Raw genomic sequence first — 137,993 nt, 5'->3', positions numbered from 1 at the left:
TTTCGGCCCATTGTGTCTGCGCCAGCCAACAAAAAGCTATCCAGCCCAATCCCACTTTCCAGCTCTTGGTCCGTAATCTTGTAAGTTACGGCATGTCAAATGTACATCCAAGTACTTTTTAAAATGTGGTGATGGTTTCTGCCCTGATTATAATTCTGCCCTCAAGTATCCCTGATTATAATCGCTCAACCATTGGTGGCCGTGCCTTCTGTTGCCTAGGCCCTAAGCTCTGGAATTCCCTGCCTAAACCTCTCCACCTCTCTACTTCTCTTTCCTCCTTCAAGATGCTCCTTAAAACCTACCTCTTTGACCAAGCTTTTGGCCACCTCCCCTAATTTCTTCTTATGTGGCTTGGTGTCAAATTGTTTGTTTCATTCTCCTGTGAAGCACCTTAGGACATTTTACTATGTTAAAGGTGCTATATAAATACAAGTTGTTGTTGCACCCTTTTTTGAGCAAGGGAGTAACAATTGCAATTCTCCTGTCTTCTGGCACCACCCCCAGTATCTAAGGAGGATTGGAAGATTATGACCAGTACCTCTATGATTTCCTCCTTAACTTCCCTCAGCTTCCTAGTAGGCATCCATCCGGCATCCAGTCCTGGTAACTTATCAACTTTAGGTACAGTACTTCCTCTATCAATTTTTATCTCATCCAGTATCTCCATTACCTCCTCTTTCACTATGACTTTGGCAGTATCTTCTTCCTTGGTGAAGACAGATGCAACGTACTCATTTAGTACCTCAGCCATGTCCTCTGTCTCGGTGCGTAGGTCTCCATTTTGGTCCCTAATCTGCCACACCCCTCCTCTTACTACCCATTTATTATTTATATGCCTATAGAAGACTTTTGAATTCCTTTGTTAGCTACCAATCTATTTTCATACTTTTTCTGTGCCCCTCTTATTTTCTTTTTCACTTTCCTTCTGAAATTTCTACATTTAGCCTGATTCTCACTTGCATTCTCAACCTGACATCTGTCATATGCGTTCTTTTTATGATTCATCTTACTTTCTATCTCTTTCATCATTCAGGGAGCTCTGGCTTTAGTTGCCCTACCTTTCCCCCTCGTGGGAATGTACCTCGACTGTACTTGAAACATCTCCTCTTTAAAGGCAGTCTATTGTTCGAATACAGTTTTGCCTGCCAATCTTTGATTCCAATTTACCTGGGTCAGATCCGTCTCAACCCACTGAAATTTGCCTTCCTCCAATTAAGTATTTTTACTCTAGATTGCTCTCTGTCCTTTTCCATAACTAATCTAAACCTTATGATACTATGATCACTGTTCCCTAAATATTCCCCTACTGACACTTGATCCACTTGACCCACCCCATTCCCCAGAACCAGATCCAGCAATGCTTCCTCCCTTGTTGGGCCGGAAACTTACTGATCAAAAAGGTTCTCCTGAACACACGTGAGAAATTCTCCCCCCTCTCTGCCCTTTACACTATTATCCCAGTTTATAGTAAGATTATTGACATCTCCTATTATCACTACTCTATAGTTCTTGCACCTCTAATTTCCCTGCAAATTTGCTCCTCTATATCTTTCCCACTAGTTGGTGGCCTATAGAATACACCTAGTAGTGTAATGGCACCTCTATTATTTCTCAACTTGTACATGACTCCTCCAGGATATCCTCTCTCTCTAGCTCTATAACATTCTCCTTAACCAATACTGCCATCCAACCTCCTTTCTTTCCTTCCCTACCTTTCCTGAACACCTTATATCCAGGAATATTTAAAACCCAATCCTGCCCTTTCTTGTGCTAGAATCCCGTTATCACCACCTCCTGAAATGTGCTATCCACGCAGCTCTCAGCCTCACGGATGCACCGCAGCAACACCAGCCACTGCTCAAGCACCAAAACCTGGAGCTTGACCTTCTCCAGCTGATGCCATTTCCTGCACACGTGGTTGTCCAGGACACGGAAAGCGTCCTTGAGTTCCCACATGGCAAACATATGCATTCCGCAGGACTGAGGTGCCCGGACATGCCTCTACTCAATAGATAATTAACTAACTTAACAGAAATAAACTCAAGACTTAAAAAACAATCGGCAGCTACTCACCAGTTTTTTTTTTCTCTTCAGCTCCTTCCCTTGTGTTGAGGTCACTTACCTCGCTCCCCGACTCTCACACTCCCTCCGGGCTCTTGGGCCTACTTTTATCACTGCCTACTCCTCTCGCTCTCTTCTCCTTCCCCCTCTGCTCGAATTCCCACTCTACAAATTCACAATTTAGCACTCTGTCTCGAAGCACTCTGTGCAGCCCACATATCAAGCAGACTTTTTCAAACAGACCATTTAAAGTTTGAACTATCTTAATCTTCTGTTTACCTACAATTGTAAGGGAAATGCACAATCACAAGTAAGAATTCTGTGAAGGTTCTTCCTGACCCCCACCCCCGAAAGAAATCAAGCAGTATCTGATTAAGAGTCCATTTAAAATTATAATTTTCATGATTCAACTCTTACTGGAATCATGGATATTTTATGTACCTGCTATAATGTCCTACACCCGTGAGTTGAAAATATCATAGATCAGCTTATTACTGTCACAAAACACTGGCAGAGTCATTTGGTTACTCTGCACTGCTGGAATACAATGTAATGGCAAAATCAGAGGGGTAAGTTTTCATCTTCACCGCATGGGCAGTAATCTGGTGGGGCGGATCGCCCACCCATTGTAGAACCAACTTTTAATTCTATGGAATGAATTCGGACGGCTACTATAACAGTAGGTGGGTGGTCGAACCACTCGCCAGATTACCGCCCAAACGTTACAGGATGTCACTTTTGTACAGCCAAAGTGTGTGTATGGCATTAAACCATCTTTTGTCTGATCCCCACTGGGGTATTGGAGGAATGACAGCACTTGGCCTCACTGCCTATGGATTGGGGGAAAGAGGGGAAATCATTACCTGAGGTTCTTGCATTCCATTATTACCCAACGATCTTTGCTGGAAATGCAGGACAGTATTGGGGCTTAGTTCAGATGGCCTCCAAAGCTGATTAGCCAATTGAAAATCTCATATCAAAATTGTCTATTGAAATGAGGTACTCGAGAGCCATATTTGGTGGTGGAATCATATTCCCAGCTGAAACAGCCACCTTCAGGGTAGGAAGGCTAAGGAGAGAAAGTTAAAAGAAAACCAGGACACACATACACTATACTTCTATGTCAATTCTGAAATTAAAATAAGAAAATTAAATAGATAAGGTTCTACAAGTACAACTTTGGTGAAACATTGCCAGGAATATTTGTTCTTGTGGAGGGAGGGAAACAAGGAGGAAGAAATGGTAATGTTAAAGGATTATTTTACTTGCAAATATGCATAAAGGCAAATATGCCTTCTTCCATTTACGCACTAAACAAAATGTTTCTCTCATATCATTCCCTGGAAAACCAGGTATTAGATTGGTCCAAATAATTAGCTCTTATTCAGAGCAGTAATATGGCACAAATAGCCATCAGGAAATGCTCTGAATTAACTCTGTACATACATGCCCAAAACAGCTTTCAAACACATTGACCAGTAACAAAAAGAGTTTATTGCACAGGCTATTGGACCAGCGTTAGAGACAGTGAACCATAGATTTTATTTTAATTCACCGTATTTTAAAAAAAAACTTATTTTTTGTACTTGGATGCAGAGCAGAAATTGCAGTCTTCAGTTATGGGTGGTCTGCACTGAACATTTTGAAATTGATAGTCTATTTGCACGGATTGAAAATATATTGGTCAGAGCAGTAATGCTGGTGCACCCCACCAATGTCTCATTTCTTACAAGATTGATGCAAAATGTGATCGACTCTCCCAGTTTATTTTTGGAGTATCCCCCCCACACACACACCATTTTGTTCATTTTCTTTACCTCTCTGCTTCTGAAGATTGCGGCTCATGCAGAGATTTGTTTCTGCAAGTGCTCGCAGTCTTCGAGGAGATTCTTCCTGCGTGAGTCTAAACAGCTCTGGTAAGCTTTGTGACTATGGAAGCACAACAACCAAGTTTGATTCTTTCTTTAATATAATTACACTTTCCAATAGTGGTCACTAGACAGTGATCATAAATGGGAACTCTGACTGATCTCCCCCTCTCTAACTCGGGGACACTGAAGCTAACCGAAATGCCCCCCAACACTGGTCCCAGCTGTTGCAGCTAATTGAGCATTGGCCAGGGACTGACCATGCACAGCACAGTATAACACCATGTGGTACAGTTACGGACGCATTTTTAAATACACAAAGTGGAACTTGTAAATGAAAATTTCCAGAATGAGAGCACGTTGATCTATTGCGAATGTCTACATGTTAGTACTGATTAAAACAGGAGGACGGTTAGACGGAGTTAAATCAATGGAATGAAAGTCGAGTAGGTTCTAAAACGAGCAAGTGATGTGCTCTGCCAGATTACCGTCCAAGTGGTGAAAATGAAAATTTCCCCATGTGTTTTCAAACTAAAATAATCAGAAACCTTGTACCGTCTGTCTTCTTAAAAATTGCAATACATTTCTTGGATCAAATCTTGGTCTGGTTTCTAAATTAATTATGCAATTTAATCTTATCGATGAGTTTTAAAAAACTCCAGAACAACAACAGCTCTGTAAAACCCAAATAATTCTGAAAATAAGAAATAGGAGCAGGAGTAGGCCAACTGGCCCCTCGAGCCTGCTCCGCCATTTAATAAGATCATGGCTGATCTGACCTTTGCTTCGACTCCACTTCCCCGGCCCCTCCCATAACCCTTATCGTTCAGAAATCTGTCTATCTCCACCTTAAATATATTCAATGACCCAGCCTCCACAGCTCTCTGGGGTAGAGAATTCCAAAGATTCATGACCCTCAGGAGAAATTCTTCCTCATTTCCGTTTTAAATCGGTGACCCCTTATTCTGAAACTATGGCTCCTAGTTCTAGATTCCCCCACGAGGGGAAACATTCTCTCTGCATCTATCCTGTCAAGCCCCCTCAGAATTTCATACGTTTCAATAAGATCACCTCTCAGTCTTCTAAACTCCAATGAATATAGGCCTAACCTGCTTAACCTTTCTTCATATGACAACCCCTTCATCTCACAAATCAACCGAGTGAACCTTCTCTGAACTGCCTTCAATGCAAGTATATCCCTCCTTAAAACTGTATGCAGTACTCCAGGTGTAGTCTCGCCAATGCCCTATACAGTTGTAGGACTTCCCTACTTTTATACTCCATCCACCCCCCCTTGCCATAAAGGCCAACATTCCATTTGTCTTCCTAATTACTTGCTGTACCTGCTAACGTGTTTCATGTACAAGGACCCCCAGATCCCTCTGTAATGCAGCATTTTGTAATCTCTCCCCATTTAAATAATAATTTGCTTTGTTATTTTTCGTACCAAAGTGGATAACCTTACATTTGCCCACATTATACTCCATCTGCCAATTTTTTCCCCACTCACTATATCCCTTTGCAGATTAATTGTGTCCTCCTCACAACTTGCTATCCCACCAATCTTTGTATCATCGGCAAATTTGGCTACATTACACTCGGTCTCTTCATCGAAGTCATTAATATAGATTGTAAATAGTTGAGGCCCCAGCACTGACCCCTGTGGCACCCTATTAGTTACAGTTTGCCAATCTGAAAATGACCCATTTATCCCAATTCTCTGTTTTCTGTTAGTTAGCCAATCCTCCATCCATGCTAATATATCCAGGTCCAGATCCAATGTGGCCGGCAGACTAAAATCATGAGGGCTCCTGCCCTCCAATGCTCGCTAGTCTTCCACGGCTTGCTGCTCAATGGTGGCTCTGGCTGCTCCCTCCCTCTTGCAGTTCTGCTCCCAGGACGAGAAATAAAACAGCAGAGCCGATAATGTGGTCCTGGAGCAGATACACTCAAACCGCTGCCTTTTGGGTACCACATGTACCTGTAGCAAACTAAGCTAACGACACATTATATAACAAGGTCATTTCATTTAAATACATTTCAGCACTCCAGACACACAGCACCCAGGGAGCAGGCAGGTGTTTAACACCAATATCTCTTTAAAAAAAAAATCCTTAAAGAAGAGCTGGCTGAAATTAAAAAAATGGTAGATGCAAAGCAGAGGCAAAGCAGCACGAATCCAAGGTGCTGCTTTTGGAGATGCTGCATACTGAGTTGGACCTTTTCCTCCAAAAGGCATGGACACGAGTTGTTGATTGAGTTAATGGCCCACACCTGGAAGCAGATGAGGAAGAGGGACAAGTATACTCGCACTATAATTTAACAATGGTACCATACAAGGCATTTTAGTAGCACTTCACTGTAAGCTTGGTGCAGCGTCAGATGAATGAGCACATCTCTCCAGCAATTGTTCATCTACTTTCCAAATGTGCAACATGGCCATTTTATACCAGCATTGCTGCCATCATAATGCCCATGAAGCATGGCAAGCAATAACCATGAAGCACACTGCCAGCACAAGGTTACACAGGCACACAGTTGCAAATGGTACCTGCTGGCCTCGGCACTTCTGTCATGCACATCTTTGCTCATGCCTCATTCCAACATTTGTCCGTCTTCTGTTTGCAATAGCAGACCGCACAAAACTAGTGGCAGCAAATGCAAAGGAAGCGGGTGGGGGAAAGAGAAAGAAACACCACTTCCTGAAACCACCGACTCCTTACAAAGAAAGGGCTCTGGAGATTCTGAGCAGGGGGACAATTGAATGAGGAAAAATAGGCCCTAAAGTAGTACTTAGAACACTGAGTTTGTCTTTAAATTCAATCAGCACATCCCTGGCATATCTTCATTTTTGTGTAGAAAATTCTGAGTCTTCAATGTTAAGTCAATTTGTGGGAAATTGTTAAATCTTAAACAGCGGGCATTGAATCTTCATGTGAAATCTTGGTATATTTACCCATGTTGAAGTTAAAAATGCTTTGAATGCAAGTGATTGTTACTTGAACAGATTCTAATCCAACTATCGACCAATAGAAACATAGAAAATAGGTGCAGGAGTAGGCCATTTGGCCCTTCGAGCCTGCACCGCCATTCAATGAGTTCATGGCTGAACATGCAACTTCAGTACCCCATTCCTACTTTCTCACCATACCCCTTGATCCCCCTAGTAGTAAGGACTACATCTAACTCCTTTTTGAATATATTTAGTGAATTGGACTCAACAACTTTCTGTGGTAGAGAATTCCACAGGTTCACCAGTCTCTGAGTGAAGAAGTTTCTCCTCAGCTCGGTCCTAAATGGCTTACCCCTTATCCTTAGACTGTGACCCCTGGTTCTGGACATCCCCAACATTGGGAACATTCTTCCTGCATCTAACCTGTCTAAACCCATCAGAATTTTAAACATTTCTATGAGATCCCCTCTCATTCTTCTGAACTCCAGGGGGGGGGGGGTGGAACTTTAAAAAAAAACTTGATTCTGGCATAAAGGTAGGACTTCTATTTTTTATTTGTTATTGATTGATTGCTTATTACTTTTTGTGGTTTGTTTGGTGCTTTGTAAGTCTTGGTGCAGGTCCTCAGCTTCCTTCTATTTTTTTCTGAACTCCTATGGATTAGGTTCTGCTTTCATGTATTTGTTTAGCCATCACATTCAAATGGAAAGATATCTGAATAGGTGAAAATTACGTGACAGCCCTACAAGAGTTAATAGCCTCACGATCAGCATGTGAATTACATGTTTCCCATCCTTTTTCTCCACAAGCCAAGACGTTAAAAGAGCTGGAACATTAGGCCCAATTTTCCCCAACCCCTTTTTTCGGCGCACTTACCTTAAATGCGCCAACTTTGCATGTTGGAAACGGCGGCGAAAAAAAGGGCCCCCATCCTGCCTGCTTTGCCGACTCTCCGGTGTCCCAGCGTGGCATAGCTAGTGAAGTGGGGGGGCGGAGCAACAGGCCACGCAGAAAGCACTGCTGGCAGCTGCACGCATTCTTCTACCTTCCCAGCGTGTCCTGCGGGCTGTGAGCAGGACCCGATGCTCGCAGCCCCTATCCCTGGCCGAAGGGATGCCCCGATCTTCGCCGCACCCTATCCCCGGCTGAGTGGCCTCCCGCACCGGCTGGCCGGCTGAGTTGCCGGACCGAGGTAAGACTTCAGTTTTATTTTTTATTTATTGATGGTTGTGCTTGAGAGTTTTGATTGGGGGGGGGCAGGGGGTGGAGGAGGAGAATTTTTGGCAGGGGGGGGTGGGGGAGAGAGAGGGAGTGTTTTTGGAGGCAGGGGGCATCGAAAGAGTGTTTTGATTGGGGGGGGGTGGAACTTTAAAAAAAAACTTAATTCTGGCATAAAGGTAGGACTTCTATTTTTTATTTGTTATTGATTGATTGCTTATTACTTTTTGTGGTTTGTTTGGTGCTTTGTAAGTCTTGGTGCAGGTCCTCAGCTTCCTTCTATTTTTTTATTTGTTATTGAACGCTTATTTTTGTGGTTTGTTTAGTGCTTTGTAAGTCTTGGTGCTTTAAAATGTACTAACCTGCACCGATTTCTTAACTGCCTGCAAGGTTTTTCAGAGCTGGCCACATACGTTGACCTAAGTCGATTTGGATTAAGTTTTAGCTGGCCAAAGTGGCATAAATGGCCAAAACTGGCATAAGTGTCTGGGAACGCCCCCTTTTGAAAAAAAAAACTAAAAAAAATCATACCTAACTGACTTACTTTAGAGCAAATTTTTTGGGGAAAATGGCATTTTTTAAACTTACGTCAGAAAAAACTTACTCCAAAAAAATTGATGCAAGTCATGGCCAAAATTGGGCCCCATAGTTACAGGATTTTAACAATCCTCTCCAAAGTGGTTCAATACAGGATAGCCGAAGGAAGTAAAGATGAATTTAAAATAAGAGTAAGACTTGCATTTATACAATGTCTTTCACAACCTCAGGTCGTCCCAAAGCACTTTACAGCCAATGAATGGAAACGCGACGGCCAATTTGCGCACACCAACTCCCACAAACAACAATGTGACAATGATCAGATAATCTGTTTCTTTTAGTGATGTTGATTGAGGGCCAAATATTAGCCAGGACATCAGGGATATCTCCCCCGCTCTTGGAAACAATGCCATTTGATGTTCACCTGATAAGGTAGACAGGACCTCGGTTTCATGTCTCAGCCAAAAGACAGCACCTCCAACAGTGCAGCACTCCCTCAGCACTGCACTGAAGTGTCACCTTAGATTTTTGTGCTCAAGTCTCGTGGTGTCAGACTTGAACCCACAGCCTTCTGACGCAGAGGCGAGAGTACTAGCAACTGAGCCACCGCCGACACCAAATTGATTTATTGATGCTAATGGTTATTCAACAGGTTGAAAGTATCAGAGTCTAATTTATTAGATTTAATAACGAGCCAGAAATTACATTTGGACTTAGAAAATCCAGAGTTACACCAGTTATACGTCACTGAAAACTGGATTGTACCGACTGATGGTCTGGAGTGGTAATGGCCCAGAATTTGTTCAGAGTAGCTCCTGCTTTATTGCCATAACTTTGGCACAAGTGCAGCAGAAAACACATTTGAAGCTGGGGCTAATTTGCAGAGGACAACACATTTGGAGGGGGTGAGGGAGGGGGGGTCAAACAATAGGGAACAGGCAAACCAAAACCAGAGATTTTAGTGCCTGGTATTGCTTACTCTAGAGAGGTGGTTAGGGGAGATGTTATTCAAGACACTTAAGAAAATAGATAAATTAAACCACAACAATACATTTGAGATTACCATAAACTCTAGAACCAGGGGACACTGAAGCAAACATAGAACGAGGAAGGTACACAGTTCAGATTTAATTACTTTATACAGAGGGCAGTGAACTGCCCAAGAAGGCAAGATGTTGTTAAAAAAAATTAGCAGAATGGATATTTTGGGAAGTGTGTAATTGAAAGACATCAGCCAGAAGGATCAGAGTCTATTCTGGGCCTGAACTTTCCTAACAAAAAAGGTTCTATCTACACAAAGTTCAATTGTTAAGGAAATGGCGACAAGTATGAAAAAACAGCTGAAGTTAAGTAATCCTCAGAATGCTAAGATGACATTAAAAAGAGGACAGTGTTCAATTGCAGTGGTGATGGCAAAGTTATTTGAGTTATGCTAACAAGCAGAGAAACTCAACGGGCTGGATTTTGCTGGAAAAATAATGGTGTGCTAATGACATATGCCATTATTAATATCCTGATTTGACTAATTCATCTACTCTAATTGACCCTCCTTCGCAGTCATTCCTGTTTATTTCTCAATCCTTAAATCTCTAGCTGAGATAAACTGTTGGTCTCAATGAGGCTCCAGAAGCCCATTGTCATGCCATTATCAGCTTGCACTTCCAACAAGTTATGGTGCAAAAGATTTTTGAGCTCAAGAATACAGAAAAAGTCCAACAGGGCACGCAGCATGATGCCTCCCTTCAGCAAGATGCGGCACCAGTGCTGTGCGTTTGCACACAAAAGGGCTATCAGATCATCTATTTGCATAATTTGCTGGCCTCTGAGTGGGTTTCTCAGGACACATCTTGGTTGTATTATGGGGCATCAGCAAAAGGCTTCTGGCTGCTCATAGTCTGCTGGAGACTTTGCTGGCATGGGGATAGGTGTCAAGTTATATATGCGAGAAGAATGAGGAGAGACAATACAAGCTATAAAAGGCCCGAGATCGAGAAGGCAGCGGGACTTCGAGCGGGGAGTTCGTGAGGCGGCCTATAAAAGGCCCGAGATCGAGGAGGCCAGTCGGTGCAGCTGCAGAAGGTAAACAAAGAAGTAGAAAGAAATCGAAACGTGACATCACAGCCAAGTGGGTAAGGGATTGGCTGGTGACTGGTGAGTAGTTTTTCTTTTACTTATCCTTTATCAGTAGGTAACCTTTGTCATTGTTGTTGCCAATTAAGTTAATTTAAGGGTTAAGTAATGACAGGAGAGCTCAGACATGTGTTATACTCCTCCTGTACTATGTGGGAAGTCAGGGACACTTCCAGTGTCCCTGACAACTTCATGTGTGGGAAGTGTATCCGGCTGTAGCTCCTGACAGACTGTGTTGTGGCACTGGAGCTGCGAGTGGATTCACTTTGGAGCATCCACGATGCTGAGAATGCCGTGAATAGCACGTTTAGTGAGTTGGCCACACCGCAGGGAAAGGTTACACAGGCAGATAGCAAATGGGTGACCAACAGGAAGAGCAGTGGAATGAAGGTAGTGCAGGGGTCCCCTGTGGTCATCCCCCTGCAAAACAGATATACTACTTTGGGTACTGTTGAGGGGGATGACTCATCAGGGGAGAGCAGCCAAGTTCATGGCACCGTGGGTGGCTCTGCTGCACAGGAGGGCAGGAAAAAGAGTGAGAGAGCTATAGTGATAGGGGATTTTATTGTCAGGGGAATAGATAGGTGTTTCTGCGGCCGCAATTGAGACTCCAGGATGGTATGTTGCCTCCCTGGTGCAAGGGTCAAGGATGACTCGGAGTGGCTGCAGGACATTTTGAAGGGAGAGGGTGAACAGCCAGTTGTCATGGTGCATATAGGTACCAACGATATAGGTAAAAAATGGGATGAGGTCCTACAAGCAGAATTTAGGGAGCTAGAAGTTAAATTAAAAAGTAGGACCTCAAAGGTAGTAATCCCAGGATTGCTATCAGTGCCATGTGCTAGTCAGAGTAGGAATCGCAGGATAGCTCAGATGAATACGTGGCTTGAGGAGTTGTGCAGAAAGGAGGGATTCAAATTCCTGGGACATTGGAACCGGTTCTGGGGGAGGTGGGACCAGTACAAACCGGATGGTCTGCACCTGGGCAGGACCGGAACCAATATCCTCGGGGAGTGTTTGCTAGTGCTGTTGGGGAGGGGTTAAACTAATATGGCAGGGGGATGGGAAACTATGCAGAGAGACAGAGGGAAGTAAGATGGGGCAGAAGCAAAAGATAGAAAGAAGAAAGGTAAAAGTGGAGGGCAGTGAAACCCAAGGCAAAACCCAAAAAGGTCCATATTACAGCAAAACTCTAAAAGGGCAAAGTGTGTTAAAAAGACAAGCCTGAAGGCTCTGTGCCTCAATGCGAGGAGTATTCGTAATAAGGTGGACGAATTAACTGCACAGGGAGCAATGAATGAATATGATATAATTGGCATCACGGAGACATGGCTCCAGGATGACCAAGGATGGGAACTCAACATTCAGGGGTATTCAGCATTCAGGAAGGACAGAAAGGAACGAAAAGGAGGTGGGGTAGCGTTGCTAGTTAAAGAGGAAATTAACGCAATAGTAAGGAAGGACATTAGCTTGGATGATGTGGAATCTGTATGGGTGGAGCTGCGGAATACCAAGGAGCATAAAATGCTGGTGGAAGTTGTGTACAGACCACCAAACAAACAGTCGTAGTGAGATTGGGGACAGCATCAAACAAGAAATTAGGGAGGTGTGCAATAAAGGTACAGCAGTTATCAGGGCGACTTTAATCTACATATAGATTGGGCTAACCAAACTGATAGCAATATGGGTGGAGGAGGATTTCCTGGAGTGTATTAGGGATGGTTTTCCAGACCAATATGTCGAGGAACCAACAAGAGGGCTGGCCATCCAAGACTGGGTGATGTGTAAAGAGAAAGGACTAATTAGCAATCTTGTTGTGCGAGACTTCTTGGGGAAGAGTGACCATAATATGGTACAATTCTTTATTAAGATGAAGAGTGACACAGTTAATTCAGAGACTAGGGTCCTGAACTTAAGGAAAGTTAACTTCGATGGTATGAGACGTGAATTGGCTAGAATAGACTGGCAAATGGTACTTAAAGGATTGACGGTGGATAGGCAATGGCAAACATTTAAAGATAACATGGATGAGCTTCAACAATTGTACATCCCTGTTGGGAGTAAAAATAAAACAGGGAAGGTGGCTCAACCGTGGCTAACAAGGGAAATTAAGGATAGTGTTAAATCCAAGGAAGAGGCATATAAATTGGCCAGAAAAAGCAGCAAACCTGAGGACTGGAAAAAATTTAGAATTCAGCAGAGGAGGACAAAGGGTTTAATTAGTAGGGTGAAAAAAAGAGTATGAGAGGAAGCTTGCATGGATTTATGATAGGGAAATCATGCTTGACAAATCTTCTGGAATTTTTTGAGGATGTAACTAGTAGAGTGGACAACGGAGAACCAGTGGATGTGGTGTATTTGGACTTTCAAAAGGCTTTTGACAAGGTCCCACACAAGAGATTGTTGTGCAAAATTAAAGCACATGGTATTGGGGATAATGTGCTGATGTGGATAGAGAACTGGTTGGTCGGGATAAATGGGTCCTTTTCAGAATGGCAGGCAGTGACTAGTGGAGTGCTGCAGGGCTCAGTGCTGGGACCCCAGCTATTTACAATATACATAAATGATTTAGAGGAAGGAATTGAGTGTAATATCCCCAAGTTTGCAGATGACACTAAACTGGGTGGCGGTATGGGCTGTGAGGAGGACACTAAGAGGCTGCAGGGTGACTTGGACAGGTTAGATGAGTGGGCAAATGTATGGCAGTTCCTATGGAGTGGAGGGTAGCCAATGTAACCCCACTTTTTAAAATAGGAGGGAGAGAGAAAACAGGGAATTATAGACCGATCAGCCTGACATCGGTAGTGGGTAAAATGTTGGAATCAATTATTAAGGATGTCATAGCAGCGCATTTGGAAAGAGGTGACATGATAGGTCCAAGTCAGCATGGATTTGTGAAAGGGAAATCATGCTTGACAAATCTTCTGGAATTTTTTGAGGATGTTTCCAGTGGAGTGGACAAGGGAGAACCAGTTGATGTGGTGTATTTGGACTTTCAGAAGGCTTTTGATAAGGTCCCAGACAAGAGATTAATGTGCAAAGTTAAAGCACATGGGATTGGAGGTAGTGTGCTGACGGGGATTGAGAACTGGTTGGCAGACAGGAAGCAAAGAGTAGGAGTAAATGGGTACTTTTCAGAATGGCAGGCAGTGACTAGTGGGGTGCCGCAAGGTTCTGTGCTGGGGCCCCAGCTGTTTACATTGTACATTAATGATTTAGATGAGGGGATTAAATATAGTATTTCCAAATTTGCGGATGACACTAAGTTGGGTGGCAGTGTGAGCTGCGCGGAGGATGCTATGAGGTTGCAGAGTGACTTGGATAGGTTAGGTGAGTGGGCAAATGCATGGCAGATGAAGTATAATATGGATAAATGTGAGGTTATCCACTTTGGTGGTAAAAACAGAGAGATAGACTATTATCTGAATGGTGACAGATTAGGAAAAGGGGAGGTGCATGGTACATCAGTCATTGAAGGTTGGCATGTACGTACAGCAGGTGGTTAAGAAAGTAAATGGCATTTTGGCCTTCATAGCGAGGGGATTTGAGTACAGGGGCAGGGAGGTGTTACTACAGTTGTACAGGGCCTTGGTGAGGCCACACCTGGAGTATTGTGTACAGTTTTGGTTGCCTAACCTGAGGAAGGACATTCTTGCTATTGAGGGAGTGCAGCGAAGGCTCACCAGACTGATTCCTGGGATGACGGGACTGACATATCAAGAAAGACTGGATCAATTGGGCTTATATTCACTGGAGTTTAGAAGAATGAGGTATTCTCATAGAAACGTTTAAAATTCTGACAGGTTTAGACAGGTTAGATGCAGGAAGAATGTTCCCAATGTTGGGGAAATTCAGAACCAGGGGTCACAGTCGAAGGATAGGGGGTAAGCCATTTAGGACCGAGATGAGGAGAAACTTCTTCACCCAGAGAGTGGTGAACCTGTGAAATTCTCTACCACAGAAAGTTGTTGAGGCTAATTCACTAAATATATTCAAAAAAGGAGTTAGATGTAGTCCTGACTACTAGGGGGATCAAGGGATATGGCGAGAAAGCAGGAATGGGGTACTGAAGTTGCATGTTCAGCCATGAACTCATTGAATGGCGGTGCAGAATCGAAGGGCCGAATGGCCTACTCCTGCACCCATTTTCTATGTTTCTATGCAGTACAATGTGGATAAATGTGAGGTTATCCACTTTGGGGGCAAAAACACGAAGGCAGAATATTATCTGAATGGCAGCAGATTAGGAAAAGGGGAGGTGCAACGAGACCTGGGTGTCATGGTACATCAGTCATTGAAAGTTGGCATGCAGGTTCAGCAGGCGGTGAAGGCAGTAAATGGTATGTTGGTCTTCATAGCTGGGGGATTTGAGTATAGGAGCAGGGAGTTCTTACTGCAGTTGCACAGGGCCTTCGTGAGGCCTCACCTGGAATATTGTGTTCAGTTTTGGTCTCCTAATCTGAGGAAGGACTTTCTTGCTATTGAGGGAGTGCAGCGAAGGTTCACCAGAGTAATTCTCAGGATGGCTGGACTGACATATGAGGAGAGACTGGATCGACTGGGCCTGTATTCACTGGAGTTTAGAAGGATGAGAGGGAATCTCATAGAAACATATAAAATTCTGACTGGACTGGACAGGTTGGATGCAGAAAGAATGCTTCTGATGTTGGGCAAGTCCAGATCCAGGGGACACCGGGGTAAGCCATTTAGGACTGAGATAAGGAGAACCTTCTTCACTCAGGAGAGTTGTTAGCCTGCGGAATTCCCTACTGCAGAGAGTTGTTGATGCCAGTTCATTGGATATATTCAAGAGGGAGTTAGATATGGCCCTTACGGCTAAAGGGATGCAGAGAAAGCAGGAAAGGGGTACTGAGGTGAAGGATCAGCCATGATCTTACTGAATGGTGGTGCAGGGCTCGAAGGGCCGAATGGCCTACTCCTGCACCTATTTTTTATGTTTCTAAGCTAAATGGTACAATTTTAAAGGGAGTGCAAAAACAAAGACCTGGCGGTGTTTGTGCACAAATCTTTGAAGGTGGCAGGCCAGGTTAACAAAGCAGTTAAGAAAGTATAGGGGATCCTGAGCTTTATAAATAGAGACATAAAACCAAACGGACCAGCCGTCATTGACCTATGCACCGGATTTGGATATGGCAAAGGCATATGCAGCCCAGTCGACTCTGCAAAGTCCTCCTCTTTAATATCTGGGGACTTGTGCCAAAACTGGAGGGAGCTGTCCCACACACTAGTCAAGCAACAGCCTGACAACCACAGAATCATACCTTTCAGCCAAGATCCCAGACTCCTCCATCACTGCCCCTGGGTATGTCCTGTCACGCAGGCAGGACGAACCCACCAGAGGTGGCAGCACAGTGGTATACCGTTGGGAAGGAGTGGCCCTGGGAGCCCTCAACAGTGCCTCCATACTTCATTAAGTCTCATAGCTTCAAGTCAAGCATGGGCAAGGAAACCTCCTGCTGATTACCACCTACCGCCCTCCCTCAGCTGATGAACATAAGAACATAAGAATTAGGAACAAGAGTAGGCCATCTAGCCCCTCGAGCCTGCTCCGCCATTCAACAAGAGCATGGCTGATCTGGCCGTGGACTCAGTTCCACTTACCCGCACGCTCCCCGTAACTCTTAATTCCCTTATTGGTTAAAAATCTATCTATCTGTGACTTGAATACATTCAATGAGCTAGCCTCAACTGCTTCCTTGGGCAGAGAATTCCACAGATTCACAACCCTCTGGGAGAAGAAATTCCTTCTCAACTCGGTTTTAAATTGGCTCCCCCGTATTTTGAGGCTGTGCCCCCTAGTTCTAGTCTCCTCGACCAGTGGAAACAACCTCTCTGCCTTTATCTTGTCTATCTCTTTCATTATTTTAAATGTTTCTATAAGATCACCCCTCATCCTTCTGAACTCCAACGAGTAAAGATCCAGTCTACTCAATCTATCATCATAAGGTAACCCCCTCATCTCCGGAATCAGCCCAGTGAATCGTCTCTGTACTCCCTCCAAAGCTAGTATATCCTTCCTTCAGTAAGGTGACCAAAACTGCACGCAGTACTCCAGGTGCGGCCTCACCAATACCCTGTACAGTTGCAGCAGAACCTCCCTGTTTTTGTACTCCATTCCTCTCGCAATGAAGGCCAACATTCCATTCGCCTTCCTGATTACCTGCTGCACCTGCAAACTAACTTTTTGGGATTCATGCACAAGGACCCCCAGGTCCCTCTGCACCGCAGCATGTTGTAATTTCTCCCCATTCAAATAATATTCCCTTTTACTGTTTTTTTCCCCAAGGTGGATGACCTCACATTTTCCGACATTGTATTCCATCTGCCAAACCTTAGCCCATTCGCTTAACCTATCTAAATCTCTTTGCAGCCTCTCTCCATGTTGTACGCCACTTGGAAGACACAGAGGTAACAAGGGCACATAATGAACTCTGGGTGAGGACTTCAATGTCTGACCAAGCCCTGAAGGACGTAGCTGCCAGACGGCGAGAACACGGACATGAGAAAAAACCTATTTGACTTAGTCTTCACCAATCTACCTGTCGCAGATGCATAGGTCTATGACAGTATTGGTAGGAGTGAGTACCGCACGGTACTTGTGGAGATGAAATGCTGTCTTCACAGTGAGGACACCCTCCATCGTGTTGTGTAGCACTACCACCATAATAAATGCGATAGGTTTCAGATCTAGCAGCTGAAAACTGGGCATCCATGAGGCTCTGTGGGGGGTCATCAGCAGCAGAATTGTATTCCCCCACAATCTGTAACCTCATGGCCCGGCATATCCCTCACTCTACCATTACCATCAAGCCAGGGGACTAACCTTGGGTCAATGAGAAGTGTAGAAGAGCATGCCAGGAGCGGCACCAGGCATACCTAAAAATGAGATGCCAACCTGGCGAAGCTACAACACAGGACTACATGCATGCGAAACAGCGGAAGCAGCATGCTATAGATAGAGCTAACCTATCTGACAACCAACGGATCAGATCAAAGCTCTGCAGTTCTGTCGCATCCAGTCGTGAATGGTAGTGGACAATTAAACAACTATTGGGAGGAGGAAGCTTATTGAACATTCCCATCCTCAATGATGTCAGAGCCCAACATGCGAGTGCAAAAGGCAAGGCTCGTGAGCGCAAAAGAAAAGGCTGAAGCATTTGCACCCATCTTCAGCCAGAAGTGTTGAGTGGATGATTTAACTCAGCCTCCTCCTGAGGTCTCCAACATCACAGAAGCTAGTATACAGCCAAATTAATTCACTCTATGTGATATCAAGAAATGGCTAAGCATACTGGATACAGCAAAGGCCCTGACCATATCCCGGCTGTCATGCTGAAGCCTTGTGCTGCAGAACTAGCCAAGCTGTTCCAGTATGGCTAAAACACTGGCATCGACCTGAAAGTCGAAAATTTGTGGATAGCTAGGTCCTATCCACAAAAAACAGGACAATTCCAACCCAACTAATTAATGCCTCATCAGCCTACTCTCAATTATCAGCAAAGTGATGGAAGGTGTCGACAGTGTTAATAGCGGCACTGATAATCTGCTCACCAATGCTCAGTTTGGGTTCTGCCAGGACCACTCAGCTCTAGGCTTCATCGCAGCCTTGGTCCAAACATGGACAAAAGAGCTGAATTCTAGTGATGAAGTAATAGTGACTGTCCTTGACATTAAGGCAGCATTTGATAGAGGCATCAAGATGCCCTTGACATCAAGAAGCCCAAGTAAAATTGAAGACAATGGGAATCAGGGGGGAAACTCTCCAATGGCCGGAGTCATATCTAGCACAAATAAAGATGGCTGTGATTGGTGGGAGGCCAATTATCTCAGCCCCAGAATATCACTGCAGGAGCTCTTCAGGGAAATGTCCTAGGCCCAACCATCTTCAGCTGCTTCATCAATGACCTTCTCTCCATCTTAAGTTCAGAAGTGGGAATGTTCGCTGATGTGTTCAGTTCCATCCGCAACTCCTCAGATAATGAAGTAGTCCAGGTCCGCATGCAGCAAGACCTGGACAATATTCAGGCTCAAGGTGATAAGTAGCAAGTAACATTTGCGCCGCACAAGTGCCAAGGCAATGACCATCTTGAAGAAGGGAGAATCTAGCTACCTCTGTTTGATATTCAATAGGATTAACTTTACCAAATCCCCCATCAACATCCTGGGGATCACCATTGACCAGAAACTTAACTGGACCAGCCACATAAATCGGTGGCTACAAGAGCAGGTAAGAGGCTGGGTATTCTGCAACAAGTGATTCACCTCTTGACTCCCCAAAGCCTTTCCACCATCTAAAAGGCACACATCAGGAGTGTGATGGAATACTCTCCACTTGCCTGGTTGAGTGCACCTCCAACAAAACTCAAGATGCTCGACACCATCCAGGAAGAAGCAGCCCGCTTGATTGGAACCTATCTACCACCTTAACCATTGACTCCCTCCATCACTGGCGCACCGTGGCTACAAATGTGTACCATCTACAAGATGCACGACAGCAACTCGCCAAGACTTCTTCGACAGCACCTCCCAAACCCACAACCTCTACCACCTAGGACATGGGCAGCAGATGCATGGGAACACCTCCTCCAAGTCACGCACCATCCTAATTTGGAAATATATTGCTGTTCCTTCATTGTCACTGGGTCAAAAGCCTGGAACTCCATCCCTAACAGCACTGTGGAAGTATCTTCATCTCACGGATTGCAGCGATTTAACAAGGTGACTAACCACCACCTTCTCAAGGGCAATTAGGGATGGGCAATAAATGCTGGCATTGCCAGCTACACCCACATCACATCACATCACGTGAATGAATTTTAAAAAGTACAAAACCAGCAAGTTATGCTAAACCTATATAAAATACTAGTCGGCCCCAGGTGGAGTATTGTGCCGAATTCTGGGCACCACACTTTAGGAAGGATGTGAAGGCATTGGTGAGGCTACAGAAGAAATTTTACTAGAATGATTCCAGGGATGAGGGATTAGTTACGTGGATAGACTGGAGAAGCTCGGGTTGCTCTCCTTTGCGAGAAGGCCAAGAAGATATTTGATAGAGGTACTTAAAATCATGAAGAAACATAGAAATTAGGTGCAGGAGCAGGCCATTCTGCCCTTTGAGCCTGTACCACCATTCAATAAGATCATGGCTAATCATTCACCTCAGTACCCCTTCCCTGCTTTCTCTCCATACCCCTTGATCCCTTTAGCCGTAAGGGTCATATCTAACTCCCTCTTGAATATATCTAACGAACTGGCATCAACAACTTTCTGCGGTAGAGAATTCCACAGGTTAACAACTCTGAGTGAAGAAGTTTCTCCTCATCTTGGTCCTAAATGTCTTACCCCTTATCCTTAGGCTGGGACCCCTGGTTCTGGACTTCCCCATTATCGGGAACATTCTTCCTGCCTCTAACCTGTCCAATTCCGTCAGAATTTTATGTTTCTATGAGATCGCCTCTCATTCTTCTAAACTCCAGTGAATACAGGCCCAGTCGATCCAGTCTCTCCTCATATGTCAGTCTTGCCATCCCAGGAATCAGTCTGATGAACCTTTGCTGCACTCCCTCAATAACAAGAATGTCCTTCCTCAGATTAGGAGACGAAAACTGAACACAATATTCCAGGTGAGGCCTCACCAAGGCCCTGTACAACTGCAGTAAGTCCTCCCTGTTCCTATACTCAAATCCCCTAGCTATGAAGGCCAACATGCCATTTGTCTTCTTCACCGCCTGCTGAACCTGCATGCCAACTTTCAATGACTGATGTACCATGAACCCAGGTCTCGTTGCACCTCCCCTTTTCCTAATCTGTCGCCATTCAGATAATATTCTATCTTCCTGTTTTTTCCACCAAAGTGGATAACCTCACATTTATCGACATTATACTGCATCTGCCATACATTTGCCCACTCACCTAACCTGTCCAAGTCACCCTGCAGCCTCTTAGCATCCTCCTCACAGTTCACACCTCCACCCAGCTTAGTGTCATCTGCAAACTTGGAGATATTACACTCAATTCCTTCATCTAAATCATTGATGTATATTGTAAATAGCTGGGGTCCCAGCACTGAACCCTGCAGCACCCCACTAAGTCACTGCCTGCCATTCTGAAAAGGACCCGTTTATCACGACTCTCTGCTTCCTGCCTGCCAACCAGTTCTCTATCCACGTCAATACATTACCCCCAATACCATGTGCTTTAATTTTGCACACTAATCTCTTGTGTGGGACCTTGTCAAAAGCCTTTTGAAAATCCAAATACACCACATCCACTGATTCTCCCTTGTCCACTCTACTAGTTACATTTAAGGTCATTTGCAAAAGAACCAGAGGCGACAGGAGGAAAAACTTTTTTATACAACAAGCGGTTAGGATTTGTAATACACTGTCTGATGGCATGATGGATACAGAATCATAGATTGATTACAGCACGGAAGGCGGCCATTTGGCCCGTCGAGCCCATGCTGGCTCTCTGCAAGAGCACTTCAGCTAGTCCCACTGCCCTGCCCTTTCCCTGTATCCCTGCAAATCCTTTTCCTTCAGGTACTTATCCAATTCCCTTTTGAAAGCTGTGATTGGGTCTGCCTCCACCACCCTTTCAGGCAGTGAACTCCAGATCCTAACCACTCGCTGTGTAAAAACGTTTTTCCTTATGTCGCCTTTGGCTCTTTTGCCAATCATATTAAATCCGTGTCCTATGGTTCTCAACTCTTCTGCCAATGGGAACAGTTTCTCTTTATCTACTCTGTCTTGACCCCTCATGATTTTGAATACCTCAATCAAATCTGCTCTCAATCTTCTCTGCTCCAAGAAGAACCACCCCAACATCTCCAGTCTATCCACGTAATTAAAGTCCCTCATCACTGGAATCATTCTCAAAAATTTATTCTGCACCCTCTCTAAGGCCTTCACATCCTTCCTAAAGTGCGATGCCCAGAATTGGACACAATACTCCAGTTGAGGCTGAACCAGTGTTTTATACAGGCTAATATAATTTCCATGCTTTTGTACTCTATACCTTTATTCATGAAGCCCAGGATCCTGTAAGCTTTTTTTAAAAAATCTGTTTCTCAACCTGCTCTGCCACCTTCAATGATTTGTGCACATATACTCCTAGGTCTCTCTGTTCATGCACCCCCTTTAGGATTGTACCCTTTAATTTATATGTCCTCTCCTCATTCTTTCTACCTGAATGCATCACTTCACACTTTTGAGCATTAAATTTAATCTGCCACATCTCCGCCCATTTCAAAAAGGAGGCGGGGTGGCATTGCTGGTTGAAGAGGAAATTAATGCAATAGTAAGAAAGGACATTATCTTGGATGATGTGGAATCTTATGGGTGGAGCTACGGAATACCAAGGGGCAGAAAACGCTAGTGGGAGTTGTGTACAGACTACCAAACAGTAGTAGTGAGGTTGGGGACAGCATCAAACAAGAAATTAGGGATGCATGCAATAAAGATACAGCAGTTATCATGGGTGACTAGGGGACCAAGGGTCTGATGAGAAGGAGGAACTGAAGGATATCCTTATTGGGCGGGAAATTGATGGGATTGAAGGCCAATAAATCCCCGGGGCCTGATAGTCTGCATCCCAGAGTACTTAAGGAAGTGGCCCTAGAAATAGTGGATGCATTGGTGATCATTTTCCAACAGTCTATCGACTCTGGATCAGTTCCTATGGATTGGAGGGTAGCTATTGTAACACCACTTTTTAAAAAAGGGATGGGGGAGAGAGAAAGCGAGTAATTATAGACCGGTTAGCCTGACATCAGTAGTGGCGAAAATATTGGAATCAATTATTAAGGATGAAATAGCAGTGCATTTGGAAAACAGTGACAGGATCGGTCCAAGTCAGCATGGATTTATGAAGTGGAAATCATGCTTGACAAATCTTCTGGAATTTTTTGAGGATGTAACTAGTTGAGTGGACAAGGGAGAACCAGTGGAGGTGGTCTAATTTCAAAAGGCTTTTGATAAGGTCCCACACAAGAGATTGGTGTGCAAAAATCAAAGCACACGGTATTAGGGGTAATATATGGATGTGGATAGAGAACTGGTTGGCAGACAAAAAACAGAGGGTCGGGATAAATGGGTCCTTTTCAGAATGGCAGGCAATGACGAGTGGAGTGCCGCAGGGCTCATTGCTGGGACCCCAGCTCTTTACAATGTACATCAATGATTTAGATGAAGGAATTGAGTGTAATATCTCCAAGTTTGCAGACGACACTAAACTGAGTGGTGGTGTGAGCTGTGAGGGGGATGCCAAGAGGCTGCAGGGTGACTTGGACAGGTTAGGTGAGTGGGTAAATGCAAGGCAGATGCAGTATAATGTGGATAAATGTGAGGTTATCCACTTTGGGGGCAAAAACGCAAAGACAGATTATTATCTGAATGGAGGCAGATTAGGAAAAAGGGGAGGTGCAACGAGACCTGGGTGTCATGGTTCATCAGTCATTGAAAGTAGGGACACAGACTTAATATAAGGGGTAGGCCATTTAGGACTGAGATGGAGAAACTTCTTCACTCAAGAGTTATTAACCTGTGGAATTCCCTGCCGCAGAGAGTTGTTGATGCCAGCTCATTGGATATATTCAAGAGGGAGTTAGATATGGACCTTACGGCTAAGAGGATCAAGGGGTATGGAGAGAAAGCAGGAAAGGGGTACTGAGGGAATGATCAGCCATGATCTTATTGAATGGTGGTGCAGGCTCGAAGGACCAAATGGCCTACTTCTGCATCTATTTTCTATGTTTCACCAGCCTGTCTCTGTCCTCTTGAAGTCTATCACTATCCTCCTCGCTGTTCACTCTACTTCTAAGTTTTGTGTGAGCTGCACATTTTGAAATTGTGCACTGTACACCCACATCCAAGTTATTAATATACATCAAGAAAAGCAGTGGTCCTTGTAGCGACCTCTGGGGAACACCATTGTATACCTTCCTCCAGTCCGAAAAACAACTGTTCACCACTACTCTCTGTTTCCTGTCACTTACCCAATTTTGTATCCATGTTGCCACTGTCCCTTTTAATTCCGTGGGCTTCAATTCCACTGGCAAGCCTATTACACGGCACTTTGTCGAATGTCTTTTGGAAATCCATGTGCACCACGTCAACTGTATTGCCTTCATCAACCCCCATGGTTACCTCATCAAAAAACTCGATCGAGTTGGTTAAACACGATTTGCCTTTAACAAATCCTTATTGGTTTTACTTAATTAATCCACACTTGTCCCTGTTTATTGTTTCTAAAGGTTTCCCCACTACAGAGGTTAAACTGACCGGCCTATAGTTGTTGGTTTATCTTTACACCATTTGTTGAACAAGGATGTAAAACGTTTGCCATTCGCCAGTCCTCGTGCACCAACCCTGTTTCTAAGGAGGATTGGAAGATTATGGCCAATACCTCCACAATTTCTTCCTTCATTTCCCTCAGCATCCTAAAATGCATCCCATCTGGTCCTGGTGACTTATTTACTTAAAGTACAGCCAGCCTTTTTAGTACCTTGTCTTTATCAATTCTTATCCCATCCAGTATTTCCTCTACCTCCTCCTTTACTAAGTCTATGGCAGCATCTTCTTCCTTGATAGCATCCAAGACAGATGCAAAGTACTCATTTAGTACCTCAGCCATATCCTCTGCCTCCATGCATATGTCTCCTTTTTGGTCTCACCCCTCCTCTTACTACCTGTTCACTATTTATATGCCTATAGAAGACTTTTGGATGACCTTTTGTTAGCTGACTTTTGGATTACCCTTTATGTTAGCTTAGATTCAATAGTAGCCTTAGAAAGGGAGTTGGATAAATACTTGGAGAAACAATTGCAGGGATATGTGGAAAGAGCGGGAGTGTGGGATTAACTGGAATGTTCTTCAAAAGAACCGGCGCAGACTCGAGGGGCCAAAGGGCCTCCTTCTGTGTTGTACTATTCTATGTTTCTATAACTATTTAGAAAAGTCTAGATGGACCCAGGTGATCTTTTCCGGTCTGTCATTTTCATTTTTCAAGATTAAATGCATGAGATTTACACAGTTAATCTCATTCACCCCCTCCAAAAATTCTGCATTTCATCAAAAGCTCATACTAAATACACATCTGCATTTAAATTAAAATGTCAATAATGTAATTACAAACATTTGAAGCAGAGCCGCAATAGAACAAAGCACATCCATTTATGTATCAAGTGGTCAAAAGTATCAACTTTTGCTCCTGAACCAACCATTGTGCCCAATGTAGGACTAGTATCTTTAACAAAGCATAAACAAAACAAAACCTGGAATTTCCTCTGAGCCGATCCTGCTCTTCGACGTAACTGTGCCGTAAGGTATGATGGAAATCCCATTTGCACACAAATGGGAGTTCTGTGAAGTTACAGTAAGAGCAGATCTGAGGAAAGCCCCAGCATTTAACTGGTATTTGTAACTCAACAAGTGAATCAGATGTTGGGTTCACCTTTTGGCTAAGATCAAGTGTAGTATCTGTTCTTATCAGTTTAATATCCCCTATGGGGACGATATTGAATTGATTTTTGGACAGGGAGCTGGATCAGGGGCATGCCCCGTCCACTCCATGCATCGACCTGGTATTGCAATATTTCCAGGAACGGTGCAACTTCGCCTCTCGGTCTTTTGGCCTAAGATCAAACACATTGGCGCAAAGTGATCTTTGGCGTTAGAGTTGATCTGGAATGAAATTGGATAAAATAAAAAATAAAAAAATCAGATGTTGGGTTCACTCCCCTCAAATCACAACAGCAAATTGATATACTGTTATGCGTTATGCGCCTTCAATGCAAATTTACTGATACCCTTCAGTATAAAACCAAATTCATCAAACTGATTTCAATTCTGTGAAAACTTTGCTTCAGAACTTTAAAAAGAAACATTAAAAAAACCCTGAAATGATGAGAACAGTGATTTAAAACAAAGAACAGAAAATCTGGACAGTGTTTTGTGAGAAAACGAAGGGTCAGGCAACAAGCAGGCAGATGTGTTTTTATTTATTAAATGCTCAAAATTGTTTAGAAAATTAGTATAAATGATTTCCTACAGAATATAGACAAACCACCATCCACTCAAAACACACATTCAATGCATTATCAGAATTCAGAGCAAACAGCAATTGGTCCATTAACTGACCAATGATAAAAGAAACATTCTATACGGCTGTCTTTTTAATATGGAATTCCAGCATTCAAGCAAGACCTTTTCCTAATGGCATGGCTTTTTCCTTGGGCTAGAATATTTCACCTAGTTACAGTTTTATATTTTTGCTACCATGTTTGTCATGTGTCATCAGGCACAGATTCTGAGTGCTGCTCCAGCCCCTGAGTCTCCGCTGTCTGGTGCAGGTGTTGAAGATGTTGAAAAGCCCTTATGCTCATATTCAATGCAGGATGTACTTTGCAAACACCAGACTCTCCAATTAAGGAAAGACCACATACCCCAAAATACGCATGTAAAGCATCTGAAACAGACAATGTTCAGAATTAGGAGCAAGCTTGCAGAAAAATAGAAAACAGGGTTTAAAACTGGATGAAGTCCTCTTTAATCGGATAATTACTGAGCTAATCACATTTGGTTGTCTTGGAAAGATTATTATCTCCTAATTTTACCTCCTCCTCTCAAAGTGCTGACTAAATAAAAAGATGGCAGCACTGAATCCAACTGGCCTTCCCACAGCTGAACAGGAGTCAATTGTGATGCTCATACTGCCACCTCTGCTGAGATCAGTTAACTCAGCATTAGACAGGAGATCGAACAGGGAATCTTACAGCTATTACTGCATACAGTTGCTGAGTCCTCGAGCGAGCTCTATTTTATTAGACTTGAAGATATTTAGATGGTGTAAACTTCAAAAATGAAACCAGAATACTTGAAGTCGGATCCAAAATTGTTCTTCCTGGTGTCCGATTGCAGCCTAACTATTTATATGCCATTTGTTCACTTCTGAGTGATATTAAAAGCTGTAGAGATTGCTGTTGGCCATTAGAACTGAGGGGGCCCATAACAATTTTTTCATTACATGACAGAAGGAGGGAAGGATTAAGCCTAATCAGAAAATTGCATTAGTAAAATAACACACGTGGCAAGGATTACAGAATTTAAACACTTTATTAAAGTGATAAAAGAAAATTTGTTGACAATCTGAAAAAGGAAATGTAAAATTTTAATCAGAATGAGCTGTAACGAAGGGTCCCAAACCAAACATTAACCTTAATTCTCTTTCGGATGCTGATAGACCTGTCTTGCATTTTACATTTCTATTTTATTGCTCAGTTCTGAAGAATATCTCTTGTATATGAAGAAGAGATCAAATATCTGACACAGTAAATTAAATCTGGCCAATTGCTCGCTTAATCAAAGTGAAGTAACAGATGGAGTTGACAAAAATCCTGCAAAGGACAACAATCCCCAGCTGCCTGAATTTCATGATCTAAATATAACTCAGTGTGCAACAATTGTCGCATACAAGGAAATGGTGGCCACATTGAAAAGGATGAAGACTGCAATTATGGGCTACAAAGCAAATTTGTTTAATTGTAGTCAAACTAGGTAGTAATTAGTTTAGGAATTTATATTTTAAACCAAACTGATACCTTAACTAAGAACATTTGTTTCCTAATGTTCTGTTTTCTAAATCACAAAAAACTATTCCATTTTACCTGGATGACTATCTGGCCACTTTGCAAATCCTCCAACGATGCGATCCTGGGTCGACAAAATGTAATTTCTGTTCTTCTCAAAATTAGTATACTGGAAAATCTGTAAAAGCTGCAACAAAAGTATTCAATAAGTTGCATTGATAATTTCTTTTACAATTTCCTATGAGCTATTAAATATTTTGCATAGGGGCCAAAAAAAACCCTGCGTTATTGCTCCAATATGTTTGTCAGTTACATTGAGAGTTAGAGAAACATAACTTAAGGTATCACTTACAGACTGTCTCTTTTAAGAAATTGAAAGAATAAATAAACGTCATTTATATAGCACTTTTTCATGACTCCGACAATTCAGCACTCCCTCAGTACTACACTGAAATACCAGCCTAAATTATGCGCTCAAGACTTAAACCCCCATCCTCTGACAGAGGCAAGCATCCTAACAAGCTGATAAGGTACTTTGGCCAAATAATTGTGGTCCCACATCAGTCTTTTTAATGAGTTACACTTGCTGCTGCCTCCAGTCAGTGAATTAAGTTAGAATTATAATTTAAGACTGGTTCTATGGTCCGAGGGGATTTCCATCCTTTCTCTTCTACTCCTGCCCCCTGCCATCCCCTCCACAGCAGATGACAGAAAATCTTAACTGGCTCAGTAAACAAAAAGGCAAGAATTCCCAAACGGTGGCATCAGTTTCTTTGGGTCCCAGCACCAGCATACCAAACGCATGAAACTCATTATTCTCATTATTCAAAGAAGGAAAGTCTAGGATGAGTACTTTATGCTCCAAGTACCCCCCACCCCCCATTTAATAAAAGAAATGGAGCGACTCCTGCCAACGAACCAGATACTACCAGAAGCTGTGCAGAAGCATTCTGCGCATAATTGTCAGGTCCCAAATTTAAAAAACAACGTACCTCACAACAGATGGAGGATCAGAGAAGTGCTGAGCACATCACCAATAAAGTTTCATTAATGTTACCATAGTTTGATTATTGTTACTAGTTTGGGTTAATGTTACAGGTTGAGCGTCCGAAAACCGGAGTTCTAAAATCGGATGTTCCGAAATCCGGACATTTTTTTTAAAACTGATTACCACTGCGAGTTGGGCCTAGCGAGGGGGGAAAACACCAACATTTTTTTCCAAAAACAAAAAATAAAAATTCATAAAACGCTTACTTACTAAATCGCTGAAAAATAATTTGAAAATAAAAACTTTTAACTTATCTTTTTTGCAGGTCATCAATGCAGATTTTTCCTGGCCACCGACTTTGTCAAACCCGGACCTGCTAACTCCCCCTCCGCCCTTGACGCGGACCCTCAGCTGATCCCCACCTCCACCGACTCTCCACCGCTGCCCCGGACCCTCCGCCACCCACTTTCGCCCTGGACCCTCCACCTCAGCACATTTACCGCGGCCCAGGTGTTTCCGGATTCGGGACATCAAAAAGACACTCCGAAATCCAGAAATATCCAAACCTCAGCCCGGGTGTTTCCAGATTTGGGACGTCGGAAAGAAGTTCCGAAATCCAGAATGGCCTCGGTCCCGAGGTTTCCGGACCTAAACTGTCTAAACTTGCTTAAATGGCCAAAAGAGGCGTAAGTGGCTGGTAACACCCTCTCTTGAAAAAAAAAAATTGAACTAAAAAGAAACTGAACTAACTCACTGAAACTGGAGCAAATTAAATGTGGAGAATTGCGATTTTTAAGATACTCCAAAAAAAACTAGTTGCTCCAAAAGAATAGGAGCAACTCCTGTCGAAACTTGGGCCCTTTAATTGATGCCATGGAAAGACTCAAGTTGAGCTTCCACCCTGCTAGATTGTTTCAGTCACATCACCAAGAAGCAATATCACCATGCAGCCTCAAGTGGTTCCAAACTCCAAAATTCTCCCGATGCTTTGAACAAATATATTCCCCAGTCCTCCTTATCGCTCAAAGTAAAGCAGAATTACTAATGTGTATTTGAGTAAAAATAGCACATTATTATAATGACTCTAATGTTGCAGTGTGTGCCTATCTTATTTAGTATTTGTCAGTATTCCAGTGCAGTGCTGAGGGAGTGCTGTGCTGTCGGAGGTACCGTTAAATACAAGGCTCCGTCTGCTCTCTCAGATGGACGTAAAAGATCCCATGGCAATTTTTTGAAGAAGAGCAGGGGAGTTATCCCCTGTGTCCTGGCCAATATTTATCCCTCAATCAACATCTCAAAAACCCCCACCAGATTATCTGGTCATTATCACATTGCTGTTTGTGGGAACTTGCTGTGCGCAGATTGGCTGCCACATTTGCTACATTACAACAGTGACTACACTTCAAAAGTACTTCATTGGCTGTAAAGTGCTTTGGAAAGGCGTTATATAAATGCAAGTCTTTTTTTTTGATTGAGGTATATAAAATATCCTCTTTCCTCTTCTCCATTAATTTAATCTTGGGATTCCACTGGTACTAACAAAGAGTCAAGTTTTGAGCACGGTTTACATCATCATCAGCCTCTGATTAAATTACAAAATTTTCAGCTGAAAATTATTTTTTTTCAAAATTAACCAATAAAAACGTCATAAATTTGCAGTGATTATATCACGATCACAAATAAATGTTTAACCAGGTTAAATTTAAATATATTAACACTTTGTGTTATATTCGTATATCTTTTTAAACACACTTCAATTTTCACCCATAGCAAGTTTTTGATCGGTCACATCAATACTGCAAAAGTTGGAGGGCACATAATCTCAACGATTACAGAGCAGCAGAGGCCTGGCAGTCGGTGGCCTGTCTGTCTGCCCTCATACCAGCAAAATGTGTAGGTCGAAGAGGTTTTAAGTAGGGAAAGAGTAATATAAAATTATTGCTGAAAATGAAAACCACAATTACACAAAAACGTAACTTTTTACAGAACAAAAAACATTGTTGCAACAGGGTGCTTTTACTTTAGAATCTATGGGGCCAAGTTTCAGCCTGAGTTGCTCCTGTTTTTTCGGAGCAACTGGTTTAGAATGGAGTAGCTTAGAAATTGCAATTCTCGGCATTTAGTTTGCTCCAGTCTAGTCAGTTAGAACAGTTTCAGTTTGGAACAGATTTTTTTTTTCCCAAAAGGGGGCGTGTCCGGCCACTTACGCCCGTTTTGAAAGTTACTCCAAACTAACTTAGAATGGAGTAAGTGTAGATTTTTGTACGCTCAGAAAAACCTTGTCTACACTTAGAAAATCAGGCGTAGGGAATGGGCGGGGTTTAAAGGGAAGTTTACAAACATTAAACACTTCAGTTTTACAAATAAAGAGCCATCATCAATAATAAATGATAAATATATCAATAAATCAATCAAAAAAAATTAATAAAAAATCAAAAAAATCAATAAATGAAACATTTTCTACTTACCGACTGCAGCACCGGGAGTCCTCCAACAGCGTGCTGGGATGCCCCCCCCCAGTGTGTCCCTGTCAGTGTCTCTATCTCTCTGTCTGTGTGTATGTCTCTCACTCTCTGTCTGTCAGTGGCTGTGTTTCTGACAGCGAGGGGAGGGGGGAGAAGGGGGGTGGGGAGGAAGGAGGAGGGAGGTAGAGGGGGGTGGGGGAGTGGAGGGGAGGGGGGAGTGGAGGGGAGGGGGGAGTGGAGGGGAGGGGGGAGGAGGAGAAGGAGGAGGAGGGGTGGAGGAGGAGGGGTGGAGGAGGAGGGGAAGGGGGGAGGAGAAGGGGGGAGGAGAAGGGGGGAGGAGAAGGGGGGAGGAGAAGGGGGGAGGAGAAGGGGGGAGGAGAAGGGGGGAGGAGAAGGGGGGAGGAGAAGGGGGGAGGAGAAGGGGGGAGGAGAAGGGGGGAGGAGAAGGGGGGAGGAGAAGGGGGGAGGAGAAGGGGGGAGGAGAAGGGGGGAGGAGAAGGGGGGAGGAGAAGGGGGGAGGAGAAGGGGGGAGGAGAAGGGGGGAGGAGAAGGGGGGAGGAGAAGGGGGGAGGAGAAGGGGGGAGGAGAAGGGGGGAGGAGAAGGGGGGAGGAGAAGGGGGGAGGAGAAGGGGGGAGGAGAAGGGGGGAGGAGAAGGGGGGAGGAGAAGGGGGGAGGAGAAGGGGGGAGGAGAAGGGGGGGGAGAGGAAGGAGGGAAGGAGAGGGGAGGGAGGGAGGGAAGGAGAGGGGAGGGAGGGAAGGAGAGGGGAGGGAGGGAGGGAAGGAGAGGGGAGGGAGGGAGGGAAGGAGAGGGGAGGGAGGGAGGGAAGAAGAGGGGAGGGAGGGAGGGAAGGAGAGGGGAGGGAGGGAGGGAAGGAGAGGGGAGGGAGGGAGGGAAGGAGAGGGGAGGGAGGGAGGGAAGGAGAGGGGAGGGAGGGAGGGAAGGAGAGGGGAGGGAGGGAAGGAGAGGGGAGGGAGGGAGGGAAGGAGAGGGGAGGGAGGGAAGGAAGGAGAGGGGAGGGAGGGAAGGAAGGAGAGGGGAGGGAGGGAAGGAGGGGGGAGGGAGGGAGGGAAGGAGAGGGGAGGGAGGGAGGAAGGAGAAGGGAGGGAGGGAAGGAGAGGAGAGGAGAGGGGAGGGAGGGAGAGAATGAGGCTGAATGACTTGGCCCAAGACTTCGGGCTGGATTTACAGGTAGGTGGCCTCGGGTCCGGGGGGGGGGGGGAAAAAGAGAGTCGCGGAGGTCGGTGGGGGGTGTGTGGAAAGAAAGTCGCGGAGGTCGGGTCGCTGGGGGGGTGGGGGAGCGGAGGTCGGGTTGGGGGGTGGGGGGGTGGAGCGGAGCGGAGGTCGGGTTGGGGGGTGGGGGGTGGAGCGGAGCGGAGGTCGGGGGGGGGGGGGGGGGGGAGCGTGGAGGCCGGGTCGGGTCGCCGGAGGGGGTGGAGTTGGGGGAGCAGAGGTCAGGTCGCCGGGGCGGGGTAGGGAAGGCGGGGGTCGGGTCAGGTCCGGTCCGGGGAGCGGGAGTCAAGTCGGGTCGGGGGGGAGGTGAGCCTTATCCACGCAGCCCCAGTAAGGCCATTTGGCCAGGGCTAGGGACTGTGTGCTTCAGGCCCCTCCCACAGTTTGGGTGCCTGGAGCTACTGCACATGCGCGCCCACTGTAGCGCGCATGTGCAGAGGTCCCGGCACTGTTTTCAGCGCAGGGACCTGGCTCCGCCCCCCACAGCTCATGCTGCGCCGCGCCCAGCTCCAGAGGACCTGCAGGGAGCCGGAGTATAGGTGAGTTTTTTTTTAGGCGCACTTTGTGGCACGAAAAACGGGCATCCAGGAACGGTGCGGCCCGAAACTTGGGCCCTATATCTGTATAAACTTCCTTCTCATTACATTTGGCTACTTTACAAATTAAATACAATCTAACACTTTTCACATGGAGATGCGTTTTTCTGTCAATGATGCTCCTATTTCTATCTCATCAGTAACAGCACAGTGGGCCTGAAGCTCCTGGGAGTCCACTCTGCCAGCACAACAGCAGTGGGGCAAATCCCACACACAGCCTATCCCCAGGCCAGAGACCACATTCCAAATCCTGACTGGGGCTGTCTACAGGCTGAGGGCGAGCAGTCCACATCTGCAAGAGCGCATTAGCGGCCACCAGACCTGAACTGCTCTGATGGCAGAGAGGACGCCCCACATGGCCATAAAGAGAACTGATCTCTTCCAGTGTTCTGCTCCAAAAGCGACAAGCTGGCCACTGGGAAAGATAACTGAACTCTTCCAGGATCGATTTCCCCTTTCCCCAGTTAAGGTACAAGGCCTTTTTACAGTGGAGTGAGCACTGCTGAGCCCAAGGGAGAGCAGTATTTTCTGGGGAGGCCCAGAAAATCCCCCTTGACTTGGGGTGGATTGGCAGGGTACAGATAGGTCCGGCCCCAAGCTGGAAAAAGGTTGCAATTAAGAATCAGGGCAGAATTTCTGCAGAACTAGGTTATAACTCAAATTCAGCCACTGGCGGCTGATCTACACACTTTCTACCCTTGATCCAAGCTGGATTCTCAGAGTCAGTGTATCCAACATAAATGGTAGGGGTCTATTAATACAATATAAATAAAACCAGAACATCTTATAGAAAATATTTCAGCACAATTCTAAAGGGGGTGCATGAAGAGAGAGACCTAGGGAATATATGTGCACAAATCGTTGAAGATGGGAGGGCAGGTTGAGAAATCGATTAAAAAGCATACGGGATCCTGGGCTTCATAATGAGAGGCATCGAGTACAAAAGCATGGAAGTTATGATGAACTTTTATATAACACTGGGTTGGCCTCAATTGCAGTATTGAGCCCAATTCTGGGCACCGCATTTTAAGAAGGATGTGAAGGTCTTAGAGAGGCAGAAAACACTTACAAGAATGATTCCAGGGATGTGGAACTTCAGTTACGTGGATAGACTCGAGAAGCTGGGGTTGCTCTCATTATAGAGAGAGAAGGTTGAGAGGAGATTTCATAGAGGTGTTCAAAATCATGAGGTGTCGAGACAGAGTAGATAGAAAAACTGTTCCCATTGGCGGAAGGAACAAGAACCAGAGGACACAGATTTGTGATTGGCAGAAAAACCAAAGGCGACATGAGGAAAAACCTTTATACACAGCACGTGGTTAGGATCTGGAATGCACTGTTTGAAAGGGTGGTGGAGGCAGATTCAATCGTGGCTTTGAAAAAGGAATTGGATAAGTACCTGAAGGAAAACAAATTGCAGGGCTATGGGGAAAGGGCGGGGGAGTGGGACAAGCTGAAGTGCTCTTGCAGAGAGCCAGCACAGACTCGACTGGCCAAATGGCATCCTTCTGTGCCGTAACCATTCTATGACTATGATTCTACAAGCAAAATTCCAGGTTTTGAATTACCTTTAGGGTTGCACCAACCCAGAATGAGTAGCATGTATCTACAGGTTTATTGGGTCGTCCATGGAAACCATTCTGCTGTCTCATTATACACCATCGTCTTATTCTATTTAGTTCCTTCTCAGAGAAGACTTCTTTCAGTTTCCCCATCAGGCAGAGTGAAGCAATGGCACAAAATGTGGATCCACCTGTTAATAATCAACATGAGGACACACAGCATCACGGCAAGGTGTTGCTTGTTTAAAAATGCACAAGAATAACTAATGGAGACAGTCCTGACAATTTATTTCACAAACATAATTAAGGTCAGATGAAGTACAGCTAATTATAAACTAGTCATAGTTTTGTCAATTTGTTTTTGCAAGAGAAGAGAGAAGAGGACAAAATGAGGAAGAAAACAAATTTTAATTTCAAGGATATAAAGTAACATCAATTTGACCATCTTCTTCTTTGCTTTAATTCAGTATGAACACAAGTCCTGTGTAGAATCAAGGTTTGTCATACACTGGACATGGAAGGTATCTATAAAAATAATTTATTTGGCTCATATAAAATTGATTTTGAAATCACCAAGGAAAAAACCCCATAAAATTAACATATATTTACATATGCATATTTCAAATACATAAGTCATAAACCTGTTATGCTCTGAAACCACAAGCATGACTCAAAGGTTCTGCCACCAATCTTTACTGTCTACAAGGATTCAACCAAAACTCCTCTCAACACCCCTCTTTTTTCCTATCATCCCATTACTCAGCCAGGATTAGATATTCCAGGTAAATCAAGAGGGCGAGCCAGCTTCCTTTCATTTGATGCCACAGATGATTAGTTAACCAAAGTATTGCACTACAGACAAATGATTCTTTAAGCCCAACTGCCAGCTGAGTTTTTCACAAAGTTTGGTACAGCAGGCCAAGTTGTGCCCAATACTGATGCGATAAAAGGACATTACCAGCAACAACAACTTGTATGTAAATAGCGCTTTTAAAATGTCCCAAGGCGCTTCACAGGAGTATTATAGACACAAAAAAATTGACACTGAACCACACAAGGAGAAATTAGGGCAGGTGACTAAAAGCTTGGTCAAAGAGGTAGGTTTTAAGGAGTGTCTTAAAGGAGGAAAGAGAGGTAGAGAGGCAGAGAGGTTTAGGGAGGGATTTCCAGAGCTTAGGGCCCAGGCAACAGAAGGCACGGCCACCAATGGTTGAGCGATTATAATTGGGGATGTTCAAGAGGGCAGATTTGGAGAACCGCAGAAATCTTGGGAGGGGGGGGGGGGGGCTGGAGGGGATTACAGAGATAGGGAGGGACAAGGCCATGGAGGGATATGAAAACAAGGATGAGAATTTTGAAAGCGAGGCATTGCTTAACCGGGAGCCAATGTAGGTCAGCGAGCACAGGGATGATGGGTGTATGGGACTTGATGCAAGTCAGGACACGGGCAGCCACGTTTTGGATGATCTCAATTTTACGTAAGGTAAAACATGGGAGGCCAGTCAGGAGTGCGTTGGGATAGTCACGTCTAGAGGCAACTGTAATATAGTTCCACCTAGTGGATGACTGCTCCACCTAGTGGACTACTGTGGTAATGCAGTCATTGCTGTTTACAAGAATAAAGCATCAGGTGACAGGTCACCCAACAAGTTCCTCTGTTAATGAAGCCATCTTGTGAAGTCCTGTGTATTTGTGATGTCGTAAAGAATATGCCACATTGGCGATGAAGGATAGGATTCCTGGATAGCCTAGCTGAAATTTTTGTTGGTGGATGATTCCAGCCAAACAACAGAGAGACTAGAGAAGTCCTTTGTTTGAAGAACAGCTAAAAAATCCAAGGTAAATAATAAGCACACTTGGCTGAACTGCCAGAATCTAGATGGCCGCACCTATGGGAATAATAGGGTGGTTGGGAGAGTTTCAACGTGACTGTGACATTCGGAGCATATGTGGAGTGGCTAGAAATGTTTTTCACCGTGAATAGCATCATTGAAGTCCCTGAGGAAAACTGTAACTGGGTGGTGTTAGAAAGAAAACTGGCTATTTTCTTGACTGAAGGTGTATGAAACCCTGAAAAATGTGCTTATTCCTGTCAAGCCAAAGGACACATCACTTACGGGGATTCTAAGCAAGTTAGAACAGCACTACAGTCCTGAGCCCCTGGAAATTGCTGAAAGTTATGAAGGCAGATTGTTTCTTTTGCATGAAAAATGGGCATCTTGCGAAGGCATGCCAACTGAAATGTAAACCAACTTTCAAGGCACTAAATAGAAATCCCTTGAGACTACATAGCATGGAAGAAAAGCAACAGAACGAAGTGATACACGTCATCAGGAGCACGAAGGTATCTAACAATGATTCAAACAGTATTATCCATGTAGATGTTGCAGGAACCAAGATACCCATGGAAATCGACACTGGTGCATCCGTGAGCATAGTACCGGAATCGCTATATCTCAACAAATTGCATGATTTCCCATTGGGGAAAACCAAGATAGAGCTGCGAGGCTACTAGGTGAGCAAATTCCTGTGGTAGGTCGTATCTCTGTACCGGTGAAATACAAGGATCAATTTCAGAGCTTGCCTCTCTTAGTAGCGGCAGGAGACAAGCTTGCCTTACTAGGAAGAAATTGGTTGGGATCACTGAAGCTGGATTGGAGTGAGATTTTTCATGTTGAAACAAGATTTGCATTGATTGATGTCATCAAGAAGTATCCGAAGGTGTTCTGCGAAACAGGCAGTATGTTCCAAGGCTTCAAGGCATGTGTTAGAGTACAGAAGGACGCGAGACGAATTTACTGCAAGCCACGTCCCGTACCATATGCACTCGAGGAGAAAGCTGAGTAAGAATTCAAAAGACTAGAGACTGAGAACATTATCTCTAAGATAGATCTATGTAATTCGGCTACACCCATTGTGGCTGTACTCAAGTCCGATGGTAAGGTAAGGTTATGTAGTGATTATAAAGTAACCGTAAACTAGGTTAAGAATATAAGAAATAGAAACAGGAGTAGGCCATACGGCCCCTCTAGCCTGCTCCGCCATTCAATAAGATCATGGTTGATCTGATCATGGACTCAGCTCCACTTCCCCGCCCGCTCCCCATATACCCTTTTCGTTTAACTGTCTATTTCTGTCTTAAATTTATTCAATGTCCCGGCTTCCACAGCTCTCTGAGGCAGCAAATTCCACAGATCCACAACCCTCAGAAGAAATTTCTCCTCATCTCTGTTTTAAATGGGCAGCCCCTTATTCCAAGGTCATGCCCTCTAGTTCTAGTCTCCCCCATCAGTGGAAACATCCTCTCTGCTTTCACCTTGTCAAGCCACCTCATAATCTTATACGTTTCAATAAGATCACCTCTCATTCTTCTGAATTCCAATGAGTGGAGGCCCAACCTACTCAACCTTTTCTCATAGTCAACCCCCTCATCCTTGGAATCAACCTAGTGAACCTTCTCTGACCTGCCTCAAAGCAAGTATATCTTTTCGTAAATATGGAAGCCAAAACTGCAGGCAGTATTCCAGGTGTGGCATCACCAATACCTTACACACCAAGATACCATTGGCCTTCCTGATCACTTGCTGTACCTGAATACTATCCTTTTGTGTTTTATGCACAAGTACCCCAAGGCCCGCTGTACTGCGGCACTTTGCAATCTTTCTCCATTTCAATAATAATTTACTCAGCTAAAGGTTACTCAGGTAGATAGGGAATGGGTGACCATCAGGCAGAGCAGTGGAAGGAAGGTAGTGCAGGGGTCCCCTGCGATCATCCCCCTCCAAAACAGATACACCGTTTTGGGAACTGTTGGGGGCGGGGAAATGACTCACCAGGGGAGGGCAGCAGCAGCCAAGCTCATGGCACTGTGGGTGGCTCTGCTGCACAGGAGAGCAGGAAAAAGAGTGGAAGAGCGAAAATGGTGGGGGATTCTATTGTAAGGGGAATAGATAGATGTTTCTGTTGCCGCAATCGAGACTCCAGGATGGTATGTTGCCTCCCTGGTGCAAGGGTCAAGATTGTCGCGGAGCGGCTGCAGGACATTTTGGAGGGGAAGGGTCAACAGCCAGTTGTCGTGATGCATATAGGTACCAACGATATAGGTAAAAAAACGGGATGAGGTCCTATAAGAGGAATTTCAGGAGCTAGGGGTTAAATTAAAAAGTAGGACCTCAAAGGTAGTAATCTCAGGATTGCTACAAGTGCCACATGCTAGTCAGAGTAGGAATTGCAGGATAGCTAAGATGAATACGTGGCTTGAGGAATGTTGCAAGAGGGAGGGATTTAAATTCCTGGGACATTGGAACTGGTTCTGGGGGAGGTGGAACCAGTACAAACCGGACGGTCTGCACCTGGGCAGGACCAGAACCAATGTCCGAGGGGGAGTGTTTGCTAGTGCTGTTGGGGAGGGGTTAAACTAATATGGCAGGGGGATGGGAACCTATGCAGGGAGACAGAGGGAAGTAGAATAGGGGCAGAAGCAAAAGATAGAAAGGAGAAAAGTAAAAGTGGAGGGCAGAGAAACCCAAGGCAAAAATCAAAAATGGCCACATTACAGCAAAATTCTAAAGGAGCAATGTGTGTTAAAAAGACAAGCTTGATAGCTCTGTGCCTCAATGCAAGGAGTATTCGTAATAAGGTGGATGAATTAACTGCGCAGGCAGCTATTAACGAATATGATATAATTGGAATTATGGAGACATGGCTCCAGGGTGACCAAGGCTGGGAACTCAACATCCAGGGGTATTCAACATTCAGGAAGGATAGACAGAAAGGAAAAGGAGGTGCGGTAGTAACCTTAACATGGTAGAATTCTTTATTAAGATGGAGAGTGACACAGTTAATTCAGTGACTAGGGTCCTGAACTTAGGGAAAGGTAACTTCGATGGTATGAGACATGAATTGGCTAGAATAAGCTGGCGAACGATACTTAAAGGGTTGACGATGCATAGGCAATGGCAAACATTTAAAGATCACATGGATGAACTTCAACAATTATACATCCCGGTCTGGAGTAAAAAATAAAATGGGGAAGGTGGCTCAACTGTGGCTAACAAGGGAAATTAAGGATCGTGTTAAATCCAAGGAAGAGGCATATAAATTGGTCAGAAAAAGCAACAAACCTGAGGACTGGGAGAAATTTAGAATTCAGCAGAGGACAAAGGGCTTAATTAGGAGGGGGAAAATAGAGTATGAGAGGAAGCTTGCTGGGAACATAAAAACTGAGTGCAAAAGCTTCTATAGATATGTGAAGAGAAAAAGATTAGTGAAGACAAACATAAGTCCCTTGTAGTCAGAATTAGGTGAATTTATAATGGGGAACAAAGAAATGGCAGACCAATTGAACAAATACTTTGGTTCTGTCTTCACAAGGGAAGACACAAATAACCTTCCGTAAATACTACGGGACCGAAGGTCTAGTGAGAAGGAGGAACTGATGGAAATCCTTATTAATCAGGAAATTGTGTTAGGGAAATTGATAGGATAGAAGGCCGATAAATCCCTATGGCCTGATAGTCTGCATCCCAGAGTATTTAAGGAAGTGGCCCTAGAAATAGTGGATGCACTGGTGATCATTTTCCAGCAGTCTATCGACTCTGGATCAGTTCCTATGGACTGGAGGGTAGCTAATGTAACCCCACTTTTTAAGAAAGGAGAGAGAGAGACAACGGGGAATTATAGACCGGTTAGCCCGACATCAGTAGTGGGGAAAATGTTGGAATCATTTCTTAAAGATTAAATAGCAGCGCATTTGGAAAGCAGTGACAGGATCGGTCCAAGTCAGCATGGATTTACGAAAGGGAATTCATGCTTGACAAATCTTCTAGAATTTTTTGAAGATGTAACTAGTAGAGTGGACAGGGGAGAACCAGTGGATGTGGTGTATTTGGACTTTCAAAAGGCTTTTAACAAGGTCCCACACAAGAGATTGGTATGCAAAATTAAAGCACATGGTATTGGCGGTAATGTATTGACATGGATAGAGAACTGGTTGGCAGACAGGAAGCAGAGAGTAGGGATAAACGGGTCCTTTTCAGAATGGCAAACAGTGACTAGTGGGGTGCTGCAGGGCTCAGTGCTGGGACCCCAGCTATTTACAATATACATCAATGATTTAGATGAAGGAATTGAGTGTAATATCTCCAAATTTGCAGATGACACTAAGCTGGGTGGCGGTGTGAGCTGTGAGGAGGATGCTAAAAGGCTGCAGGGTGACTTGGACAGGTTAGGTGAGTGGGCAAATGCATGGCAGATGCAGTAAAATGTGGATAAACGTGAGGCTATCCACTTTGGTGGCAAAAAGACGAAGGCAGAATATTATCTGAATGGCGGCAGATTAGGAAAAGGGGAGGTGCAACGAGACCTGGGTGTCATGGTTCATTAGTCATTGAAAGTTGGCATGCACGTACAGCAGGTCGTGAAGAAGGCTAGGGGATTTGAGTATAGGAGCAGAGAGGTCTTACTGCAGTTGTACAGGGCCTTGGTACAGGGCCTTGGTGAGGCCTCACCTGGAATAATGTGTTCAGTTTTGGTCTCCTAATCTGAGGAAGGACATTTTTGCTATTGAGGGAGTGCAACGAAGGTTCACCAGACTGATTCCTGGGGTGGCAGGGCTGCCATATGAGGAAAGACTGGATCGACTGGGCCTGTATTCACTGGCGTTTAGAAGGATGAGAAAGGAGCTCAGAAGCATATAAAATTCTGACGGGCTGGACAGGTTAGATGCAGGAAGAATGTTCCCGATGTTGGGGAAATCCAGAACCAGGGGACACAGTCTAAGGATAAGGGTTAAGCCATTTAGGACCGAGATGAGGAGAAATTTCTTCACTCAGAGAGTTGTTTGCGGTCGAGAATTCCACAGGTAGAGAGTTGTTGATGCCAGTTTGTTAGATATATTCAAGAGGGAGTTAGATATGGCCCTTACAGCTAAAGGGATCAAGGGGTATGGAGAGAAAGCAGGAAAGGGGTACTGAGGTGATGATCAGCCATGATCTTATTGAATGGTGGTGCAGGCTCGAAGGGCCTAATGGCCTACTCCTGCACCTATTTTCTATGTTTCTATGTTACTCTGATTTTTTTCTGCCAAAGTTCGAGAGGGTAATCACCCCAATACATTGCCAAATGTAGAAGATATGTTCACCACGATGACAGGTGGTCAGATCTTCTCAAAATTAGATCTTTCAAATGCCTACTTACAACTGGAACTAGATGAGGAGTCCAAGTCATGCTTGACTATAAATACTCATCTAGGCCTATATCAATTTAATAAGGTTACCATTCCGCCCCTGCCATATTCCAAGGGGTGATGAACCAGACTCTGCAAGGTATTGAAGAGGTAGTATGTTATTTAGACGACATACACATGTCAGCACCAAACAGGCAAATTCATAATAACATACTGAATGAAGTGCTCAAACAGCTAGAGAAGCACAGAGTGACTGCTCACAAGTGAGAGTTATTTGAAAACTCAGTGGAGTACTTAGGGCACAGAGTAGACAAATATGGCTTACATCCAACCAAGGAAAAGCTGGATGCAATTAGAAATGCACCCACTCCCAAGAATGTCACTGAACTTCCATCATTTTTGGGTCTTTTGTACTATTATGGGAAGTTCCTACCAAATTTGGCTACAGTGTTACATCCACTGAATGAGCTGTTGAAAAAACAGGACCAGTGGAATTGGTCAGAAGAATGCGATGCGGCATTCAAGGAGTGTAAAAGCCAATTGGTAGAGAGCACAATGTTAGTTCACTATGACGTATCTAAAGAGAATCATGATGAAGGCAGATTAAGAGAGAAGTGTGAAATTAAATCAGGTCAGAGTGAAGAACCATCACCATAAATGGTTAAAGTGGTTACCAGGAAGAGTCGTGAAGATATGTGGTCCTCGCCCATATTTGTTCAAAATGTTTGATCGTGGAAAGGTTAGGTTTGTTCACATTGATCATATTTTACCTACACATGTGGAAGGAATTGAAAGTTGGAATGATCGATTATTTCTGACTCATCACATAGTCTTGTTAAAAGTACAGTACCAGTAGCAAATGCTACATCAGATGTCCGAGAAACAAGTCCACGAGAACGTCAGAATTTAAGTCCGAGTCCAAGTCAGGCAAAAGTTGTAGAGTTCAAATGTAGATCAAGGGTATCCCTTAGAGGAAAACTTTCCTCAGGATCAGCTTTGAATGAGTCTAAGTTCGACACCATATTTGGAAAGTTCTGTTCGAGAGCGAAGGTTTCCTCTTTGAAACAGAAAACCTGTAGTTAAGTTTGATTTGTAAATATAGCAAAATAAGTCTATAACTTTTGTTATGTATAACCATGCAAGTGATGTATGATGATTTTTTGTTATAATTATTTCTTCATTAAGGAGGGAAAAGTGAAATATAGTTCCACCTAGTGGACTACTGTGGTAATACACCCATTGCTGTTTACAAGAACAAAGGCAGCACATTAGTGCACAGATCGTGCACATAAATTTTTAAAGGGCATTCCTCACTGTTAGAAGGGTAACTTATATGACGAATCTGCAACTGCATCAAATCTTACTCAAAGGTTTCCTTAGAGGCCAAGTATCATTACTTATATGTTGCTTTCTCCAACACTGACCGAGCCATTGTAAATTATAACATGGTATTACCCAGATTGACTGTTAAAAATGCTCTTTTTTGGCCTTCACCATGGAACTATAATGATAGGACTTATAAATTAAGATTTAGACTTTGAGAGGTCATCAGTGTTATTCCATAAGTCATCAAGAGGCACATCTAGCGAGAAAGGTCTTTGCAGCTTCATTGCTTCCAAAATTCAATGCTTATTGTTAGATACAAGACCAAGTAAGGCTCAGGCAATGATCCTTGGTGCCAACCATGTCAACTCTGTAAATGGACAATGTGTGCAACTGGGGTCAATTTAGCCTCAGATATGTTGCTTCCTTTCCTGTACTTACTTTTACTTAATGCATACTTTCAGACAGCCCTAGACATGTGGAGTATGAGAGGCTTACGAGCTACATTTTGTTATTTTGTAACACAGGGGATTGATATGCCAAATAGCACACTAATGCAACTGTTTTTAAATCACTCCAATTACATTAAAAAAATGAACGAAGAAATATGTATCAATTCTGTTTACTTCATGATTGATGTTGTTTAGCAACACAATAGGAAAACAAACATACTTATAAAGATATTTTTTCTACTATACAAACTATGCTTACCATGCGATTCCAGTCCAGCTCCCTGGGCAAGTCCATTGTCATATGACTGAGGAGAAGAAAATACATTAAAAAATATATTTCCCCAAGTAGATAAACACAGCAACATGCATCTAATAATAGTATTACAATCTTAGAATCTCAAAGTCAGTAATATTTTCAACTGTAAAACATAGATAATTAGCATAATCATCTCTATGTTTCTATCAGTAATGAAAATGTTGAGTAATTTCTCTTGTCGGCTTGAGTATTGATTTCTTCAAAATTCTTTATTCTGTGTGTATGTCTTTATGTGACCTATGCCTCTAATTGACTGCTTATAGACAAATTCAACTGCCCCTCTATCTGTATGCTTACATCTCAAGTTCAACTCCTGACTTAACTCTCACCCATCCACATTGCTGGTTGGTATGTGCAAGCACCATGTTTGGTTTCCATTGATCAGAAATATATACAATTTGAAGTGAGGCAGTGGATGCTTGGTGATTTTGGGGCATGTATTGGCAGCCATTCCTTGCCCATGATGACAGAGACAGAGTGAAAAAGAGACCGAGACAGAGACCAAAACACCAGGTAATTTTTTTTTTAGAACTTCGTACAAGTACTATTGAGATACTTCAAATGAGGACTGATCTCCAGAAAAACAGGTCACTAACACAGGCTTAATGATGTTTGCCAAAATCAGAATAACTATGGCCACATCGTTTTCGGGAGGAAGTGCCTACTGTGATACGAGTACCTTATAAGTTAATCTTCAAAAAATGATCATGTGTCAATGCTTATAATATTGGATTCATAGCAGTTTACTGCACACAAGTAGAGAAAATGCTTTGTGGAAAAGGTCTAATTTCTATAGGAGAAAAGCACTACTGAATATATTGAATTTTATACATGCCTTCGCTGTGATGCTTTTTTGGCTGTGCTTTCAAAGGAATGAGTTGCAATGTGCACTTAAAAGGCTTAAGGCACTGTAAATAAAGATGCATATTTACCATATATACATGTGTATAAAGTAGCCCCCTAAAATTCTGGAAATAAGAGGAGGGTCAATATTGCAAGCTATAAGAAGAGAATAGCCACGGGAATCATACTAACGGACTTTCATGCACATGTTAGCAGCACGTTATAAGCAGAGCCATTTTTAGTGGCTGAATTAAGTTACACTTAAATTTTTAAATTCTGGAGATTTTTATTGGTGTTCTGTGATTTGCCTGTTTATTAGGTTCATTTGTTTACTTTGACTCAAGTCCAATTCCAGTTGGATTATGATATTTCACTTTGTGCAGGAGTCTATTCTAGGTTTCTGTCCATTTTTTTGTGAACATAGACCATTTTGCTCACCCACGATAAGATCAGTGGGCAAACTGACCATAAAAAGCAGAAGCAAGGAGCTTGAAATAGAATTGTTGATGTTTGACCTCTTACAGGGGGAAGGGAGTCTGGTGGGAGTAGTTTCTGTTTAAAATATTCTTACCAAATTAGACCTGATGAAGTCTTGCCCGTTTAGTGCTGGTCACATCCTGAGTTGCTCTGGGGTTTTATCTATTTAAATGTGGGCCGGCAGTGCAGAACAGTCAGAGCTGATCTGGAGTCAAATACAGCCCACAATCAGTTGAGGCTGTGGAATTCATTCCGGGATTAGTGATTCAGGGAGAAACTAAGTCAAGATTCAAAATTAGACTGGATAGGTGGATGAAGGAAAAGGGGTTAAAGAGTAATGGGAACAGGATGGGTAAATATGATTAGAACTATTTGTACGTGGTGCGTAAACCCCGACACAGACTGATTAGGCCGAATGGCCTGTTTCCGTGTTGTAACTTCCATGTGTAAAAGGACAGAAATTGTGGGAGCGGTTGAAAAAGGAAGACATTCACAGAAGAGAGAGAAGGAGGGGCTTTCATAAAAAGGGAGAAAGAGTCTATGATTGAAGACATTGAAAATAAGAGCCATGCAGAGAAAGATGAAGACAAGGAGAGAAAGGAGGCACAAAGAATTGGTGTACAAAACAAGCAGAACTGCAGTTAGAGGCACCAAAGCGCAAGTTTTCATCTTCTTGTCCATGAGCAATGCCACAGAAGATTAATTACTTATAATTAAGTATTCAGGTAAATTATATCTCACAAATGGTAATGCTTCCTGGTTAAGTGTGTCCATCACAGTCTTGCATGTTAATGTGTTGAAACAATCCACAGCTCCTTTACATTATATTTTTCAAGGAAAGTCATTAGCTGCCCAGTTAAATACATCTCACTCACAGGGGAACTGTGGGTTTCAATGACATTCTGTTGAACCCTGTGGAAAGGACTTTTAAAACCTTGTGGAAATAACCAATATAAAATTTATTTTGGCACACAATTACATAAGTCAAATTCTGTTTGATGATCATCCAATATTAGCACTACAATTTGACCTTCTGCCTACTATGTTATAAGTGCCCTAGCATCTACCACTTAACTGAAGCCAGAGAACTACCCATTAGAACTATGTGGACTCATTCATTCAACAGGAAATATGCTGTACTTACTTTGTCTAAATGGATAAGCTTTCCACAATACACTGAGTTTCCATTTTTCAACCAAAGTAGAATACCTACATCAGATTAGTTTAAATTGTGCACTCTGCAATAGATCCTGTCTCACATCCCATTCTTCATTAGCTCATTTCTGTATGGTTGGTTGGTACCCAGCTGCATTATAAATACTCATGGTGGACTGCCATGGTATGACCACTTGGTAATTTTTTGAGGGATATACTCCCTTATAGTAGCATAGTGCTTTCCGTCATCCCTCTACCATCCAAGCCATTAAACATTAAAAAATCTTGCATTTATAAGATGATTTTCACATCCTCATGACATCCCAAAGTTCATTTACAGCTAATGAATTACTCTTGAAGTGCAGTTATTGTTTTATAGACGAAAGTGGCAGCCAATTTGCTCACAGTACGGCTCCAAGAACAGCAACGAGACAAATAACCAGTTAATCTGTTTTGGTGGTGTTGGTGAAGGGATGAACGTTAATAGGACACTGCGAGAGTCCTCTACACTTCTTTGAATAATGCCACGGGTCTTTTATGTCCATGTGAAGAGGCCGATGGGGCTTTGGATTAATATCACATCTGAAAGACGGTACCTCCAACAAAGCACCATTCCCTCAGAACCGCATTGAAGCATCAATTTAGACGATGTGTTCAAATCCCTGGAATTAGGCTTGAATCCACAACCTCTCAGCCTCATCAACTTTCAATAGAAGCTTCATTACAACTTCAATACAGGTAACAAATGAAATCTTGAGTAATTCCATGCCAGTATTTTTCAAATTTTTCTTTGTGGGGAATCACTTGTAAATATTGAAACACTCCTGGACACAAGAAAGTGTCAGCTATCCAAAAGGAAAACATTTCAGAAAATATTAGTTTAAACAAACAGAAATGACACGTTAGTAAGTCAAAAAAGGCTTTCAAAACTGCCGAGAGTCCAGGATTACGGTTTAGAAACTAAACTGTTCCTTCTCTGCTCCCAATCTCCTCCTAACCTGCTATTTCACAACCAAAAAACACAAGCAATCCAAAGCTTAACTGGAAACAGATCAGAAAACCTTCAACTCTGCCTTCAGCCTTCCTAAAACCAGTTCAACAATACAAGCGTGAATAATTCCCGTTACCAACTCAACTGATTCACCATTGCACACTAGGGAGTAGCTGTCCACAACACTAAGCATGCTCTCACATACCCTTACTGAATAAATTGTCAAAATTCAACATAGCATATAAATAAAATAATAACAGAATTTGCTGAGAAACGAGTTCATGGCGTCAACGGTTATTAATCCCTAAAAAAAACAGCAATTTGTGGTAAAGAGATACGTCATGAGTTGCGAATCGTCACAAATTACTGGACGATTTGTACCACTCTGTCGTTAGCCTCATCGTCAACCTCTCCACGAGTGTCAAGAAATTCCTGCATTTGTGCTATAAATATGAATTAAACTCACCACTGAAGGTTAGCGACATTATTTCACGGCGCAAAGACCCCGTTTATGGGGTGATTAATGGTCCTGACATGCTACTCAACCTCGGAGACCCAGAATTGAAACAAGTTAAATTGTGGAGTCTCATTCCTGCAGGTGGTAAATTGTGCCGAGAGTTTAAAAAAAAAATGATATCTTTTTTCTTTGGAACTTTTCCTGTGTTTTCTTTCCTCTCAATCCAATCTTTCTTTCCCTCTCTTTATTTCTCTTTCTGTATTCAATTAGCTCAAATTCACCCGATTTCCTCATACACTGTTTGCTCCGTTTCTTTCTCTATCTTTATATTTCATTGGTTAGAGAGATAAGACTGTTGGCCATATCATCAAGAACCCAGATGCCCCATTGATGCCGTTATCAACTCGCACTTCCAGCAATTTGTAGGCAAAAATAATTGGAGCTCAAGTGGGAGGAAAAAAATCCAACTCGCAGCACACGCTACGAGACATCCTGCTCCAGCAAATTCTAGGCCATTGTATTAGAGTCTACTAAATAATGAAAATATGTTTGCGAGAACGTGATCTATTCCATCTGTATATATTTGTGTGTGTTTTAATTCTAATATTTACATATGTGCAATAGAAACAGAAATTGTTGCAACAAATATCTCTCAATAGCTTACAAATTAGGACACAAACATACTATGGGCCCAAGTTTCGGCCTCAGTTGCTCCTGATTTTTTGGAGCAACTGGTGTAGAACGGAGTATCTTTAGAAATTCAAATTCTCGGCATTTAGTTTGCTCCAATTCTAGTCAGTTAGAACAATTTCACTTTGGAACAGAATTTTTTTTTCAAAAGGGGGCGTGTCCGGCCACTTACGCCTGTTTTCAAAGTTTCGGCAGTGAAAACTTACTCCAAACTAACTTAGAATGGAGCAAGTGAAGATTTTTGTACACTCGAAAAAACCTTGTCTACACTTTAGAAAATCAGGCGTAGGTTACAAATCAGGCGTAGGGAATGGGGGGGGGGGGTTTAAAGGGAAGTTTACAAACATTAAACACTTCAGTTTTACAAATAAAGAGCCATCATCAATAATAAATGATAAAAACATCAATAAATCAACCAATAAATCAATCAAAAAAAATTAATAAGAAATAATTTTTTAAAAAATCAATAAATAAAACATTTTCTACTTACCGACTGCAGCACCGGGAGCCCTCCAACAGCGTGCTGGGATGCCCCCTCCCCACCACCCCTGCAGTGTGTCTCTGTCAGTGTCTCTATCTGTCTGTCTGTCTGTGTCTCTCACTCTCTGTCTGTCAGTGTCTGTGTTTCTTACAGCGAGGGGAGGGGGAAGAGGGGGGTAGAGGGAGAGGGGGGGGCAGGGGCAGGGGAGGGAGGGAGGGATGGGGGAGAAGGGGGGGTGAAGAGAAGGGGGAGGAGGAGAATGGGGGAAGAGGAGAAGGGGAATGGGGGGAGGAGAAGGGGAAAGGTGGGGGGGGGAAGGAGAAGTGGGGGGGGAAGGAGAAGTGGGGGGGGAAAGGAGAAGTGGGGGGGGAAAGGAGAAGTGGGGGGGAAAAGGAGAAGTGGGGGGGGAAGGAGAAGTGGGGGGGGAAGGAGAAGTGGGGGGGGAAGGAGAAGTGGGGGGGGGAAGGAGAAGTGGGGGGGGGAAGGAGAAGTGGGGGGGGGAAGGAGAAGTGGGGGGGAAGGAGAAGTGGGGGGGGAAGGAGAAGTGGGGGGGGAAGGAGAAGTGGGGGGGGAAGGAGAAGTGGGGGGGGAAGGAGAAGTGGGGGGGGAAGGAGAAGTGGGGGGGGAAGGAGAAGTGGGGGGGGGAGGAGAAGTGGGGGGGGGAGGAGAAGTGGGGGGGGGGAAGGAGAAGTGGGGGGGGGAAGGAGAAGTGGGGGGGGAAGGAGAAGTGGGGGGGGAAGGAGAAGTGGGGGGGGAAGGAGAAGTGGGGGGGGAAGGAGAAGTGGGGGGGGAAGGAGAAGTGGGGGGGGAAGGAGAAGTGGGGGGGGAAGGAGAAGTGGGGGGGGAAGGAGAAGTGGGGGGGGAAGGAGAAGTGGGGGGAGAAGGAGAAGTGGGGGGGGAAGGAGAAGTGGGGGGGGAAGGAGAAGTGGGGGGGGAAGGAGAAGTGGGGGGGGGAAGGAGAAGTGGGGGGGGGAAGGAGAAGTGGGGGGGGGAAGGAGAAGTGGGGGGGGAAGGAGAAGTGGGGGGGAAGGAGAAGTGGGGGGGGGAAGAAGAAGAAGTGGGGGGGGAAGGAGAAGAAGTGGGGGGGGAAGGAGAAGTGGGGGGGGAAGGAGAAGTGGGGGGGGAAGGAGAAGTGGGGGGGGGTGGAGAAGTGGGGGGGGGGTGGAGAAGTGGGGGGGGTGGAGAAGTGGGGGGGGAAGGAGAAGTGGGGGGGTAAGGAGATGTGAGGGGGGGGGGGTAAGGAGAAGTGGAGAGGGGGGGTGGGAAGGAAGGAGAAGTGGGGGGGGAGGCTGAACGGGCCAGGCCTGGCTGGGCTCAAGTCTTCGGGCAGGGCCCGGTCCCCAGCACCAGATTTACAGGTAGGTGGCGTTGGGTTGGGTCGGGGGGAGCACGGGTCGGGAGCGCGGGTCAAGTCCGGCCGGGGGGGGGCGGTCGGGAGCACGGGTCGTGGGGGGGAAGGATGGAGGTCGGGTCGGGTCAGGGAGGGGGGGGGGAGGAGGGAGGAAGAGCGGGTCGGTTCGTGTCGGGGGCGGGGGGAGGGAGGTCAGGTCGGGTGGGGGGAGCGCGGGTCGGGGGGGAGGAAGCGGGAGTCGAGTCGAGTCGGGTCGGGAGGAAGCAGGAGCTGGGCGTGGGAGGAGCCTTATGCAGGCAGCCCCAGTGAGGCCATTCGGCCAGGGCTAGGGGCTGCGTGCTTCGGGCCCCTCCCACACAGTTTTGGGTGCCTGGAGCTGCTGCACGTGCGCCCACTGTAGCGCGCATGTGCAGAGGTCCCGGCACTGTTTTCAGCGCAGGGACCTAGCTCCACCCCCAACTGCTCGTGCTGCGCCGTGCCCGGCCCAAGAGGACCAGCAGGGAGCCGGAGAATCTGGAAGTTTTTTTTAGGCGCACTTTGTGGCACGAAAAACGGACGTCCAGGTCGGGGCTGCACCGTTCTAGGCGCGGCTCGAAACTTGGGCCCTATGTGATGTGCTATTGAGCCATACAGACTTGGAAAGTCCGATTTGATCCATGATCTGTGCTATTAGCTGATCTCAGGTAGGTTTGGAGTCACCAATTAGCTTCATTGCCCCAGTTTCATAAGGGGGTAAAATTCATCCAGGATTCCCACTACTGAACACTACCCAGTGACCCCTTTTTGTGCATGTGACATGATTAGGTTAACTCGTCTGACATCATCCATTGTCTGGAGTCGTACATGCAGAATGTCACTGAAATAAGGTACCAGAAGGCTGCTGCCATTTGTGGAACTTTAGTAAGCACTGATTTTACAAAGAAGGAAAAGGAGAAAGATGAATAAAATATATTTGCATATGTTTTACTATTAAAGCAGAAGAGGACTGGAATGCTTAGATTAAATATGCACTGCACTATATTATATCTGATTTGGCTGTCTTGAGAACAAGCCCATTTGTTAATTAGTGCATTCAGCTTCTTGTTCACTTAACTTCTTTATTGAGTGGTCATTTATATTCAATTAATTGAGCTGGCTGTTGTGAAATATGAAGCTTTTCTCCTCTCCATGTGCTCAAAATTGCCCAGGAGTTGCTGTTTTTTTTGGAGCAACTTGATTTTTCTGGAGTATCTTAAAAATCCCCATTTTGCACATTCAATTTGCGCCAGTGTAAGTGAGTTGGTTAGGATTTTTTTTTGTTTAGTTTAGTTTTTTTCAAAAGGGGTCATTACCAGCCACCTATGCCCGTTTTGGCCATTTAGGTCACTTTGGATAGCTAATAGTTATCCCAAACTAACTTAGGCTAGCGTATGTGGCCACTTATGGTCGCACAGAAAACCCTTGCAGAGAATTAAGAAATCAGCGCAGGTAGGTACTAATGACTTGACTAAAGAATGTGAATAGGATCACACAGCTATACAGGATATCATATGACAAACATAGCAAAGTTAATTTACTATACAACAGAAGCATTCATGGAAGCTTAAACTACAAAAATAAAAGTAGAGACAAAACATATTTACATAATTTTTTCAAAATATCCAAATAAAAAATACCTCCTGCTCGTAATTCTTATGTTGGAAAGTGTTTTCATCAACAGGGTTAAGGAAAGTCTTGAGTAAGCTCATTAAAATTACTGGCTGCACAGTTATCACCCCCCCCCCCCCCCGGATTAAAACTCCCCCCCGCCCCCCGATCAAAACTCTCCTCCTCCTCCCCCCCCCCCCCCCCCACGGGTCCCACGCTGCAGCTCGCGTCACCATCATCATCCGCAGGAGCTACTGCACATGCACGAATGCTCCAGTGCGCATGTGGAGAGCTGCTGGCATTGTTTTTCGCCCAGGGCCCTAGTTCCGCCCCCTAATCAACAGACCACACCGCGCCATGCCATGGGAGAGGCCACAGAACGGCCAGAATCCGGAGGCATCTTTTTAGTGCCGTTTCCAGCCCTCAAAGTCTGCGCATCTCTGGTGAGTGCGCCAAAAAAACAGGTGGGCCAATTTTGAGCCCCATGTAACTAAATTCTCAACAATCATCATCAAAACTGGAGATTCCTTTAAGCTCAGCATAGTGAGTTTTAAAGGACCTTTAACAGCACTCTGAGAACAACAGGTATGAGATATTTTTAAAAATATTGGAAGTCCCTATTTCTGTCCAATCTCAAGGTTTTGGATTAGACCACTCCTCACTCCAAAATAGTCACAGTTCACTTACATCAGTAGTACAGTTGGTCTAGATAGACTTTGATTAAATCCTCACATTGCTGGGATAAAAATGTACTTAAAAATAGAGACACATTGACCTGAAATTTGAGATAACTGAAAAGAAATAGGGTAAGGTTTCAGCTTTCATTAATCTTGCAGCACGGAATGTGCAATGTAAAATATATTTTACCAACACATTTAAGACCAAAAATTAACATAAATGAGGCTTCTATGGAGCATTTACATATTTTTAGTCCAATTACATAAGAGTTTAAAAAAAAAATCAATTCATCACTCCTACAAGAAGGAATTTTCCCCACCTGTCATTTCCTGCCTATTTCCAGCTTGGATGATTTGCAATGGCAATCTGCTTGCAAAGCAAGAGACTTAACAGTGGTTTTTAAACTTTTTTGTGTGGAGACCAACATACTCCTGGAGAATGGCCAACATACTCTTGGAGAACCCCTGTTTGAACTTACAAAAGAAAAGCAAAGGAAAACAGCGCTATCAAGGCAGAAAACATTTTACTTAGTATACAGCAAAGCAATAATGTTCCAATAAGTCAAATAATAAAGAAAAATGCAGCCCAATCTCACAGGCATAGTGTCCAGGAATTTGAATTTGAAAACCTATACTGTAGAGGTGAAATTTCTCAATCTCATACCAAGAATGTTGCCAAACATAGCAACCCTACAATACTCATCTCAATGTAGAAATAGTTGACCACTGCAATCCATCTAGAAAGAGGTAGGCCAAAAAGACAGTCTAGACAGATGCCAAATAAAGGGAATGGGATGAGGAATCTTGCAGAGGTATGGTAACATCTGGAGGAGGCCAAAATGACAAACTGAACTCCACCCAGTGTCTCTCGCCTCACGGGCGCTAAGGGGCCTGTTCGGGGTTCGGGGCTTGTGGAGCTGTGGGTGGCTCGGAGGCAACGTGGTGTTGGATCGGGACAGGTTCCGGTTCATGAAGCCCAGGATCCCATATGCTTTAACTGCTTTCTCAACCTGCCCTGCCACCTTCAACGATTTGTGCAAATATACCCCTAGGTGTCTCTGTTCATGCACCCCCTTTAGGATTGTACCCTTTAATTTATACTTCCTCTCCTCTCTCCACCAAATCTATCACTTCACACTTTTCGGCGTTAATTTTCATCTGCCACATGTCCGTCCATTCCACCAGCCTGTCAAGTCCTCTTGAAGTCTATCACTATCATCCTCACTGTTCACTAGACTTCCAAGTTTTGTGTCAACTGCAGATTTTGAAATTGTGCCCTGTACATCCACATCCAAGTTATTAAGATATATCAAGAAAAGCAGTAGTCCTGGAACCGACCCCTGGGGAAAACTACTATACATCTTCCTTCAGTTTAAAAAACAACCATTCATCACTACTCTCGGTTTCCTGTCACTTAGCCAATTTCGTATCCACTGTCCCTTTTATTCCATGGGCTATTATGCGGCACTATGTCGAATGCCTTTTGGGAATCCATGTACACCACATCAACTGCATTGCCTTCATCAACCGTCTCCGTTACCTCATCAGAAAACTCAATCAAGTTGGTTAAACACGATTTGCCTTCAACAAATCCGTGCTGGCTTTCCTTATATAATCCACACTTGTCCAAGTGACTTAATTTTTTCCGCTTATTGTTTCTAAAAGCTTCCCCACTACCGTGTGGCCTGTAGTTGCTGGGTTTATCATTACACCCTTTCTTGAACAAAGGTGTTAATATTTGCTATTCTCCTGTTCTCTGGCACCAACCCCATTTCGAAGGAGGATTGGAAGATTATGGCCAATACCTCCGTGATTTCTTCCTTCACTTCCCTCAGAGTCCTAGGATGCATCCCATCTGGTCCTGGTGACTTACCTACTGTAAGTACAGCCAGCCTTTCTAGTACCTCCTCTTTATCAATTTTTAGCCCATACAGTATCTCTTCTACCTCCTCCTTTACCATGTTTATGACAGCATCATCTTCCTTGGTGAAGACAGATGCAAAATTGGCACCTCATTTGGCACCTCAGCCATACCCTCTGCCTCCATGCATAGGTTTCCTTTTTGGTCCCTAATCGGCCCCTCTCCTCCTCTTACTACCCATTTACTATTTATATGCTTCTAAGACTTTTGGATAATCTTTTGTGTTAGCTGCCATTCTATTCTCATACCATCTCTTTGTCCCTCTTATTTTCTTTTTCACTTCTCTGAACTTTCTATATTTAGCCAGATTCTCAGATGTATTCTCGACCTGACATCTGTCACATGCACTCTTTTTCTGCTTCATCTTACTCGCCATCTCTTTCATCATTCAGGGAGCTCAGTCTTTAGTTGCCCTACCTTTCCCCCTAGTGGGAATGTACCTCGACTGTACTAGTTTCACTTTAAAGGAAGCCCATCGTTCCATTAGTTTTGCCTTCCAATCGTAGATTCCAATTTACCCGGGCCAGATCCACTTTCATCCCACTGAAACTGGCCTTCCTCCAGTTAAGTATTTTCCTCCAATTCAGTATTTCATTCTGGCTTTTTAAATTCCCCTTCCATTTTAATATATTGATTCCAGGTAAGCAAGTATTGGCTTAAGTTCACCTCGCTTTCTTTGTATCAATATCATGTTAATTTAATTTCTCATGTTTCTCTCATCGTCCGTTTCACTGTGCACTAAAGCAAACCCATCAAGAGCCACGGCCTTTATTGCTTTTTCATAATATCGTATAATTAACTTTAATTTGCTTACCCAATACTTAGTCCAAGGGACTACAATTCTTGTGCAAGCCCAAATAAATAATGATCAGTGGGATAACTTATCACAGAGCACATCATAACCAAACCCAATCACAGGCACACTGTCCAGGAACACTTCTAGCACAAATCACTGGGGTAAAAAGTACAGCTGGCCATATGAGCAAATCAATTCTTTGTTTGTACAACTTTCCTCTACCCACTGAATGTCTCATTAACCTTTTTAAAAAGAAAATGTGCTAGCACTTCCATTAAAATAGTGGACAGGAGGAATGTCGCACAAATATGTTCACAATTTGTCTGCTAATATCAGCAACCATAATTTCTACCTCATCAGAAAAAGGTATTGTCGTCCCATTTTTAATCCTATATTGGAGATGCAAAAGATGACTCGAGCATTCTATATGACAGAAACTTAGGGGGTCAGACCTTTCTGCTTTCATTGGCTCTGGATCAAACCACATTGTGCCTTTTTGAGCTATTTTAGAATACCTGACAAGACAAGTATACAAATTTAAGTAGACCGTCAACCTATCTTGTACTAAAGTACATTTAAAACTGGGATTTGGGTACTCCATTAAAAGTTATTAATTTTTTTCACCAAGTTTTAAAATATTTTGTCAGTTCAAACATGTATTTTTCTAGGGTCTTTCCCTTATCGAAATAATGCCAATCTCCTTTTATGCAAGGCTACACATTGCACTGCAACAGTGAAATGAACCATGGTAACTGCATACAACAGCAGTTTGTTAAATAGAGGTGACTGGCTCAATACAAATCATTGTTGCACAAATCAAGAGTACACATTAGATACAAAGGGCCCAAGTTTCCCCAGGAGTTGCTCCTTTTTTTTGAAGCAACTTGATTTTTCTGGACTATCTTTTTAATTGCAATTCTGGACATTTAATTTGTGCCAGTGTAAGTGAGTTAGTTAGGTTTTTTTTTTAGTTCAGTTAGTTCTCAGCCACTTACCCCTGTTTTAGGCGTTTGGCCAGCAAATAGTTACTCCAAAATAACTTAGGCCAGCCTATGTTGCCACTTCTGTCCGCACAGAAAAACCTTACTTAAGAGTTAAGGAATCGGCATTTAAAGCACCAAACAAAACACAAAAAGTAATAAGCAATTAATTAATAAATAAAATAGAAGGAACCCTGCACCTAAAGCACCAAAATCAATCAGTAAATAACAAATAAAAAATAGGAGTCCTACCTTAGGGAACGCAGCGGACCGCCGATGAGGGAGCCCATTCGGCCAGGGCTAGTGATGGCGTGCTTCGGGCCCCTCCCACACAGCCTGCAGCGTGTACTCACAGATTTGGCCTGCCAGGAGCTACTGCACATGCGCACAGACTCTAGCACGCATGTGCAGAGGTCCCGGCACAGTTTTCAGCGCCGGGACTTGGCTCCGCCCCCAATCCATTGGGCCACGCTCCGCCACGACCAAAGAGAGGCTGGGGAGCAGTCAGAATACCAACGTCATTTTTCGGCGCGCTGGGAGGCGGACAAAAGCGGCACACCTCGGGTGAGGGCGCCAGAAAAGCAGGTTAGGAAAACTCTAGCCCATAGTTACTCAACAGGTATAATATATGAACAAAGAAGGCAATTGCCATTGGTTTTGTGTTTTTACAAATTGATCCAACTTTCCCCGGGCCCATTTAGTGTTTAGGAAAGGAATTCCAGAGCACGGGAATTAGACAGCTCAAGGCACTTCCGCCAATGATTGGCCAATCAGAAGAGGAGTGAGGGTGTGGATAGAATTTTCAGAATTGAGGGGGAAGGACATGAAGGGATTTAGATGAGAGGATGAACATTTTAAATGAGTCATTTGGGAATCGGCAGCCAATGTCGGTCAGCAAGGACAGGGACGCTAGGTGTGCAGGTCTTAGTGCAGAATAGGATACGGCAACAGTTTGGATATGCTGTCGTTTATGGACAGTGAAGAATGGGAGACTCAGCTAGTAGATGGAAATGAAAGCTTCTTATGGTGTGCCTGGAAGGCCTCCTGCCCCCTTGCAGGTACAGGACCCGTCTCCTCCTGTACACCCCCTGCACCAAGGCTTCCAGTGAGTCTTCCTGATATTTAGCTGGAGCAAGTTACAACAAATCAAAGGCTGGACGCCCGACAACCAGTCTGACAGGAGGGAGGCAATGCAGGGATCGAGCAAGATGATGGATATAGAGTTAGCTGTCATTGACATACATACATAGTAAAAGATCCTCTCGGAATGAGTGATCACAATATGGTTGAATTTGTAATACAGATTGAGGATGAGGAATTTGTGTCAGAAACGAGCATACTATGCTTAAACAAAGGGGACTACAGTGGGATGAGGGCAGAGTTGGCTAAAGTAGACTGGAAACTCAGACGAAACGGTGGCACAATTGAGGAACAGTGGAGGACTTTCAAGGAGCTCTTTCATAGTGCGCAACAAAAATATATTCCAGTGAAAAAGAAGGGCGGCAAGAGAAGGGATAACCAAGGAAATAAAGGAAAGTATCAAATAAAAAACCAATGCGTATAAGGTGGCCAAGGTTAGTGGGGAAACTAGAGGATTGGGAAAATTTTAAGCAACAGCAAAGAATGACTAAAAAAGCAATAAAGAAAGAGAAGATAGATTACGAAGGTAAACTTGCGCAAAACATAAAAACAGATAGTAAAAGCTTTTACAGATATATAAAACGGAAAAGAGTGACTAAAGTAAATGTTGGTCCCTTAGAAGATGAAAAGGGGGATTTAATAATGGGAAATGTGGAAATGGCTGAGACCTTAAACAATTATTTTGCTTCCGTCTTCACAGTGGAAGACACAAAAACCATGCCAAAATTTGCAGGCCACAGGAATGTGGGAAGGGAGGACCTTGAGACAATCACTATCACTAGGGGGGTAGTGCTGGACAGGCTAATGGGACTGAAGGTAGACAAGTCCCCTGCTCCTGATGAAATGCATCCCAGGGTATTAAAAGAGATGGCGGAAGTTATAGCAGATGCATTCGTTATAATCTACCAAAATTCTCTGGACTCTGGGGAGGTACCAGTGGATTGGAAAGCAGCTAATGTAACGCCTCTGTTTAAAAAAGGGGGCAGGCAAAAGGCAGGTAACTATAGGCCGGTTAGTTTAACATCTGTCGTGGGGAAAATGCTTGAAACTATCATTAAGGAAGAAATAGCGGGACATCCAGATAGGAATAGTGCAATCAAGCAGACGCAGCATGGATTCATGAAGGGGAAATCATGTTTAACTAACTTACTGGAATTCTTTGAGGATATAACGAGCATGGTGGATAGAGGTGTACCGATGGATGTGGTGTATTTAGATTTCCAAAAGGCATTCGATAAGGTGCCACACAAAAGGTTACTGCAGAAGATAGAGGTACGTGGCATCGGAGGAAATGTATTAGCATGGATAGAGAATTGGCTGGCGAACAGAAAGCAGAGAGTCGGGATAAATGGGTCCTTTTCCGGTTGGAAATCAGTGGTTAGTGGTGTGCCACAGGGATCAGTGCTGGGACCACAACTGTTTACAATATACATAGATGACCTAGAAGAGAGGACAGAGTGCAGTGCAACAAAATTTGCAGATGACACTAAGATTAGTGGGAAAGCGGGTTGTGTAGAGGACACAGAGAGGCTGCAAGGAGATTTGGATAGGTTAAGCGAATGGGCTAAGGTTTGGCAGATGGAATACAATGTCGGAAAGTGTGAGGTCATCCACCTTGGGATAAAAAACAGTAAAAGGGAATATTATTTGAATGGGGAGAAATCACAACATGCTGCGGTGCAGAGGGACCTGGGGGCCCTTGTGCATGAATCCCAAAAAGTTAGTTTGCCGGTGCAGCAGGTAATCAGGAAGGCGAATGGAATGTTGGCCTTCATTGCGAGAGGGATGGAGTACAAAAGCAGGGAGGTCCTGCTGCAACTGCACAGGGTATTGATGAGGCCGCACCTGGAGTACTGCGTGCAGTTTTGGTCACCTTACTTAAGGAAGGATATACTAGCTTTGGAGGGGGTACAGAGACGATTCACTAGGCTGATTCCAGAGATGAGGGGGTTACCTCATGATGATAGATTGAGTAGACTGTGTCTTTACTCGTTGGAGTTCAGAAGGATGAGGGGTGATCTTATAGAAACATTTAAAATCATGAAAGGGATAGACAAGATAGAGGCAGAGAGGTTGTTTCCACTGGTAGGGGAGACTAGAACTAGGGGGCACAGCCTCAAAATACGGGTGGGCCAATTTAAAACCGAGTTGAGAAGGAATTTCTTCTCCCAGAGGGTTGTGAATCTGTGGAATTCTCTGCCCAAGGAAGCAGTTGAGGCTAGCTCATTGAATGTTTTCAAGTCAAAGGTGGATAGATTTTTAACCAATAAGGGAATTAAGGGTTACGGGGAGCGGGCGGGTAAGTGGAGCTGAGTCCACGACCAGATCAGCCATGATCTTATTGAATGGCGGAGCAGGCTTGAGGGGCTAGATGGCCTACTCCTATTCCTAATTCTTATCTTCTTATGTTCTTATGTTGAAGTTGATTCCATGGCTTCAAATTATGAGCCATGGGGCAGCATGTAGATGAGGAAAAGGAGAGGGTCGAGGATGGATGCTTGGAGGAGTCCAGAGGTAATGATGTGAGGGTGGGAAGAGAAGCAATTGCTTGAGACATATGGCAACAAATGGATAGGTAAGAGTGGAACCAAGCAAAGGCACTCAGAGCTGGACAACAGAGGAGTGGTATTGGAGGAGGGTATGTGAATGTGTTAAAGGTTGCAGAGAGATCAAGGACGATGAGGAGGGAAAATGCACTATGGTCACAGCGACAGGTAACATTGTAACTAGACCATCATGGAGCAGGGAAATCCAATTTTATGGAATCGAAGGCTTATTACACATGTAAAACCAGTGATTGGGCTATATGCGACTGCCCTATCACCTACTGCAAATTCTGGCAAACTGTCCTCAGTGCGTGCACATGTAATATATGCAAGCAACATTTTCCTTTTAAAAGTAGGTTTCCTGCAATTATTCAGCCGAGAAAGACAATTTCTGACCTTCTGGTCAACAAGGTCTACTTTTGTGGGTTGTGGGTTCAAGTCCCACTCCAGAGACTTGAGCACAAAAAACTACGCTGAGTAATACTGTAATACTGAGGGAGTGCTGCACTGTTGGAGGTGCCATCTTTCAGATGAGGCGTTAAACCGAGGGCCCGCCTGCTCTCTCAGGTGGACATAAAAGATCCCATGGCACTATTTTGAAGAAGAGCAGGGAAGTTATCCTTGGTGTCCTAGCTAATATTTAACCCTCGATCAACATTACTAAACATCATCATCACATTGCTGTTTGTGGGAGCTTGATATGCGCAAATTAACTGCCACATTTCCTACATTGCAACAGTGACTGCACTTCAAACAAGTACTTCATTGGCTGTAAAGTGCTTTGGGATGTCCTGTGGTCAAGAAAGGCGCTATAGAAATGCAAGTCGTCATCTTCTTCCTTCTTCAACTTCTACCCCAGCTCAGTCAGTAGACTTGTGCTCCCATCACTGTGTGCGCTCCCCTCTGACTCATTGTCTAATTCCCTTGGGCTGATGCTTTGTAGAGAGTGAATGTGGGTGCATGTGATACAGTGCAAGCAAGACTTGATAGATCTTTGTCCTTTGCTTCTACCTTGCTTTGCAACATCTAAAAGGAAGTGAAGGAGATGATATGTTAGAATGAGTTGCTGAGGCACTGAATTCATGTGACTTTCAGTAGAAATAATGAGTGTTCACAATGTAGTCTGCAAACAGATTATGTGCAGTCCAAAAGCACGAGAAGAAAAAGAAACAAAATGTTATAAAGAACCTGCAGCCAACATCTGCCCTCCAACTTTTGACTCTCCTGTATACTCTCGCATTAGCTCCATAGCTTCCTCCTTATAGGAGGGCAGAGGTTGAGTGAACCACTATGCATGGCCAATCTCTACTGTAAGGGGCAGTCTTCTCCTTTCAGAAGAATGCCAGAAATCAGAATGCCCTCTGGTTGTCATGAGATACAGTGAAAAATAGGCGTCAGCAGACAGACCATAATGGGGGCAATAGTTGCTTGAAACAAGAAATTCCATACTATGTGAGGTTTTCAGTGGATTCATGTATAGCTGTGAGTAAAAGAACACTTGTGGGTAAAAATTGTGGGCATAAAGGGTTGCATGGAACCTCCTGGTCATTAAAGGTAAGCTCTTAAAGCATCTCAACAGTTACGGGAAGGTGGTTTGTAAATGGAAAGCATGCTTAGCAGACCACATTTTAGGATGGCTAATTATTCTTACTTGATAAGATCATTAAACTTCTTAAGTATTAAGTACCCATGTGGGGGGTCATGGAGGCAGCATTTAATGCCTAGCCGACCTCCTTCAACTGTACCTGGCAGTTTCCTTAGACAGCTTCTTTCCCTGCATTCCAAATAGGGTATCTTGCTCTCCTCAATCTGAGTTGTGTTAGCAGCACTTTAAATGATGTCTCTGAAAATTAGAGGACTCTGTGCCCTAGAATCATAGAAATTTACAGCACAGAAGGCGGCCATTTTAGCCCATCATGTTCACGCCGGCCGACCAAGAGCTATCCAGCCTAATCCCACTTTCCAGCTCTTAGTCCATAGCCCTGTAGGTTATCGCACTTGGATGTGCACATCCAAGTATCTTTCTGCCTCTACCACCTTTCAGGCAGTGAGTTCCAGACCCCCACCACTCTCTGGGTAAAGACATTTCCCCTCATATCTTCACTAAAGCTCCCCCCAATTACTTTAAATCTATGTGCCCTGGTTGTTGATCCTTCTGCCAAGGGAAACAGGTCCTTACTATTCACTCTATCCAGGCCCCTCATAATTTTATACACCTCAATCAGGTCCCCCCTTAGCCTCCACTGTTCCAAAGAAAACAGACCCAGCATCTCCAATCTTTCCTCATATCCCAAATTCTCCAGTCCAGGCAACATTCTTGTAAATCTTCTCTGCACCCTTACCAGTGCAATCACATCTTTTCTGTAGTGTGGTGACCAGAACTGCACATAGTACTCCAGCTGCGGCCTAACCAGTGTTTTATACAGTTCAAGCATAACCTCCTTGCTCTTGTATTCCATGACTCGATTAATAAAGGCAAGTATTCCATATGCCTTCTTAACCACCTTATCTACCTGGCCTGCTACCTTCAGGGATCTGTGGACCTGCACTCCAGGGTCCCTTTGTTCCTCTACACGTTTCAACGTCGTACTATTTAATGTGTATTCCCTTGCCTTGTTAGACTTCCGCAAATACATTACCTCACACTTATCCGGATTGAATTCTATTTGCCACTGTTCTGCCCACCTGACCAGTACATTGATATCTTCCTGCAGTCCGCCGCTTTCTGCAGCTGAACTGTCAGATATTTTAACAACTGGTAATTCAGTTGGTCCTTTAAGCTGCTGCAGATATTTAACTCCAGCAGCAGCATGCCATTCCACTCCTGTGTGCCCCCAATTGAAGGCAGCACAAACAGCCTGCCTTCATTACTCAAATTAAAATGATTCTGGAATATTTATATCAAGTGGTGCAATTTTGCCATTGCAGTAATTATATATAGATTAAAAAAAGTAAAAATCAAGAAATCAAATCCCAGAGGCACATGATAGAAAATCTGTCGATTTGCCGGCGTGGGTGTATATTTCAATATTCATGGTCAGCAAAATAGTCAGAGTATGCAATCCAGCTTACAATTGCCCAAAACTGTAATTGTATTTTTACCTTCCTGAGCCCATGCAGATTTTGTACACATGTAGGGCCCAAGTTTCCACACGAAAAAAAACGGGCGCCCCTCTGAGCTGGGCGCCCGTTTTTCGCGCCTAAAACGGCGCCTAAAAAAAAAAACGCGCTATTCTCGAGCGCCCTGCAGCTCCTTGTCTGCCTGGCGCAGCGTGCAGGGGGGCGGAGCCTACACTCACACCGATTTTGTAAGTGGGAGGGGGCGGGTACTATTTAAATTAGTTTTTTTCCTGCCGGCAACGCTGCGCGTTCGCGTTGGAGCGTTCGCGCACGCGCAGTGTGAAGGAAACATTGGCACTCGGCCATTTTTGTAGTTCTTTGTAGCTGTTTAATTTTTGAACATTTTTTAATAAAAGCACATTGCCATCAGCACTGAGGCTTCTTGCAGCAGTGAGAAAGCCTCAGAAAGTTGAGGCAGCCGTTTCCCTCCCCACCCCCGCCCGCCGTCAGGAACGCACTGAACGGCTCTCCCCCCCCCTCCCGCCCCTGCGGGAACGGCTCTCCCCCCACCCCCCCTCCTGCCCCGGCGGGAACGCACTGAACAGTTTTCCACCCCCCTCCCACCCCGGTGGGAACGCACTGAACAGCTCTCCACCCCCCCGCGGGAATGCACTGAACGGCCCTCCCGCCCCGGCGGGAACGCACTGAACGGCTCCCCCCCCCCCCCACCTCCCGCCCCCGCGGGAACGCACTGAACGGCTCTCCCCCCACCCCCCCTCCCGCCCCGGCGGGAACGCACTGAACAGTTCTCCACCCCCCTCCCGCCCCGGTGGGAACGCACTGAACAGCTCTCCACCCCCCCGCGGGAATGCACTGAACGGCCCTCCCGCCCCGGCGGGAACGCACTGAACAGTTCTCCACCCCCCTCCCGCCCCGGTGGGAACGCACTGAACAGCTCTCCACCCCCCCGCGGGAATGCACTGAACGGCCCTCCCGCCCCGGCGGGAACGCACTGAACGGCTCCCCCCCCCCCACCTCCCGCCCCCGCGGGAACGCACTGAACGGCTCTCCCCCCACCCCCCCTCCCGCCCCGGCGGGAACGCACTGAACAGTTCTCCACCCCCCTCCCGCCCCGGTGGGAACGCACTGAACAGCTCTCCACCCCCCCGCGGGAATGCACTGAACGGCCCTCCCGCCCCGGCGGGAACGCACTGAACGGCTCCCCCCCCCGCGGGAACGCACTGAACGGCTCTCCACCCCCCTCCCGCCCCGGCGGGAACGCACTGAACGGCTCTCCCCCCCCCCCCACTCCCCCTCCCCCGGCGGGAATGCATGGAACGGCTCCCGCCCCTGCGGGAACGAACGATGGCTGAAGCACTTTCACACAGGTAGGAAGATGGTTTATTTAATCTTTTCTTTGCTTATGTTTATTCAGGTTGGATTTATTTGTATAATATTTGTAGAAGTATAAATAAGAATTTATTGTAGAATTTAATGACTTCCCTCCCCCTCCACCTCCACCTCCACCTTGTTCTGGATGCCTAATTTGTAACCTGCGCCTGATTTTTTAATGTGTAGAACAGGTTTTTTCAGTTCTACAAAAATCTTCACTTGCTCCATTCTACTTTAGTTTGGAGTACGTTTTCACTGTGGAAACTTTGAAATCAGGCGTCAGTGGCCGGACACGCCCCCTTTTGAAGAAAAAATTCTGTTCCAAAGTAGAACTGTTCTACCTCACTAGAACTGCAGAAAAAAAAATGTGGAGAATTGTGATTTCTAAGATAGTTCGTTCTCCACCAGTTGCTCCTAAAAATCAGGCGCAAATCATGTGGAAACTTGGGCCCGTAGTTAGGACATATTTCCCAGACTCCATGGTTTTTCCCTTTATTTGCCAAAAGGATATTACTGGTCTATATGCATAGGCAAGAGCTCAGCTCATCCCTGACATTCAACCTTCTTGCAGGCATTGTTCATAGATTTATCACCACTGGCAGTTAGGATCAGAGGCTGAAACGTGAACACACATGTTTTAAAAGATAGTTGCTGTTTTGGATGGCATGAGCATTGTATCAATAGCATTCTTGCAATTGTAAGCAACACTGTCACATGAAGGGGTCACACAGAGTGCAAAACACACACTTGCATCAAGCACCTTCTAGGGTTTGAGTTCATGACTTGCAATTATTTTTACCTCTGTACAATTACTGAAACAGCAAAATTATACCACTTGATATAAAATTTGATACTGTAGAATCAGTAACAGAATTGTGTAAATGCCCATATAGTGGAAAGATGTTATACTCGAGCAGCAGCTTCATGGTTAAACCTGCCCCATACCACAGGAACATGGGATATCACACACAGGAAAAATAAGTTATGTATGTTACAGGTTTTAAACATGGGATATAATTACTAATTATTACTGTACTTTGAATGATTAAAATTTGGCTATATTTTTGCAAACTCCAGCATCTATTGGCATTTGCTGCAAGCAACCTGTCAGCCATTCCCTCCAATTACCACTGCTGCCGGCTCCCTGCTGCTTTTAATCATTCCAGTTATTAAATATAATTACATAGTTGTTGGCCCACTTCTGTCAGTCCAGATGCTCAATCTAAAGTGGCTGAAATGAACATACGGATGAAGGTAGCAGGGTAGCACCAAGGGAGTGTCAAGGTGTTGATAATAGTGAGCATCATCACAGACAGTCTTTCGGAATCGAGGAAGACTTGCTTCCACTCAAAGTGAATTCTCAGGTGACTCTACAGTCCAATGCGGGAATTACAGTCTCTGTCACAGGTGGGACAGACAGTGGTTGAAGGAAAGGGTGGGTGGGGAGTCTGGTTTGCCGCATGTTCCCTCCGCTGCCTGCGCTTGATTTCTGCATGCTCTCGGCGACGAGACTCGAGATGCTCTGCGCCCTCCCGGATGCTCTTCCTCCATTTTGAGTGGTCTTGGGCCAGGGATTCCCAGGTGCCGATGGGGATGTTATCAAGGAGGCTTTGAGTGTGTCCTTGAAATGTTTCCTCTGCCCACCTGGGGCTCGCTTACCGTGTAGGAGTTCCGAGTAAAATGCTTGCTTAGGGAGTCTCATGTCGGGCATGTGGACGATGTGGCCCGCCAAATGAAGCTAGTCGAGCGTGGTCAGTGCTTCGATGCTGGGGATGTTGGCCTTAGCGAGAACACAGATGTTGGTGTGTCTATCTTCCCGGTGGATTTGCAGGATGTTGCGGAGGCAGCTTTGGTGGTACTTGTCCAGCACTTTGAGATGTCTGCTGTATGTGGTCCTTGTCTCTGAGCCATATAGGAGGGCGGGTATCACTACTGCCCTGTAGACCATAAGCTTGGTGCTAGATTTGAGGTCCTGTTCTTCAAACACACTCTTCCTCAGGTGACTGAAGGCTGCGCTGCACACTGGAGGCGGTGTTGGACCTCGTCATCAATGTCTGCCCTTGCTGATAGTAGGCTCCCGAGGTATGGAAAATGGTTTTGAGCATACACATAGCTCAAGTAGCACAAATCCTGATATTGCTATGATGTATGAATTTGAAGGTTTTGCATTAGAATAGGGGACTGAAAGCTAACATAAGACACTGGGAGACTGTTTCCACTCTTTCAAAATGGTCATGTCTATAATGTACTTATGAATGACTCCACGAGGCACGTGTTGTACTCAAACTATAGTGACGTTGGTCCTTTATTCCAAACTCCAGAGTGCTGTGCAAGCATAGTTTGCAGCCTTTTATAGTGGGCCCTGCCACCAGGGCAGGAAACCCCCGGTCTCCACCAGTTGCACCCTGTAGTGGTGCCAACATGTATGTACATGGCGTGGACCTTATTGACAGTACATCTGGTAAATAAGTCTTCATCTTATACAGTGACTACTCATAGAGTACATCCATAGTCAGCATATACAACAGAAATCTCTATCTAAAGTGGGTCACATCTCTACTGAGGCACATATTGTTAGTGCTCCAATATACTGTGCCACTGCACTGTCCCCTACATAGGTAAAGATATTGGGCCTGAAATTCAGGCCCTGCCGGGTACATATGGAATACTTACGTACCCGGCGAGGTCCCGCAAAAGCCGGTTTTCAGTTCCAATGCATCCCCACAGCCAGGACATTCGCATGGGTGAGATTGCGCTATTTGCCCATCTCTTGTCCAGCGAATGTCCTTAAAACTCTTGCGGCTGGTAAAAGCAGGTGCATAGCCTACTTTTACCAGTGTAAGAGTTTTAAAACATGTAAAAAAACAAAAATAAAATTTTAAAACACATTTTTATGTTAAAAACCCTGTCCACTAAGGTAAGTTTATTTTAAACCCTAATTACAATACTTAAAAAGAACCCGAAAAATATTTTTTTTCTAACAAATTTCATTAACTTTAATTTAAATTAATATAAATATGTGAGGTGGTTTAAAATGTGTGTGTGTGTGTTTGGGGGCGGGGGGGGGGGTTCTCATTCATAATAATGAGAACTCCTACTTATGGAGTTCCCGTTATTATGAATGAGAATACTGTACCTTCATTGGCTGTCCAATGCCACGTGACTCCAACTTCTCCCTCCGTGACTCCTCCTCTTCCTCCGCATCTCCAAGACGTGAACGCGCTCCGATGTGCAGGAAGAGGAGGCTTCTGACCGGAATTGCTGGAGGGCGCAGGAGCAAAATGTAGGTGCGGATGTTTTTCCTTATTTTCAGGCGAGCGCCCGCCGGAAGCCCAGAACCGGGATTTCAGGTCCATTGAAGCTAAGCTTTATTCTGCTCCAAGCAACCAGAGGTGTTAGGATATAAAGTGCTCCTTGATAATGCTGTGGAGCCCAGGGTCTTTACAAACTTGCAACTTGTTTCTTGTCAAACACCTCAAATATACACATCCCATAGCATAATATATCATCTTGGACAGTCATACACCAGTAAAAGCTGGGTGTTTGCTCATTTTTAAGACCTCAAATACTTCCAAAAATCTCAGTGAAGTTGTTGGGTAATTCCCTTAAATGATTATTGATTTCAGTTCTATTAGTATTTAATCAAGATACACTCTTGGGTTAAGGAAAGACAGAATAAAACTCGAGCACCATGGTCACCATCACGTTTAAAAAGACCCTGATAATGCGACCTGGCACTGAACTCCAAGATTCCATTATTGCACACGATGCAGATTCAAATGGCATTCTGAAATTCCAAGACTGGAGGAGGTCTGGAGCTTTTGGACAGTAAATCTAAATATTTCATGTCCTTTTAGGAGACCCCCTGGACTGCTGATTGCCTCAACAGGAGTCAATCTGGACCAATTGCACTGTAAGAAAGCATTTGCTGTTAGAACAGCAGATTTTCAAAAGACTGAAATACCGACACTTCGACAATTAATTATGTTTTAATCTTTCACTTCTTGGTTATTTTGTGTTAAGATACCATGAAATGCCCACTGAGGGCCAGGATGCAGCAAGTTTACCAGGGATGCAGATTGTCAGCCGTAGCAAATATAGGATTATATATAATATACAGCACAGAAACAGGCCATTTGGTCCAACCAGTCCATGCCGGCGTTTATGCGCCACTCGACCTTTTCCTGTCTTTCCTCATTTAACTATCAGCAAAACTCTCTATTCCCTTCTCCCTCGTATGCTTATCTCGCCTTCCCTTAAATGCACCTATATTGTTCGCTTCAACCACTCCGTGGTAGCAGGTTCCACATTTTCACCACTCTGGGTAAAGAAGTTTCTTCCGAATTCCCTACTTGATTTCTTGGAGACTATCTTGTATTGATGGCCTCTAGTTTTGCACTTCGTTACAAGTGGAAATACTCTCTCTGCATCCACTCTATCAAAACCTTTCATAATTTTAAAGACCACTATTAGGTCACCCCTCAGCCTTCTCTTTTCAAGACAGACACAGTCTGATCATCCTTTCCTGAGGTATATCCTCTCATTTCTGGTATCATCCTTGCAAATCTTTTTTGCACCCCCTCCAGTGCCTCTATATCCTTTTTATAATATGGTGACCAGAATTGTATGCAGTACTCCAAGTGTGGTCTAGCCAAGGTTCGATACAAATTTAACATAACCATTCTATTTTTCAATTCTATTCCTCGAGAAATAAATGCTCGTGCTTGGTTTGCTTTTTTATGGCCTTATTAACCTGCATTGCTACTTTGAGTGATTTGTGTATTTGTACTCCGAGATCTCTTTGCTCCTCTACCCGACTTATATTCTTATTTTCCAAGTAATATATGACCCCCTTATTTTTCTTACCAAAATGTAATATCTCACATTTATCTGTCTTGAAATTAATTTGTCCATTCTGCAAGTTTATGAATGTCTTCTTGTAATTTGTTGCGGTCCTCCTCAGTATTGACTACCCCCCCACCCCCACCCCAAAAAAAATTGGTGTCATCCACAAATTTAGAAATTGTGTTTGATTCCAAAGTCTAAATAGCTACTCTGAATAGCTATCCTTTACCCCAACCCTCTGCTTTCGGCTTTGAAGCTAGCTAGCTATCAATTCTGCTACTGGTCCCCAGCGATGTCAGCACAGATCTTATGTGATATAAAAACTGCTAAAGGGATTCAATTGTCTCCAAGATGGCATGCTTCACAATGGAAGAATACTGATACTGTGGCAGACTCGATCTTAAACTGGAGGCAAGCAGGATTGAGGGCACTGTTAACATTGACTGGTCAGATTAATTCATTCATGGGATCAAGAGATACAAATGTCATTGGGACTGGGATTGTTCTCATTTGACTCCAAATAATCCTGTAAGCAGCTGTCCTAATGTGTAGACTGACCCTACGTGGACAAGCAGCTGAAAGCTTACCAATTGTCTGTGTTAGTAGGCCATACAATTTTAACTGGTTAATGGCCAGTAGTACGTACGTACAACATACATACAAAATGACAGGCAGGAAAAGATCAACTGCCTGCCCCACATTATTGATGCCTGGAGCATCATGATTAGACACTTTCTACCCCCACCCTGCAGACACCATGTAATCTCCTGGGAGAGGCAAAAAAAACAAGGAAAAAAAAAGGGCCAAAAAGGAAAACAAAATCTGGAAAATTCCTCTTTGACTCCTCAGGCAATTGAAACCAATCCAGGAGACCACATTGACTATGCTTATGTTAACTGCTCAATTGCTTAACTTTTATAAGATGCGATCTTTGCCACAACCAAGAACCAGTCCAGCTCTCTTTAGGAGGCATGCAGAATCAGCACACATCAGCAATTTATTCCAAAGATCAACTACTCTCTAGGAAAAGAACAACCACTTAACATCTAGCCTACTCCTACTCTTGCGTAGTTTAAATGCATGACCCCATGTCTTTCCAAATCTGTCAAACTGAATTTAATCTATCAGTGGGTAACGCAAGCCCTTTCATTATTGTATATACCTACATTAGGTCCCCTCTAAAGTCTACGCTGCTCTAAGTAAATAGATCCAGCTCTTTAAGCCTATCCAAGCAAATAAAGTTGAAGCATCGGCAAATACAAGAGGGTAATTAGAATGATCAGTCATGATCTAATTGAATGGCGGAATAGGCCAAGGGGCTGAACGGCCTACTTCTGTTCCTATGTTTCTCAACAACTTGCATTTATATAGTGCCTTTAATGTAGTAAAACATCCCAACGTGTTTCACAGAGTTTTATCATACAAAATTTGGCACCGAGCCTCACAAGGAGATATTAGGTTAGGGGACCAAAAGCTTCTTAAAGGAGGACAGAAAGATAGAAAAGTAGAGGGTTTTAGGAAGGAAATTCCTGAGCTTAAGGCCTAGGCAGCTGAAATGGAAAATTAAATAAAAAAAGATGGTGATCTGTCCATGTCAACAATGTGTATGACAGGTTGAACTTGTATATTATATAAGCAAACAAACAAAGCAGCACTGAAATAAGTCATAGCATGGATGATACAAGGGGCCAAAATTTACTGTATCTGGCAAATGAACGCTTGTCTATTTAATATCTATGACCTTTTGGATTGGAACTTAAGTTAGAGATCGAAATGGCATGGTGTCCATGACAGGGCAGCAATTGTGTGTCTCCTTAACCAATCAGATCGAGGCATTGTTGATGAACAGTGTAGATTGTGAACCAGGAAGTTCAAGTTAGAATAGTAAATTCAATGTCAAATCAGGTACAAAAAGCGAAATAAAGAGAAGGAAAGAAAGATTGGATTGAGAGAACGGATTTATTTTAAAAATCAATAACAATTAAAATCTGACGGAATGAAACTCCAATTTGTAAAAGTAAATTTTCAATGCGAGAGGTGTTGTTTGGCAGTAATTAAGACTTATCATGCCATTAAAAAAGGGAACCTGGACTGAAATAGACAAGCTCTAACTTTCTGTGGCGAGCTTATTCCAAGGCCCGGAATTTGCGGTGGGTAATGATGGCGAACTGTCACGTTCACTGTCATTAGCCCTCTGAAACTGACTGCATTTTCAGGATTTAGTGCATGCGCATCTAAACGCGGAAATCCTTAAGTTCCAGTAAGTCATTCACTGCTCTGACACTGACTGCGCTGTGAACCCCTCTGCCCTTCACCAACCCCCCACCCCAGCAATCAGTGAAAACGACGAAAGTGGCGGAAACTTGGAATTTCCCACATTAGTATCACTGTTAAATATCCCATTAAATGTGAAGCCTTGTTGGAATAGGTGTAACTGGGGTTTAACAGCATATTAACTGCTAAACGGTCTGGCCCTGAAAAATTATTTTTTACATTTAAATTTGTTCATGATCTTTCAGCTTCTACCTTCTCCCCATGTGAAAGTCCAAATCTTTATTTTGCCCTCTAAAAAGTCAGGATAAAAGCAGCTTCTCATTTGCTGGTTTCCTGTCTGTGAGAATTCTTCAATGTGATTGGCTGCTTAGACAGTTTGTTGACATCACTGCAGCATCGCCATAGGAATCCTCTATTCACAGCGCTGCAATCAATTAAACATCGAAAACAGCAAACTTCACGCCACAGTGATCGCGAGATCTCTGCGGGCAGCTTTATTCGGGACTAGCAATGAGCATCTTTGCTTCACCGCTGATCGCAAGTTACGGGCCCATAGACACTGGAACGTGTAGAGGAACAAAGGAACCTTGGAGTACATGTACACAGATCCCTGAAAGTAGCAGACCAGATAGATAAGGTGGTTAAGAAGGCACACGGAATACTTGCCTTTATTAGTCGAGGCATGGAATACAAGAGCAAGGAGATTATGCTTGGACTGTATAAAATACTGGGTTAGGCCGCAGCTGGAGTACTATGTGCAGTTCCGGTCACATTACAGGAAAGATGTGATTGCACTGGAAAGGGTGCAGAGGAGATTTACAAGAATGTTGCCTGGACTGGAGAATTTTGGCTGAGGAAAGATTGGAGATGCTGGATCTGGTTTTTTTGGAATAGAGGAGGTTGAGGGGAGACCTGATGGAGGTGTATACAATTATGAGGGGCCTAGATAGAGTGGATAAAAAGGACCGGTTTCCCTTGGCAGAGGGATCAACAACCAGGGGCAAAGATTTAAAGTAATTGGGGGAAGGTTTAGAGGAGATATATGGGGAAATATCTTCACCCAGAGGGCAGTGGGGGTTGGGAACTCATTGCCTGAAAAGGTGGTAGAGGCAGAAACCCTCACCACATTTAAAAAGTACCTGGATGTGCACTTATTGGGCCCAAGTTTCGGTTCGAATTGCTCCTATTTTTTGGAGCAACTAGTTTAGTATGGTGTATCTTAGAAATCGCAATTCTCGGCATTTAGTTTGCTCCAGTTTAAGTGAGTTAAGTATAGTTTCGTTTTAGTAAAGTTTTTTTTCCAAAAGGGGGCATTACCAGCCACTTACGCCTGTTTTGCAAGTTTAGGCAGGGAAAAGTTACTCCAAACTAAGTTAGAACAGAGTAAGTGTCCACTTTTGTACACTCTGAAAAACCTTGGAGACTTTAGAAATCATGTGCAGATATCCAGAGATTGGGGGGGGGGGCGAGGAGAAAAGGGCAGTTAGAGGATTTTCCAAAGCATTAAACACTTCACTTTTAAAAATAAAGAACCATCAATAATAAATGATAAATAAATCAAAAAATAATTCAATAAATAAATAAATAAAAAATAAAAAGTTCCTACCTCACCTACCCTTTCGGGAGCACTGGTAGCCCAGCCAGGGCTAGGGGCTGTGTGCTTTGGGCTGCAAATCGGCATTCTGGCCGCGATGAGGGAGCCCATTCAGCCAGGGCTAGGGGCTGCATGCTGCAAATCAGCACCCTGGCTGCTCCAGGAGCCCATTCAGCCAGGGCGAGGGGCTGCGTGCTTCGAGCTGCAAATCAGCATTCTGGATGCTCTAGGAGCCCATTCGGCCAGGGTTAAGGGCTGCGTGTTTTGGGCCCCTCCCACACAGCCAGCAGTACACACACACAGAATCTGGGGGCCAGAAGCTACAGCGCACGCGCGCAGCTGCTGGCACTCTTTTTGGCCCAGGGTCGTAACTCCGTCCCCAGCTGCTCGTGCTGCACTGCATTGACTGTGAAACAGGCCTGCTGGACTCGGAGAATCGCGAGTTAAGTTTTAGGCGCTTTTTTTATTCTAAAAAATAGGCGGGCCTCTCGGAGTGCACCGTTCTGGGAGGACATCCGAAACTTGGGCCCAAAGTGCTGTAACCTACAGGGTTATGGACTAAGAGCTGGAAAGTGGGATTAGGCTGGATAGTTCTTGATTGGCCAGCGTGGACACGATGGGCCAAATTGGCCTCCTTCTGTGCTGTAAATTTCTATGATTCTATATCCACCATGAAATGTCAGGAACTTCATGCCATTCAATAGTAGGTTAACTATCTCAATGTCCTGTACTAAGTACAAGGTCAGAACCTGGATCAATGAATTTGAATTCCCTTTGTATTTTTAGATAAACTGGATATGCATACAAATGATTGATCAATACATGATTGGGCAAAGTAGTTTCTGAAATGTTAATCACAGTCACCTATTAAAAGATCACTATAAGAAGCAATAATTTCAGCATAAAATTGCCAGCACCCTTTGTGTTACACACAACTTATAAACAGATTGATAGCTCACCAATTAGATCTTGAAGGGATCGCAGGCGAATGATATTTCATGCAAAAGAATGCATTTGCAGATGTTACAAAAGATCATTGAACTGGATCATCTTCTCGATTTTACTGTTTTAAATGCTTACATATCAATCTGGAACATCTCTTTTTTTGAACCAACTCCAATTTAACAAAAATGTCTACTGCCAGTAAAACCATGAGGGTAGGATTGTTTTAAAAAAGGAGAATCTAATCTATGACTAATTATTGAAATTCTAAGCAAAATCGTAACAGCTTGCCAAATACATTCCATCCAGATATCAGGGCATAGCCTATTGAAATAAAATTAGCTAGCAATCATGGAGAAGCATTGAAAAAAAAATTATTCCTGTGAATACCGATTTATTTATACAGACAGAAAAGGATAAGTGCTTTATGCTAAAAAGTAATTTTCATCTTAAGTAATCTAAGTTTACCCACAAGCTTTCTTCAAATACTGTAACCCAAAAGTGCATTAAAAACAACAGAAAAGCAAGCTTATATTTATGAAACAGGAATCAGAGTGAGCCTGGCCTTGGTCAGTTGAGTGTGTAATTGAGAAGTGATAAGAAGATTACTGGGAACAAATCACTAAAGCTACTGAATTCAGAGCAGGCTATTTTAAGACCACAAAGAAAAACAATCTTAATCTACAGAAATTCTACATAAAAGTGGCCCTTAACTCAAGGGTCAGACTTTGATTTCAATGTTTATGCCTTTTGCTTCTCAAAATAAAAAACACAAAAAGTGTCAAATAACCGAAAAACGTTGAACTGCTTCATCTGCAATTTAAAAAAATATTTTAACCATTGAAATGCAGCAAGATGGAAGAGAAGAGAAAGATTCCATCAGAAATCTAGTACAGATTGAACCTCCCTTATCCAGAACCCTCGGGACCTGGCCTGTTCCGGATAGGGGATTTTTCTGCACGAGTGGTGGTCACGTTAAATTGGATGATACAGGTACTGAGCAAGGTGATATCGGGGCTGGCTGGCTTGAAAGTGCAGCAGAGATCATTGGGTGGGGGGGGGGGAAATTGTGGGGTCAGGCCAGCGATTGCGAGAGTCGGCATCGAGGAAGGACTTCAATTTGTTCACGTTGTAGTTCTGCGCATGCGCCACCTGGTGGTCGGGAATGGTTCCAGATGAGGGGTGCTTCCGGATAAGGGAGTTGCAATCTGTATCTAATGTCAAGATCAATGTAGCAAAGAGTCCAGACCATCCCAAAATTCAGATTATTTTTGATACTCTAAAACAATCAGAATTTAGTGCCTCTGATTCAGTGTCTGAGCCAATTACTTAGACCTCAGTTTCCTCGCTCCTTGGCCCAATTCAGAGGCATGTAAAGATATAGCATTCTGCAATGATGGGCAGACTTTCACATTCATTCACTCTGCTTCCAGTGTTTTCCCCTTACCTGTTGCCACTGGTGACCTTTTAATCGCTTTCGAAATCTATGCATACATTCACAAGTGAACAGGCAGGAAAACAAAACTCTGATGTTTGTTTTAACCAGCTGCTACCAGAAGGGAACTACTGGACAGAAGAACAAACAAGTGCAATATGAGTAAACAAAGCTTTTTAGCGGAGTTGCTCAGCGATATAAAATCACAGTAATTCCACTGGAACAAGCAGCAACATCAAACTGGGTGACTTGGTTATGGCCTTAGAACTCAGCATAAATAGGACATTCCTCTGAAATATAACTGATATCATTTTTTTTTAAATAGGGGTTATTGCTGCAAAGCAAATATATTAAAAGCACCACATAAAACCTACAAGACGACAATTCAACCCAGAAAAATCTGTGGGCATTAAATTTTTGCAGCAGTCAAAAATAACTTTTTCTTCCATGGTAACTAGGGGTTTAGCATTTGCTCCTACCCCAAGGGGATGCTATATCCCGAGTTAAAGAACGAGATACAATGGAAATGTTGCCAGTAATTGCGGATTGGGTTACAGTCACAAAGCTTCTTAAGCCTGAGCAGATTGAGACGAAAGGTTACCAGGGTAGGTAGCCTTGATCTATACTTAGCACATAATTTGCACTGATACACAACAGTCTTCCAATACCTACTTCCTAGTATTAATTCATTTACATTATTTTGTATAACTGGTGAACACTAAATTTAAAAACATGCATGAGGCTTTTTGGATTCAACCACCTGTCTGCAGTGATTACAGAGTTTCAGAATTGAAAATTCTTTGACATGGGTTTAACAAAGAAAATGTGCACAAAAAACATTTGATTGTTAAAAGCTTCTGCTGCGGACTTTTGTACAAGTGGTAACTCCGATGACAACTCAGTGGCAAACGGAACAATTGGTCACAACTGGATACATGGGGAACATTTTCGTTTAGTTGTTCATTGGAGGAAGAATTCAGAGACAGTGTAGCCTTTAGTGCTGAGGGTGACCATAGTTTTTGATCCACTTTGTGATGCACACACTTAAAGTACCTTTATTACAGTAAAATGGAAGCAAATGAATCACTTCATGTTTAGTGCGGTGAATAATTCTTCAAAGGCCACCTGGTATGTGGATCAGATACAAAAAAGATGTTGAATTAGTCACAGCAAGACTTTTTACTAATCACCCTTGAAAGAACTGTCTGATAATACATTCACAAAGTGGATTAAAAACTATAGTCGCCCTCAGCACCATCCCTAAATTCTCCCTCCAATGAACTAAATGAGAATGTTCCCCCACGTCACCCTATCATAGAACCCCCAGCGCCATCCATAAGACCAAGTCAGCATGTTGATGGCGTGCATTGTGCACACGTGTATGTGCGGGGTTAGGTGGAAGAAATAAGTATGGTTTCTAAGTAGGCAACATTTGCTGGGCTGCTGCCTTGCTCCTCAGTGTCTTTCAAACTATCAAAAGAAGTTAGCTCTCAGGCTACAAACTCAACTGCACCAAAACAAAAAGCACAGCACAGTCAGAAGGTTCCACAACAAATGCACAAGGTCAAAAACAAGCTTCAAGTACCGACACCTAAAATGCATACTTGCCACGTTATCTCAAAGTTACAAAATCATTGAGTTGGAGTTTCCAATGGATTACAATCTATTACTGTTAACTGAAAGTAATTTTTTGATGAAAAAGGTGATTGTTATATATGTAAACTTGTATTTATTCTGTACAGCCACCGGAGGGCTCATCCCCTGGAGTCCCAAGGATCCCATAATCCCTTGGGAGGTATTTAAGGAGGCCTCACAGGTTGGCGAAGCACTCTGGAGACCTGCAATAAAAGACTAAGGTCACACTTTACATTACATAAGAACATAAGAATTAGGAACAGGAGTAGGCCATCTAGCCCCTCGAGCCTGCTCTGCCATTCAAAAAGATCATGGCTGATCTGGCCGTGGACTCAGCTCCACTTACCTGCCCGCTCCCCATAACCCTTAATTCCCTTATTGGTTAAAAATCTATCTGTGACTTGAATACATACAATGAGCTAGCCTCAACTGCTTCCTTAGGCAGAGAATTCCACAGATTCACGACCCTCTGGAAGAAGAAATTCCTTCTCAACTCGGTTTTAAATTGGCTCCCCCGTATTTTGAGGCTGTGCCCCCTAGTTCCAGTCTCCCCGACCAGTGGAAACAACCTCTCTGCCTCTATCTTGTCTATCCCTTTCATTATTTTGAATGTTTCTATAAGATCACCAATCATCCTTCTGATCTCCAACGAGTAAAGACCCAGTCTACCCAATCTATCATCATAAGGTAACCCCCTCATCTCCGGAATCAGCCCAGTGAATCATCTCTGTACCCCCTCCAAAGCTAGTATATCCTTCCTTAAGTAAGGTGACCAAAACTGCACGTAGTACTTCAGGTGCGGCCTCACCAATACCTTGTACAGTTGCAGCAGGACCTCCCTGCTTTTGTACTCCACTCCATCCCTCTCGCAATGAAGGCCAACATTCCATTCGCCTTCCTGATTACCTGCTGCACCTGCAAACTAACTTTTTGGGATTCATGCACAAGGACCCCCAGGGTCCCTCTGCACCGCAGCATGTTGTAATTTCTCCCCATTCAAATAGTATTCCCTTTTACTGTTTTTTTTTCCCCAAGGTGGATGACCTCACATTTTCCGGCATTGTATTCCATCTGTCAAACCTTAGCCCATTCGCTTAACCTATCTAAATCTCTTTGCAGCCGCTCTGTGTCCTCTACACAACCCGCTTTCCCACTAATCTTTGTGTCATCTGCAAATTTTGTTACACTACACTCTGTCCCCTCTTCCAGGCCATCTATGCATATTGTAAACAGTTGTGGTCCCAGCACCGATCCCTGTGGCACACCACTAACCACCGATTTCCAACCCGAAAAGGACCCATTTATCCCGACTCTCTGCTTTCTGTTCGCCAGCCAATTCTCTATCCATGCTAATACATTTCCTCTGACTCCACGTACCTTTATCTTCTGCAGTAACCTTTTGTGTGGCACCTTATCGGATGCCTTTTGGAAATCTAAATACACCACATCCATTGGTACACCTCTATCCACCATGCTCATTATATCCTCAAAGAATTCCAGTAAATTAGTTAAACATGATTTCCCCTTCATGAATCCATGTTGCGTCTGCTTGATTGCACTATTCCTATCTAGATGTCCCGCTATTTCTTCCTTAATGATAGCTTCAAGCATTTTCCCCACTACAGATGTTAAACTAACTGGCCTATAGTTACCTGCCTTTTGTCTGCCCTCTTTTTTAAACAGAGGCGATACATTAGCTGCTTTCCAATTCGCTGGTACCTCCCCAGAGTCCAGAGAATTTTGGTAGATTATAACGAATGCATCTGCTATAACTTCTGCCATCTCTTTTAATACCCTGGGATGCATTTCATCAGGACCAGGGGACTTGTCTACCTTGAGTCCCATTAGCCTGTCCAGCACTACCTCCCTAGTGATAGTGATTGTCTCAAGGTCCTCCCTTCCCACATTCCCGTGACCAGCAATTTTTGGCATGGTTTTTCTGCTCTTTGAGCTCTCAGTGTTCGGTCTGACTCTTTCTCCAGACATAACAGTGATAGTGCATTATTTCAAATGAAGCAGTTTTTATGGCATTCATTTTGCACACAATTTCAATTTATCCTAAAATATTACTATAGGAAATGATCTTAAAATATTACTATAGGAAATGCATTTGCAAAGTAGAAAATTACATTTTATCCCAAATTTCAACAGATTAAGATTGTAATAGAGTTTAAACATCATCCCAGATTGATCTTTTACTTGATTAAGAAATAAAGATCAATATGTGCTCGGTATATAACTACTAGTACCCAGTACTCAACTATTGGTAACTAAACAGCTTAATTGTTCAAATCTAAATAAGGAAGAGTCAGGGCATCAACAAAGTTTTAACAACCTACCTTTTCACAACTCCAATTAAACGGATTTTCAAAACACTACGAAGTTGACTTGGGCAACCTATACACACCCTATTTCAATCCCTTGAAAGAGCTTAGACATTTTAATTAAGGTACAACAAAAGCACACCCTATTTCAATCCCAGTAAAAGAGCTTAGACATTTTTATGAAGGTGTAACAAAAACAAGATGACCAACCACAACCTGTGGCAGCGTTTAAAATGTCAGCAGCAAGATTGTGATTTATTTTATTTTGTTGTCTGCAATTACCATTTCTCCCAGTAATTTCCAAATCAAAGGGTAATAAAAGAAAACAAATCATCTGCCTGTAATATCTGCAAACATCTCCATATTATAGCAAAAATAAACAGCCCTCTTAGAAACAAAAAATATTTGTTTTTCTTTGAAGAACTGTAGTTTTTGGTTTGTATTTATCATCTGTGCTGTGAAGACAAGTTTCATGAGCTAAAGTTCTGCGAGCAAGAGCTAAAAAAAATAATAAAAACTTAAAATTCAACTCAAAGATTTATTCATGTTACAGATCTCTTTTCTTACTTACCATGCTTTTCCTGATGTAGTTTATGGCTTTCTTTGTATTCATTCCTGACCAGTCATTAAGCATGTAGCAGATACAAGTGGCACAGTAAACAAACCTCATGTCATTTTCACTTCCTTCTGGCACTGCATAGAAACTGCGAGACAAAGAGAAAGATAGGAAGGAAAACAAAGAATACTGCTGAAACTATCTAGACAGGATAAATACACTTGTTCTTTCTAGCATTCATTTGATTCTTCACTGTGAAATTTAACTTGGAGCCACTGAAAATAAGGTTTCTGTACCTTAGGTGTCTGTTGTACAATTATAAATTGGTGTTGATCAGAAGTTAAAAATTTTCATAACCGAATTAAAGAAATACACTTGCATAGTAGTAGAACACATTTTACTCCAAAAGATGTTTTATAAATACATTAAGAGCAAGAGGATAACTAAAGAAAGAGTAGGGCCTAATAGAGACCATAAAGGTATTCAGTATGTGGTGGTGGAAAATGTGGATATGGTTCTCAATGAACACTTTTGTGTCTGTTTTCACAAAAGAGAGGGGCAATGCAGACACTGCAATCAGAGAGGAGGAGTGTGAAATATTAGATGAAATAACCAGCGAGAGGGGAAGTATTAAGAGGTTTAGCAGCTTTGAAAGAGGATAAATTCCCAGGCCCAAATGAAATGTATCCCAGGCTGTTAAAAGAAGCAAAAGAGGAAATAGCAGAGGCTCTGACCATCATTTTCCAATCCTCTCTGGCTACAGGTGCGGTGCCAGCTAGAGAACTCCTAACGTTGTACTTTTTTTTTTAAAAAGAGAGAAAGGGACAGACCGAGTAATTACAGGCCAGTCAGCCTAACCTCAGTGATGGGAAAATTACTGGAGAAAATTCTGAGCGACAGGATAAATCTTCATTAAGACACGGATTAATCAAGGACAGTCAGCATGAATTTGTTAAGGGAAGGTCATGTCTGACTAACTTGATTGAATGTTTTGAGGTGGTAACAAGGAGGGTCGATGAGGGTAGTGCGTTTTATGTTAGTGTATATGGATTTTAGCAAGGTTTTTGATAACGTCCTACATGGCAGACTGGTCACGAAAGTAAAAGCACATGGGAACCAAGGCAAAGTGGCAAATTGGAACCAAAAGTGGCTCAGAGGCAGGAGGCAAAGGGTAATGGCTGATGGGTATTTTTGTGACTGGAAGGCAGTTTTCTGTGGGGTTCCGCAGGGCTCAGTATAAGGTCCCTTGCTTTTTGTGGTACACATCAATGATTTAGACTTGAATGTGGGGTGTATGATTAAGAAGTTTGTAGATGATACAAAAATTGGCTATGTGGTTGATAATGAAGTAGAATGCTGTAGACGGCAGAAAGGTATCAATGAACTGGTCAGATGGGCAGAACAATGGCAAATGGAATTCAATCCGGAGAAGCGTGAGCTAATGCATTTGGGGAGGGCTAACAAGGCAAGGGAATACACATTAAATGGTAGGACATTGAGAAGTGTAGAGGAATCATCATCATCATAGGCAGTCCCTCAAAATCGAGGAAAACATGCTTCCATTCCAAAAGTGAGTTCTCAGGTGACTGTACAGTCCAATTCGGGAATTACAGCCTCTGTCACAGCTGGGACAGAGAGTCGTTGGAGGAAAGGGTGGGTGGGGAGTCTGGTTTGCCGCACGCTCCTTCCGCTGCCTGCGCTTGGCGACGAGACTCGAGGTGCTCAGCGCCCTCCCGGATGCTCTTCCTCCACTTAGTGCGGTCTTTGGCCAAAGACTCCCAGGTGTCGGTGGGGATGTTGCATTTTATCAAGGAGGCTTTGACGATGTCCTTGAAATTTTTCCTCTGCCTACCTGGGGTTCGCTTGCCATGTAGGAGTTCCGAATCGAGCACTTGCTTTGGGAATCTTGTGTCCGCATGCGAACAATGTGGCCCGCCCAACAGAGCTGGTCGAGTGTGGTCAGTGCTTCGATGCTGGGGATGTTGGCCTGATCAAGAACAAGGGACCTTGAAGTGCATGTCCACAGATCCCTGAAGGTAGTAGACCAGGTAAATAAGGTGGTTAAGAAGGCATACGGAATACTTGCCTTTATTAGCCGAGGCATAGAAAACAAGAGCAGGGAGATTATGCTTGAACTGTATAAAGCACTAGTTAGGCCACAGCTAGAGTTCCCGTCATCACATTACAGGAAATATAAGAACATAAGAACATAAGAATTAGGAAAAGGAGTAGGCCATCTAGCCCCTCGAGCCTGCTCCGCCATTCAACAAGATCATGGCTGATCTGGCCGTGGACTCAGCTCCACTTACCCGCCCGCTCCCCATAACCCTTAATTCCCTTATTAGTTAAAAATCTATCTATCTGTGACTTGAATACATTCAATGAGCTAGCCTCAACTGCTTCCTTGGGCAGAGAATTCCACAGATTCACAACCCTCTGGGAGAAGAAATTCCTTCTCAACTCGGTTTTAAATTGGCTCCCCCGTATTTTGAGGCTGTGCCCCCTAGTTCTAGTCTCCTCGACCAGTGGAAACAACCTCTCTGCCTTTATCTTGTCTATCTCTTTCATTATTTTAAATGTTTCTATAAGATCACCCCTCATCCTTCTGAACTCCAACGAGTAAAGACCCAGTCTACTCAATCTATCATCAAAAGGTAACCCGCTCATCTCCGGAATCAACCTAGTGAATCGTCTCTGTACCCCCTCCAAAGCCAGTATATCCTTCCTTAAGTAAGGCGACCAAAACTGCACGCAGAACTCCAGGTGCGGCCTCACCAATACCCAATACAGTTGCAGAAAAACCTCCCTGCTTTTGTACTCCATCCCTCTCGCAATGAAGGCCAACATTCCATTGGCCTTCCTGATTACCTGCTGCACCTGCAAACTAACTTTTTGGGATTCATGCACAAGGACCCCCATGTCCCTCTGCACCGCAGCATGTTGTAATTTCTCCCCATTCAAATAGTATTCTCTTTTTTTGGTTTTTTTCCCCAAGGTGGATGACCTCACACTTTCCGACATTGTATTCCATCTGCCAAACCTTAGCCCATTCGCTTAACCTATCTAAATCTCTTTGCAGCCTCTCTGTGTCCTCTACACAACCCGCTTTCCCACTAATCTTTGTGTCATCTGCAAATGTTGTTATACTACACTCTGTCCCCTCTTCCAGGTCATCTATGTATATTGTAAACAGTTGTGGTCCCAGCACCGATCCCTGTGGCACACCACTAACCACCGATTTCCAACCCGAAAAGGACCCATTTATCCCAACTCTCTGCTTTCTGTTAGCCAGCCAATTCTCTATCCATGCTAATACATTTCCACTGACCCCGCGTACCTTTATCTTCTGCAGTAACCTTTTGTGTGGCACCTTATCGAATGCCTTTTGAAAATCTAAATACACCACATCCATCGGTACACCTCTATCCACCATGCTCGTTATATCCTCAAAGAATTCCAGTAAATTAGTTTCCCCTTCATGAATCCATGTTGCGTCTGCTTGATTGCACTATTCCTATCTAGATGTCCCGCTATTTCTTCCTTAATGATAGCTTCAAGCATTTTCCCCACTACAGATGTTAAACTAACCGGCCTATAGTTACCTGCCTTATGTCTGCCCCCTTTTTTAAACAGAGGTGTTACATTAGCTGCTTTCCAATCCGCTGGTACCTCCCCAGAGTCCAGAGAATTTTGGTAGATTATAACGAATGCATCTGCTATAACTTCCGCCATCTCTTTTAATACCCTGGGATGCATTTCATCAGGACCAGGGGACTTGTCTACCTTGAGTCCCATTAGCCTGTCCAGCACTACCCCCCTAGTGATATTGATTGTCTCCAGGTCCTCCCTTCCCACATTCCTGTGACCAGCAATTTCTGGCATGGTTTCTCTGTCTTCCACTGTGAAGACCGAAGCAAAATAATTGTTTAAGGTTTCAGCCATTTCCACATTTCCCATTATTAAATCCCCCTTCTCATCTTTTAGGGGACCAACATTTACTCTAGTCACTCTTTTCCGTTTTATATATCTGTAAAAGCTTTTACTATCCGTTTTTATGTTTTGCGCAAGTTTACCTTCGTAATCTATCTTTCCTTTCTTTATTGCTTTCTTAGTCATTCTTTGCTGTCGTTTAAAATTTTCCCAATCTTCTATTTTCCCACTAACCTTGGCCACCTTATACGCATTGGTTTTTAATTTGATACTCTCCTTAATTTCTCTGGTTATCCACGGCTGGTTATCCCTTCTCTTTCACTGGAATATATTTTTGTTGAGCACTCTGAAAGAGCTCCTTAAAAGTCCTCCACTGTTCCTCAATTGTGCCACCATTTAGTCTGTGTTTCCAGTCTACTTTAGCCAACTCTGCCCTCATCCCACTGTCGTCCCCTTTGTTTAAGCATAGTACGCTCATTTGAGACACTACTTCCTCACCCTCAATCTGTATTACAAATTCAACCCTACTGTGATCACTCATTCCGAGAGGATCTTTTACTAGGAGATCGTTTATTATTCCTGTCTCATTACACAGGACCAGATCTAAGATAGCTTGCTCCCTTGCAAGTTCTGTAACATACTGTTCTAAGAAACAATCCCGTATGCATTCTATGAATTCCTCCTCCAGGCTACCCCGTGCGATTTGAGTTGACCAATCGATATGTAGGTTAAAATCCCCCATGATTACTGCCGTTCCTTTTTCACATGCTTCCATTATTTCCTTGATTATTGCCCGCCCCACCGTGAAGTTATTATTTGGGGGCCTATAAACTACGCCCACCAGTGACTTTTTCCCCTTACTATCTCTAATCTCCACCCACAATGATTCAACATTTTGTTCATTAGAGCCAATATCGTCTCACAACTTCCCTGATATCATCCTTTATTAACAGATTACACTAGAGAAGGTAGAGAAGGTAATATGTGATTGCACTCGAGAAGGTACAGAGATTCACGAGGATGTTGCCTGGACCGGAGAATTTTAGCTACGAGGAAAGGTTGGATAAGCTGATTTGTTTTCTTTGGAACAGTGGAGGCTGAGAGGAGACCTTATTGAGGTGTATAAAATTATGAGGGGCCTAGATAGAGTGAATAGGAAAGATCTATTTCCCTTAGCAGAGGGGTCAACAACCAGTGGGCATAGATTTAAAGTAATTGGTAGGAGGTTTAGAGGGGATTTGAGGGAAATGTCTTCACCCAGGGGCTGCTGGGGGTCTGGAACTCATTGCCTGAAAGGGTGGTAGAGGCACCACATTTAAAAAGTCCTTGGATATGCATTTGAAGTGCCGTAACCTACAAGGCTACGGACCAAGAACTGGAAAGTGGGATTAGGCTGCATAGCTTGTTTGTTGGCTGCCGCGGACACGATGGGCCGAAATGGCCTCCTTCCATGCTGTAAATTTCTATGATTCTATGATAAGCAAACCTCAATCTAAACAACTTTACCTGGTGCCTCACATTTGTAAATATTAAATTCAATTTTAAAGTGGAACACGGACTCCCTGATGGTTCAGTGGGTAAATTTACAATTTGGTGAGAGACTTACAAATAGCATGAAGTCCAACTTTCAATTTCTGTTGGTTTCATGTGGGTGCACTGATTTGCTTCAGCGCAGAGGGGCTTTTTTTTTGTAAGGGCTGCTGTGGAAAATGAGGGGAAATATAACAAATTTCTACTTCTGATTGGTACTCAATGATCCCTGCTGGCAAGTTTGCATGTATGACTATCGGGTATGTTCAGTATTAGGGGTCAGCTGTTTTATCCATGTTCCAACAGCTTTTTAACCATAACCATAGAGGCTCACAAAAGAAAGGATAATTTGGATAAAGTATCAGAAACTTGCCATATGTGAGAAACCGTACCACAGGATAAGTCAGAAAATTTGAGAGAAAAGACTGAGGAACTAAACAAAAAGCACAAATAACAAAGATTATGAATAGTGTTCTCATCCACTATCAAGGCACAAGAATTCAATCATTTCAGTTTCACAAAAAAGAAAATCTCGTCTTACAGGCATCAAAAGGACCGAAGTGAGCAAAGCTTGGGCTCTCCCAATCCAGCGAGGATAAATCCACAGAACATAACTATCTCAACATTTATGTACCATCGCTAAATCAATGCCATGATCGGCTGCAAAATATTGGAGCAACTTGCTCAAAATATGATGATGATTTTACTGTACCTGCCATCTTCCAGTTGAAGAGCTCCAAGCCCTGCAAGACATGCTTCTTTATTTACCCGTTTCAGATCATCTCCGAGGATCACTAGGCTAGCTAGGCCAGTGTACGTCATGGCTATGTGACCACTGTCGTACAAATGATGCGTACTATGATCCTAAAATATATCAGTAAGTATGCATCAGACAAAGTAGTGCAAAAGGTTTGAGCATTTTACTTGCTTTGCTCATAGGTTACAAACAGACCAAATACTTCAGAATAATTACAATGGTCCTTCTTTTTGTGAGGTAGGGGGATCAGATGACATCAGAGACTGGGAGAAGAACCAGTCACCTGAATCCAAGATTAAGTCACAGGTTTAAAATCAATGTCCAGTCTCTTCTTTCTTGTATCCAAATTATATATATATGGTGTCTATACAAATAAGAACCGTTAGTGTGCTCTGTTTTTTTTTTAAAACATAGGACAACAATCAAAACAGGATTACTGAAATTTGTGTTACTGGTTTATCCAGCTTCAGTTGATTTGCAGGAAATTACACATTTGTAAGCTAGAATACAGAAATCTCCACGTAATTCACAGTAATGTCTTCTCAAAGAAAAACTGCACGAATTAAGTTGTGAACATCAGGCCTTTTTAGTCTTAAAAACAATTTTAGTCTCCTCTAGGTATAAAAAGGGGCCCCAAATTCTTCCCCTCCCGCCCAGATTTCCCTCCTTCCTCGCGGTGGAATTTCAAGGTTGCTTGATGTCATTATCTGTTGAAAACCCACCAAAAGATGTGTTTGCTCCATCGGAATAATGACGTGATAGTCCTTACTTGAGACTAGACTTCAATCATTTTCTGATCTATTAGATAAATTAGATTGCTGTGTACACACGCTAAAGTAGCTCATGGAAGCAGTGAAATTGAATAGCATATTGGGCTGGATTTTCGGTTGTTTAATGCCTCAGTTAGCGGCCAGAGGGGGCGTTAATGGGAGCACAAGAGGTTAACGATTGGGAGTGCAGCTTTTAGCGCCCCAACCAAAAATTCATTTGAGGTTCACCGGGAACGTAAACCAGTAGCGCCTGGCTGCTGACATCACTCCGATCATGACGTATTCCAGGTGCAACGTCCGCGCTTGAGCCCCGGTCGGAACATTAGATGCAGTCACCTCATTTAGCGGCCACCAAGAACAACGTCTGGAAAAACAGTAGGTACAGGCTTGCAGAGCTGTTAACTGGTGGCTACTTAAAGGGATGAAGAAACACTTCTGTCAGAGGTCACAATCAGTGCAACGTTTACACACAGCACAGTGGGTGAGCCTCTGAGTTTGCAGCGGCAGACAGAAAGAAGAGTACAGTTTGAGAAAAAGTGATTTTGAAAACTTTAATGAGTGCATTACTATGCTGCGCCTTTAAGACTCAGCTTTTCCCGGGATCTGAATTGGAGTTCGGCGCATGCGCAATGACACGGTTAAATTTAGCACCAGTATTTTCGTTAGCGTCTCCCCCAGCTCTGGTGTACAACAGCTGATTTAGCGTCCTTGTCAGCTCTTCAACCGATGCTGATGAATTTCTGGACGAAGGGCACAAACTTATTCAAGGCGCAAAAATGACCGCTCAGCCTGAGTTACCGCCCCAAATGAGACGCGACCAAATTTCTCCCCCTTAGTCTTCAGTTACTTAAACAGTGTAAAGAACTTTTTTGTTTCACCATCTAATATTACTAAATGCAGATTTCTAAATAAGAAACTACATCTGTGTAGAAATTAAAACTAAGACTGTGAAAGTGCCACAGAAAATGAGGCATTCCAAGCCACAAATTGCACTGAACTCAACTCATAATTACTTGTAGGTCCCTGTAAGGAATATTGAAGAAGCTTCTATTCAGCCCTCTGGAGTAGTCACTATTGAATAAAGAATTGGATTCATAATCGAGATGCTTTGCATATTTAGCTAACCTTTGATTGACTGTATGGGATTCCCAGATGTGATGAACCCCTGAATCCGCAGCGGTACAGATTGGATTCTGAAAAGTAAAATCATTTGTTAATATACACTAAAATAAAGCACAATGAGTTTTATTTTAAACCTTTTAAATGTAAGCATCTCTGAAGTTGCTGCTAAACAAGAACAGCAATTAATTTTTCAAACACATCTAATCATTTGCAACTCAAATTACATGGCAACACATTTTGCACATTATGTAAATTAAACATGTTGAAATGACAATATAAATGTGTTTAAAAAAAAATGTTTTCAGACACATAAAATGTTGATTTTTTTTTCAGTGTGCTATACCCCACATATATTTTTTTCTTTAATATATTAGCAGAACTCTTATAACATGGTTTACAATTAGTCGACGACAAATCTGGCCTGCCCCTTTAATAACACTGTTCCCGTACTTCCTGAGAGAATACAGGCAATTGTAGCAGAAATCAATTAGAGGTCTGTCAATTGCCTGTAAATGTCAGTCTCTGGGTTTTCCTCCTCTTTTTGTTAAGATTGTTCTTCAAGTGTTCCAGTGTGATAGACAAGCAGTAGTCACAAGATTCTTCTAACTCTTCTCTTAAAGGCACGGATTCATGTTAGGTTATAGTACCTAGGTGCTGGTTACCTTCCAATGTCGTTCTCCAAGTGGCCATTCTTCATGTGTGAGCAAGCAACTTTTGAGCACAGGGTGCATCACACAATTGAGCTGTTCTCATTAGACATCCACAAAGCCCTCTTTCCAGGAGGGGCCACTAGTTGGCTAATCTAGGGCACTGGAAACTAACTTTAGCGTTTCTACTGAAACTCAGTTGTTTCAGTTCAGTTTATTTGTCATCCCTGTACACCACTCTTGTATATTCTAACTTTCTCAGAGATTCTCTCTGGCCCCGGCTATTCCTCTATGGGATAATATTGGAGCATCAGAATTAAATCAGCTGTTAAGAGCTCCGGGAGGCCTCATCTTGGAACTATAACATCTACCTAATTTTCATTACCCTCAGCGCCTCTTTTAGATTTTCGTACATGTCGTTTCCTGATAGACAGGGATGGCAGATAGCCTGACAGCTCCCACCAATAAGACTCAAACTATCTGCTATTACCACCGCAATTCACCCTTGAAGCAAGCAATTGGCCTCCGTATACCATCTTTCACAACAAAAATCAACACCTTGAATGTAGTAAAAGTATCCCAAGGAAATTCCTAAGAACACTATCAAAACAAAATTTGACACTGAGCCTCAATCAACATCACTAAAACAGATTATTTGGTCATTACCACATTGCTGTTTGTGCGCAAATTGGCTGCCGCATTTCCTACATTACAACAGTGATTACACTCCAAAAGTACTTCATTGGCTGTAAAGCGCTTTGAGATATCCGGTGATCGTGAAAGGCGCAATGTAAATGCAAGTCTTTCTTTCAAATCAATTTTCTCTGAGGAATTACCGAATACTACATCTAAAGTACCGTTCTGTTTAATGAAGCTTAACATAAAATTAATTTCCTGTCAGATCTCCCAAAACAGATGTTTTTCTTTACAAGCTAGAGCAAGCCAAGAGTAGCATATTATCAATATGCTTACCACATTTGAGAAATATTGTTCCACCATGCTGCAAGAGAACACTGTTCTATCTCAACAGTGCCATCTAATGGCATGCTGTATGTTCCTCTTTTCCAGAGATGCTGCAGCTTTTGGTTGAACATAACAGTCTTCATTTATTAGAACTGTGTGTGAAAACTACTCAGTAATGTTCTATCTGACTTGTTGAATGTACGGTAAGGGAAAAGTCAATCGGGTAACATTAGAGGTGGCACATTTTTGCTTCGATTATTTCCCAATCTTTCAAATTAGTTTCTTGAAATGTACAATTTTGGATTACAACTTTATATTATTGCATATTCATTTTAATTCATATAAAATTCACCAAATTCAACATACCACATAAAACACATGAACAGCAATTTCAGCATCTAATGCCTCAATATTTCATAAGATTATGAGGATCATGATGTTCACTTATCTTCCTGAATTTGCCAACCCTGATGATGGATAGAAAATCCAAACACTGGCCCCGCTCCTGGCTTCATGTCAGCTTCCACGTTGCTGTTCAACTACCTTTAAACACACTCTTAACTATTTCAATTAGCTCACCCGCCGCTTAGTGTCGGGTCTGTAAAGCGCAGGCAGACCTGGCACTTGGGAAACTTATATGGAGGCGGGTTCAGAGCGGGATACCGCCCCGCTATCAATCTTTTAGATTTTGACAGCAGACCTGCCTACGAATCCGCCCTCTGAGCGCCAGCAATATTCAGCCCTATATTACCCCAAACACACAAGATACAAACCGGCAAAGGGCTCAGATGGCATCACAAGTTTATGTTATTCAAAGGCTATATTGCAGCAAGGTAGGCTGCGTTACCACACATGTATTTGTTCGCAAACAGATGAAGTAGCTTTAATATATTTATGAAAATAATGTGCAAGGTGGTATAAAAAATTTATTTCCCACACTATAGAGTTAGTAAAAAAAAAAGTAGGAAGGGAAAGCAAAGAATTTGGAGACAGCATCATTCTTGGATACTAACGAATTTCCGTTTATGGATAGATCAGGGCAGCACAGGTTGCCTACAAATTCTCTTGGACAGATATGGTTCATAGTCTGGAGAAAATTGTGGGGGTGGGATTACATCCTCACATACATGTATATAAAAAAATGCTGCTCCAGCATTCTATCAATTCTAATATCATTAACATTTTATTTAAAGTACCTCTATCTTGTTGCACATAAACAGTACAAATCCCTCTTCCCGGTTGGTGAGCTCAAGTGGATTCCAAATACTTTTCAAAAGAGACAATAATAGATAGATGGGTGCTAATAAAGTGCAGGAACAAAAAAAAACTTTGCCGAAATGGAAAATATTGTTTCAATTTCCAGAGATGGTCACTTTATTGACCACCCATTCAAATAAGAACACCTTTCGGGATAACACCCAAGTTTTTCCACTTTTTAAAATGAGAAAGACAACAAATGGATGGCTTATATTGTAAAACAATCAATACAAATTGGGCGTAAAAATGGTACCTTCGGATGTATTTAGCCATACGCTGTAACTCCTATGATTAAACATATGCAAGTTTCTCTTTCTGGAACGAAAATCTTGTTCAATTACTTCTATTGATTTTGTACGGATTAGTTGTCAGTTCTTCCCACAAACAAGGTTTTCCATCTTTGCAATTCCAATAAGCCTACTGTCTACTAGCTTTTAAATGCCCCCAAAAATCAATACGATCCCATCCACAAGCTGCAGGGAAAAGGGCAGATTTCATGAAATATGATAAAACTATGCAATTGAAGTAACTGGCATGAGAGAATGGATTATCTTTCAAGCAGAGAAACCAGTCCGTTGACAATATTTTTTTTAATTAAAAAGGAAGATTTCAAGTACCTCATTTCAATGGCATTCTTGCTCTGGCTTCCTCAGATGAGAGCGACAGCTAAAGACAATGCTTACAATTATCGGAAGGATTGCAACTAGCAGGATCGCTTACACTTGTTTATAGGTCATTATCATTACATATTTCAAGTCATAAAGGAGGAACAGTATTCAGTTCTTAACAACAATAAGATGCAATGAAGATCACATCATATGTGTGCAAAATATTTTATTTAAAATCACCATTAAGAAAGAAAGTTCTCAAGGTTGTGAAATTTTCAAAAAGTTGTGAACAATTCAATAATGTAATAGATCATCCTGTACACTACATAGGAACAGGGGTTGGTCATGAAGCCCCTCAAGCCTACTCCACCATTCAATGACACCATGGCTGATCTGCAACCTAACCTTTGGTTCACTAAAAAACTATCCATCTCACATTTAAAATTGACAATTGATCTAGCATCAATTGCCAAACTTCTACCAACCTTTGTGTGTAGAAGTGTTTCCTAATTTCACTCCTGAAAGGTCTGGTTCCAATTTTTTTAGACTATGTTAATTGTGGCTTTCAAAAGGGAATTGGACAAATACCTGAAGGGAAAAAATTGTAGGGCTATGGGGAAAGGGCAAAGGGCGGGGGAGTGGGACTAGCTGTTGCTCTTGCAGAGAGCCGGAACAGGCTCGATGGGCCAAATGGTCTGCTTCTGTGCAGTAACCATTCTATGATTCTTTGTTCCCTAGTCCTAGAATCCCCAACCAGCGCTCTATCTACCCTATCTGTTCCCCTTAATATCTTGATCACCCCTTAACCTTCTAAATTCTAGAGAATACAACATTCATTTGTGTAATCTCTCCTCGTAATTTAACCCCTGGAGTCCAGGTATCATTCTGGTAAACCTATGCTGCACTCCCTCCAAGGCCAATATATCCTTCCTAAGGTGTGGTGCCCTGAACTGCTTGCAGTACTCCAGGTGTGGTCTAACCAGTTTTGTATAAGCTGCAGCAGAACTTCTACCCCCTTATATTCTAGTCTTCTAGATATAAAGATAGGCATTTCATCAGCCATTTTGATTATTTTCTGTACCTGTTCATGACAATTTAATGATGTATGTACCTTCACATTTTTCAATTTAAAAATGTAAATTCAGGACAACATTCAGGGCTTAATTTTCCCTGTTCATTTGCACCGTTTTTTTGGTGCGTGCTGTTTTTTTAGTGTATTTATTTTTTTCGAAGTTTCCCCCTGCAATCTGCGCCAGCATAACTGACTTAGTTACTATTTCTAGGCCAGTTTTTTTTTACATTCCCTCGGGTCTGCACCGTTTTCTTCAATTGTTTGCAGTTTGACCAACATTTTTTTCTCTTAGGTCGGCGTATCTAGCCACTCCCGAAAAACCTTTTGGTGAGTTAAGAAAACCAGTGCACATCCACAAATCTGCGATGAAAGACGTCATTGTTTAGAAATCGAAGATTTTGGAGGGAGTCAAGAATACTGTCAAAATCCATAATAAAGTTCAACTTTTTTTTTTAACCTGTCAACATAGAAGTGTAAATTTGTTGGAATTCAAAAGTTCTCTCATTTTTTCACTCACTCATACACCACCACCACCACCAAACATCTTGAAGCAGGGCTGGAGGGTCATAGCTTTGGCCGGCAGAATCGGCCCCCGCGCCCGGCTACAAAACAAGCCGTGTGGTGGGGGGGGGGGAAAAGAGAGAGAGCGAAGAGAGCGCGAGGTGCCAATCAGAAGGCTTGGAGCCCAGAGAGGCGAGGTGCCTTCTGTACTGAAGACTGCAATGAGGGGGAGGGAGAGAGTGAGAGAGAGGGAGAGAGTGAGAGAGAGAGAGAGAGAGAGTGTGAGAGAGAGAGAGAGAGAAAGTCACAAGACTCCAATTAGCATGGGGTGGGGGGGGGGAAGGAGGAGAGAAGAGAAGTTGTGGGGGGGGGGGGGGGGAAAGAGAGGATATGTCACAAGACCTTTGGGTGTGGTCCATCCATACAGACCTTGGGGAGAGAGAGAACTGCGAACCTGTGCTGCCTGTTTTCCTGCTGTTTTGAGCTTCTTTCAAAGGTTAAATTTAAGCAATGGGGGCAATACTGACAATGTCATACCTTGTGCGAGCCTTCTGCATCATGGTGCGATGTAGGAGACAATTGATTCCACTTCATCGCATCAGGAACATCAGAGCCCGTAGGGTGCTGGGTAGGAAGCCTTACCCACCTTGGGTATATGGTATATCGAGACAGGCGTTCGTACCACCACCTGAGTGATGCAGACTGTGTCAGAAGGCTGCATTTACGCAAAGAAGTTGGAACTGGGATCTGTGAGTTGGTCAAAGTAGACCTGCAACCTAGAAGCATCAGGAGGACTACATTTTTTCAGTTGAAGTGAAGGTTACAGCTGCACTTTCATTCTATGCCTCTGGTTCGTTTCAAGCAACAACTGGGGATGTTTGCGCCATCTCTCAACATGCAAAACATGTCTTCATTTGCCAGGTCACGGCTGCACTGTGTGCACGTAGGAATGACTTCATAAAGTTCCCCATGACCGCTCAAGCAATCCATGACAGGGCTATGGGCTTCCAAGGATTGCTGGCTTCCCAAAGGTACAGGGCTGCATTGATTGTACCCACATCTCCATGCGAGCACCTTTGGAGGATTTCAAGATGTACAGGAACAGAAAAGGCTTCCATTCCATTGATGTGCAGCTTGTGTGACGACATGCATCATATCATGTCAGTTGATGCAAGATACCCTGGAAGCACCCATGATGTGTTCATCCTATGCGACAGCATTATATCTGCCATGTTTCAGCAACAGAAGCCAGAAGGGCAGAGCTGGCTACTGGGAGACAAAGGGTATGGCCTCGCCACCTGGCTCATAGTGCCCCCACACGTAACCCGGATGGAAGCTGAGCGTGAATACAACATGTCGCACATTGCGACGCGCAGCATCATTGAGAGGACCACTGGCATATTGAAACAGCGTTTTCGATGCCTGGACCATTCCGAAGGCTACTTGCTATGCTCCCCTGAGATTGGAAATAGTAGATGCATTGGTTGTTCACTTCCAAAATTCTATAGATTATGGATCAGTTCCTGCAGATTGGAGGGTGGCAAATGTAACCTCACTATTTAAAAAAGGAGGGAGAGTAAACGGGGAACTACAGACCAATTAGCCTGACATCAGTAGGGAAAATGCTGGAATCTATTATAAAGGATGTGATAACGGTACACTTAGATAATACCAACGGGATTAAACAAAATCAACATGGATTTATGAAAGGAAAATCATGTTTGACAAACCTCTGGAGTTTTTTGAAGTTGTAACTGATAAAAGGGAGAACCAGTGGACATAGTGTATTTGGATTTTCAGAAGGCCTTTGATAAAGACCACATAAGAGATTAGTGTGCAAAATTAAAGCACATAGGATTGGGGATAATGTACTGGCATGGATTGAAAATTGGTTAGCTGACAGGAAACAGAGAGTCGGAATAAACGGGACTTTTTCCAGAGTGGCGGACAGTGACTAGTGGGGTACCACAGGGATCAGTGCTTGTGCCCCAGCTATTCACAATATATAGAAATGATTTGAATGAGGGAACCAAATGTAATATTTTCAAGTTTGCTGATGACACAAAACTAGGTGGGATTGAGAGTTGTGAGGAGGATGCAAAGACGCCACAAGGCGATTTAGATAGGTTGAGTGAGTGGGCAAACATGGCAGATGCAGTATAATGTGGACAAATGTGAAGTTATCCACTTCGGTAGGAAAAACATAAGGACAAAGTATTATTTAAGTGGTGATGGCTTGGGAAGTGTCGATGTACAGAGAGACCTGGGTGTCCTTGTACACCAGTCATTGAAAGCAAACATGCAGGTGCAGCAAGCAGTTAGGAAGGCAAATGGTATGTTGGCCTTCATTGCAAGAGGATTTGAGTACAGGAGAAAGGATGTCTTACTACAGTTATACAGGGCCTTGGTGAGACCGCACTGGAGTATTGTGTGCAGTTTTGGTCTCCTTACCTAAGAAAGGATGTACATGCCATAGAGGGAGTGCAGCGAAGGGTCACCATTCTGATTCCTGGGATGGCAGGACTGCCGTATGAGGAGAGATTCGGTCGACTATACCTGTATTCACGAGAGTTTAGAAGAATGAGAGAGGATCTCATTGAAGCGTATAAAATTCTGACTGGGTTGGATAGACTGGATGTGGGGAGGATGTTTCCCCTGGCTGGGAAGTCTAGAACAAGGGGTCACAGTCTCAGGATACAGGTTAGGAAATTTAGGACCGAGATGAGGAGAAATGTTTTCACTCAGAGGGTGGTGAACCTGTGAAATTCTCTACCACAGAAGGCTGTGGAGGCCAAGTCAGTGAATATAATTTGCTAGAATTCTTTGAGGATGTAACGAACAGTGTGGATAAAGGGGAACCAGTGGATGTAGTGTATTTGGACTTCCAGAAGGCATTTGACAAGGTGCCACATAAAAGGTTACTGCACAAGATAAAAGATCATGGGGTTGGGGGTAATATATTAGCATGGATAGAGGATTGGCGAATGAACAGAAACAGAGAGCAGGGATAAATGGTTCATTCTTGAGTTGGCAATCAGTAACCAATGGGGTGCCGCAGGGATCAGTGCTGGGACCCCAACTATTTACAATCTATATTAATGACATGGAGGAAGGGACTGAGTGTAACGTAGCCAAGTTTGCAGATGATACAAAGATGGGAGGAAAAGCAATGTGTGAGGAGGACACATAAAATCTGCAAAAGGACATAGACAGGCTAAGTGAGTGGGCGATGGAGTATAATGTTGGAAAGTGTGAGGTCATACACTTTGGCGGAAAAAATCAAAGAGCAAGTTATTATTTAAATGGAGAAAGATTGCAAAGTGCTGCAGTACAGCGGAACCTGGGACTACTTCTGCATGAAACACAAAAGGTTAGTATGCAGGTACAGCAAGTGATCAGGAAGGCCAATGGAATCTTGGCCTTTATTGCAAAGGGGATGGAGTATAAAAGCAGGGAAGTCTTGCTACAGTTGTACAGAGTATTGCTGAGGCCACACCTGGAATACTGCGTGCAGTTTTGATTTCCATATTTACGAAAGGATATATTTGCTTTGGAGGCAATTCAGAGAAGGTTCACAAGGTTGATTCCAGAGATGAGGGGGTTGACTTATGAGGAAAGGTTGGACCTCTACTCATTGGAATTCAGAAGAATGAAACGAGATCTTATCGAAACGTATAAGAGTATGAGGGGGCTTGACAAGGTGGATACAGAGAGAATGTTTCCACTGATAGGGGAGACTAGAACTAGAGGGCATAATCTTAGAATAAGGGGACGTCCATTTAAAACGGAGATGGAGAAATTTCTTCTGAGGGTTGTGGATCTGTGGAATTCGCTGCCTCAGAGAGCTGTGGAAGCTGGGACATTGAATAAATTTAGTACAGAAATAGACAGTTTCTTAAACGATAAGGGGTTATGGAGAGTGGGCAGGGAAGTGGACCTGAGTCCATGATCAGATCAGCCATGATTGTATTAAATGGCGGAGCAGGCTTGAGGGGCCTTATGGTCTTCTCCTGCTCCTATTTCTTATGTTCTTATATTTAAGAGGGAGATAGATTTCTCGAAACAAAAGGCAATCAAGGGGTATGGGGAAAAAGCGGGAATGTGGTGTTGAGATAGAGGATCAGCCATGATCATATTGAATGGCGGAGCAGAATCGAGGGGCCGTATGTCCTGCTCCTATTTCTTATGTTCTAACGTTCCTTATGTTATACACCTCAATTAAGTCTTCACTCAACCTTCTTGATTCCAAAGAAAACAACCCCAGTCTATCCAATCTTTCCTCAGCTAAAATTCTCCAGTCCTGGCAACATTCTCGTAAATCTCCTCTGTATCCTCTCTAGCGCAATTACATCTTACCTATAATGTGGTGACTAGAATTGTACGCAATACTCTAGCTATGGCCTAACTAGTGTTTTATACCGTTCTAGCGTAACCTCTCTGCTCTTATATTCTATACATCAGTTATTAAAAGGAAAGTATCCCATATGTCTTCTTAACCACCTTTGGGGATCTGTGTACTCCAAGTTCCCTTTGGTCATTTATATTTCTCCGTGTCCTACTATTTAATGTGTATTGCCCCTTGCCTTGTTAGCCCTCCCCAAATGCATTATCTCACACTTCTCTGGATTGAATACCATTTGCCACTTTTCTGTCCACCCGACCAGTCCAGTGATAGCTTCCTGCAGTCTACAGCTATCTTCCTCACTATCAAGCACATAGCCAATTTTGTATCATCTGCAAATGTCTTACATTGTAAATGGCACCCTCACCTCAAGTTTTGTCTCCTTTTCTTTCAAACCTGCCATCACCACCCATTCTCAAAAATCCCATCCTCAAAAACCCTGTCCTTGCAGACTGCCACCCATCTTCATCCTCCTATTCCTCTTCAAAGTCCTTGTCCATGCCGGTCTCTCCCAAATCTCCATATGCATCTCTCCAAACAGGTTTCCACTCCACTACAGCACCAAAACAGCATAACCAAAGTCAAAAACGACATTCTCTGTAACTGTGATGCATTATTTCTCCTCTCTGAATCCTTTAACATGGTCGACCACACAAATTATCCTTCAAGGGTCTATCATTGACCCCGCCTCCTCTTAATCTGAATTCACTCCCTTGGTGACATCATCCGCAGACCATCTCTGTGTTGTCAGACTGCTTGACCGGTATCTAGTCTTGAATGAGCTGCAATTTCCTCTAGTTAAACTTTGGGAAGACCAAAGCCATCATCTTCAGCCCCTGCCACATACTCCGTACCTTGCCACCGATTCCATACCTCTGCCTGGCCAATGTCTCAGGCTGAACCAGATTATTTTCAACCTCCGAATTCTATTCAAACCTACACTCCATCACAAATACCACCTACTTTCACCTCCATAACGTTACCCGCTTGGGTTAAGGTCTTTGATATGGTAGCAGCAGGCCTCAATGCAGATGGTGATCATCAGTGCACTCCATATTCTGAGTGTGACAAAATTAACAATTGCAATATTATTGCAGGCTTAATCTAGAAATTGTTTACAGTTGAATGTTGGGAGATTCTACATCGCGGATTAATTTGTTGCAGATTAATAAACATGGGACTTGATAAATTAAATAGGCCTGCATTTGTAAAACAATTGTATCAACTCCACTATGTAATTAAGATAATAAATTAACTGCATCCTGTATTAGAACACTAATATAAACCAAATTCCTATCTATTTTTGGACAAAGTTGATATGATTTTTATTCCATTCACAAGGTATAAATTACTCAATTGAAATTGACAAGAAGCTTGAACAAATATAGAGTGACAACAGATAAAAATATCAAAGCATGGTAGCTTTAATAAGACAATAACTCCAAGATCAAAAACAAAAACTCACTCACTGTCTTCAGTGGGAAGAACCTGCAGGGAATAAATCCATTCAATGATACTGGCTTTATCCACTAGATGTAAGGCACTCAGCATGTCCAGACCAGACAGTGCAAAGAAAGCAATGGTCAATCTGTGAATATCACAAAACAAAAAAAACGCACAAAAAACTTAATTCATCAAGTAAACACATATACAAGTAAACACATTTACATTCCATATTATATGACGTACACAGAGTAAACTATCATATACTATTTGAGAACAAGGGAAATGCTCTTCATTGTAAAGTGCACAGCAAGAGTCATATTCACAAAGATGATTGGGGGGGTGTAGTTGATCGTACTGTTTTAATATTCAATATAGCTTTGTATTGTCATGCAAACACTGCCATTACTTTGTATTGTTCTCACTTTGCTGTCCATCACTCTGATTATGAATTATTCTCAGCCATTACTTTTTCCATAATAAAGTAATTGTATATTGTTGAATCAATATTTGCTGCCTAATATTTCTTTGCCGTAACTTGTTTTGAATAACTGTTGTATTTATTCATTTCACTCTACGCAAGTAAAACTGGACAGATCCTCAAAAAGGGATCCATGTTTACTTTAGAAAATACATACCTTGCCAGTTTAGTTTGAGTGTTATCATATTGGGAGCAATAAGGCATCAATGGAGATCAATATTAACACTGTTTAATTTAAAATGTAATTGATGTCAGGCATCGGAGCTTTATTTCCCGATTGCTGCACCACCTCACGGGAATCCAGGTAGGCTTACGCACACGGTATGCCCCTGGGATCCGTGGGCCACTATGCTGTGCTCAACTCCGCAGCAAAACAACGCAAGTTTTCGAAGGGGGCCTCACACCAGGTAAGTGTGGATTTCTTTCGGTGGTCGGCCACGTACTCCTTAGTTACACCACCAGCCGCAATTTCAGGGCCGATGTTTTGCAGTATGCTATGTGCAATGCACTGGAAAGCCTCAAATTTTTTAAAAATCTGCACATAAGCTGAATAATTTCTAACTGATTCATTGACACTGGTACATAATACATAAAGTCTATTCTCTATACAATGCAGCACTGATTACCATGACATATGCAAGTAATGTAAACATCCAAATTATTGAAAAAAAGTGATTTTGCCAGTGAGTTGAACTAAAGATTAAGACTAAACTATTTTTATAAAAGGTGAATTTCTCCCTAGGAAATTCAGGGTGCTCAGTGTTTCAAAATTTCAGTCTATATTAACTAAGAAGTCTTACAATGCATCATCTGTTTTATTCTACCAGAACATGAGCTTTAAGATCTTAACAGACTTCTCTATCAGACATATTCTGCATAGATGGTATACTTTATTCAGCCCTTTCACAATTGTGATTAGACCGACATGAAACCACTCTTGCCTGGCCTGATTTATTCAATGCCCATTCCTGGATTAATATCCTACACTAGCATTCCTCAGCTGGGAATTGTGCGCGAGAAGGATGCCTGAAACGTAGAATGGATGAAAATATAAAAATTTAGATAAGAAGTACTGGGGTACTAACTGGAATTCAATGCTGATTATTGAGTCAAAAGCTCTTGAATGTATGATTAAGCTGTTCTTCAATTCAGATTTCAGTGTAATACATTGCAGATTTTTTTTTTTAAGCACTACAAACTGACTGTTGAAAACAAACCTCAAAAATTGTAAATTATAAGCTCTTCATTCTGTCCTATACTTAAGCCTCTTGTGCCAATGCCATACAGCCGGTTCCAGCCTTAAAATATGCAAGTCATCAGCATTTAATTAGACTGCTGGCTCTACACATTGGTGGTATTTCTCCAGCGACTTGAGGTGTTTACTGTACATGGTCCATGTCTCTGAGCCATACAGGAGGGTGGGTATTACTACAGCCCTGTGGACCATGAGCTTGGTGGCAGGTTTGAGGGCCTGGTCTTCAAACAGTTGAATCTTGTCGTCAATGTCTGTTCTTGTTGTTAAGAGGCTCCCGGGGTATGGGAAACGGTCCCCAGGAAAGTGCTGAGCACCTCGAGTCGCATCGTCAAGAGCATGCAGAAACCAAGCACAACCTCAATGACTATCTGTCCCACTTGTGACAGGGACTGTGGTTCTCGTATTGAACTGTTCAGCCACCTAAGGATTCACTAAGAGTGGAAGCAAGTCTTCCTCGATTCCGAGGGACTGCCTATGATGATGATCTACACAATTCGTGAATTAGCAGAGCAATGTGCACCTGGTATTCTAACAGGTGTCCAAATGCAGATGAAATTTTTATTTACAAAAGAACTTGCATTTATAGTGCCTTAGTTCATCCCAACGTGCTTTACAGCCAATGTAGTACAGTACTTTTGAAGTATAGTTACTATTGTAATATAGGAAATGCAACAACCAATTTGCACACAGCAAGGTTCCATAAACAGCAATGAAATAGATGACCAAATCATTTGTTTTTAAGGTATTGGTTGAGGGATAAATGTTGGTTAGGACACCAGGAGAACTCCCCTACTCTTCTTCAAATAGTGTCGTGGGTTCTTTTATGTCCTGGAATGGCAAACAGGGTCTTGGTTAACATGTCATCTGAAAGTCTCACCTCCAACAGTACAGTATTATCTCAGTATTGCACTGAAGTGAGAGCCGAGATTGTGCTCACAACCTTCTGACTCAGAGGTTAAAGTGCTACCACTGAGTCAAGGCTGACAGTGAAGAAGACTGTCCTGTTTGGCCTACGTGACTTCAGTCCCCCTACAATGTAGTTCTTCCTTCCCCATATGATATCTTCTCCAATGACTCAGCCAAGATTAAAAAGTTGCCATCCTGGAAATGAGAGGTATATCATATTCTCCACTATTTCTGTAATGTTAATTCACTATGTCAGGTTAATTCAGTAAACGTCCCAACAACAGTTATGATATCTGTACCTTTGCTGCCGATGCCAAATCATTTTAATACAGACTGTATAAATTATCAATTTATATTGGTTGCAATTCAAGGTCTTTGCAATCGACATTGCTATTCTTAAAATGGAAATTAAAATGCATTCATACACTCTACAAATTATTCCTGCTGGCATAAGGAAACAAAGTTATTGTGTTAATGTTATGTATTGAATAAAGAGTCTGACCAGATACTATAAGCTCAAAGTAATGTGAGACCGTAGTCCTTTATTACAGGTCTCCAGAGTGCCTCTCCAGCTTGTGACGCCTCCTTATGTACCTGTGCTCCCAAGGGATTGTGGGATCCCTTGGGACTCCAGGGAATGAGTCCTCTGGTGGTTAAACATTGTATTTACAGGTTTACATATATAACAACACTCCCCCTCCCCCACCTCCCAAAGTCAAGAGTGTAACTATTTACAATGTGAGTCGATCTGGACCTTCCTTTCCCCAGTTGGTCGTCTCGATGCAAATGCTGGTTTTGGTGAGTCATTTGTTGGGCCCTCGCTAGGCTGCTGCGCAGCTGGCCTTGCAGGGCTGCTGGGGGTGGTAAGTCCTGCTGGGATGCTGCAGGTGATGGGTTCTGCTTCGTGGTCAACCGCTGAGTCGGCTGCCATTTGTGTGTGTGTGTGTGTTGGGGGGTCAAAAAAGATAGTCTATTGTGGGTTATTCTGGATAGTCCGTGAAACTTAGTTTGGCTTGGTTCAAGTGTTTCCTGCAGATGAGTACATTTGAAAGTTTGACCTGAAACACCATACTCCCTTCTTTGACCACAACAGTGCCGGGAAGCCACTTGGGACCTTGTCCATAGTTTAACACAAATACAGGATCATTAATCTCAATTTCGCATGACACATTTGCGCGATCATGATATGTATTCTGTTGAAGCCGCCTGCTCTCCAACTGTTCGTGTAGATCAGGGTGGACTAACAAGAGTCTTGACTTTAGCGCCCTTTTCATGAGCAGTTCAGCAGGGGGAACCCCAGTGAGCGAGTGGGGTCTTGTGCGGTAACTAAGCAGGACTCGGGATTGGCGAGTCGGCAGTGAGCCTTCAGTTACCCTCTTCAAGCTCTGCTTGATTGTTTGCACTGCTCGCTCTGCCTGACCATTGGACGCTGGTTTGAATGGGGCCGAAGTGACATGTTTGATCTCATTGCGGGTCATGAACTCTTTGAACTCGGCACTGGTGAAACACGGCCCATTGTCATTTACAAGCACATCAGGCAGGCTGTGCATGACAAACATGGCCCGCAGGCTTTCAATGGTGGCAGTGGATGTGTTTGGCGACATGATCTCACATTCAATCCATTTGGTGTACGCATCTATAACCACAAGGAACATTTTTCCCAAGAATGGGCCTGCGTAGTCGACATGAACCCTGGACCACGGTTTGGAGGGCCAGGACTATAAACTTAGTGGCGCCCCCTGTGTGCATTGCTTAACTGTGAACATTTATTACATTTGTACATGCAGGACTCTAAGTCTGCATCGATATCGGGCCACCACACGTGGGATCTGGCTATCGCTTTCATCATTACAATGTCTGGGTGGGTACTGTGATGGTCACTAATGAAAGTGTCCCTGCCCTTTTTAGGCACCACTACCCGATTGCCTCACAGGAGGCAGTCTGTCTGTATGGACATTTCATCTCTGCGCCGCTGGTACGGCTTTATTTCTTCCTGCATCTCTAACGGGACACTAGACCAACTCCCGTGCAGCGGAGAGTTTTTTTTTTTACTAAGGACAATAAGGGATCCTGGCTCGGCCAGGTTCGAAACTGTTGGGCAGTAACAGGTGATTGCTCACTTTTGAATGCTTCCATTACCATAACTAAATCTGCGGGCAGTGCCATCTCCACCCCGGCGGTGGGCAATGGCAGCCTTCTGAGAACATCGGCACAGTTTTCTGTGCCTGGCCTGTGGCAGATGGCATAGTTGTATGCGGACAACGTGAGCGCCCATCTCTGGATGCGGGCTGATGCATTCGTGTTTATCCCCTTATTTTCAGAAAAGAGGGATATAAATGGCTTATGGTCGGTTTCCAATTCAAATTTGAGCCCAAACAGATATTGATGCATTTTCTTTACCCCATAAACACACGCTAACGCTTCTTTTTCGATCATGCTGTAGGCCCTCTCAGCCTTAGAGACTTCTAGATGCATAAGCAACCGGTTGCAATTTCCCAGATTCTTTAGCTTGTTGCAATACACACCCGACACCGTATGATGACGCATGCTAGTCCCAAACGCTTACATGGATCATACAACACAAGCAATTTGTTTGAGCATAACAGTTTTCCAGCTTTCTCAAAGGCATTTTCTTGGCTTTTACCCCATACCTATTCATCTCCTTTACGCAGTAGAGTGTGCAGTGGTTCTAACAGTGTGCTAAGACCGGGTAAAAAGTTACCAAAGTAGTTCAGGGGTCCAAGAAACGACCGCAGCTCCATCACGTTCTGTGGTCTCGGTGCGTTCTTGATTGCCTCAGTCTTCAAATCGGTGGGCCTGATGCCGTCCACCGCGATTCTTCTCCCCAGGAACTCCACTTCAGGCACCAGGAAAACGCACTTTGTCCCACACGATTAAGCCGCCGAAGAACTTCCTTCCACGTTCTGCAGATGCTCAACGGTGTCCTGACCTGTAACCAAGATGTCGTCCTGGAAGACCACGGTGCGCAGGACCGACTTCAGCAAGCTCCTCTGGAATATCGCCGTGGCTGATCGAATCCCAAATGGGCATCTGTTGTAAATGAAGAGATCTTTGTACATGTTGATGCAGGTGAGGCCCTTCGATGATTCCTCCAGCTCCTGCATCATGTAGGCCGAGGTCAAGTCCAGCTTCGTGAATGCTTTTCCTCCTGTCAGCGTTGCAAATAGGTCATCTGCCTTTGGTAGCGGGTGTTAATCCTGCAGCGAGAAACGATTGATAGTTACTCTGTAATCACCACAGATTCTGACGGCGCCGTCTTCCTTGAGGACTGGAACAACGGACTGGCCCACTCATTGAATTCGATCGGCGAAAGGATGCCCTCTTGTTGCAGCCGGTCCAGCTCGATCTCCACCCTCTCTCTCATCATGTACGATACCGCTTTCGCCTTGTGATGGATGGGTCACGCCCCCGAAATCAAATGGATCTGCACTTTTGCTCCTTGGAACTTCCCGATGACCGGTTCGAACAGCCAGTGGAACTTGTTTAAGGCCTGGGCACATGAAGTGCCATCGACGGACGAGAGCACTCAGACGTCGTCCCAGTTCCAGCGTATCTTTCCCAGCCAGCTCTTGCCGAACAGCATGGGACCATCGCCCGGTACCACTCAGAGTGGTAATTTGTGCACTGCTCCATCGTAGGAAACCTTTACGGTAGCACTGCCGATTACGGGAATCAGTTCCTTTGTATACGTTCTCAGTTTAGTACAAATTGGAATCAGGGCTGGCCTTGAGGCCTTGCTGCAGCACAGTTTATCGAACGTCTTTTTGCTCATTATGGACTGGCTCGCGCCCATGTCCAGCTCCATTGACACCGGGAGTCCATTTAATTCAAACTTCAGCATTATCGGGGGACACTTTGTGGTAAATGTGTGCACCACATATACCTCTGCCTGGGGCTGATTTGTCATGATCCATCGTGGATCTGTCCCTCTCTGCAACATGGTGGTTTGCAGGATTAGCCAGGTTTGCAACTCACCTGCACATACGTTGGAGGTATTCCATTGTTCCACAGCTCCATAGCCCTTGCAAATGTATCCTTCGAAGTGGCATGAATGGAAGCGATGATCACCTCCGCATCGCTAACAAGGTGTCAATGGCCTTGCATTCACCACCCTTGATGGTGGACTCAGACATCTGCGGCTATGAGTCCTGCCCTGTACGTTTCGATTCGAAAACATTACTTTGTTCACAGTACTTGCAGCAACACTCGTGTGCTGAGAGATTAGTTTCGTATTGTCACTGGTGGCGATGAACGCCTGGGCTATCGCTATGGCTTTATTCAAGGTTGGTGTCTCTACAGTCAGAAGTTTGCGAAGTATTACTTCATGGCCAATGCCAAGTACAAAGAAGTCCCTGAACATGTGCTCCAAGTGTCCTGCAAATTCACAATGTCCTGCAAGATGCCTTAGCTTGGCGACGTAGCTCGCCACTTCCTGGCCTTCAGACCTCTTGTACGTGTGGAACCGGTACCTCGCCATCAGAGCGCTTCCCTTCGGGTTTCGATGCTCCTGGACCAGCGTGCACAAATCATGGTACGACTTCTCTGCGAGTTTCGCTGGTGCAAGGAGATTTCTCATGAGGCCATACCGTGGTGCCCCGCAAACCGTGAGGAGAATCGCCCTTCGTTTGGCAACATTCGCTTCTCCTTCCAGCTCGTTGGCCACAAAGTATTGGTCGAGTCGCTCCACGAAGGTTTCCCAATCATCTCCCTCAGAAAATTTCTCCAGGATGCCCAAGGTTCTCTGCATTGTTGCGTTGGGGTTCGACATCTGTATCTCAGCGCCAGTTGTTATGTATTGAATAAAGAGTCTGACCAGATACTGTAAGCTCAAAGTAATGTGCGACCGTAGTCCTTTATTACAAGTCTCCTGAGTGCCTCTCCAGCCAGTGAGACCTCCTTATGTAGCTGTGCTCCCAAGGGATTGTGGGATCCCATGGAACTCCAGGAGATGAGCCCTCTGGTAGTTAAACATTGTATTTACAGGTTTACATATATAACAGTTAATATGCACATTAAAATGTAATCTTCAGAAAGTTAAATGGGACTCAGCGGAATCTTTAGCTCACACAATGGATCAGCAGATAAACAGAACATGCAGCGTTACATCGAGACACACAGCACATAAAATTGTCCATTTCATTCTGATCAATGCCAAGGCAGGTGATCTCAGCTTTGGTGACAGAGGGTATGCGTAGAACTCCCCTCAATGTCAAACCTCACTAAAATAGGACAGAGGTAAAAATATTCAGGGCTGCCACTTCTGATCACTATCCAGTGCGCCTGTTGGAAGTATACGTGTAGATATCAGGCCAAGACAGAATCTGCTTTGATGGCCCAGGATTAAATAACCCAATTCCATTTACTGTCCAATAAAATAGTAACAGACTCACACTTGGGCAGTACAACAGAAGGCCATTGCCATCAGTGGAAACATATCCCAGGGTAATCACCTTTCAAATAAACAGGGCAAGGAGAGATAGGAGACTTCATACAGAAATCAGTAAACTACAATAATTTTGGGGAACTTTTATTTTTAAACAAAAGAACGTTTGAATTATCAGACTGTAATCAGTCATTTTAATGTTTAAAAAATTTAAATTATCTAGTAATTCAAAATAAGCAACATAAACAGCCAAGTGGGAATTTAATGCTCAAAAAAACTTCAACTATCAGATAATTTGAATTAAACAACTTTGAATTAGTAGAATGCACACAATCATAAGCAAACTTATTTAGCCCTCATTTTTATCATCTAAAATAGATGAAATATTAAGACCTTGTATAGACCAGAGGACTTTCCGAGTTAGCTAAACATTAACAGAAGATGGTTTTCATTTTGGCTGCAACACGCTTGAGAGTCATGCAGCCTGCCAACATTCGCAGTCCAAGCTGACACATAACGAGTGACCACTTGTGTCCCAGGACTGTTGTTTCTCATGGAACCATACTTCAATAAGAATCAACAATTCAAGAAATGGGAGAAAAGTGGCACTTTAAAACAAGAACTGCTCCACTGCTTCTAAAAGTATGTTTTGCCATGTCAGTATAAATCATTGAAAGATTTGAATTTAAAACTACATGAAGCATTCAGTACAAAAAGTTAATATGTTCTGCAGCAAAGGAACACTGGGTTGCACTTTTTAAAAGATATTATACACTGCGACTGCTTGCTTTAACTTTATGGGACCAAGAACAGTGAATTAAAAATGACGGTTGCTCTATCATGGCTCTGAATTTGAGGTTGGGTTGATGGCAAACTGGCAGCTTTTGCCTTCATTTCGCCTTTGAAACTGACTGCAACTTCAGGATTTGGCACATCCGTAGGCGCATGCGGAAATCCAGAAGTTGTGGTCTGTCATTGACAGCTCTGAAACATTCTTTTTTAAAAAAAAAAAGTATGTCCATCTTTATTTCAATTTTGCCTTTTCCCAAGAGCCAGTCTTTCTTTTGCTCTATTTTAAATAGTTAGAATTTTATGGGGTTACTCTCTTCCTTGTTCGCTATCTGAGAATTTTGCCTTTGGATTGGCTGCTTAGACAGCCTGTTGACATCACAGCAGCTTGAACAAGGGGATTCCCATCAAGTTCCATTGAATTGAATTGAATTGAATTGAATTGAAGGTCGGAAAACCTCAAATTCTCGACACGGGGATTGTGAGATCCTTGTGTGGGGTGTACTTCGGGGCCAGCAGCGAACGCCTTCGCTTTGTTGCTGACCGCAAATTCCGGGCCAATATATTACTATAAACCCTAAACAGGAGTAATTTTTTGAAAAACCTGGGGCTAGACTTTCTACTATGATTGCTATCGCCCAAAAAGGGGTGATATTTCCAGCCTTTGCATTTTTTTATTTTTCAGGATTGCTGGAATATCGTCCATTTTAAAGACCGCTAGCTTTTTATTTTGGGCGATTGCCATAGCGATGTATTCAGTCGGGCAAGGCTGGTGTCCCTAGCAACGGCCATTCTGTGCATGCATGTTTTTTTTTTAGCAACTACGTTTTTCCGCGATTCGGGAGTTCAGGGATCATCTGCGCATGCTCAGAAGAGTCAAAGAGAGGGAGAGAGAGGAGAAACAAGAGCAGTCATCAGAGTTGATAGTTGTAATTTGAGTATCGTCTGTTTATTTTTAAATCTTGGAACTGTTTATATAAAAAATGCCCAGCGATACAAGTGTCCATGAGGAGGAGCTGTTAGGGAGAAGGAGGGCAAAAGCCGGTGGGGACAATTAACCCGGGGTGGGCGTGGGAAACCTCCCCCACGCACCTATCAAAAAATATGGGCCGATATCTCCGCCATTGTATCTTCAGTGGCCCATGATAGGCGTGAGGTAGACCAGTGCCGCAAGAGGTGGAACAGCCTGGTTGCTTCGGCAAGAGTAAGTATTAAATTATTACATTTTAAATTGTAATGATCCACTGAATTAATTAGAATGTAAATCTGCTATATTGTAATTAAGCTGGGTAATCTTGGGTAGCTTCCCTGCTAAGATTTGGACTGGGGTCGGAACCTGCGCCCTTTATTCTAATTTCGCTGAAATGCCTTATATTTAATCAATAGTATTCATTATTTAAAGAAGTAACTGGAAACAGATAGACCGCACACATTTGGCATTTGTACCACGTTAGTTTAGGAGAATGTGTGCGCGCTGTGAGCAAGTCTTTAACTTGGGCACCGTCTCCTTTTTGGTTAGGTCGGTAGATTGGGCACGACTGAGCACTGAGGGGTCCGGTCAGCTTTGCGGATGCTGTCACTCACAGTGACCCAGCCTAGACTGGGGAAGAGCTGCCCTGGCTCATTGTCTGCCCTGGGACACTTTGGGACATTAATTACAGCCACACAGAGGTCTCCGAGCACAGCCCATGAACACTGTGCCCCCTCCCATTACACCCCTGTCACTGCCGAGCTCACCAGTGGCCCTGATTTCCCCCCCCCCGGGGGACCTCCATCGATTTAAATAAACAGTGTACCTCCCCTCAGGCGCAGAATGGCACGGCTCGTGGGTAGGGCCTTTCCTGGAGATTGCACACGAGATGTTTGGTGTGAAGCATTAGTTCCGAAATTTTATAAAATATTTTCTCTGAACTTAGATGTTATAACTATGCATCCATTGTGGATACAAACCGTATTAGCATATAACGTTAAAGTTATGGATGAAAAGCATGTGGGGTGACTAATTGTGGATTACAGTATCTGTTGTGTTTCCGTAATAGTACCTAGTCAATTAGCTTATGCCATGCTCGTGTCACATTTGCAGAGGAAGATATCCGGGAATTGGGCAGAGCAAAGGCGCACCAGGGGAGGCAGACCTGCTGAACTGCACCCACTCACCGATTTGGAGGAACGTGCCGCAGCACTAGTGGGCACCCAAAACCGTGGTGCAGATCCAGTTGTTGCGCCAGTGAGTGGTGTGTAAAGCATTGGTAACTTAAAGTAATTTAATGGCATTTCATTATAATATATGAATGGTGTAACTCTCGTTCACATCTATTGCAATAGTGTTGCTCCTCGTACATATGCCAGCACAGCACAAGCATTCTCATGTCTACCCTTCTCTTCTAATGACCTCAATTATGTTTTGCAGCTACCCAGACTCCCGAGGTGCAAAGGGAGGCCCCTGCAACAACCCCTTGCTGCTGCAGGTGGTCATCACCAGGGGTGCGGAAGAAGAAACCGAGGAGGAGGAAGACCACCAGCTTTCATCTGTGGTATCTGCGGCCACATCTTCATCTACAGATGAAGTAGCGGGGCCAAGCAGCTTGCAGCAGGCCACTCCAAAGTGTCCATGCCCACACCGACCCCATGGAGGTCCAGTCGGCGAGGTAGGCACACGCTGCTACGGGCAGATCCAAATGAGGACATAGTGGGTTGACTGGCAACATTGCCGCACTGTCTGCATGAATAATGGAGGACATGGGGCAGATAGTTGTGGCAATGGGCGAACGACCAACTCGGCCGATGCCTTGCGGCTTGCGATAGTTTCGAGAGACGGCACTGCACCCCAAGGTGCCATCCCACCAAGCACCACGACAGATGTGAGACAGGAGGAAGAACTTCCTTCTGTCTCAGAAATGTCTTCTCCTCCAGCCACTGAGGTGATTCTGCCGACGTGACGTCACCCCCCACCCCTCTCCCGCACAGCAGCAGGCCTCGAGGTACCCTGATGCAAGACGTCTTGGTCCCATTACTCGGGGAGTTACTGGGAAACGGGGGGTTAATACAAGGGGGTGGTCAAGGTGCAGGAGGGAAGAATGGCCGCAGGTAGGGAGGGGGTGCTGTATATTGTTATTGTTGTTGTTAAAAATACATTTTTGTTGAATGTTCACTGTTGGGGATGGTGGGAGGGTGTGTAATATTGTTGTGTTACAAATGTTGTTGACTGTTGGGGGTTGGGGGTGGGGGAGGTGTTATATGTTTGTTCAAAAAAAAAAATCACACATTTGTCTTCACTTAATAAACATTTTTATTTAACTTTACAATTGTCCTGAAGTGTCTTCTAATAATGCAAAGTAAAACATCAATACAATTGGTTGGAAACAATGGCCATGGTCAGGCAAGGATAAAACGTAACGCAACTGTCACCAATGTAAGTTCATGCAAAGTGTTCATTTATGAGCTGCTGACACAAGAGTTTTGCAGCTGCATAACTACCACGGGGCTTTTCCAGTCTTGCGGGGGGGGCATGGGTTCATCGCCAGGATGATTGTCCTCCCCATCCTCCTCTTCCGCCTCCCCCCTCTCCTGAGGTGGACTGGCGATCCGATCTGGCAATTGTTGTCCTCCTCTCATAGCTAGGTTATGCAACATGCAGCACACCACAATGAACTCAGAGACCTGCTCACGGTGGTATTGTAGGTTGCCTTCTGAGTGGCCTAGGCATCTGAAGTGCTGCTTAAACACTCCAATTGTCTTTTCAACGATATTTATTGCGTGTAGCGATATGGCTTTCATTGTAGCGCTTCTCAGCTTCCATCTGGGGCTTACGTGGTGGGGGGGCGGGCGGTCATGAGCCAGCTGGCAAGGCCATATTCTTTATCCCCCAGCATCCAACCATGACCTTGTGGCTGACTCTTAAACAGGTCAGAGATAGTGCTCTCACGCAAGACGTGCGCATCATGGATGCTCCCTGGAAAATTTGCATTTACTGCTATGATTATTTGCTTGTGGTCGATAATGAGCTACACATTCAGGGAGTGGAATCCTTTTCGGTTCAGAAACACCTCTGCATCCTGTAAAGGTGCTCGCAGGGCGACGTGCGTACAGTCTATTGCTCCCTGCACCTTGGGGAAGTTTGCTATTCGCGAGAAAACCAAAGCTCTCAGTCTGTGCGTCCCTGGTCATAGGGAAGCCTATAAAATCCAACCTGCGTGCGTAAAGGGCTTCAGTCACCTGTCGAATGCAGCAATGTGTGGCGTGCTGAGAGATACCGCAAATGTCGCCAGCTGAGGCCTGAAAGGAGCCCGATGCGTAGAAGGAAAGTGCCACAGTAACCTTAACCTCAATGGGCAGTGCGATCCTGATGGTGCTGGTAGGCTGCAGATCTCCCTTACTTAGCTGGCATATCTCATTGATAACGTCCTTTCGGAAGTGAAGCCTCCTAACGCACGTGTTATCGGACAAGTACTGATATGATCACTTATCCCTGTAAATGCGTTGGGTGTAACGTCTCCTCCGCAGCAGCAGTCTGCCATCTCTTTGATTGAAGAGCATTATGTGCCCAATATACTTCTCCCATCTCTATTCTGCAGCATTTGATTAGTCATCAATACTGGTTGAGAAATTACAGGCCCCATCACTATAAATGCCCTTAATTTGTCCTCAACAAATACAAATGTGATTAGATGATTGGCAAGAGTCAAAAAGGCCCTTAAAATCACTCACAAATTGATTCTCCTCACAAGCACTTGAAGCAGCCTTTTACTACAGATCCTCAGAGTTAGAAAATGGCGTCCGTAGTGCCAAGTTAAGGTCAGGTGATTGCAGCTTGTCTTCAGCGTCTTTTTCGGCCAGCGATTATTTGGGCGAAATTTGGGCCATAATTGGGTGCTAGTTTCCATTATAAGCACTATTCTCGGTCTTGCACGAGGGCGATGTCATTTTTTTTTTTTAAAATAGGCCGGGCGATGCAGCTCATTCATGTATGCCGAAAGTTGGGCTAGCGATAAATGGGCTATAATCGGGCACTAGTTTCCACTTGTCATCAAATGTGGGCGATAGCCTGAATCTCAGCACTAAATGGGCGATGTGCTGCCGAAAGTCTAGCCCCTGAAGTATTTTCCTGGGATTAATAAGTACAAAACATATTCAACAGAATCTGAAAAATAACTTGTCAGTTAAATAGTAAAATATTCATATTTGAATTCCAACTGTAATGCAGTAGGTTCTACATGTGTAATTTAGCTTTTCAAAAAGGAGGAACCCTGTTTAACTCTCAACAATTTGTATTTTTATATCTGGTGTCATAACTCATTCATTGGTAACAGGCCAGCTCTTTACAAGAAACAACTTGCATTTATATAGCAGTCCTCAAGTATCAAAATGTTTTACATTAAGGAAGGCAAAACAGGAAGGGAAGAGTGGAAACAGGAGAGGTTGGGGATATGGACAAAAGGAAAAAAGTGTTTTAAGAAGGCTTTTGAAAGCAGGGAGGGCAATGGCAAGGCAGAGGTATCTGGGTAAGGAGTTTGAGGGCAGGAGCACCGTTGTTGAATGAGCGGAGCACAGGAAGAAGCCAAATGTTAGTGGAGAAGAGGTGCACACATGAACATAAGCCAGAGGGAGATTACTAGAGTAGGATGGGGCAATGTCATCAAGGGACTGAAAATTAGGATGAGAATTCTGAAGTCAACTCATCGGAGCAAAGGAAGCCAGTGAAGTTAGGTGAGGACACAGAGGATGAGAAACAGCGTGTGCGAGAGGCAGCACTTTTGTGAAGCTTGTAAGAGTTCTTGTAAGAAGGCCAGCTGGGAGAGTGTTAAAGAAGTCAAGCCTCGGGGTGATGAAGGCATGAACTAGGCTTTCAGTGGCAAAGGGGGAAAGATAGAAGCAATGTTGCACAGCTCTTGGTAACAGAGTAGATGTGAGGAAGAAAGCCGAGCTCCAGGTCAAGATTGCACACCTCCTGACTTGACCCAAGTTACCACACGGGGAAGTTGATTCAGTCAAGGTTAGAAGCACGTAGGTGCAGATAGGAACCAAAAGAATGGCTTCAGTTTTGCTAACACTAAGCGAGAGGAAAGTTTCACTCATCCAGGTCTTGATGTTAGACAGGCAAGTTGGATTGATGGAGAAGTAAGAGTCGCTGGGTGTCATCGGCACCAATGTTCCTTGTAAGCTACGCAGCACACCAGGGTTACTGCGCAGGTGACTTTTAAATGGAAAAATCTGTGCATGCACAGTATGGAGCCGCGTGGCCCGAAAAAACAGGAAACATTGATCAGCACACGTAGGGATTAACTTTATGGATGTGTTTATTTGTAACACCGAAAGCTCGAATTGGAACCCCTTGATCACAAAACCTGATTGGTCCCCTTGAAGGATAAGACACGCCCAGCAGTTTCTCGAATGCGTAATTAGAACCGCCCTGCTTACATAATCAGTGACTTTGCAAACTGTAATTTAAGCCATTAAGACCTTCTCCCATCCCCCAAACAAGTTCCTGACCCCATCCCAAGTGCCTGACCTTCCCCCACTACAACCCCCCCACCCAAGTGCCTGACTTCCTTCCCCCTCCCAACAGAGTTCCTGTCCTTCTCCCCCTGCCCAAGTTCTTTTCCCCCCCTCCCATCCCATGGATTCATAATTTTCTCCCAACAAGTTCCTGAATTTACCCCCCATAGATGGGGCAGTGTGTAGGGGTCATGGACTGTTAACAATTTTATTGGGTATGAAGTGAATAGTGACTGTGTTGTGACTTCTGGATTTCGTCCAGTCCAATGATGCCACTTGCCACTAATGCACCGAACTTTCCGAGAATCAACCAAGTGTAGGGGGAGGAGAGGGAGAATGTGGTGCAGGTATAATGAGGGTGTGGTTGCAAGAACGTGATCCGTCTTACTATCTGGATCAGGTTCTCGCTCTCAACCCCGCCCCACTTTAGACCTGGATAACATTCTTCCCCCATCCCCACAGTGCTCTTGACCCATCCACCCCTCCCCACCGAGTTCCTGACCTCCTCTCCGTCTCCTCTCAATCCCTCTCTCTGCCCCAGTGTCTCCCACTCTCTCTCTCTGCCCCAGTCTCTCTCTTTCTCTCTCTCTCTGCCCTAGTCTCTCTCTCTCTCTCTGCCCCAGTCAGTCAGTCCCCCTCTCTCTCTCCCCCCGCCCCCCCCCAGTCAGTCCCCCTCTCTCTCTCTGCCCCAGGCAGTCATTCCCTCTCTCTCTGCCCCAGGCAGTCTGTCTCTCTCGCTCTCTCTCTGCCCCAGTCAGTCCCCCTCTCTCTCTCTGCCCCAGGCAGTCAGTCCCTCTCTCTCTGCCCCAGGCAGTCTGTCTCTCTGCCTCTCTCTCTGCCCCAGTCAGTCTCTCTCCCTCTCTCTCTGCCCCAGTCAGTCTCTCTCCCTCTCTCTCTGCCCCAGTCAGTCAGTCTCTCTCTCTCTCTCTCTCTCTCTCTGCCCCATTCTCTCTCTCTCTCTCGCTGCCCCAGTCAGTCTCTCTCTCTCTCTCTCTCTCTCTCTGCCCCAGTCAGTCAGTATCTCGCTTTCTCTGCCCCAGTCAGTCTCTCTCTCTGCCCCAGTCAGTCTCTCTCTCTCGCTGCCCCAGTCAGTCTCTCTCTCTCTGCCCCAGTCAGTCTCTCTCTCTCTCTCTGCCCGTCAGTCTCTCTCTCTCTCTCTCTCTCTCTCTGCCCCAGTCAGTCTCTCTCTCTCTGCCCCAGTCAGTCTCTCTCTCTCTCTCTCTCTCTCTCTCTCTCTCTGCCCCAGTCAGTCTCTCTCTCTCTGCCCCAGTCAGTCTCTCTCTCTCTCTCTGCCCGTCAGTCTCTCTCTCTCTCTCTGCCCGTCAGTCTCTCTCTCTCTCTCTGCCCGTCAGTCTCTCTCTCTCTCTCTGCCCGTCAGTCTCTCTCTCTGCCCGTCAGTCTCTCTCTCTGCCCGTCAGTCTCTCTCTCTCTCTCTCTCTCTGCCCCAGTCAGTCTCTCTCTCTCTGCCCCAGTCAGTCTCTCTCTCTCTGCCCCAGTCAGTCTCTCTCTCTCTCTCTGCCCCAGTCAGTCTCTCTCTCTCTCTCTGCCCCAGTCAGTCTCTCTCTCTCTCTGCCCCAGTCAGTCCCTCTCTCTCTCTCTCTGCCCGTCAGTCTCTCTCTCTCTCTCTCTGCCCCAGTCAGTCTCTCTTTCTCTGCCCCAGTCAGTCTCTCTTTCTCTGCCCCAGTCAGTCTCTCTCTCTCTCTCTGCCCGTCAGTCTCTCCCTCTCTCTCTGCCCCAGTCAGTCTCTCTCCCTCTCTCTCTACGCCAGTCAGTCTCTCTCCTTCTCTCTCTGCCCCAGTCAGTCTCTCTCCCTCTCTCTCTGCCCCAGTCAGTCTCTCTCCCTCTCTCTCTGCCCCAGTCTCTCTCTCTCTATCTCTCTTTCGCTGCCCCAGTCAATCTCTCTCGCTGCCCCAGTCAGTCTCTCTCGCTGTCCCAGTCAGTCTCTCTCGCTCTCTCTGCCCCAGTCAGTCTCGCTCGCTCGCTGCCCCAGTCAGTCTCTCTCTCTGCCCCAGTCAGTCTCTCTCTCTCTCTCTCTCTGCCCCAGTCAGTCTCTCTCTCTCTCTGCCCGTCAGTCTCTCTCTCTCGCTGCCCCAGTCAGTCTCTCTCTCTCGCTGCCCCAGTCAGTCTCTCTCTCTCTCTGCCCCAGTCAGTCTCTCTCTCTCTCTGCCCCAGTCAGTCTCTCTTTCTCTGCCCCAGTCAGTCTCTCTTTCTCTGCCCCAGTCAGTCTCTCTCTCTCTCTCTGCCCGTCAGTCTCTCCCTCTCTCTCTCTGCCCCAGTCAGTCTCTCTCCCTCTCTCTCTACGCCAGTCAGTCTCTCTCCTTCTCTCTCTGCCCCAGTCAGTCTCTCTCCCTCTCTCTCTGCCCCAGTCAGTCTCTCTCCCTCTCTCTCTGCCCCAGTCAGTCTCTCTCCCTCTCTCTCTGCCCCAGTCAGTCTCTCTCCCTCTCTCTCTGCCCCAGTCAGTCTCTCTCCCTCTCTCTCTGCCCCAGTCAGTCTCTCTCCCTCTCTCTCTGCCCCAGTCAGGCTCTCTCCCCCTCTCTCTGCCCCAGTCAGTCTCTCTCCCTCTCTCTCTGCCCCAGTCAGTCTCTCTCCCTCTCTCTCTGCCCCAGTCAGTCTCTCTCCCTCTCTCTCTGCCCCAGTCAGTCTCTCTCCCTCTCTCTCTGCCCCAGTCAGTCTCTCTCCCTCTCTCTCTGCCCCAGTCAGTCTCTCTCCCTCTCTCTCTGCCCCAGTCAGCCTCTCTCCCTGCCCCAGTCAGCCTCTCTCCCTGCCCCAGTCAGTCTCTCTCCCTCTCTCTCTGCCCCAGTCAGGCTCTCTCCCCCTCTCTCTGCCCCAGTCAGTCTCTCTCTCTGCCCCAGTCAGTCTCTCTCTCTCTATCTCTCTCTCGCTGCCCCAGTCAGTCTCTCTCGCTGCCCCAGTCAGTCTCTCTCTCTCTCTCTGCCCCAGTCAGTATCTCGCTCTCTCTGCCCCAGTCAGTCTCTCTCTGCCCCAGTCAGTCTCTCTCTCTCTCTCTGCCCCAGTCAGTCTCTCTCTCTCTCTCTGCCCCAGTCAGTCTCTCTCTCTCTCTCTCTGCCCCAGTCAGTCTCTCTCTCTCTCTCTGCCCCAGTCAGTCTCTCTCTCTCCCCCTCTCTCTGCCCCAGTCAGTCTCTCGCTCTCTCTCTCTCTCTGCCCCAGTCAGTCTCTCTCTCCCTCTCTCTCTCTGCCCCAGTCAGTCTCTCTCTCCCCCAGTCAGTCTCTCTCTCTCCCCCCCTCTCTCTGCCCCAGTCAGTCTCTCTCTCTCTCTCTCTCTCTCTCTCTCTCTGCCCCAGTCAGTCTCTCCCTCTCTCTCTGCCCCAGTCAGTCTCTCCTTTTTTTTTTCTCTGCCCGTCAGTCAGTCTCTCTCTCTCTCTGCCCCAGTCAGTCTCTCTCTCTCTCTCTGCCCCAGTCAGTCTCTCTCTCTCTCTCTGCCCCAGTCAGTCTCTCTCTCTCTCTGCCCCAGTCTGTGTGTGTCTCTCTCTCTCTCTCTCTGCCCCAGTCTGTCTCTCTCTCTCTCTCTGCCCCAGTCAGTCTCTCTCTGCCCCAGTCAGTCTCTCTCTCTCTCTGCCCCAGTTAGTCTCTCTCTCTCTCTGCCCCAGTTAGTCTCTCTCTCTCTCTCTCTCTCTCTGCCCCTCTCTCTGCCCCAGTCAGTCTCTCCCTCTCTGCCCCAGTCAGTCTCTCCCTCTCTGCCCCAGTCAGTCTCTCCCTCTCTCTCTCTGCCCCAGTCTCTCCCTCTCTCTCTCTCTGCCCCAGTCAGTCTCTCTCTCTCTCCTTCCTCTCTTTCAGAAGGCTGCAAAAATGTTTGTGTAGATAATCACAGCGATATTCTAGGCAAAGGTCCTGGAGATAACCCAAAACGCTAGAAGCAGCTCCAGCTCCAGGCTTGAGCGACAATGAGCTCCACATGGATCGTCTTTCGGCCCCACTTCTGGCTTCCTCGTATATCTTACTGCGCATGCTCAACCAGATCGAGCACGCATGTGCAAAAAGGGGTGGAGTCCACACCGCACATGCACAAAAACATAAAAATGTTCGTGCACATAATCACTCCATAACTTTATCATCCCAGATTATTTCATTGAGGGGACCAAGGATAGATCCTTGGAATATATTGGAGAAGACTAGACAGAAAAGGAGAAGCTGTTGAAGGCACAACAATGCTCGATTGTAAGGAATTTTGTACCAGGGCCACTGTTCATAGTGACTGACTGAATAAATTACATTCTGTTTTTGTTGCATTGAATTTTACAGAATTTTCAAATATTACTCTGGGAATCATATTCCATGATTTAATTTATTTCTTTGTGAAAACTATCAGTGGATTTGATCCCAAGGTGTTTCCGAAAGTTTGGGGAGCACAGAAGCTAAAAGGAGGAGATTAGGCAGGCTGATCAAAGAGGTAGGCTTTAAGGAAGGTTTGAAAGGAGATTGCGAATATGGATTTTCAAAAGGAGTTTGATAAAGTACTACATAATAGACTGGTTAGCAAAATTGAAGCTCATGGGATTGAAGGGGCAGTGGCAGCATGGCTACGAAATTGGCTGAGGGATAAAAAGCAGAGTATAGTGGTGAACTGTTGTTTTTCAGATTGGAGGGAAGTATACAGTGGTGTTCCCCAGGGGTTGGTATTGGGATCATTGCTCTTTTTGATTTATATTAATTACCTAGATTTGGATATACAGAGCATCATTTCAAACTTTGCAGATGACATAAAATTTGGAAATGTATTAAGCAGTGAGGAGGATAGTAACAGACTTCAGGACATAGACAGATTGGTGAAATGGGCAGACACATGACAGATGCAATTTCACGCAGAAAAATGTAAACTAATACATTTTGGCAGAAAGAATGAAGAGGGGCAACATGAACTAAATAGTGCACAAATCTTTGAAGGCGACAGGACAAGTTGAGAAGGCTGTTAAAAAAGCATATGGGATCCTTGGCTTTAACAAAAGAGGAAGAGAGTATAAAAGCAAGGAAGTTATGCTAAAGCTTTATAAATGACTGCTCAGGCCCCAGCTGGGGAATTGTAGCCAATTTTGGGCACAACACCTTAGGAAGAAGATCAAGGCCTTTGAGTACAGAGGAGATTTCCTAGAATGTACCAGAGATGAAAGACTTTCAGTTATGTGGGTAGACTAGAGAAAGTGGGATTGTTCTCCTTGCATCAGAAAGTCAAGGGGAGATTTGATAGGTGTTCAAAATCTTGAAGGGTTTTGATAAAGTAAATAAGGAGAAACTGTTTCCAGTGGCAGAAGAGTCAGTATCCAGGGCACAGATTTAAGGAAAGTGGCAAAAGAACCAGAGGCAACATGTTTTAAACGCATCAAGTTGTTGTGATGTGCAATGCACTATCTGAAAGGATGGTGGAAACAAATTCAATGATAACTTTCAAAAGGTAATTGAATAAATACTGGAAGGGGAAAAGTTGCAGGCTATGAGGAAAGGGCAGAAAAATGGGACAAATTGGTGGGAGGAATTCAAGAGAGTGGGACCTAGGTAGCTGAAGGAACAGCTGCCAATGATGGATCAATTGTGGCGGTGGTGACTGGGATTGCAGGGGGGGGAAATGCATTAGAGTCCAATCAGAGGGACAGAGCGTTCAGGTGAGAAATTTGATGGTTTTAGTCCCCCCCCCCCCCCCCCACCCTTTTAGCCAGGGGGCACTTGTATAATTTCTGTTTTTAGTGCCCTAATCTCCCCCCCCCCCAAAAAGGGGCACTGGAAGTTTTTTTATTTTGGAGCGTGACCCCCCCCGCCCTTGCAGGGGGCATTTGTTTAAAGTGCACAACTAAAATAGTTGAGGCTTATGAGCTAAATGAGGTTATGAGAGATGAGGCCATGAAGGGATTTAAACAATGAAAGAGAAAGGGACAGATTTGGAATCAGTAGGGGAAAGGAGCTCTGGAAAGACTATCAGCTGAGGCAGTGATGGAATGAAATCAGAAAGTCCAGTAGATTGAGAGCTTTTGAGTATGAGACACTAGTGACACAAATGAGACTAGAGTCGACAAGGAGCCAGCTAAGGTTAATTCTAGAATTCAGTCGTACTGCGGAGAGGCCTCAGTTGCAACAGTGGATCAGTGGAGCAGTTTGAGTGAAATCCAGGGAGCAAGGACAACAAATATCAGGAAATCAGGGGAATGTGAAGAGTAAATCCAGATTACAAAACAGTAGTGCAAGGATATTGCTGCCCCTATAAACACACACACTATACTTCATGACAGTGCAGTTCGTAGAATCATAGAATGGCCTACCAGTATTTGATAATCTGTTGCATTCTGCTAAACCTTTATGAAAATAACATGAATTTTCATATGCGCAGGCTATCATCACACAAAACATTCACATTTATATAGCACCATTAATGTAGAGAAACGTGCCAAGGCACTTCAATAAACCTTCACGTCTACAAAATAGCAGAGATTCCTCCTTTAAAGAATCATGCAGACATTTCACATAGACACTTAGTGCCTCGTCAAAAAGATGAAAAATCCTTCAGGGAGGACCATAGTTCATATAAATATGTTTATAATGCTAGGGATGCTGTGCATCTGCACTTATAATTAAACTGGTACACTTTATTCAGTTAACAATTTATATTTCTTTGCTGTACCTTACAAAAGATGTCTCAAAGTGCTTTACAGAACAAACAAAAATGGAGGGGGAAAAAGGAAGAGATGAGGTGGAGCTAAAAGCATAGTCAAAGTTTTCAGAAGGCATCTCTAAACACGGAAGGAGGTGGTAAGGCAGAAGGAGTTAGAGAGGCAGTTCCAGAGAGTGGGGGCATAACTTTAAAAGAGCGGCTCCTGGGTGGAGTGGAGAATGAGGAAACAGCTATAGGATGGGCAGATGATGTGCCTGGGATCATGTAGCTGAGCAAATGCCAGCAGGGCAAGTGCTCTGATCACTAGCCGATATAGTCTTTCTTCTAATCAATGAGCAAAGTCCAACAGCCAGTAAAGTAGCTGTATATGCAGTTGCTTGCTGTAATGATTCTGCGATATAAAGGAGATATAAAATTGTTCGTTTTGGAGTACTAGTACAGATAATTTTTTAAAAATCGATTTTGTCCATTTCGAGCATCCAGTATCAAGCACTACGAGGGCAGTGGGGATACTCAAGAGGAGCAAAGAGATTTGTGAGTCCAAGTACACAAATCATCTAAAGCTAGCAGACAGGCAGAAAAACAAATCAAAAGGCAAATGGAATGCTGGCATTTATATCAAAGAGGCTGGATTACAAAAGGTGAGGAAGTTACTTCGGTTGTATAGAACCTTGGTCAGACCCCCATCTCGAGTACTGCGCTCAGCTTTGGGCACCACAACTCAAAGTATCTATTGACCTTCAATGGGATGCAGTGCAGATTCACCAGAATGATATTGGGAGGGTTAAATAATGAGGTCAGGTTGCATAAAGTTGGCTTGTATTCTCTCGTGTAAAGAAGCTTGAGTGGTAAGCTGATCGAGGTGTTTGAAGTGTTAAAAGGATTCAGTTAGATATGGTTAAACTATTTACACTAATGGGGAAACCAAAAACGAGGTGACAATCTAGAAATTAGAGCTGGGCCATTTGGGAGGGAAATCGGGGAACACTTTTTTCACACGAAGGGTGATAGAAATCTGGAGTTCTCTCCCTCAGGAGGCTGTGGATGCGAGGGCATTTGGAACTGTTAAGACTGAGACCGATAAATTTTTGTTAGGCAAGAGTATCAAGCGATATGGAGCTAAGACAGTAAATGGAATGGAGGTACAGATCAGTCATGATCTAATAATTACAGAACAGGCTCGAGGGGCTGAATTTAATTCTCCTGTTCCTATTAGTGAAAAGTAATAAAGCATAGGAGATCCTGGGCTTTATAAATAGAGGCATAGAGTTCAAAAGTCAGGAAGTTATGCTAGACCTTTATAAAACAGTAGCTGGAGTATTGTGTTCAATTCTGGGCACCACACTTTAGGAAGAACATGAAGGCTTTGGAGTGGGTATAAAGGAGATTTATTAGAGTGGTTCCAGGGATGAAGGAATAGAGTTGTGTGAATAGACTAGAGAAGCTGGGGTAGCAAAGAAGGCTAAGAGGAGATTTGATAGAGGTCGATAACGAGAGGGCACACATTTATGATGGTGGTTAGAATTTGGAATGCACTGCTCGATAGGGTGTGAATACAGATTCAATAGTAGCCTTTAAAAGGGAATTGGATAAATACTTCAAGGAGAAAAAATTGCAGGAATATAGGGAAAGAACAGGGTGAGTAGGACTAACTGGATTGCTCTTCGAAAGAGCTGGCGCAGACTCGATGGGACGAATAGCCTCCTTCTGTGCTGTATTATTCTATGATTGAGCTCCTACAACTCAGCAAAAATATGCCTCTAACATCTCTAATGCAGAGACTGAGATTTCCAGCAGAATCCATGTGTCTGAGTTTTCTCAGTTGCCTTTCTGAATGAAATTGACATTTTGTGAGATTTCCACTTACACTGCACATCATTCTCCAACCACATCATTCTCCAACCAAGAGGATCAGCACATGAGCTTCCACCAATGTTGATTTGTGAAAAACTACATGGAATTCCACACAGTTCAAAGCAATTCACCCTAAAAGCAATCTCACTTGGTTAGTAAATCATAGCAGTCCCTCGAAATCGAGGAAGACTTGCTTCCACTCTTAAAACCTGTCCAAGTCACCCTGCAGCCTCTTTACAATATACATTAATGATTTAGATGAAGGAATTGAGTGCAATATCTACAAGTTTGCAGATGGCACTAAATTGGGTGGCGGTGTGAGTTGTGAGGAGGATGCTAAGAGGCTGCAGGGTGAGTTGGACAGGTTAGGTGAGTGGGCAAATGCATGGCAGATGCAGTATCATGTAGATAAATGTGAGGTTATCCACTTTGGGGACAAAAACACGAAGGCAGAATATTATCTGAATGGCAACAGATTAGGAAAAGGGGAGGTGCAACCAGACCTGGGTGTCATAGTACATCAGTCATTGAAAGGTGGTATGCAGGTACAGCAGGCGGTGAAGGCGGCAAATGATACGTTGGCCTTCATAGCTAGGGGATTTGAGTATAGGAGCAGGGAGGTCTTACTGCAGTTGTACAGGCCCTTGGTGAGACCTCACCTGGAATATTCCTCGGTTAAAGAGATAGTGACAGCATGGATACAAAACTGGCTAAGGGGCAGAGAGCAGTGATGAATAGTTGTTTTTATATGGTGATGTTCCCAGGGGTAGGCATTAGGACCAATGCTCTTTTTGATATAGATTAATGATCTGGACTTGCGTATACAGAGCATCATTTAAAAGTTTACAGATATTATGAAACTTGGAAATCTAGTAAACAATAAGGAGAATGGTAACAGACTGATGAAATGGACAGGGACATGGCAGATGAATTTTAACGGAAAGAAGTATAAAGTGATACATTTTGGTCGGAAGAATGAGAAGACGCAATAGGAACTAAATGGTATAATTTTAAAGGGGTACAGAGAGAGAGACCTGGGGGTGTATGTACACAAATCTTTGAAGTTGCCAGGACAAGTTGAGAAGGTTATTAAAAAAAAAAAGAGGATCCTTGGCTTTATTAATAGAGGAATGGAGTACAAAGCAAGAAAGTTATGCTAAACCTTTATAAAACAGTAGCTGGAGTATTGTGTTCATTTCTGAGCACCATACTTTAGGAAGGACGTCAAGGCCTTAGAGAGGACAGAAGAGATTTACTAGAATGTACCAATTCAGTTATGTATGGAGACTGGAAGAGCTGGGGTTGTTCTCTTTAGAGCAGACAAGGTGAATTGGAGATTTGATAGAGGTGTTCAAAATCATGAATGGTTTTGATAGTGTAGATAAGGAGAAACTGTTTCCAGTGTCAAAGGTCAAACAACAGAAAACACAGATTTAAAGAGAACCAGAGGAATTAAAAAAAACACTGGGCTGGAGTTTCCTCTCAAATCGCCCATTTACCACACAGAAATACAAGTTTTGTTGAAAAAAAAACATTTACCGCCCAGCGGTATATTCCAGTCATTACCGCTGGGCAGTATTCGATACTGTCCGCCCATATATTACCGCCCAAATAGGAAGTTTCATCATTAAGATCCCCCGGATCTTAATACCGTCCTGAAAAAGCAGGTCTTACTAGATCTTAAGTGGGCGGTGTGGACACAGATCAGACAGGTATGTTTGATATTACACAGATCTTTATAGTTCTCCACAGTTTGATGTATTGTTAAATGGATTGCAGTATTTTCTAGTGTTAGGCAATAATATAAATGGTCTAATAAAGCCTTATTTGCACATTTAGTCTCTCTCACTCACTGATCTCACTTACAATAGTCTCACTCCCCCCCCATTCCCGTCTCTCTCCACCCCCAAAGCCCCCAGTGTGTCTCACCTCCCAGTCTGTCTCACCCCCGACAGCGATTTCTCTCTCTTCCCCTCCCCGCCCTGCACAGCGATCTCACTCATCCACACCCCCCCCACAGCGATCTCTCTCCCCCCGCCCACAGCAATCTCTCTTCCCCCCCCCCCCACAGCGATCTCTCTCCCTCCCCATCCCCCCACAGCGATCTCTCTCCCTCCCCACAGCGATCTCTTTCCCTCCCCACAGCGATCTCTTTCCCTCCCCACCCCCCCACAGCGATCTCTCTCCCTCCCTCCACCCCCCACATCGATCTCTCCCTCCCTCCACCCCCCACATCGATCTCTCTCCCTTCCCCCCCACATCAATCTTTCTCCCTTCCCCCCCCACATCAATCTCTCTCCCTCCCCCCCCCCACATCGATCTCTCTCCCTCCCCCCCCCCCCACATCGATCTCTCTCCCTCCCCCCCCCCCCCACATCGATCTCTCTCCCTTCCCCCCCCACCTCACAGCGATCTCCCTCCCTTCCCCCCCCACCTCACAGCGATCTCCCTCCCTTCCCCATCCCCCTCACACCGATCTCTCTCCCTCCCTCCCCCCCACATCGATCTCCCTCCCTCCCCCCCCACCTCACAGCGATCTCCCTCCCTTCCCCCCCCACAGCGATCTCCCTCCCTTCCCCCAGTGATCTCTCTCCCTCCCTCCCCCCCCTCACATCGATCTCTCTCCCTCCCTTCCCCCCCCCCCAATCGATCTCTCTCCCTCCCCCCCCACAGCGATCTCCCTCCCTTCTCCCCCCCCTCACAGCGATCTCCCTCCCTTCCCCCCCCTCACAGCGATCTCCCTCCCTTCCCCCCCCCCCCACATCGATCTCTCTCCCTCCCTCCCACCCCCCCCCCCGACATCGATCTCTCTCCCTCCCTCCCTTCCCTCTCCCCCCCCCCACCCACAGTGATCTCTCTCGCTCTCCTTCCTCCCCCCGCCCCCACAGCAATCTCAGGCCTCTCGGGGGTGGTGGTGGGGGGGGGGGGGGGGGGGCGGGGGCGGAACTTGACAGACGCACATGTGCATAACTTGGGAGCCAAAGATTCCCGAGTCGATAGGTCTTCTCCGTCACACACCACCCGCTCCTCTTCGCTCTCGCACCGCTTCACCGCCGACATAGAGCACCCGAAAACCATAGTAGCGCACACCAGCGGCAATCCGGCGGTTGAAAAAGACACAAGCGCCGGAACACAGCGAAGGATCGGGCAAGGGCGATTAAAAGAAGAATCCAGTCCTTCGATTTGTTGTCATCTGGAGTGCACTGCCCGAAAGGGTGGTTAAAGCAGATTCAATAGTAACATTCAAAAGAAAATTGGATAAATACTTGAAGGAAAAAATGTGCATGGCAATGGGGAAACAGCAGGGGAGTGGGATTAATTGGATAGCTCTATCAAAGAGGGCACAGACATGAAGGCCCTTTCCTTCTGTGCTGTATCATTACATGATTACAACATTTTCACATGAAGAATCACACTAATGCAAATCCCACCTCTGGAATGTACCACTCCATTATCACAGAATGGTACAGCACAGAAGGAGGCCATTTGGTCCATGCCAGCTCTCAGCAAGAGTACTTCAGTTCGACCCGCTCCCCTTGCTCTTTCCCCATAGCCTTACAATTTTTTTTCCCGTAGGATACTGATCCAATTCCCTTTTGAAAGCCACGATTGAGTCAGTCTCCACCATCCTTTCGGGCAGTGCATTCCAGATCCTAACCACTCGCTGCATAAAAAGCTTTTCCTCATGTCGCCTTTGCTTCTTTTGCCAATCACCTTAAATCTGTGTCCTCTGGTTCTGATCCCTTCGCGCCAATGGAACAGTTTCTCTATCTACTCTGTTTAGACCCCTCATGATTTTGAACACCTCTAGCAAATCCCCTCTCAACCTTTTCTGCTTTAAATGGAGAACAACCCCAGCTTCTCTAGTTTATCCATGTTACTGAAGTCCTGCATCCTTGGAACTATTCTTGTAAATCTTTTCTGCACCCTCTCAAAGGCCTTCACATCCTTCCCAACGTGCAGTGCCCAGAATTGGACACAATACTCCAGTTGAAGCTGAACAAGTGTTTTATAAATTCATTACTTCCTTGCTTTTATTCTCTTATACCTCTATTTAGAAAGCCAAGGATCCCATAAGCTTTTTTTAAACTGCTTTCTCAACCTGCCCTGCCACCTTCAAAGATTTGTGCAAGTCTCTCTGTTCGTGCACCCCCTTTAGAATTGTACCCTTTAGTTTGCAAATTTTGAAATTGTGCCTTGTACACACAAGTCCAAGTCATTAATATTTATCAATAAAAAGTAGTGACCCGTGAGGGTCACCTTTTTCCAGTCCGAAAAACACTACAGACCGTGAACCGGTGCCCGTTTACTTACCTAGATTTTTAGTTCTGTAGTTTGTGTCATCATCATAGGCAGTCCCTTGAAATCGAGGAAGACGTGCTTCCACTACAAAAGTGAGTTCTCAGGTGACTGTACAGTCCAATATGGGAATTACAGTCTCTGTCACAGGTGGGATAGACAGTCATTGAAGTAAAGGGTGGGCGGGGTGTCTGGTTTGCCGCACGCTCCTTCTGCTTATTTTCTGCATGCTCTCCGTGACAAGACTCGAGGTGCTCAGCGCCCTCCTGGATGCTCTTAGGGCGATCTTTGGCCAGGGGTTCCCAGGTGTCAGTGGGGATGTTTCACTTTATCAAGGAGGCTTTGAGGGTGCCCTTGAAACGTTTCCTCTGCCCACTTGGGGCTCGCTTGGCATGTAGGAGTTCCGAAGAGAGCGCTTGCTTTGGGAGTCTTGTGTCGGGCATGCAGATGATGTGGCCCACCCAACGGAGCTGGTCGAGTGTGGTCAGTGCTTCGATGCTGGGGATGTTGGCCTGATCGAGGACACAGACGTTGGTGCATCTATCCTCCTTGGGGATTTACAGGTTCTAGAGACATCGTTGGTGATATTTCTCCAGCGATTTGAGGTATCTGCTGTATATGATCCATGTTTGAGCCATATAGGAGGGTGGGTATCACTACAGCCCTGTAGACCATAAGCTTGATGCCAGATTTGAGGGCCTGATCCTCGAACACTCTGCTCAGGCGATCGAAAGTTGCGCTGGCACACTGGAGGCAGTGCTGGACCTCGTCGACGATGTCTGCTCTTGCTGATAGTAGGCTCCCGAGGTATGGAAAGTGGTCCACGTCGTCCAAGGCCACGCCGTGGATTTTGATGACCGGGGGGCAGTGCTGTGAGGCGGGGACAGGCTGGTGGAGGACCTTGGCCTTACGGAAGGCCTATGCTTTCGTATGCCGCTGTGAAGATGTTAATGATGGCTTGGAGTTCAGCCTCTGAATGCGTGCAAACGCAAGCGTCGTCCGAGTACTGTAGTTCGATGACAGAAGATGGGACGGTCTTGGATCTAGCCTGGAAGGCGACGAAGGTTGAACAGGTTTCCACTGGTTCTATAGTTTAGTTCCACTCCAGCGAGGAACTTGTTGAGTGCGAGGTGGAGCATTGCAGCGAGGAAGATCGAGAAGAGGGTTGGCACGATGACGCAGCCCTGCTTGACCCTGGTCCAGACATGGATTGGGTCTGTGGTGGATCCATTGGTCAGAATCACGGCTTGCATGTCGTCATGGAGCAGGCGGAGGATGGTGACAACCTTTTGGGGGCTGCCGAAACGGAGGAGGATGCTCCATAGGCCCTCGCAGTTAACAATGTCAAAGGCCATTGTGAGGTCAAAGAAGGCCACATTCAAGAATTAGTGCTGTTCCCTGCATTTTTTTTTGCAGTTGCCGCGCTGTGAACATCATGTCCATTGTACCCCGTAGCGAACGGAATCCGCACTGTGACTCCGGGAGGAGCTCCTCAGCCACAGGGAGAAGACGGTTGAGGAGGATTCTAGCGATGATTTTCCCTGTGGCTGACAACAGGGAGATTCCTCTGTAGCTGCCGCAGTCGGACTTGTTCCCCTTTTTAAAGATGGTCACAATTAAGGCATCTCCCGGAGATCTCCAGGCATGCACTCCTCCTTCCAGGTGAGAGAGATGAGATCATCCATTCGCACCTCACTGCCAACCTGACGACCCTCGATGACCCCGAGACGCAGAATGCCCACAGCACTTGGTCTGCCCTCCAGGCCACCATAACCAGTGCCTGCGAAGAGACGCTCGGTCACTCAACCAGGAAACACCAGGACTGGTTTGATGAGAATGACCAGGAGATCCAGGAGCTAATAAACCGCAAGCGCAGGGCATTTCTGAACTTAAAGCAATAACCCAACTCGGGAGCAGCAAAGCAACTCTACAGACGGCTGAAGACCGAGGTCCAACAAAAAACCCGTCACCTAAAGAATAGATGGTGGATGGAGAAAGCACAGGAGATTCAGCAGCTGGCCGACAGCCATGACGTGCAAATATTCTTCACTGCAGTCAAGTCCACCTACGGCCCAAGCGCCCAAGTTGCCTTATTGTTCTTGAGCTGACAATGGCCTTTTCTACCTCATACAGGCCAAGAACGGGGAGACACTCATCAAGGACACGGAGACAGTCAAGGCCCGCTGGAAGGAGCACTTCGAAGATCTCTTTAATCGAGAATCTGCCTTTGACACGAATGTCCTTGACTCCATCCCACAGCATGCTACCCGTCACCATCTCAGCAAAACCCCAGGTACAAAAGGCCACCTGTCAGAGCTCAAGAACAAGGCATCAGAAGTGGATGGAATCCTCGCTGAGGTACGAAAGTATGGCGGAGAGGCACTATTCGTCTCAGTGTGGGAAGTACCTAGAAACATGCTAAATATGTTATAAACATATATATCTGAAGCAAAAGCCAAATATTCTCAAGTCTAAAAATTGAGCGTTGACGTGAAATGGCCAAAAACAAAGAAAAACATAAAAATGGTTGCTTATGGACTTTCTTTTCCTTAGCAACAGTGACCTATCAGTGTTACTGCTAAATTTTAAGCATGGATAGTGGCATCTGAGGTCTGGAAGCATCATATGGTGTAGTTATACATAAATCTAAGTTTTGTTTGCATATTTGTTGCTAAAAAGAAATCTACCATAGCAACCATTTATTTCATACACACTTAGTCATTTCAGATGGACACCCGCACTCACTTGTTAACCATATAATAATTATTATAACACAAGTAATAGTGTTGATTTTTTTTAAAAAGATAGAAATACTGAAAAAACAAAATAGTTCTGAAAAAAAGTTAGAGGTCAAAAAGAAATGCATATCTATGAATCATCATCAGAATCAAGGGTATCTGTTTCCTCAGCCCTAAAAGTCTCGGGCAAAGATGCAACATTCTCAACACACGAGCCTATGTTGGTGCAAGGTAGCTTGTTGAGAAGACAAGAGCACCTTCCTTGTGCACACTGGGTCTGTTCGCATGAACAATGTGCAAGCTCCATTACGCTTGCTGGTGCTGGACAATGTGTCATCCAGTCTGTGACAAGTACATCATCTTCAAGCTTCCACCCATGGTCCTTTGGAGATGGGATATCCAGCATGTTCTCAAGACATCGCTTGTGAATTGCAGACTGGTAATTGGAACGCTGTGTATGCTTGTACAGTGAATCTTTATTTGGTGGCAAGCACTTCTCTGCATAACTTCCAGTCTTGAACATTTGACATCTGGCCTGGTTCACATCTCTGCATCCACTCTGCCCACAGTGTTCACATGTGTATGCCTCTACTTCTTCACAAAGGGATTGTGAAACAGCAAACGAGGTCCCCAACTTCTCAAATGTCCAACAATGCTCTTTGCTGGCGATCAGGACTTTCGCTGATTTTACCTTCTCCATTCCATACAGAGCACTCACAATCACATCCTGAAAAAACAGTGAAACCCCCCAAAGTGATCAAAGCTGTGATGAACATCTATTGTACACATGTTGTTTCCTCTTCCTGTGCGAAAGTAGAGCCTGACATCAATGTCCTTGCAAAACACCAAGCACAGTACAAAGACATCAGTGTTAGAACTGTTTATGATGTCATGCTCACTGGAACTGGCAGCAAATGCACTGTGAAGTAGTAGTCGTGTGTCAGCCTCTTCCTAGTTGGAGAATAGTGCTGGGATTGGTACTAGCTCCAGATCTGTTTTGCTGTCATTCTGACATATAGCATCACTTCCGTGTCCAACAGAGTGTTACATCATCAATAATCTCCTTTGCAGACTGGCAACATCTTTCATAGAGGAACTGAAGAAGCAAGCCCACGAACTATTGAACTAAGGAACGAAAGTTGGATATAAACATTTGTAGGCTGGCACAGTTTCATAGGAAATACTGCAAAATCAATATACTCGCGTTCATAGTTCTGATTTTCCCTTTCTTGCTTCTTCTTTGCTGTCAATCTTGGATTTATCAGTGAAATGCATGTAGCACTGCCGATGATATCCAATCGAATGTGGAATTGTTGAGAGTCTTTCTGGTGCAATAACCAGCTCCAGATCTAAACTTTCGATGGCATTCTCTGCAATTTAACGTCTCTCGTTCCAGTAAATTTCCACTGATGAACACTCGTGAAAAATGTTATCCAGCGAGAGTCCAAAAAATAAATGTTGCTGTTTTTGGCTCCTGCAACTACTTGCATGCAGCACGCCATTGTTTCGGTGCATGCAGTCTGACTCTAATCGATCTAGTATAGAAATCGTGATTGGCTGATTTCGCGGTACTGACAAATACAACAGTTGTGATTGGTCCTTTAAGTAACTCGTATGTTGTCATCACTCTGGGTTTTGATGAGATTTCTGCCAATTTTCTAATTTCTGCAAAATGCTCACTTTTTGAAGATGGGAACAATGATTTTTGTTATAAGTGGTCCCTAGACCAATATTGGTGTGAATATTAAGTACTTCCAGAGTGGACTATAGAAAAGCATATTTTTGAGACTCGGCCCAAGGTCTGCTACTCATGGTTTCCTGTCACTCTGCCAATTAAATTAATGACTAGTTCATTTATTTCAAAATTGTGGGTTGACATACAAACTCGTGTTTGCATGGTAAATTACGACCATCTCATTATTATACAAATTCACGAACAGTTGAAGGACCTTTTCGCAAATGTGCAACACAAACCACATTTCGTTGAAAAGTCATGTTTTGTTAAAAGTGCAGCTTCTTCCGGTGCTTCAGAACTCATTAATGAAAGCCCCAGATCTCATTGCACACACTCGGCAGTTTCTCCTTATTCTCACCACTGCCCCACCCAACAAGAAACCCCTGGCAGCCAGCTAACCCCTTGGGAACTGCAGCCGGCCGGCTCCACGTGTGTTAAACCCCGCTCAGGTGTCAGCTGAAGAGACCGCTTGCTTCCCAACCGGGAAATGATGGGATGGAGGGACTGCCCCACACCGATCGTCCTCAGTGCCCGGGCCCAAGGGCTCAGCGCTGGGCTGCTGGGTGGGACAGAGCTTGCGGCTCTCCGGGCCGGGCCCTCGGTTTAATTCGCCTCCGCCGGCCGGCCGTCCACTTGCTCTCAACGGCCGGAGCCGGGCCCTACCTGCTGGTTTCCAGCGAGCAGTATCTCTCGGGTAAGATCTTCAGACATCGCTCGAAGAACCCAACGTGCCTCTCCCTCAGGAACTCCAGGTGTTCGGCCGCTACCACCTCTGTCTCCGTCTCCTCGGCCATGTTGGATCGCCATGGACACGCCACGCCCCCTCCCCCGCTCCAACCAATCAGTGAGCGAGCGTGCCAGCTGTAATGCAGACCCGAGCTAGCGCTGCACTGCAGTTTCCTTCGCCCACCAAATATTCCTCAACGAACAGGGTTTTGCAGAGAGCTTTGATTTCTAATAGAAACTTTATACAGCAATATCATAAGGGTAGCGAATCTCCCCGAACTAATACAAGGGAGAAATCACTGAATGTTGCAATGGTATAGAAACAGCAAAACTTGTATTATAAATGTTAACTTGTTAGAATCTGGAACCTATAGGATGTTCTCCAATAACTTTCACCAAAGTTAGGTTATATTAAAGATAACAACATCTACTCTCAACGAACTTCAAGCTCTTGGCCCAGCAGAATTTAGGACAAAAGCTCTGGCATTAAACGAACAGAGGGATCTTGGAGTGCATGTCGACAAATCCACAAAGATAGCAGGACTGGTAGATAAGAACATAAATAGGAGCAGGAGTTGACCATACGGCCCCTCGAACCTGTTCCACCATTTAATACGATCATAACTGATCTGCTTATGGACTCAGGTCCACTTCCCTGTCTGCTCCCCATAACCCTTTAATAGTTAAGAAATTGTCTATCTCTGTCTTAAATTTATTCAATGTCCCAGCTTCCACAGCTCTCTGAGGCAGTGAATTCCACAGATTTACAACCCTCAGAGAAGAAATTCCTCCTCATCTCAGTTTTAAATGGGTGGCCCCTTATTCTAAGATTATGGCCCTTAGTTCTAGTCTCCCCTATCAGTGGAAACATCTTCTTTGCATCCACCTTGTCAAGCCCCCTCATAATCTTATATGCTACGATAAGATCACCTCTCATTCTTCTGAATTCCAATGAGTAGAGCCCAACCTACTCAACCTTTCCTCATAAGTCAACCCCCTCAACTCCAGAATCAACCTAATGAACCTTCTCTGATCTGCCTCCAAAGCAAGTATATTCTTTCGTAAATATGGAAACCAAAACTGTACGCAGTATTCCAGGTGTGGCTTCACCAATACCCTGTATAACTGTAGCAAGACTTCCCTGCTTTTATACTCCATCCCCTTTGCAATAAAGGCCAAGATTCCATTGGCCTTCCTGGTCACGTGCTGTACTTGCATACTAACTTTTTGTGTTTCATGCCCAAGTAACCCCAGGTCCCACTATACTGCAGCACTTCGCAATTTTTCTCAATTTAAATAACTTGCTCTTTGATTTTTTTTTCTCTGCCAAAGTGCATGACCTCATACTTTCCAACATTATACTCTGCTAAATTTTTGCCCACTCACCCAGCCTGTCTACATCGTTTTGCAGATTTTGTGTGTCCTCACACATTGCTTTTCCTCCCATCTTTGTATCATCAGCAAACGTGGCTACGTTACACTCGGTCCCTTCTTCCAAGTCATAAATATAGATTGTAAATAGTTGGGGTCCCAGAACTGATCCCTGCGGCACTCCACTAGTTACTGATTGTCAACCCAAAAATGAACCATTTATCCTGACTCTCTGTTTTCTGTTAGTTAGCCAATCCTCTATCCATGCTAATATATTACACCCAACCCCGTGAACTTTTATCTTGTGCAGTAACTTTTTATGTGGCACCTTGTCAAATGCCTTCTGGAAGTCCAAATACAGCACATCCACTGGTTCCCCTTTATCCACCCTGTTCATTACATCCTCAAAGAATTCCAACAAATTTGTCAAACGTGACTTCCCCTTCATAAATCTATGCTGACTCTGTCTGACCGAATTATGCTTTTCCAAATGTTCTGCTACTGCTTCTTTAATAATGGACTCCAACATTTTCCCAACCACAGATGTTAGGCTAACTGGTCTAAAGTTTCCTGCTTTTTGTCTGCCTCAGCTTTTAAATAGGGGCGTTACATTTGCAGTTTTCCAATCTGCTAGCACCTCCCCAGAATCCAGGGAATTTTGGTAAATTACAACCAATAAGGTGGTTAAGAAGGCATTCGTGATACTTTCCTTTATTAGCTGAGGCATAGAATACGAATGCATCATCATCATCATAGGCAGTCCCTCAGAATCGAGGAAGGCTTGCTTCCACTCTAAAAATGAGTCCTTAGGTGGTTGAACAGTCCAATACGAGAACCACAGTCCTTGTCACAGGTGGGACAGATAGTCATTGGGGATGGGGATGGGGATGGGGATGGGGGTGGGGGGGGAGGGAGGAAGGGAAAGGGAGGGGGGGGAAAGGGAGGGAAAGTGGGGGAGCTTGGCAAGTGGGAGCGGGAGGTGTTGCTTTGTCTTGTTTTCCCCACCAGTGCTGACTTCCCATTCTGAGAGGAAAAGAAAATGAAGTGTGACATCACAGCCAAGAGGGGAAGTAATTGGCTGGTTGATTGGTGAGTAGTTTTTTTTCCCCTTATCTTGTCAGTAAGAAACCTTTGGCATTGTTGCCAAAATCGGTTATTTTAAGGGTTAAGTCATGGCAGGAGAGCCCAGACCCGTGTCATGCTCCTCCTGTGCCATGTGGGAAATCAGGGACACTTCCAGTGTCCCTGATGACTATGTGTGCAGGAAGTGTATCCAGCTGCAGCTCCTGTTCGACAACATGACGGCACTGGAGCTGCGGATGGATTCACTCTGGAGCATGAGTGATGCTGAGGATGTCGTGGATAGCACGATCAGTGAGTTGTTCACACCGCAGGTAAAGGTTACAAAGGCAGATAGGGAATGGGTGACCATCAGGCAGAGCAGGAGTAGGAAGGCAGTGCAGGAGTCCACTGCGGTCATCTCCCTCCAAAACAGATAGACTGCCTTGGATATTGTTGGGGGAAATGACTCACCAGGGGAAGGCAGCAGCAAAGTTCATGGCACCGTGGGTGGCTCTGCTGCACAGGAGGGCAGGAAAAAGAGTGGGAGAGCTATAGTGGTAGGGCATTTTATTGTAAGGGGGACAGATAGGCGTTTCTGCGGTCACAACTGAGACTCCAGGATGGTATGTTGCCTCCCTAGTGTAAGGGTCAAGGATGTCTCGGAGCGGATGCAGGGCATTCTGGAGGGGGAGGGTGAACAGCTAGTTGTCGTGGTGCATAGAGGTACCAACGATATAGGTAAAAAGCGGGATGAGGTCCTACAAGCTGAATTTAGGGATCTACGAGTTAAATTAAAAAGTAGGACCTCAAAGGTAGTAATCTCAGGATTGCTACCAGTGCCACATGCTAGTCAGAGTAGAAATAGCAGGATAGCTAAGATGAATATGTGGCTTGAGGAGTGGTGCAAGAGGGAGGGATTCAAATTCCTGGGACGTTGGAACCAGTTCTGGGGGAGGTGGGACCAGTACAAACCGGATGGTCTGCACCTGGGCAGGACCGGAACCAATGTCCTCGGGGGATTGTTTGCTAGTGCTGTTGGGGAGGGGTTAAACTAATATGGCGGGGGATGGGAACCTATGCAGGGAGAGAGGGAAATAAAATGGGGGCAGAAGCAAAAGATAGAAAGGAGAATAGTAAAAGTGGAGAGCAGAGAAACCAAAGGCAAAAATCAAAAATTTCACATTACACAAATTTCTAAAGGGACAAAGAGTGTTAAAAAGACAAGCCTGAAGGCTCTGTGCCTCAATGCGAGGAGTATTCGTAATACGGTGGATGAATTAACTGCGTAGGCAGCTATTAACGATAATAATATAATTGGGATTACGGAGACATGGCTCCAGGGTGACCAAGGCTGGGAACTCAACATCCAGGGGTATTCAACATTCAGGAAGGATAGACAGAAAGGAAAAGTGGAGGGGGGGGGGGGGGGGGTAGCGTTGCTGGTTAAAGAGGAAATTAACGCAACAGTAAGAAAGGACATTAGCTTGGATGATGTGGAATCTGCATGGGTAGAGCTGCGGAATACCAAAGGGCAGAAAACGCTAGTGGGAGTTGTGTACAGACCACCAAACAGTAGTAGTGAGGTTGGGGATGGCATCAAACAAGAAATTAGGGATGCGTGCAATAAAGGTACAGCAGTTATCATGGCGACTTTAATCTACATATAGATTGGGCTAACCAAGCTGGTAGCAATGCGGTGGAGAAGGATTTCCTGCAGTGTATTAGGGATGGCTTTCTAGACCAATATGTCGAGGAACCAACTAGAGAGCTGGCCATCCGAGACTGGGTGTTGTGTAATGAGAGAGGACTAATTAGCAATCTTGTTGTGCGAGGCCCCCTGGGGAAGTGTGACCATAATATGGTAGAATTCTTTATTAAGATGGAGAGTGACAGTATTAATTCAGAGACTAGGGTCCTGAACTTAAGGAAAGGTAACTTCGATGGTATGAGATGTGAATTGGCTAGGATAGACTGGCAAATGATACGTAAAGGGTTGACAGTGGATAGGCAATGGCAGACATTTATAGATTACATGGATGAACTTCAACAATTGTACATCCCTGTCTGGAGTAAAAATAAAACGGGGAAGGTAGCTCAACCATGGCTAACAAGATAAATTATGGATAGTGTTAAATCCAAGGAAGAGACATATAAATTGGCCAGAAAAAGCAGCAAACCTGAGGACTGGGAGAAATTCAGAATTCAGCAGGAGGACAAAGGGTCTAATTAGGAGCGGGAAAATAGAGTATGAGAGGAAGCTTGCTGGGAACATAAAAACTGACTGCAAAAGCTTCTATAGATATGTGAAGAGAAAAAGATTAGTGAAGACCAACTTGGGTCCCTTGCAGTCAGATTCAGGTGAATTTATAATGGGGAACAAAGAAATGGCAGACCAATTGAACAAGTACTTTGGATCTGTCTTCACTAAGGAAGACACAAATAACCTTCCGGAAATACTAGGGGTTCGAGGGTCTAGCGAAAAGGAGGAACTGAAGGAAATCCGTATTGTTGTGTATCTGTAAAGCATGCACTTCCATGTTCCGCCACCAGGGAGCTCATCCCCTGAAGTCCCAAGGGATCCCAGCATCCCTTGTGAGCACTGTATACAAGCATGCCCCTAAGGCCTGTTCCTCACTCTGGAGTATCTTATTAAAGACTGAGGTCACTGTTACTTTAACCTTCCTTTGTGCAGCCTCAACTGTGTTAGGAACACAATACGTATTAGTCAGGAAATTGTGTTAGGGAAATTGATGGGATTAAGGGCCGATAAATCCCCAGGGCCTGATGGGCTGCATCCCAGAGTACTTAAGGAAGTGTCCCTAGAAATAGTGGATGCATTGGTGATCATTTTCCAACATTCTATTGACCCTGGATCAATTCCTATGGACTGGAGGGTAGCTAATGTAACACCACATTTTAAAAAAGGAGAGAGAAAACCGGGAATTATAGACCAGTTAGCCTGACATCGGTGGTGGGGAAAATGTTGGAATCAATTAAAGATGAAATAGCAGCACAGTTGGAAAGCAGTGACAGGATCGGTCCAAGTAGCATGGATTTATGAAGGGGAAATCATGCTTGTCAAATCTTCTAGAATTTTATTGAGGATGTAACTGGTAGAGTGGACAAAGGAGAACCAGAGGATGTGGTGTATCTGGACTTTTGACAAGGTCCCACACAAGAGATTAGTGTGCAAAATTAAAACACATGGTATTGGGGGTAATGTATTGACGTGGATAGAGAACTGGTTGGCAGACAGGAAGCAGAGAGTCGGAATAAACGGGTCCTTTTCAGAATTGCAGGCAGTGACCAGTGGGGTGCCGCAGGGTTCAATGCTGGGACCCCAGCTATTTACAATATACACCAATGATTTAGATGAAGGAATTGAATGTAATATCTCCAAGTTTGCAGATGACATTAAGCTGGGTGGCGATGTGAGCTGTGAGGAAGATGCCAAGAGGCTGCAGAGTGACTTGGATAGGTTAGGTGAGTGGGCAAATGCATGGCAGATGCAGTATAATGTGGATAAATGTGAGGTTATCCACTTTGGTGGCAAAAACATGAAGTCAGAATATTCTGAA

General features: G+C 44.4%; 1 protein-coding gene and 1 pseudogene across 1 annotated transcript; one reads left to right on the top strand and one right to left on the bottom strand.

Moving 5' to 3' along the window:
* The first annotated feature begins 25,230 nt into the window (after positions 1–25,230).
* LOC139278797 (U2 spliceosomal RNA) lies at positions 25,231–25,404 on the top strand (annotated as a pseudogene).
* Positions 25,405–25,774: 370 nt separating this feature from the next.
* On the bottom strand, positions 25,775–132,080 carry pggt1b (protein geranylgeranyltransferase type I, beta subunit). The gene is made up of 9 exons (XM_070864152.1): positions 131,920–132,080; positions 98,711–98,829; positions 87,795–87,862; positions 85,855–86,006; positions 79,698–79,830; positions 43,438–43,483; positions 34,224–34,408; positions 27,453–27,561; positions 25,775–26,254 (listed from the first exon to the last, which is right to left on the bottom strand). Exons 1-9 carry the CDS (start codon positions 132,048–132,050, stop codon positions 26,073–26,075), a joined length of 1,125 nt encoding a protein of 374 aa, XP_070720253.1. The 5' UTR covers positions 132,051–132,080; the 3' UTR covers positions 25,775–26,072.
* Positions 132,081–137,993: the final 5,913 nt, after the last annotated feature.

Source organism: Pristiophorus japonicus, chromosome 1 (genome assembly GCF_044704955.1).
Source record: "Pristiophorus japonicus isolate sPriJap1 chromosome 1, sPriJap1.hap1, whole genome shotgun sequence".
Taxonomy (NCBI): Eukaryota; Metazoa; Chordata; class Chondrichthyes; family Pristiophoridae; genus Pristiophorus; species Pristiophorus japonicus.
The sequence above is the reverse complement of the archived record's forward strand: the minus strand, read 5'-3'. Positions and strand labels throughout refer to the sequence as shown.

Excerpts from the sequence above, each read along its gene's own strand:
- pggt1b (XM_070864152.1), bottom strand. The coding sequence starts at position 132,050 with ATGGCCGAGGAGACGGAGACAGAGGTGGTAGCGGCCGAACACCTGGAG. Across the intron at positions 86,007-87,794 it reads TCCCATACAGTCAATCAAAG|GATCATAGTACGCATCATTT; the intron begins GTTAGCTAAATA and ends GATATATTTTAG. Across the intron at positions 79,831-85,854 it reads CTTCAACTGGAAGATGGCAG|TTTCTATGCAGTGCCAGAAG; the intron begins GTACAGTAAAAT and ends TTTGTCTCGCAG.